At 44.8% G+C, this 143,628-nt stretch overlaps 7 protein-coding genes across 17 annotated transcripts in view; 3 read left to right on the top strand and 4 right to left on the bottom strand.

The window, feature by feature from the left end:
• The window catches only part of atxn2 (ataxin 2), a 20,195-nt gene extending 16,312 nt beyond the window's left edge, over nucleotides 1-3,883 (top strand). For 5 of the 6 annotated variants that reach the window (XM_079748447.1, XM_079748446.1, XM_079748445.1 and 2 more), the window contains 4 exons: nucleotides 279-464; nucleotides 1,532-1,743; nucleotides 2,710-2,884; nucleotides 3,095-3,883. In XM_079748447.1, the coding sequence (XP_079604573.1) occupies nucleotides 279-464; nucleotides 1,532-1,743; nucleotides 2,710-2,884; nucleotides 3,095-3,123 (602 nt within the window). In that variant the 3' untranslated portion in view covers nucleotides 3,124-3,883. The remainder of the gene's footprint in view (nucleotides 1-278; nucleotides 465-1,531; nucleotides 1,744-2,709; nucleotides 2,885-3,094) is intronic. The other variant, XM_079748448.1, reaches the window with a different exon arrangement.
• Nucleotides 3,884-4,244: 361 nt separating this feature from the next.
• On the bottom strand, nucleotides 4,245-42,063 carry sh2b3 (SH2B adaptor protein 3). 3 transcript variants are annotated; one of them, XM_079741156.1, is made up of 8 exons: nucleotides 41,840-42,063; nucleotides 30,818-32,077; nucleotides 15,255-15,356; nucleotides 13,915-14,009; nucleotides 11,149-11,240; nucleotides 10,809-11,023; nucleotides 9,990-10,167; nucleotides 4,245-8,940 (listed from the first exon to the last, which is right to left on the bottom strand). In XM_079741156.1, exons 2-8 carry the CDS (start codon nucleotides 32,048-32,050, stop codon nucleotides 8,549-8,551), a joined length of 2,307 nt encoding a protein of 768 aa, XP_079597282.1. In that variant the 5' UTR covers nucleotides 32,051-32,077; nucleotides 41,840-42,063; the 3' UTR covers nucleotides 4,245-8,548. The 3 variants fall into 3 exon arrangements, with proteins under 3 accessions (XP_079597282.1, XP_079597283.1, XP_079597284.1); XM_079741157.1 differs by lacking the exon at nucleotides 41,840-42,063 and adding an exon at nucleotides 33,713-33,832; XM_079741158.1 differs by having other exon boundaries at nucleotides 8,745-8,940; nucleotides 10,846-11,023.
• A 1,549-nt stretch (nucleotides 42,064-43,612) lies between these two features.
• LOC307071101 (sesquipedalian-1-like) lies at nucleotides 43,613-46,721 on the bottom strand. Its single transcript, XM_079729987.1, has 3 exons — nucleotides 46,649-46,721; nucleotides 46,082-46,227; nucleotides 43,613-45,560 (listed from the first exon to the last, which is right to left on the bottom strand). The coding sequence occupies exon 3, from the start codon at nucleotides 45,535-45,537 to the stop codon at nucleotides 44,662-44,664; it is 876 nt and encodes a 291-aa protein (XP_079586113.1). The 5' UTR covers nucleotides 45,538-45,560; nucleotides 46,082-46,227; nucleotides 46,649-46,721; the 3' UTR covers nucleotides 43,613-44,661.
• Nucleotides 46,722-56,984: 10,263 nt separating this feature from the next.
• Nucleotides 56,985-60,837, bottom strand: prr16 (proline rich 16; the record flags this gene model as incomplete). Its single annotated transcript, XM_079758138.1, has 2 exons — nucleotides 56,985-57,872; nucleotides 60,703-60,837. The coding sequence occupies 2 exons, from the start codon at nucleotides 60,835-60,837 to the stop codon at nucleotides 56,985-56,987; spliced, it is 1,023 nt and encodes a 340-aa protein (XP_079614264.1).
• A 1,851-nt stretch (nucleotides 60,838-62,688) lies between these two features.
• On the top strand, nucleotides 62,689-78,988 carry hsd17b4 (hydroxysteroid (17-beta) dehydrogenase 4). The gene is made up of 25 exons (XM_079740913.1): nucleotides 62,689-62,853; nucleotides 63,331-63,384; nucleotides 63,924-64,031; nucleotides 64,171-64,230; nucleotides 64,333-64,354; nucleotides 64,712-64,758; nucleotides 65,008-65,092; nucleotides 65,329-65,516; nucleotides 66,490-66,581; nucleotides 66,773-66,797; nucleotides 66,994-67,122; nucleotides 68,170-68,261; nucleotides 68,460-68,572; nucleotides 68,725-68,848; nucleotides 69,086-69,137; nucleotides 69,399-69,470; nucleotides 71,076-71,179; nucleotides 71,459-71,524; nucleotides 72,331-72,400; nucleotides 73,047-73,153; nucleotides 73,478-73,564; nucleotides 73,722-73,808; nucleotides 74,040-74,178; nucleotides 76,779-76,906; nucleotides 77,919-78,988. The coding sequence occupies exons 1-25, from the start codon at nucleotides 62,796-62,798 to the stop codon at nucleotides 78,006-78,008; spliced, it is 2,199 nt and encodes a 732-aa protein (XP_079597039.1). The 5' UTR covers nucleotides 62,689-62,795; the 3' UTR covers nucleotides 78,009-78,988.
• Nucleotides 78,989-81,586: 2,598 nt separating this feature from the next.
• dmxl1 (Dmx like 1) lies at nucleotides 81,587-125,810 on the bottom strand. Of its 3 annotated transcripts, none has more exons than XM_079736401.1 (50): nucleotides 125,505-125,810; nucleotides 124,236-124,487; nucleotides 123,588-123,713; nucleotides 122,868-122,945; nucleotides 122,419-122,497; nucleotides 122,126-122,270; nucleotides 121,764-121,830; nucleotides 121,377-121,558; nucleotides 119,250-119,454; nucleotides 118,086-118,266; nucleotides 117,244-117,420; nucleotides 116,006-116,232; nucleotides 113,897-114,614; nucleotides 113,525-113,646; nucleotides 112,635-112,724; nucleotides 110,177-110,282; nucleotides 109,555-109,671; nucleotides 109,211-109,417; nucleotides 107,760-108,997; nucleotides 107,249-107,507; nucleotides 106,717-106,850; nucleotides 105,429-105,612; nucleotides 104,735-104,845; nucleotides 104,014-104,183; nucleotides 103,583-103,680; nucleotides 103,194-103,359; nucleotides 102,699-102,827; nucleotides 102,327-102,459; nucleotides 101,177-101,955; nucleotides 100,565-100,672; nucleotides 100,025-100,192; nucleotides 98,517-98,708; nucleotides 98,118-98,191; nucleotides 96,211-96,332; nucleotides 94,899-95,156; nucleotides 94,279-94,496; nucleotides 93,834-93,982; nucleotides 93,447-93,532; nucleotides 91,442-91,643; nucleotides 90,562-90,679; nucleotides 88,707-88,793; nucleotides 88,043-88,164; nucleotides 87,252-87,399; nucleotides 85,611-85,671; nucleotides 85,098-85,225; nucleotides 84,231-84,308; nucleotides 83,895-83,986; nucleotides 83,489-83,541; nucleotides 82,314-82,531; nucleotides 81,587-81,909 (listed from the first exon to the last, which is right to left on the bottom strand). In XM_079736401.1, the coding sequence occupies exons 2-50, from the start codon at nucleotides 124,320-124,322 to the stop codon at nucleotides 81,667-81,669; spliced, it is 9,240 nt and encodes a 3,079-aa protein (XP_079592527.1). In that variant the 5' UTR covers nucleotides 124,323-124,487; nucleotides 125,505-125,810; the 3' UTR covers nucleotides 81,587-81,666. The 3 variants fall into 3 exon arrangements, with proteins under 3 accessions (XP_079592527.1, XP_079592529.1, XP_079592528.1); XM_079736403.1 differs by having other exon boundaries at nucleotides 124,236-124,389; XM_079736402.1 differs by lacking the exon at nucleotides 125,505-125,810 and adding an exon at nucleotides 125,013-125,153.
• A 14,250-nt stretch (nucleotides 125,811-140,060) lies between these two features.
• The window catches only part of sema6a (sema domain, transmembrane domain (TM), and cytoplasmic domain, (semaphorin) 6A), an 88,170-nt gene continuing 84,602 nt past the window's right edge, over nucleotides 140,061-143,628 (top strand). For both annotated transcript variants that reach the window (XM_079732380.1, XM_079732379.1), the window contains exon 1: nucleotides 140,061-140,472. The gene's annotated coding sequence lies outside the window, so the exon portion shown is untranslated. The remainder of the gene's footprint in view (nucleotides 140,473-143,628) is intronic.

Here is a 143,628-nt window from a genome sequence, read left to right as displayed (position 1 = left end):
CTTCGCCTCTGCACGCGAGGATATAAGGACAGTTGGCTTGGGATCCTTTTTCTTTTGCACCAGAAGCCCTCTGGCGTCGGGTGCGGGCCGATCTGTTAGTCGCTGATCGGGTTTCACCCGTTCCTGTGTGGCTCCGGTCGCCGCGGTAACCAGACTAGCCGCGTGCCTGCCTAGAGCCGCTCGCGGGCCTCAGGTTGGGTTCCGGCGCTGACGTTCTCCGCTCTGTGGTGTGTGTTTGTGCGTGCGTGCGTGCGTGGGCGCGTGTGTGTGTGTTCCAGTGTCGCCAGGGCCCATGCCCCAGCAGTACCCCCACCCCAATGCCACCCTCCACCCCCACCCTCAGCACCCTCAGCCCTCGGCCACGCCCACGGGCCAGGGCCAGCAGGGTGGGCAACACGGAGGGCCCCCCAGCCATCAGGCGGCCAGCCCGGTCCAGCACTCGCAGCACCAGCAGGCGGCAGCAGGTGACTCCGAGCTCCCGTCCGCCTCTAGCCCCGAGCTCCTCACGTAGCGCCTCACGTAGCGCCTCACGTAGCGCCTCACGTAGCGCCTCACGTAGCGCCTCACGTAGCTCCTCACGTAGCGCCTCACGTAGCGCCTCACGTAGCGCCTCACGTAGCGCCTCACGTAGCGCCTCACGTAGCGCCTCACGTAGCGCCTCACGTAGCGCCTCACGTAACGCCTCACGTAGCGCCTCACGTAGCGCCTCAGGTAGCGCCTCACGTAGCGCCTCACGTAACGCCTCACGTAGCGCCTCACGTAGCGCCTCACGTAGCTCCTCACGTAGCTCCTCACGTAGCGCCTCACGTAGCGCCTCACGTAGCTCCTCACGTAGCGCCTCACGTAGCGCCTCACGTAGCGCCTCACGTAGCGCCTCACGTAGCGCCTCACGTAACGCCTCACGTAGCGCCTCACGTAGCGCCTCACGTAACGCCTCACGTAGCACCTCACGTAGCGCCTCACGTAGCGCCTCACGTAGCTCCTCGCGCCCGCCCTAACGCACACGGCGACCACCGCCCCCAACGCACCAAAGCTCACGCCCAGAGCGCAATCGTTAACCACGCCCTCTCTCGGCCCACCCCCACGCTAATCGATCAACACTTCCTCGCCGCAGGCCGAGCTGCCGCAGGCTCTCTCCAGCGTGGGGGTGGGGGGCGTATTCATGCCACCCCTGCCTGGCTGATTTTTTTTGTTGAGCGGATCCCTTTAACTGGCCTAGACGAGCGAAAGCGCGCGGGATTTCACACGCCTTCCGTGGGAAGACGAGGGCACAAGGAAGTTGTGCTTCCATTTGCGCTCTGCTCTGAGCTTTGGTGTGCTGAGGCCTGCCCTGTGACTCACAGACGGACCGCTTCACGTTTCTAAACACCAGTCCAGCCTGTCAACAGTCTTCTGTGAGTCCGGCGGAACGGAGGCTCTTCGTTGTGCGTCGATTCGAACCTCAGTATGAAGGGGCCTGCCGAGCAGTTTTCCTTACGCATGCTTTCTTTCCGTGTGTGTGCGTGTTCTTGTGTGTGCGTGTGTGTCCCAGCGGCGGCGGCGGCCCAGGCTCTCCACATGGCCAACCAGGCCCCCCAGCAGCAGATGTACTCGCCACTGGCCCCCAGCAACCCGGCGATGAACCAGGGGCCCAACCCCCAGTCGCCCCAGGCCTCCTTCCCCACCGGCCAGCAGACGTTGTACCTCCACCCTCAGCAGGTGCCGCACGGCTACAACCCCAACCACATGGCGCATGTCCAGCAGGTGAGTCTCGGCTCCGTCACGCACGCTTTCCAGTTCTAACCAAATCACAACTATTAAAGTCACTTATGGCGCCCGCAACAGTTATTAATGAAACAATGATGGCCAAGGTGATTGGATCCCATATCTCACCCGACCATTATGTAACTTGGAGTAAAAAAATAAGAAACCTTTACTTAGTTATTTTTAAAAACTAAATAAAACACAAACACACGCACACACCACCAGTCAGCTCCCAGCCAATAAAGTGCCTCTAGCCATGTCCCGTTGATTGGAGTTTCTTCAGTTCTCCTTCTTGCGTAAACGTAGTGTCCTTGGGTGCCATTATTATTGGGTATTATTGCCCCCCATATCCTCTGCACATTTTAGGACAAAACGCAGCCGATCATATTCCTAAGGAACAAGAAATGCCATTTTATTTTGTAATTGTTTTTCATGGCTTTCAGAAATGGAGCTGTATTAATTTTCTGGTTGCGTCATTTTGTCTGGTTGCGAGTGCTGCTCTTATGGCTGCTCTATATCCACAGTGCCCAAAGCTAAGCTACTCTGGTGCCGCTGCTCTGACAAGTCTGCTACACGCTTAAACATCCGCTACTCGCCATACGCTAAAGCAAAGAGAATAAATTTAGTCTTTAGTCTCTGTCTCTCTCTCCCCCCCGTCTCCCTCTCTTTCTCCCTCTCTGCTCCCTCTCCCCCCCGTCTCTCTCTCTGTCTCTCTCTGCTTCCTCTCTGTCTCTCTCTCACCCCCCGTCTCTCTGTCTCTCTCTGTCTCTCTGTCACTCTGCTTCCTCTCTCCCCCCGTCTCTCTCTGTCTCCCTCTCTGCTTCCTCTCTCTCTCTCTCTCTGTCTCTCTCTCCCCCCCGTCTGTCTCTCTCTCTCTCTGCTTCCTCTCTGTCTCCCTCACTTGCAAACAAACGCTGGCCCTCTCAGCCACCCCGTCTAACAGCCAGCCTGCTCCTTGTCACCCAGGCTCATATGCAGTCGGGCATGGTGCAGTCACACCACGGCGCGCCCGGCCACCCCCCCATGATGCTGATGGCCACGCAGGGCCCCGGGGGGCCCCAGCCCCAGATGCCCCAGAACGCCCTGAACCCCATCCCCGTCTCCTCCACCACGCACTTCTCCTACCTGGCACACCCACAAGGTAGGCTCCCGGGTCCACTTCCCTGGGGGAGAGAGGAATGTGTTGGTTTAAATAAAAAATCTCTTGACTGTGTGATATCACGACTAGGTTTTTTTTATTTTCGGTGCTCATCAATGCACCTAGAAGTTGCAGGTCTTTGTGTACGTTCTACATCTGGCGTCACTCAAGCTGAACCCTGATGTGTTTGGTTTCCCTGTGTGCTTCCTGCAGTGCAGGCTCATCATCAGCAGCAGTTGTAGACAGGGGGCGCTGGTGAGCTGAAGGACCCTCTGCCTCGCACTTGTTACCCAGAAGAAGCTGAAGAGAACGACCCCCCCTTTCCTCCTCCTCCCCTTTCTTCATCCACCCATGACTCATAATACTCATCAGCTTTTCTTCTCCCCTCCTCCTAACCCTCCCCTCCAAGTCTAGGCAATAAGAGAATGTTAACAGATTGATGCAGTGACGAAACCTTTTAACAAGATTAATATTTAACGGGAAGAACCGACTGTTTTATGGCCCTGTTAGCTGTTCAAGATATGGGCATACACAGACACAGATATGCAGTACATACAGACATAACCGTTAAAAAAGAAAAACAGCGTCGACACACATTTTTGAGAGGGTCCCTAACGGAGTTTAAACTCGAGTCAGCTTGCCGAGCGAGGAGCAAGAGAGGAGAGTAAGCAATTAACGGAGAGTAAATAACAGAACTGGAACTTAACGTATTTGTCTGCACCTTGTTATGGAAAAAAAAAATCTTCCAACTTCTAGACAGTATTAATCCTACTGTTTAACTATTGCTGCTGCTGCTATGTGCTGCATTTGTTTCCAGTTACATGACAAGTTTCTAACCAAATCACAACTATTAAAGTCGTTTTTTGGCGCCCGAAGACGAGGAGAACAGTTATTTATGAAACGATGATGGCCGAGGTGATTGGATCCCACTTCTCACCCGACCATTATGTAACTTTTAAGTTAAAAAAAGAAACTTTTACTTTGTAGATAATATAAATAATTTAAAAAATCAGTAAAAAAAATAAAAAAACAATAAAAAAGTTTTAAAAACTGAATTATTGTGTCGGTGTGATCCTTGTTTTAATGCTTACATTCCTTAATAAGGAACAATTATTACGATGACATTTATTTTTCACAACGTCGTTGACCTTAGGTTGTGGCCGTTTAAATAAAATATTTCCTTTGCAACCTTCAGATCATTTTTAAACCATATGTGCCTGTATTCTTATACAAGTAACTTGAATTACTTTAGCCAATAATGCATTTTAATCAGTTTAAATCTATTATCTACAAAATCTTTAAAAAGAACAATTAAAAATGATACGTAAAATCAACAACAATCAATGATTTTTGGTTAGCTTTATTTTACAAAACGTCAAATATACAGTTTGTGTATATATAATATATATATATTTATATAATTTAGAAGTCAAAGGGGGACGTGAACACAAGCTATTGAAACCACTACAAAGCTTTGACATGTCATTGTTTAGGAGGGAAGAATGACGTGGAATGTTTACAGTGCTGAATAACAAACACAGAATGAACAGTATTGAGAACACACATTCATCAACTGGACCATTTTAAACGCACACGCTCGCAGACCAGACCAAAGGTTGCTGTTAAGAGCTTGGAGAGGGCAAAATGTCTGAAAGCCTGAACGTCAACACCCTAGTATGTGGGAATGTTCTCAAGTTTAAAACTAACCACACTCACATGGTTAGGTCATGTCCTCCAATATATACAATAATGCTACAAATGATCAGCTCTCTATATAGCTTGATTGGAAGTCTGTCATGGTTTAGGAAAATGTACTTGTAAAAAAAAAAATTTCAAAAGAAAAGGTATTGGAATACACAAGGCTGTTGGTGTCACTACCATTGCTTTCCTTCTGAACATATATGCAGAGAAAATACCCAATAGACAAACGAGGATCTGTCGGGCGGTCAGAATGAAGCGCAGCAAAAGGGAAGACAACCGTACTTTGTCCAAACTCATCTTTGTTCTGATTCCGACCCCTCCCAATGTTACAAACACCTGAACGATTTCAATCACGATTGTGATGCCGAGCAAAAACAATTAAGACAACACAACCATTGTACGATTCATTAAGTAAACATCGATGTGTGATAGAACGGGCAGCCAGTCGGAGAACACAGACCTTGAGATACCTGACCTAAGAACTGCACAGCCGGGAAGAGAGACAGTGAGCAAGCAGGCTTCATCATCAATCAAGCATATTCTACGAATAATCGAGCTACGTTAGTGTTAAGCGTTGTGGATAGAGGGGGGTGAGGGTGATGGATACTAAGAGACATGGGAAGGAAAAGCGTTTGTTGGTTGGTTTTGCAAAAACTTCCCGTTCACTGTGTTTTTTATGTCCAGAGTTTTCGCCCAAATGGACCTGCAGTCATTTATTTATTATTGTTCTTTGTGGCACATTTATATAAGGCATATACCTAGTCTGTGAGTCACATTTACAGACATTACCCCCTTAAATGCTGTTTACTCAATTCAGTTTTAGATCATAACTGGTAGGTGCATAATGTGTGACCCATTGCTCCCTACAATAAATAGACAATAAAAACTAAGGTGAAGGTGGAATATGAGCTGTTGGAAGCCAAAGGGAAAATAAAACACACCTCATTGGAATTTGGAATCAAACATTGTAGATGCTTTTTTTAGAAACATTTTAGAGGTGTGAAGAGGTCAAACACTCCCAACAGTCCCTGGAGTGGAGTGAGGGTCCATGTTGTCTATAGGAACCCTCTATACACCCGCTGTTAAGGAATCATGTGCATTCATTCCATGACAAAATATGCTAACTGAGAAAACAATACAGTCCCTGACTAAAGTCTTGTCGCTTGGGTACAAGTTGACCTTAAGTTCCCCTCAAATATATGTCCTAATCAATTTTTTTTACAAGAAATGGCTAATTTCAACCCCAACAGCTTTTGAAATAATGTTTTGGTGCCAAACGAAACTGCTGAAAAGCATTCTAACGTTCACAGCTTGGTAAAGCCCACTGAGTCAGTTTTTGCAAAGACAAAAGTCTTGTCGCCTTGTCATATCAATCAATTAGTGGGTGTGTATAAAAAGAACCCCAGCACACCAGACCTTCATATCAACTGCAACTTGACCTCTGACAACATGCCTAAGATTCACCCTGAGACCAAAGCGTTGATTATCAACAGCCTGAAGACCAAATCCACTGCTGAGGCGGCTGACACCTTCAATCACCTGACACCTTCGCGTCAAGTACAAAAGAATAAGAAAAAGATTTGAAGAGACTGGAGATGTTTTTGACAAGCCCAGGTCCGGCAGACCCCGCAAGACAACTGCTCGGGAGGACCGTTTGTTAGCTTGAAAATCTAAGGCCAGCCCCTTTTCCACTGCAGCAGAGCTCCACCAGGCCTGGTCACCTCAAGTCCCCGTGTCAACCAGAACAGTTTGTAGAAGTCTGTCTCGAAATGGCTTCCATGGTCGAATCAGTGCCCAGAAACCAGCACTAAACAAACGGCAATTAAAAAAACGTGTGGCATTTGCAAAGGACCACAGCCTGCTAAAAGGATGGACGCTGGAAAAGTGGCAGAAGGTGGATTTCTCAGATGAATCTTCGGTTGAATTACATCACAGCCGCCGCAAATATTGCAGGAGACCTACTGGAGCCCGCATGGATCCGAGATTCACCCAGAAAACAGTTAAGTTTGGTGGCGGAAAAATCCTGGTCTGGGGTTACATCCAACATGGGGGTTTGCGAGAGATTTGCAGGGTGGAAGGCAATATCAATAGCCTATAATATCAAGAAGTATTAGAATAATAGTATTATTATTAGATATTATTCTTACATTCCCAACCATAAAAGGGGTCAAGTTTTGCAGCAGGATGTTGCTCCATCGCATACTTCCATCTCTACATCAAAATTCCTCAAGGTGAAGAAGACTAAGGTGCTCCAGGACTGGCCAGCCCAGTCACCAGACATGAACATCATTAAGCATGTATGGGGTAGATTGAAAGAGGAAGCATGGAAGACGAAACCAAAGAATCTTGATGAACTCTGGGAGGCATGTAAGTCTGCTTTCTTTGCTATTCCTGATGACTTCATCAATAAATTGTATGAATCATTGTCGAACCGCATGGATGCAGTCCTTCCAGCTCATGGAAGTCATACAAGATATTAAATATGGATCTCACAGCACCACTACTTAATTCACTGATGTTATGCAACATTTTTTTGTATTTGAAGCAAATTATTTGTTCAATTTTCACATTACTCTCTGTAGGCGACAAAACTTTTGTCTTGCCAAAATCTGACCTTTCTGTGTTCATTAAACGGTCAATCTTTCTTCAGTGAAGCAAATTTATTTTAGTATATTAAACTTAATTTGGGAGGGTTTTAGCTTTCATGAGCCATTTCTAAAGCCAATGGATTAATTAAAAGTCAGGTTATAAGCTGTTTCTACAAAATCGATAAGTGACAAGACTTTTATCAGGGACTGTACAACAGGAGAGACAGTACAGATGAGGGCGCTGTGTGTTTGTTTCACACCCTTGACCCAAGTTGTGACTGATCAATACTCTGACTGATTGCCTGGTCATACAAAAATGGCAGCACACAGCGCCGCTGTACAAAGCCCAGAGAGTTGCGTTGAGCACCTTAAGTGCCACTCCGTCTTGTTGGCGTGAAGGATTATCCCCGATATATTTGAGCGGTTTGAAAAAAGGCACTGTGAGACTTCCCTCGTTTTACCTCCCCGGCCCTCTCCACCGTAGTTTATAGCGTCACAATTGCGTATTTGTTCAATGAAGGGGAGTGTTTCATATGCTGTCTGAGCTAAACACAAACAAACACGATGTGGGTGTGAGAATTGGCAGTGTGATGTAACCATCACGAATACCTCAAGAGATTCTCAATTAGTATTGCTTATGTAGAGCTAGGGGAACTACCGCCAGACATTGGTGACTGGTTTCGCAGGCATGGTGTTTGGCAAGACTAAAATGAGCACAATATTGCAAGGCGCAAAGTCACCCCCCCACACACACACACACACACACACACACACCTGAAGGGGACGTACAATACTATCCACTGTGTAGAGGACTTAAGACAGAAGAGAGGGACATCAGAAGATGATTGGCTGAGCCAGTGTTTGATCAACTTCTCAACATAAGATTTGGATTACCTCAGTATCCTTGAAAAACAGGAATATATTCCCTGCTATAATACAATTTACAAAAAGGTACATTCATTGTGGACCCATCTGGTAGAGCTTGTTGCCACCCAACTCTCTGCTGAAACACACAAACACACAGCACCAAGCGTATTTGTGTGTGTGCCATGTTGGACACAAAGCTGCTTATTGATAAGGCTTTTTTTGTTTTTATTAGTTCATGGGTGTCGCTGTGAACAACGATAACTTCATATTAACTAGTATCTCTCGTATCTATCTCTCTCTCGCTCGCTCTCTCACACACACAAACAGACAAACACAGACACGCAGACACCCACACCCACACAGCGTACAGACACACACAGACAGGCACACTCAAAAACGTACGCACAGGCATGCACCCAGAAGGCTGGCAGGAAGAAGTGTGGTGTTGGTGGTTGTGAGGTGACATGTGTGATGCTCTGTCGGGTGTGGGTGAGCACGGGGGGTCATTAGGTCAGACGAACATGTACTGGTTGTCTATGGCACGCTTGCGTCCTCTCTCGGGCTCCAGTTCATAGTCTGAGTCCCGCTGGGGGAAGAGGGGGGGGTGCGGGTGGGGGTGACGCAGGAGAGGCCTTCGTCCCACGGACCCGCTCCTCCTCAGGGGCCCGGGGGCCGGCGCCCCGGGGGCCGCTCCCAGGTGACCCGGGGGCTGGCTGGCCTGGGAGCCGCCCCCCGGGGTATTGTTATTATTATTAGGAGCGGCGGGGACGGCCGTTGTAGTCGCGGTGGAGGACAGGGGAGGGGGCAGGCTGGGGCTCCTAGCCAGGCTGCAGTGAGTCAAGCTGGGCTCGGAGCTCCAGCGATGCAGGGAGAAGGGGACCAGGACCACACCAGAGACCTGGCCTGGGGAAGAAGAAAACAAATGGAAAGAATACTTCAAATATTTCTATAGGTAGGATTCATTTGTTTTCTTCCACAAAATAGATGTTTCAAATATTATAAGGACCTTTTTAAAAAAAACAAAAATTTCATGACGGAAAAGAATGTGTAAACATTTAACAATATAATGATATCATGTGTGTCATTAAAACAAAGTTAGTCCACCATGCAAATGTGTCAATATTTATCCTCTTCAAAGGACGTTGGGTGTCAAAGGCAAACAAAAGGAAAGCCTAAACCACTGCACCGGGACCAACGGATGCCAACGGTTCTTTCTCTACGCTCCTGGGACTAGAAGTGACAGTTATTTCTCTGGCTGGTAGTGGGATGCAGATGGGAGCTGCTGCAGGGTGCGCTGGGCGGCCAGAGGATAAAGCTATGCAAAACAGGTAAGTGGGCCGACATGTTTTTATTTGCATAATTCTAGGATGCTTCAGCGGAACCATCTCCATGTCAACACGGGACATCCTCGTCGTATTAACGTGATACAGATAACAACAATCACCTTTCATAACCCTTCTGCCGCAACATTTAGATGACCAACCAGGATCACTGTGGAACTTAGCCTCCAGTGACTTTGGTCGTTTGCATTAGAATTCAGGTAGTTTATTGCAACCTATTAGTCAAAATTCAGAGTGTCCTATTCATGAAAATATCAGTAGGATCTTAACAACTGATACCTTATCAATATTGCACCTCTACGGACAGCTTGGGTCCTCTTTTGAATCGACATGCCTTAAGTTTTACATACAGACTGAAGGCTGATATTGTTGATATACTATGAATTACAGGCTTCATAGCCAAAGCAGAACCCCGATCATACTTTGGGTTGCGAGCGCAATAACCTCCACTCCTTACACCGTTTTTCATTTCAAACGTGATTTAGTTCCTAAATGTCAGAGGACCGTTTCACTGTGCTACGCGTGTGACGAATTAAGACCTGGACTCTTGAATCCCCTCCTGATGAACGGCATGTTGCGGTGCGTGGGGGGGGGGGGGGGGGGGGGGGGTACCTTGCTGAGTGGGTCTGCAGCCGGCCACCACGAAGCTGGACAGACGGACGTCACAGGCGGCGCCGCACTCCAGCGGGATGGGCCAGACGCGGAAGTGGCTGAGCATTTCCATGACGGAGTGGAAGTGCAGGTGCTGCACCCGGCACTGGCCCAGCTCGGTGAGGGACAGACGCAGGTGCTGTCGGGACAGGGGGGGGGGGAGGTGAGCAGGGGACAGTTGGGGGGGGGGGGGGGGATCGCTGCTTCTCACGCCAGGCAAGACCTTCTCAAATGGGAGGATTTGAATTTGGCCAGTTCGAGGGGATTTTGGCCAGCAACGTGCCTTTCACATCCCTCCCGTTAAACCCAGGGATATGGTGGGCGTGTCGGTGGCACAACCCAACCCAGACTGGAGAACAGAAGACTGGAACAGTATGTCAACGTTGCTCTCTGGGTCGTGACTGCTATCTGGCCCCTGTAATGGTAAAACTGTTCTTCCCAAATAAAGTCAGCAGCTTGTTTTCATTTTTAAATAAAATACTAATTGAGTTACAAATGAAAGGAGTTCTTCTCCAATTTAGAGGGGTTTCAACTGAAAAGACTTGTTTGGGAAATTCCCTTAATCAACCGACCATGAATCAAAATGTAAATATTGTAAACCATACAGATGAGAAGGGTCCCAGAACAATGTGTGTGCACAACTGTGTCCGTTGTGTGCACACTGAACATACTTTAGACTTTTGCACTAATAATACTTGTATGCTGCCGCATACAGAGAGAGAGAGAGAGAGAGAGAATTAGTTGGACAGAGAGAGGGTGAGAGAGAGCAGACGAGGGTACCTTTGCTTTGCCCCGGTAGTTAAACGTGAGCACGTACTCCCCCTTGCGCGTCTCGCTCTGTCGGACCAGGAACACTCCGTGGCCCTCTAGGCCCGAGTTCTGCACCAGGTGGGCGGCTTTGACCCGCGGGATGTGCCCGTGGAACCATGGGTAGGGACACAGAAAGTGATCCGTCTTGTGGTACAACAGCCCTGGCAAGGCGAAGGTCAAGGGGCCTGAGGAGACATTTTGGTGGTTTACGATGTGTGCGATGACTGCTCCTTAAACAATGTTGGAAATGTCAGGAAAGGCTCCAGCCCCTTGTGATGGATGGATGGTGAAACGTTGCACTTCTACCCACCATGACTTCCTGTGTCCGTGTTCCCTCTGTGATTGGCTGGGACCGAGTTGTCTGATGGCGAGGGGAGGGCCTCCTGATCCACACTTAAAGGCCTGACAAAGAATAAGTCACGATTCAGACTTTGCTACAGTTATTTATGCTGTACAAACACACAAAGAGCGAAAGAAAGAAAGAGTGTATGAGGAATGACTTAACCAGCACAAAGGAACTTGGCCGGACCGGAAATAAGTCCAGTTAAGACCTGAACTAAGCCTTCATGTTCTGCTGTATAATACTCATATTCCCCCCAGCCGCATGCACAAACACAGTAACCCGGACATGCACACAGACACACAGCAGAAAGCGGAATGGTTAGATAAGGGAAGCCTGAACAAATCCGGCTAAAATGCTGACTTAACAACACTGCATAACAGGAAGACTCAGCTTACCTGAGTTGTGTGTGTGTGTGTGTGTGTGTGTGTGTGTGTGTGTGTGTGTGTGAGAGGGAGACAAAGGCGGTGAGTGAAGTCTTTATACATATTTATTCCCCACAACCAGAATGTAGAGAGCCACTCAAGCTATTCACAAAATTCCCCCCCACACACACTCACTAGAGAAACACTTGAAAGAAAGTTACAATAAATAAGGAGAAGAAAGAGAACTGGTAGAGTGAGAAAGTTAAAGAAAAGAGAGAAGAAGGAAATGAAAAGCAAGTTGCAGACAGAGACAGATAGTGAGTGACAGACATAGAGAGAGATAGATAGAGAGGGAGAGGACAGAATAACGGAAGGGTCTAATATACATGTAAACGTGTTTGTGTGTGTGTGTGTTGGAATATTCCCCACATCTGTCGAAATTAAAATAATCCCTGAGATCCCCCAACTGAGGCTCATACACTCCCCCACACTTCCTTTCATACTGAGTACAACATACACACACACACAAGTACGCTTGTGCACACACACACACACATGCACGGACGCGTGCACACGGACGTGCGCACACACACACACACACGGGTTACCCCCCCCCCCCCCCCCCCCACACACACACACACACACACACACACACTGGAGAACACACAAAAACGTGCAGGCGCACGCACAGACACAAACACAGACAAACTTTTGATCTACATTTTCACCATAGCTGAAGTAAAAAGGCCCGATTGCAGAAGAGATAAAGAGGACTTTCTGGCCTGATTTTGAATTGTGGACCTCTTCCAAAACCTATCCATGAATTCAGAAGAAGTGACGAGAAGGAGAAAAGACATCCTCCATGTTGCCACACTGAGCGCGCTTCACTGTGTTCAATATTAAGAATTACATTGGTCAGTTTTGCATAGTGCAGTGCCCTGAGTTCCGAGTGTAAAGACCTTCAAACAAATGTTCATTGTATTCTTCATAGGTTTTCAAATATGCAATTGATCTTGATTTAGACTCTCTATTTTGGTCAGTTGACAATGTTTGTTCAAGGTTGTGTTCAAGGTTTTTTCTTCCTAATAGTTATCATTTGTTCTGTTCATATTTGCCAGGAATAGTAAGCCTTGCCACCACCACTCTTAGCTTATGTACAGGACAAAAATGAAAATTTTAAAGGGAATACATGTGGGAATTTTACATAATGTAATATACATATCGCCAAAGTATAAACGTTATTTAACTTGAAAGATTTGACCATTGACAGCTCTTTGGCTCATCCCGCTAGTGAGCTTACCACGTACGGCATGTGCTTTGTAGCGATTTGTTTCCTACTAGTGGTCCTATGGAACATGTCATTCCCTCTCTTCTTCCATCCATTACCTGTCTCTTTTCTCTGTCCTTTCCACAATGGCACACAGAAGACCATCAAAATATAAACAATTAAATAAGACCTTCCACCATTCTCTCCGATAAGTAGAATAGTCTGTGGCTTCATAAAGGAGAGGGGCATTCAGAACTTTATTAATTTGTACATTTCATGTTCATTATATCCACCCACACCATTCCCATTGTCTGTTTATAACTAACGATCTTTTATGATTGTAACTAATAATTGGTTGAGCAATTAGTTTACGATTGTAATTGTTTCCACCCACGGCGCTCACACTCCAGCGCTTGCAGTGAACGAGAAGGAATGAGATTAATGAGAAGGAATAACTGATTCTTCAGAATAGTCCCTTCAGCAATTCAACAGCATTTATACTTATGACTGAAATCATACAATCTATAAGACCCAAACGTACCTGTAGGATCTTTACAGAAACAAATTCGAAATAGTGTTCTATGCCAATGTTAGGTAAACATGTATCCTCCATGTATGACTCCATGATAACAATGTTTGTGTTCAAATTAAGTAATGTAGTGCCTATTCAAATGAGACAGCTGGTCTCGGGAGCCTCCGCTCTAAAGCTGCTAGTGGTTATGCAAATAATCGTTGTGCGCCTGAATGATTCCCACATAGATAAGATTATACAAATCTGTTTGACCTCTCAGTGCCTCCACAGTAAATCATTTCACGCTGTAATTAAGTATAAAAATGTTGTTCTAATTATAAATTAACCAGCAGTGGTAAGGTCAGAATCGCACACACATACACAATAACAAAAAAGAAGGAAATGGAAAAATAGGATTTGTGAAAGACAGCTGTAAGCAAAAAAGTACAATTTTTTTGTTTTTTTTCACACGCAAATGAATGGAAAACACAGAAAGCACAGAGAGTACGGCTGCAAGACACTCTTCTATGGCTCAGTTGTAACTGGTGTGCGTGTGTGTGTGTGTGCCTGCGTGTGTGTGCTGGTAATCCCACCTGTTGCTGATACATTCTTTAAGCTCTGTGGTCCAGGAGCTGACCTGCTGATCGTTTTCCGTCTCGAATATCAGACTTCCTGGATAGTGACTAACCTGTTGAGACAGAGATGTTTTGTTTGTTTCAATGTCCCTTAATGTCCACGCTGCCCGAGGAATCAACCCAACTGCTGAGCTTGGCTTTGAAAGAGAACCGGCTGGTTTGTTTGTCTCACACTGACAGTTTCTGTGGACCATGTTTCAACAGCACCAGGCTACCGTTTCGGTTCCTTTCTCTTACGTTTCTCCTATGAGGCTAAAGAGGTTGGGACACCCATAGGTCTACATATGAGAGGACCCTAAAGATTCCCCAATGTGTCACAGACTATACACAAGAAGAAGACTTACTTGCAGATGTAAACGCTAACAATTATTGTCAGTTGTAGACAGCACCAGGTTGCTAAGAGATATATTTCTAAAAGCCTCTGCTTGGAACATGATTCAAGACAACTTAGCCCAGGGGCCAGAGCACTCTTAAGAAGTTTGTTATTGTTCTCAACTGCAATCCCGCAATATTTTCCTAAGAACCTCATATATTTACTACTTAACTACTTAACCTCATAAGTAGTTGTTTTATTCCATTCTCACAATTTTATTAAGTAGTGCATTGTGTGGATAAGTGTAATTTAATCACGAGCAATCTCTATAGTAATGAGGTTAAATCCTGAGAGTTGATAAACAAACTGTGTAGTTTGTATAGCCTTAATAGCCTATTAATAATAATAACATCATTTGAAATTTGAATCAGTGCGTAGCAAATCCTTACAGAGATAAAATATATCCATAGTTTGAAGCAGTTCAAACTATGAATTCAATATCACCAAATTTAGGCATAACTTATGCGACAACCTAAGACATTTAACTGTCATCTTATAGTTTAGAATGATTTGCACTTTTTTCTCAACTTTCTTTTTAAGTTTTTTAGAAGAAAACCACAATAAAAAAAATAATGTTTGCAAGATACCTTTGTGAATCAATTTTCTTTTTTTTTCTTTTGAGAAGCAATTCAAACTATGAATTCAATATCACCAAATTTAGGCATTACTTATGAGACAACCTAAGACATTTAACTGTCATCTTATAGTTTAGAAGGATTTGCACTTTTTTCTCAATTTTCTTTTTAAGTTCTTAAGAAGAAAACTGCAATAAAAAAAAGGTTTTTGTTCTTAAGATACCTTTGTGAATCCGATACTGAGTGCATCACAAGGTGCATCGCAGAATGACCATACTGATAACATATAGTTAAACAACATGTCAAATGTAAATATATCGAATATACTTCTTAGGAGAAGTGAACTCCACCTTTAGAACAAACGTGTTGAGATTGTCGGGCATCTCCAGCCGGTTGCAGCGTCTCACTTGAAGGATGTCTGAGCATCGGGCTGAGAGCTTGGGACTGGAGGCCTGCGACACACACACACACACACACACACACACACACACACACACACACACACACACACACACACACACACACACACACACACAGAAAGAGCACACACACTTAATACATACACTTAATCAAGTCAACTGTTTTTTTTAAAAAACCTTTCAAAACCAAACCAATCAGCGTCTGCCCCTTTTTAAGAACGTAACACAAGATAAGTTAGAGAGACAGGCTCTCATAAAGACAATTAACAGATTTTTTTTGTTTTTGTGAACATTTACCCTACATAGTATAAAGGAAAGCAGCAGTGCCAAAGCTAATAATATGCATGTCCATGTAAAAAACGAATCAAACAGTGTCAATCAAAGGACCAACTGTGGTTTGCGTATCAGTCAGTAATAATTAACTATTTCTAGTATTACTCATAGTTTCGTACTACTAACTGAGTTATCAGTTATCCTTTGCAGTCTAGACGCTACCTCAGTTTAAAATAAGCCCGCAAAATGTTATCGCACCTTATGGTTGGAAAGAGTTGACCAACCTTACGATCTTTGTGGTGCGTGCGATATTAGTCCTACGACTTGTTGACTTATTCGGTTAAACCCTTGTACCTCTTGACCAGCACACCACTCAACACGAAGCACAGAAGAAACATTTTGAGCTTAGCTGACTTGTTTACGTGAATAAACATGCATGTGGCCCATTCCAACCCCCAGCTCCAAACTTAGGACAGCATATCCAGATGGCCGCCCCAGCCCTGGGAAGCAGCTGTACACTGGGGCTATGAGCATGTTGAGTGTATGCAATTTTGGCTGCGTCTGTGCGTGCGTGCATGCACGCGCGGGCATGTGTGTGAGTTGTTGTTTGTGTGGATGGTGATGGTTTGTGTGTATGTGTGTGTTTTTCTGTGTGTGTGAATGGTGCGTGAAAGTGTGTGTGTGTGTGTGTGTGTGTGTGTGTGTGTGTGTGTGTGTGTGTGTGTGTGTGAGCATTCCACAAACAGAAAAAACTTAAAAGTGTTTCTCTGCTTTAATGAGCGGACGACAGCTCCCCTGGTGGACAGATTGAGGTGGAAACTAGAAAGTGACCGCACATGCAGATCACATGACCGCACATGCAGACTGTTGTAGATGGATGACTGAATAAAAAAACTACAATTTGGAGGTACTGTGAGAATGACATTCAACTATTCAGTGTGGAGTATTGTATGTAATTACATCCATGAAGATAGGGAAACGATGATTAACTAGACACACAGATACATACACACAGACATGTCATACACACACAAACGGCACACGGAAAACAATACTTAATTCAGCAGAACCATTCATCCTACAGATATACATAAATGAATATAAGCACACATACATGCACAAACACAGGCACACATCTAAGTGCACCTCTGACACCTCATTGAAGTGGTTAACCTTGCTGGTGTACTTTTCCAGACTCAACGGAAATAAAGTGTGTCCACCTTATTACATTTGGCATTTTAATGCTAACTGGATTCATAGACTGAACCAGCTAATCTTCTCTTTTGTCACTTTGTGTATATTGCTTTTTGTTTGGAGGAGGAAATCATTTCTAAGTATTTGTGGAATGTCCCATGACTGTTTCATGGCGGAGGTCACACCATCGCCAGCAGCCTGACCACTGAGAGAGGGAGAGAGAGAGAGAGAGAGAGAGAGAGAGAGATCGAGATCTCAAGGGAGTTCAGAGAAGAAGAGGTTTCACTGACTCATCACAATGAGCTGGGTTGACCACACAACACGATGGCTGAGGTCGACTCCATCCTAGCAAGGAGCAGTCTGATCCCAGTCACTATGCTCTACGGGCTGCATGGAGAGAAAAAGAGAGGTAGAGCAAGACAGAGAGAGAGACAGAGAGCAAGAGAGGGTGGGTGACAGAGTGAGAAAGAATGAGAGAGAGAGAGAGAGAGAGAGAGAGAGAGAGAGAGAGAGAGAGCGAGAGAGGGAGAGAGAGAGAGAGAGAGAGAGCGAGAGAGGGAGAGAGAGAGAGCGAGAGAGAGAGAGAGAGAGAGAGAGGCCAAGACAGGGACAAACACAGCGCTGGGTGGGTGGGAGGGGGAAGTAGGGGGAGAGGAGAGAGGCAGATCTTCCTGCTTAGTGCCTGAATGAATTTGAGTCTGTGTGACACTGTGTGAGCCAGAGAAACGTTTACTTGTCCCAGGAGTACACACACACACACACACACACACAGATACACATACACTCTCATAAAAAGAACACACACACACACACACACTTGCAAAAAATATGGTAAGGCCAGACCTTCACACACACATCAACCACTTCCCCATTAGTTTGCCTCTTGACAATAAGGAAGATCCTTATTCCAAAGAAAGCTCTCCTTGCCTCACCACATTGGCCAATAATACCAATAAAAGGCCTTGACTGGCAGAGATAACGCACCGGTGACTCATTCAGTGAGCTATGTGTGAGTCAATGAGGAGACGGGGCTGGAGGTGAACTTATGCTGCAAGCCTCAGCCTGAGCCAGGCTGCTGCGAAACAAGGACCAAAAGAAATCCTCAATGAATTCATTGAGACTTTTCTTGGTGTTGTAGTATTCTGTCGAGACTTGAGCGCCGTCGGTCGACGTGACTCGCGGCGTGACGACTGATCGAAGGTAAAGTGTTTTGCGAAGGCTGCCGGCGCCGGCGGCCCCATGAGACGACCCTGACCCTAGGGAGAACGTGCTGCGAGGGGCCGGTGACTCAGCCAGGGCTTTGGAGGCCATATGTGTGTACCGGGCCTGTACTCTTGTTTTTGTGAGGAACCATGTGTGTGTGTGTGTGTGTGTGTGTGTGTGTGTGTGTGTGTGTGTGTGTGTGTGTGTGTGTGTGTGTGTGTGTGTGTGTGTGTGTGTGTGGTAGTGGCGGGGAGAGGGGCGGTGATGAAGGAAGGGGGCGGGAGGAGAAAAAAAAAAGACGGACGCAGCAGATGTCTGTCTGGTTGAGCAACAACAGGCTGTATTTCAAAGTGCCTGATTGGTTGAGGGGATTGCTAACAGATATGGCCCAACAAATTCATGGACACTTTGTAGAATACCAAAAAAGACTGCGGCAGTAATTTGAGAGCAGTATTTACTAAAAAGTACTAAAAAGAGCAGCCGCATATATTTTGTGTGTGTATGTGTATGCCTTTGTTCCAATGCGCGTTGTTTGTTATTTGTTCTTGATAAATTTTTGTTCTTTTCTTTATTTGTTCTTATTTGTTCTCCCTAAACAATTAATCTATTTTAACAATTTTGATCAACTAAAAATCGCTGCATCCCTTGTAAAATAACCACAAGCCTATTGATACCTAAAAATACCTTATGGCAACTTCTTCTGAATCAGGAACCATGAATCTGTACATTTCCAGAGAAGTTGGCTGGACAGCTCTCTGTTCTGGACCCTCAGCCTTCTTCCAGATCGCAGCCTTATAACGATAAGCGGAAGCCCTTCATAGCGTTGCTGTGGAGAAATGAGCCCAGATACTGCATGCTGTAAGCCAGGGGAACCACAACATTGAGCTAAAGCCATTTACAGTGAGATTTGAAAGCTATTAAAAATCCAACACAACCCCGTATTGTAAGGCTATGATAAACATGGTTGCAGGTTGACTTGACTTACGGATCACTTTCACCATGACTGTACCAGAATTTGAGACAAACGAGACAACGAGATTTAAGATGACAAGGAAGTTCCTCATTTGGCACGTGACGGGCATTGACTGACTTCACTCCAGGGCACGTCGTTAAGAGAGTTCACCTTCCTCGACATCTTGATGGGTCGATACCGTACTATTTCTCTACTGGGCTCCTTTTCGTTCTGAGTCAACTCTCTCGCTATCTGGTTTCAATAGCTTTTTCCTTTCTCACATCCACAGCGTTTGTTGCGCGTGGCATGGCCTGACATACTGTCATAACAGCTAATTATAGACATGTGCTGTACAAATTACTGGGGACTGAACGTGGATGGGTTTTTCATGGATGGGCGTATGGAGAGGCATTTAGCAGTGTTTTGATTATCTGGCACTGATACTCTTTTTAGGTCTGGCAGTAATACTTGAGGTGAGGAAAAAGTTAATCAACGTGGTTGATCAATGGTTTCTGCTGAAAGGCAACAAGTGAAAAAAAGATGAGGGTTTCCAGAATCCGCCAGATAAAGGTTAACAACTTTTCCTGCTTAAAAGCAAGATAGACATAGACTTAACCATAATAACCAAATAACCAACTACTCCCAACTGAACACATTTTAAAAAATGTACTATAGGGTCAATTCTTGATAGCATTTTGTTTAAAGGGTCCATGAGCAAAAAAAAGTTCTAAATCCATGTCAATCCTATGTATGCACCTACCAACACACTAATCATCACAAATAAGTACACGTGCACAAACACACACACAAATGCACAAGCACACACACACACACACTCTAACACACACACGGGTGAAACACAGGATGTTTGGAGTCCCAAAAACTCTTCCCAGGGTCCTTTTCTCAAGGCCATCTCCATGGCAACTGACTGACACTCAACATTCCTCTATCCCTTTGAGGGTCACCGTAGCCAACACTGTCCTGAGTGTGCATGTGTGCTAGTGTGTTAAAATGAGATGATACCGCACTGGTCTTGGAAGAGACAGCAGAGTGAGTGAGTTTAAAGAAACATTAAGTCACGCACACAGGCATAGTGTTTGCTAGTGTCTCATCCACGCAGATAAGCATGGACAAAGCAAACTGGACCAGTACACTTAGGTAAGTACCAAAAAAGTTGAAAACAGTACTGTTTTAAATCTGGTAAAAGCGATAAAACATACTAAAAACTCAACCTCACCTTCCCTGTTTTGTTTTTTCAGCATGAGGTCAATGGAAATGCAGCAGTGCATTTCAGAATAGATTTGAACGCTACTTTGTGCTTCACACCGGCATTTTTTTCTCCACAATGCTATCAACAAGCACCACCTGTAAGCCTGCAGCACCAGCAGCAACAAACAATTCATTGGTTACTTAATGCTCTCATACCGTGAGACATCTCTCCAATGGTATTTTATTCTGCAACAAGGCCTATGCCCTATTTACCATAGTCAGTGTAAAGCACTGCATCATTAAATGCAGTGTGTGTGTGTGCTTTTGCGTCATTTTGGAGATACTGAGCACCGAATTGTGTACTGATCCAGATATTTTCCTTGAAATCGTAATAATTTGAGTATGAGCTTTGTAGCGTATAGTGTGATGTCAAGTTTATAATCTGATGTAAAGTGTTTAAGGAGTTTAACTTATTCTGTTTTACAGGTTGTTTCTACAACTGGTCCTTATTGGCCTTTTTCCATTATACTTTGTGCTTGAAAGTGTGTCTTTAACTGATGCGCTTCTATTATACCTTCATTACCCTTTTTAATTAGGCTTATAGGAATGAACAAATAATAATTAATCAAGCTGTTGTTTACTCTGGCCATATTCATCCTGCTTGGCGATGCGTCTCATACACATGAACGCATAGTTTATTGTATTTTTATAGGTGTACATTCCCACAATATGAGATATGACCCTAACCATTGCTCCTAACAGCCACAATGGCTGACATCCCCGCAGCCCAAGTGGGGGGCGGGTCGGGCTCACTTTGGCCCTACCTCGAGGATGGTCCATCTGTGGCGCAGCTCGGCACCGTTTGGCCCGTTAAAACTGGTATTGAAAACGCAATTCAGCGAGGTACGGTATGGCACGGCAATAAGTGCTAATGGTAAAGTAAAATCACTGACTAATACAACCTTACAACCAAAGCGGAGGCCAAAGTAGGCTCACTTAACAAGGTACAGGTAGGTTCAGCTATAGTATGTCTCCACCTTTTCACCTTACCTTCACAAGTTAGTTTTAGTTTTTATTCGAAAATAAAACAACCCCCCACAAAAAAACAACTAAATACAACCACTTCTAAACACCGCCATCTGGAGAGCCACACTTTGGTTTTGATCTCTTCGATTAAATTACTGGGACACATTTTTATCACTAAATCTGTCTTTTATCGCCCTGCGGCATCGACTGAGGAAGAGCGATAGACGTCATTGAAGCCGCGCAGGGCTTGCGCTGCCGCTGGTGAAGGGATGTCTCTGAGGCGCTGCGCGAGCTTCTGAGAAACCAGGGAGCGTCCAAACGGCCTCTCGCTGCAGAGAACGTCTGTCATGAGCACACTGCACACACTTCTCAGAATCACTGAGAGAAGGGTTGCCTAAGAAAGCAGCAGTATGGTGGATACTACATTCAGAGAAACTGATTTGATTCCAAGTAACAAGTTGAAATGGTGATTGCCGTGAAAACAGATAATGAGGAGGTGAACTAGAATGTCCAGGGTCGCTGGGCAGTGGAGTATAATGACGAGGCTCAATGGCTGAGGATGTCCCTTCTAGCTTAGGGCAAGTTATGCTATGGTAGCTACAGTTCTAGTATTCAAATACTTCTTACTGAAAACACCAGCCATGCTACAGTATATACTGTAGAAACCATTATATTATATATATATATATATATATATAATGCTTACATTAATGCCAAGAACATGTGATTCACACACATAGTGCGCTTGCAATCGCTATGTGTTATAAAGTAATAAGAGTTACATTGTTATACCATTGTATGAGAGTGTTACTGTTGGAATACACCAGTGCCCTACTGGAATCAATGATCACACTTAAACCTCCCTGCGCTTATCTGCACTGTTCACATGCACATCAGCACCTTTCAAACGTACATGGGCACCATGCATGCTCAGTCAGGCACTTCAACAAAGTGCACCTCACACACACCTCAGCACCACGGCTGGAGGGTATCATAGTGGGGGAGGGTATCACTGAAATTGGTTCTCTGAATGTTGCAAGAGGCTGCAGGCTGCGTATGGGATTGTAGAGGCGCTGGTGTTTACAGTTCCACTATAAGAAACGTGAAAATGGCAGACCAAAGTCAAATGTATTGTAATGACTAAAATGTTATATAGTCATGTTTTGTAGTGAGTAATGTATAATAGAGTTATATGTAATATACTGAGTAATGTAAGATAGAGTAATATGATATAGTGAGTTATGTATTATAGTTTATTATAGAGTGAAACATGTAATGTAATGACTATTATCTATTATGAGCAGGAAGGAGAGAGTTGTGGATGTAAAGATCACTTTCCTTTAGGGGCTTTCCACAGGCTGCCAGGCAAGGTCAGGTGCAATATAAATGTGGTTAGTTTTGTTCGACACACACAGACACACACACACACTTCTGAAAGGAAGCAGTGTTGCGTATATGTGAATGCTGCGTATCGCAGCATTCACAGCATGCAGAGTATGCAGAGTATGCTGAGTACATGTGTTTTTTGCAGGGCAAAAGAGAACTACGTGAACAAAGACAAAATCTGCCATGCACATTTTGTCCATTTGACTCCTAACCACTTCACTTGCTCTGGAGATGGCTCCCTTCTCTGTGTGTCCAAGTAAAACACAAATACGCACAAACATAATAATAATAATTATAAATATAAAAATGATGTGTACAATTTCAAAGCAGGGTCCAAGGTCCTACATGTTGCAAAGCTGATGCTTTGGCGTTCAGTGCAGATTCCCTCTGCTTTGCAGTCATTTTAGTTTTATGACATCAGAACACATTTAGGCGTGACTGGGACAACGAATGGAATCACAGAGAGCCTACAGACGGAGAGGGAAAATCCACCAATTCAAAACAATCCACAAAGCAATTTGTTCCAATGACGAACAGAACAGCTGTGCTTTCTCGCTAATCCAAGCTAAATCAGGCAATCAGCTTCCTTGAAAGCTATGGAAAAAATAATAATATGGGCTGCCACCATTAAGGTTTCTCTTGGCTCCGCGCACAGAAATCTGTGATGAAACAGATCAGCAATCTCTTGTAGGCATTTGACGCTCTTTGAAAAGTCGGATGAAAAAGACCCAAGTCGTGTTTGCCGCTACCGCACAACTTTGAAACCAAGCGGAGCTGTGGCCTCTGTTCCGAGGCCTTGGCTATATTTAAAATCCAAATACCTCGCTGTAAGGTTGGAGGCTGAGGCCCCTTTGACCAACATTGACTTAAATTACCACCATGCTAAGGCATTTAATAATGGATAACCGGAGGATAAAATGTCCAAATTTCCAGCCTTTATTTATATTTACAGGGCACTTCCTCTGGTTTAAACACTAAAGACACATCTTTGAGTATTTACTTCTTTCCATCAGAATCCTTTGCTAAACTACAATATGTTTGTGACACAGGGGCATCTCCTTGTATGTTCTTGATTATTTTCAGGTCCCCAGCATCTAAAAAATCAATCGGGTTGTCAGTTCCAGTGAAAATAAACCACATCTATGAGTAAAAATTCACACGAAAGGTTGCAAATGCAAGTTCAGAGATAGGTTGGTGACATTTGTGGCCACATTTTATCTTTTTAGAGTCATATCTGTACAAATACATAAACACAGTCACACAATCAGTATAGTGTAGTAGAGTCTGATAAATCATCAAGGTTTTAAGTGAAACCATGCAATCACGTTTTTTGTTTCCATAACAGCGGTGCCACATGTGCTCAGATGAGCTATGCAAATATATAAAACTGTACATTGCTGCATACTTTTTTCATAATGCAGAACGACGGCTGGGCCCATGTGTTCCGAGCCTCAGTTGTGGTATGCAGCGAGGGCCAAATTAACGCTGCATGTTGCCATTGGAGAGACTCAAGTACACCAAATAACGCAGAACAGATGGATCACAGGGGTTTGGTTGTGGAAAAGAGGTTATATTTTCCACTGATGTTGCAAACTCTCCGTTGTCAGTGAGCGAAGGACGCGATAGAATGAACGGAACACGATCTATTGCCTGTGAGTCTGAATATTCATAAAGAAATATGAGTATTGGACTTTAAACTTAAGAACGCGATTCAGTTGGCTAAATGAGGCATATTTACACATTCTTCAAGCAAGCTTCAAGTTACTAGAGATGGTTTCCCTTAGGTTTCAGGTTTCTTTAAAGTGTCAGGGTAGGTTTCAAGGTATCCCTGACACTTAAAAGAAAAAAGAAGAAACCACGTTGGATTAGTCAGAATCCAAGGAGGAACGTCAACATACTCCGAAAAGCCAGGCCAACCATGAATCCCACATGAAGTACATCCAACCACATCAAGAGGATTCGGCCGAGCGAGGAGCAAGATATGCACAGATCTCAGGGGAGATAGAAACACAGACACACACAAAGAGAGAGGGAGACAGAGATAGACTTGTTAAACTCTGTCTACAGTCTTAGGTCTGTGCACCTTTCTGCCTCAAACCGCTCCTTGCCTCTCTTTCTTTTATCCTCTGACATAGCTCTGATTGCTCAAAAAGTCCCGTGCACCAATCCGCCATTGCAATGTTTTGCATCAACATGTTGTATACGATGCATGCACAGCCACTTTCCTTGCGCCTGAGGAGCGTTTAAATGTGCAAGGCTAGCTAAAGCACATCAACACTAACCAACGTTCGCCTGCCATTATTGTTCAGAAAACAATGTTGCTGCCCGACGCCAGCGTTCAGTGTCAAAGCAAACAGGGGGGGCGGCCTTATGCTGGCTTAGTTTGGTTCCTTGTAAAACAGAAAAGCTAGCCTAATGACAGATATAAGCAATACTGCGGGATCTCTCCGAGAGAGAGAGAGAGAGAGAGAGAGAGAGAGAGAGAGAGAGAGAGAGAGAGAGAGAGAGAGAGAGAGATAGTGTCTGAAAATGGAAGTCAGAAATTATTGAAACCAATTTAACAAAAAAGGAAAACTAGAGATAATGGAACAAACAAGTGTGATTATTTTGTAGCCTACAGCCGCAGCCTGTTGAAGCCCACACTCTAACCAGGACTTTCCTGGCATAATTCACAGAGGTAGAAAGACAGAGTAGGAAAGAGAACGAGAGAGTGACTGAGCATGTAAGTGAGCAAGTGAGGGAGTATGTGAGCGTGTGAGTGTGAGTGAAAATGCAATGGTGGTGCAAAATTAGGATATATATTTACCATTGTCTAGACAGACTGAAGAATAATGTCACATACCAAGCCATTTTATGTTGACCTGCAGCCAAACATGCCAAGATCAGTTTAACTACACACAGTTATGTCTATATACATGTTATCCAAACATGGTAAACAAACATGCCTTTTCAAACATGTCTGATAAGACCGCAAGTCCTGGCAATGGAGTGGAAAAGTGGAACAATTCATGATATAGAGCTATAGGTTAAATGGAGTCAAGGTTTTAGGGGTGTAACAATACATGTATTCGTATTGAAACGAATCGGTACGGACGTCACGGTTCGGTGCATGGATTTACACAGAGAATACACGGTACACATTAAATAAAACTGGCGTGCGAATTAATTAATGTAATGCGGAACGAATGTTAGATACGCGAGTTCTTCCGAGACGACTAAACTGCACTCCTGATTGGCGCCTAGGTGGCTGTGTGTGTTATGGCGCATAACACGTCGGGTTCTCTGACGTCTCTGGTATTTCCACAACGAGACTCGTAGTGGGGGTTATCTCAGCCATGGTTGAGAAGGAATTGGGGGGAAAGGAACTTTGGCTTTGACTCCCTCAAGTACATGAACCGCGACATGGAGGAGAAAGGGATTAGCCCGCTGACCGCTCCCGAGGCACCACCGACGCGGCGCTGCGGGTCTCCGGCGGGAGACAATCCCTTTCTCCTCAATGTTGCAGTTCAGTCTACTTCAGATTGTTGTCGAATTGGAAGAACAAGAGACGTCGGAGAACCCGACGCAGTCGTTTGAGATTCATTATATCGTCTGGAAGCGCACACAGCTTTTGGCCGTGATAATAAATATATGATCTAGATATCTATGTATAACATTATATTATATTATTTAGATATAGAGTTCTAGAATATTAACAGAAGACGGCCAAAAGCTGTGTGCGCCTCGCCATTGCGTTATATCCACTGTAAACACGAGCGCATGATTTCGTGGCCGCAAGCAGCTCAGAGCCACACCCCCAACCTCCACCTTGACCCGCCTAAAACATTTTTTTTTGTGGAAAGCTCATTGGGGCACTGGCTCGTAGTGGCTGTTATTCTGTGTACTTTGAACTTTCATAAATAAGACATGCTGCATTTTCAGTTTTATAACTGATTGTCTTATTTTGTTTACAAGTTACGGATGGAGTCTAGAGATTATGTGGGGTACTTATTGTTTACTGTTTACATCTTAGATTACACAGTTCAGGCTGTTGCAGCTAGCTCAGGGGAGAGACTGTATGGCACTAGGTGGTACAACAACTGAGACATGCACAATAAAAAAGAATTGCCTTCTGCATTTTTGTTTTTTCTTTTCCCTTCATTGTACCGAATTCGTACCGAACCGTGAGGTTGTGTACCATTACACCCCTAAAAGGTATGTCGGTATGTACATATAAATAAACAAAGCGATATACATCATCAAATTCGGCATGACTTTACAATGCTATGTCCAATAATTAAAACCGTAATAACTCATTTATGTTGTGTGCAAGCCAAGCATCTGGGGGTCAGAACACTGCAAAAGGTAGCTGGATTAGGCCTAAGTGCTAGCTGGACTATATTCCAGGACTGTTCCAGCTAACTCTTGCTGTGTTCTGACTTTTGAGTGGCCTCTAGGCCCTAGGTGACCAGATCCACTCAATACAAGAAACTTGGCATTGAGTTTAAAGGGGACATATTATGAAAACAACACTTTTCCTGGGATTTGGGGTGTTTTTTTGGGTCTCTGGTGCTCCCGCACGCATACAAACTATGAAAAAAGTCTGCACATGATTATTTGAGTGAGATATGCATTTCTGAAAGTACCCCGCCTACAGTTACCAAACAAGCCAGTCAGTTTCGGCGCCCAGTTGAATATTACCTCCCACTTCCCCACTCCCCTCCAATCAGAGCATAGCTAAGATTTTGTGGACCAGCGGACGAACAGCTCCGGCGGGGGGAACTCGGCGGCAGCCCTGCAGCTCAGCTCCAGGAGTACAATCCCTTTCCCCGCCGGACTGCCGCCGAAGCTTCGGCGGCAGTCGGGCGGAGGAGACATGGAGGAGAAAGGGATTGTACTCCCGGAGCTGAGCTGCCGGACTGCCGCCGAAGCTTTAGCCACCGAAGCTTCGGCAGTCTGGCTGCTCCGGCGGGTGCACTCCGGGAGCTGAACTGCCGCCGAAGCTGGCAGGTCCGGCGGGGGTAGGTCTAGCCGGCAGTCCGGCATGGGGAGCTCGGCGGCAAGTCCGGCAGCTCAGCTCCCGGAGTACAATCCCTTTCTCCTCCATGTCGCGGTTCATGGACTTCAGAGAGTCAAGGCCAAACTTCCTTTCCCCCAATTCCTCTCAACCATGGCCGAGATATCCCCCACTATGAGTCTTAACTTGTTGTGGAAGTACCAGTGACGTCAGACGCAGTCTTTATGATTCATAATATCATCCGAGGCGCACATAGCTTTTGGCCATGTTATAAGATATAATATTATATAAATACCCATATATAATATTATTATTATAATATTATATGATATAGATATAGAGCTCCAGGAGTCTGCAAATGGCAACAATCCCTTCTCCTCCATGCTGTGGTTCAGTCTGACAGCTCATTGGTCAACGGGCAGCAGCTCATTTGCATTAAAGCTACAGACACCAGAAACAGCGCATTCTAAAAGGGACTGAAACAGAGGGGAATAGCAGTAGACACAATCTTTTTTCCTAAAAGCTATTTCCAGCAAACAGCTTCAAAAACATGTTTTCTGGAACTCAAATACTATGTTTACTTGTTGAGAAAACACCATCATTTGTGTCCTTTAAATAATCCATGTTATTTGATCCCTGGATTTGCTTCAACACATCACAATGAAACTACTATTCCATTCAATACTAGTTCTAATGTAATCATCAAGAGAATAGCAAAGAGAGTGCACAAAAGTGAGAGAGCATGCACAAGATAGTCATTTCATGAGAAAGATGCACAATATAGAGAGAATGAGAGAGATAGAGAAGGAGAGGGTGAGTACTGTATGCATGAATGTCTGTAAGCTACTCCACAGCTCTCCTTCCTTTTAAGGCGATATACTAGCCAAGACTACCCTGTCTGGATTCCCTTCCCCCACACTCAGACACACACTCATGAGCACACACATGCATGCACACACTATATAAATGAGGACATTTTGTTAGCAAAAACATTGCAATTATTAAACACAACAGACCAGATTCCAAAACTTAACACATACACACAAACACAAACACACACACGCACACGCACACGCACACACACACACACACACACACACACACACACACACACACAACCACACACACAACCACACACACAGCCAGGCTTGTCTCCATCATTGCCTGAACCCCACACACATTATTAAGGCAGCAGCTGGGTAAAGAGTGCAGGGCTGCTAAATATAAAACTGTGCATAGTGGCACACAAACACACACACAATTAGACATGTATAGGGCAACATTCAGAGTGGCCTCAACCAATAAAAACATGCATAAGCACACACACACACACACACACACACACACACACACACACACACACATACCCTTTTCATAATGCCGTGCCAAAAACAAACTTGCACACACCCTGAAGAGACACAACTTGTGCTTCCAACGACCTTTGCACATGATGTATAGGCCAGGGCAGCATTGAGTCTGAACACTGTGAACTAGGGACGTGGGACTGATGGATATATGAGTTCTGACTGACTGTTAGATCTGTGAGTTCTGGTTCTGAGAGCTCTTTACTTCTAGATCTGTGAGTTCTGTATGTAGGACTACTAGATCTGTGAGTGCTGGTTCTATGAGTTCTTAACCTATGGATCTGTGAGATCTGTATGTGGGACTGCTAGATCGAGGATCAAGGGGGACTGGGTGGGTCTGAAACACTCTGCATCTGGTGCCGCTGGGACGCTAGCGCAAAGTGGCTAGCACTGACCCGCTAGCACAGACTAGCGATTCACTTATTGTGTGTGATGGTGGTGGGTTGTATGAAGGGTGGAGCGATCCCAGACAGTGGCACAAAATAACACAAATAGCATTCTGCTGATTCGGAGAGGAGCTTTTCTGCTGCTGCTATCATCATCATTGCCCCCCCTCCCCCAACTTCTCCAGCACACACACAAATACACAAACACACACACACACACACACACACACACACACACACACACACACACACACACACACACACACACACACACAGGTGCACAAGGCCACATTACCAAAGGACAGCTCTAGTGAAAAATAATACATTCTGTTTGAGTTGTGTTATGGGGCAGTAATATTCAGAATGCTGTCTACTGTTGATGGTTTTTAAATGTTGAGGTTACCTCAACAAACAGGAAACTGTGTAGGAGGCACATACACAGTACATTCTGTCGCGCAGATTATCACAGCTACTTGACCACAAGTTGCCAATATGAAGAAATGTTCCAATTCACTTTTGCTGTAATATTTTTCTGCATATTTTATTTTAAATGTGTTTTATTCTGGTATATTAGTTAGACTCATACCTGTAACCAAATGGCTAATATGCAATGCCAATATAGCTTAGTAAAATATATGCAAGTGACATGAAGCTTCTATAGAAAAAATGAATAAAGGATTCAAAGATATGGTAATAATCGTTGTTCTCCCACACTGAGGGCATTTGCACCACTTTTTCGCACTTTCCCACTCACCCGTACAGCCTACTGTATAATCAAAACAATTAGCAGAAATGAATGGTTAAAATGAAACGGTTGAGAGAAATGCGAGATTGCTTGAAAGTGGAGGGGAAGCCCCTGAGACTAAAGCAGCTGGAAACAGGAAATGAGTGTGTGTGTGTGTGTATGTGTGTGTGTGTGTGTGTGTGTGTGTGTGTGTGTGTGTGTGTGTGTGTGTGTGTGTGTGTGTGTGTGTGTGTGTGTGTGTGTGTGTGTTAATTGATATTAATTTATAGGTCAACATTTTCTTTCTAAAACAGAGCCAGCTAAAACAACACAGGCATAGTGCAGAAGCCTTTGTGAATTAATTTTAAGATTGAAGAAGAGGAGTAGCATCACTAACTCAAATAAGGACCGCTTAATTAATGTTGAGAGATGTAACAAATCAATGAATGAATGCATGAATGGACTGTATTTGGACTGTTATATGACCGTCGAAAGTGCTTAACAAATGTAACGCCTCACATGCACTAACAACAAACACACTAACACTCACACACAAATTGCAGTGTCAACCACAGATGGTGACAACTAGCTCATCATAAGCAGCAGTTATAAGTTAGTAGGACGATCAAACCAGCAACCCTCAAGGTACCAGACAATGCCCAGTGTTTTTGGTGTGTCGCCAATAACCTTAAAGAATGAACCAAAAAACGGTATCCAAACCACCTCCTATGTAGTCTTTGAGGACGTGGTCCATAATGGTTGTCACATAAAGGTCCCATACCTTCGGAGGATCATAAAGCTCCAGCTGGTACCGCTCCCCTCCGCCTCCGTGTGTGTCCCTGGTCCTCCTGACCAGAAGGCGGCAGCGCTGCCAGAGGGGTGGAGTGTCCGAGATGGTGTCCTCCACCAGCAGGTACCTCAGTTGACCCTCCTTACAACAGCTGCTCGCCTCCGCGCGCCTCTGCACCGAGTCGCGTCTCCAACGGAAGCGTTCAAAGAACTGAGCGGCCCATATCGACCTGCGCTGCGGGCTGCTGGGGGCCGTGGCTTCAGGGTTGGAGCCGGAGGAGGAGGAGGAGGAGGAGGAGGAGGTGACTGGAGAGGAGGCTAACAGCGGGGTCTCCTCCTCCGCCGCTGAAGACACTCCTCCCAACCTGTCGCCGTTCACGCGCGGACCGCCGGCGTCGCCATCGGCGACGCTGTGGGGGGACGCGCGGGGCTGTGGCGACGGGGGGAGGGGGCGGCTCTTGAAGAGTCCACTCACGCTTTGTCGGATCTGCCGCACCGAGAAGTGGGTGCCCTCGGCGTGCACGGGCCCAGAGCCCGTGGCGTCACAAGAGTACCGTTCGGCGGCCTGGCAGCGCTCCGTCCCAGGGATCCCCTCGCTGCTGTGGCTGCGGATCAGCGGCGAGACCCCGCTGCCGCTGCGCATCGGACCCCAGAGCGCCCCTGGGCTCCCCGACATGGGGCTGGGCGCCGAACAGCGCAGAGGCAGCTCCTGCTCCCGAATCGGCGCGTGAGCCTCAGCCTTCGGCGGGAGAACGGCGAAGAACGAGGCGCCACCACTCAGCCGCCTCGCCTCCCGGTAGTCCAGGGCACCTGAGAAGTTAACGTTGTTGTTTGCCAGCCGGCAGCCAATCACGGCCTGCGGGGGGGAAGGGAAGGGAAGGCCCACCGGAGCGGGGGGGGGGCTGCTCTCGTTTTCGGCGGGGCAACCAACGGTGGGGTGGAGGGCTGCTCCATCCTTGCCCACCTCGTAGCAAAAGTGCTGCTGGAAGAGATGGGTGAACTGCTTGGAGAAGGTCTCTGGTGTGATGGCGTCCTGCGGCGGCTGCTCTCTGGCGAAGCTGCCGTAGTGTCGGGCCAGCTCCCGCGCAGTGGCTATAGCGTGCAGCTCGCAAAACTCCCTCCAGCCTCTAGGGGGAGCTGCCAGGCCCGGACCTCCGCCTTCCCCTCCTCCTGATGTGGTGGTGGTGGTGGTGGTGTTGGCTGGATGGACAGTGTTACCATTCATTGCAGTAACCAGACCGTCTGAGAATCACTGCGGACAGAAAGACAAGGTGTTACAGAGGAACCAAATTTAACATAACATTAGCTGAGACAAGTATACATATGCATTCTCTCAGCATGTTTCAATAATAATAAGAAGAAGAAATGATAGGATATGTAGCAGTGAATAGTGAACTTGTTTACGCAAAATATATTGCTTTCTATTGTATGTATAGTGGAATCAGTAAGTATGTGTATCAGTAAGACCTTACAAAAGCTGGAATAGAATGTACACTGTGTCCTATATTGGTGGTATGCTGATGGTGTTACTACTACCAGCAGATACTGAATGCCTTGCTGTTGCAGACGATGCAAAAAGGAGATTACAATATTTTATATCTGAGAATGCCTTAGAAGCTGGCTACCACCATCTCTAGTTAGCAAGTAAGTGCCTCCCCTGTGAAGATGCCATTGAATTTGGACCTGATTGAGAAAGTACGGTATGATTATTTCTTAATGGAGCACACTGCCTGCCTGCCCACCTGCATGCATCCTGTCCATGAGTTGAACATTTGACATGGCAGACATATGTAGTGGCTCATAGTGTACACATTTATTCCCCTCGTTTTTACCACCAAAAAAAATCTATGCAGCATCTTTTTCGTTTTAATAGTCAGTTTTCATTTCGATACTCCTAGCGAAAACACAGAGCAGTTTCATTTTTACAACAATCCCCCACACATAATGCCTCACAAACCAGACCATATTGCTTTGCTCATTAGGTTAGGGATAGGTTAGTGTTATTTGATGCAGCGGCGTTTCCAAAGAAAACGCTGTTGTTGAACGTTACCGCTACCATTTTCATCACTTAAAAACATGTTTTGTGCAAATTTAACTAATTCCAAAGCACAATAAATAGAATAACATTAATCAAGTAATTGGAGAACTGTCAAACTGCATTACTCAGTGGGTTTACTGATCGGCCGACTAAATTATGTTCTGAGTGTGTTGGGCCGATTCCTGATATTTTGAGGGAAATTTAGGCTGGCTTGTGTCGGTAGAAAGCTATGGTCTAAAAATGTCAAGATTGGCACCTCAACAAATATTAGCATTAGCATGTACTTAAGGGCAGGAACAAATAGATTAACTTCTTAAAAGATGGAGGGGGGAGTACCCTGTCTATCATATATATGTTTTAACATTCCCAAGCAGTTCCCTCATGTGCACGGCACAACAAATGGACTAAAACTATAGTTAAGGGGGATTAGTGGAAGGAAGGAAACATTCACAAAGACGAGAAGAAAAAAAAGGCTGATGCAAGACCTGAGTTTATGGTGCATATGCAGAAGCTATGGTTGATCATAATGCTGAATCAGCAACATAACCCTCGGAGGTTGTATTGAAGACCGCTTAAGACCTTTTGAATCCTAACTGTTTTAAACAAAATATATTTGATACTTTGACAATGTTGACACAGTAAAATGTGTTTAAAAACAAAACATTGGGAATTCTATAAAAAAAATTGACAATATTGTGTCACTAGTATATTTTTAACAGAAAGTAAATAACACAAGATATTTCAATTTCTCTGACCCAGATAGAGATGTGTTTTGTTGGCGCCATAGCTTATTCCTGAGATAAATCCCAAGATAATTATTATCGAGAAGGTCAATGTGTGCCTACCTACCAATAAGTCCTCCTCCGGTGCTGCAGAGAATGCTCTATGCTAACCAAGGGAAGTAGCAATGCATGTGTATGTTGGTGTATGTTGGTGTGCGTGTCCGTCGTGTGTGTGTTTCCATGTTTGTGTGTGTTAGCGCGAATGGAGGGGTGGGTGGGGAGGGGGGTAAGAGGGGTTGCACTTGCTCACTGTGGTCCAACAGATCAGAGCAAACCCACCCGATATTAATGGCGAGGTGCGTGTGTGTATGTGTGTGTACATGTCTAAGTGGGTTTGGCCCAAACATGGAGCGAAACGTGTTTTTATCTCCTCACCAATCGCCCCTCTTCCCTCCTTGACGCAATGTTGCTTGCTGGTGGCGCCAGACAAAAAAGAACATGTGGACGACACTCGCTCTGTCACAGGACACATTTATTAAACTTCTAAATTATCTTCTAAATTATCGCCGGGCGTATCTGGGGAAGACGCACGTCTTTTGGGGGTGGACTACTTGGCATGGTGAAAGGTTGCGTCACCACCCCTGAGTTCCTGGATGAGTCGTGCACGACAACAAGCGAAGCCCTTCCTGTGTGCGGCTTAGGGCACGCTCACAGCCTAAGCCCTCCCCCCCCTCGCGCCCCCAACTGCTGGCCCCCCCGCTAGCCGGTTTCTATCTGCGTGGCCAGCCCAGCCATGACTCAGCACTGGATGGCCACATGCACATACACACGCACACAGGCATGCGTTGCGTGCAGACCCAAGACGACACTTCCTCTCTGCATCCCTTCGCGGGGGTGTGGGGGGTGTTCTGCGGTCTGCGTTCCCATGGTTTTTTCCGTTTTCTTTTTTTGTCGTCTTCTTTTTCTGTTTGATGTGTGTCAGATAGGGGCTCCCCAGATGTTGGTGGAGCCCGCCCTTCTGCCCTCACTGAGACGCTGCATGCCGGAGACGGAGGGGATGCACGTTTAGGCCGAGACACGAAGGCGGTGTTCTGTTGACACGTGGTCATCTGACGCTGACTGTATAACTTTTGCTTTGACGCGACAAGGCTGGATTTAGGCAGATTATCCAAGAGTGAGCATTCCCTGGTCTTATTCCTTAATAATATAGTAATATATCTCTTCTTTCCTGCCTGTTTTCTGGAAGATTTACATGGTAGAATGGATCCCTTGCTGAAACGTTTTTTCTTGTTGTTTGTCCAACATAGGAAAACACAAGACAAGAGCAGTGGTTGTTTCTAACCATCCACAGTTAATGAGAGGGCAGAACATACACTCTGGTGTATATCATTCTGTGTGTGTGCATCTTGGAAAGAAGAACAGCAATCTTCACACTATAGCTGTGCTGTGCCAATGCACACACTAGAGAAAAGGCCTTGGCCACATTCAAACTGCTGAGAAGTAGTTTTGGCGACCAATCGTATTCTTATGTTCTGGAACGTCCAGCAAGCTGCTTCGACTGTTTCAACTTCTGATGTATGGGCAGTGGTGGAAATTAGCCAAAAAACAGGAAGCGGGTCGTTATCTGTGTACATCATATGCTAGCCTTGAATCTAGGCTTTATTTGAATGGGCTGCTGGCAATAAATCTGATTCCTGAAGCAGCATGACTAGAGGCTTAAGTAATACTGCAGTATATAACTGCAGTACTACTAAAGCTTTATAACTAATATAAAAGTGTGTCAACGATAACCTTTTATTTTTTTCCAATCACAATTCCTTATATTAATCCCTTTTGACTTTAATTAACGATATTTAATTTCACCTATTTATATTTTACAAATTATAATAAACTGAGCGTATAATGGGCTATTATGTCTGCGAAACACCACTCCTGGGAACTATCTCAGATAGAAACATATTATCCTTCAGCCAGATAAACACAACTCAAAGTCCTTTTAGTCCATCCAAACACTAGAAAACAACAGAAAAACATGTTGATTTGACGACGTTGAGTACACATTGAAGGAGCACAATCCCTGCAGCTCTCCATACACGCCTCCGAGTTCCATTATCAACCAAAGCCATCGGACGTCAGGACTCAACATGAGCTGTGTGTGTGAGGCTACGGGTGCCTATCGCTAAACATCATTGTTTCACATCTGGCTCACAACCTGCAGTCTACCTGTTGAACCACTTTCCACAGAGCGCTATCTTACGATGGCATGACTCACCTGATGAGGCAGAGAACTAGAATGGCATGCCATTATATGGGGGTTCATACCAAAAAATACAACCATGACGACAAGCGGTCCACATCGACTCGGCTGTGCTCTGACCGAAGCCATAGACTACCAAGAAAAGATAACGAGAAAGACACACACACACACAAAAGAAATGTATGGAGAACGATAACAGTACATAGCCACACATACACAAATGCAAAATGGGGATTGAGAATTATCAGTGGTGGTGGTGGAAGCACTGTGGCAGGGTGGACCTATTTATATCTCTGAGGTTGGTATCTGCTCTCACACACCACTCACTGCTCCCTGCTATGCCCCAGTGGGAAGATGTGTGTTAGAGCCTTTGAAGAGAGGTGGACATACACATAAAACCTATTCTCCATTATAAGGTCATCAGGACCTGTACCCTGATATAAATACTAAAGAGCATAAATGAGCGCACACAGAAATATGTGTGTGTGTGTGTGTGTGTGTGTGTGTAAAAAAGAGAGAGTATCTTTATTTGTCTGTCTGTTGCTGAAAAAGCGAAATACTTGAGTAAAAGCATTACTCGAATGCTTTTTGCGTGCAAAATGCTTTTTGAGAACAGGGAAAGGCCTTAACACGGGTGATGAAGTTAAATGATTATCTCTGACAATAGCCCACATCCTCCTGCCCTTCATGCAGCGCTGACCTCGTTACCAACTTCAGTCCGGATCAAATCTGTTGCTCTCAAATCAATTAGTCTGCACGCTATTGAGACTCTTAGCAACAACAAAGAGCCAAGAGTCGACTTTCCAGGAAGAAGAAAAAAAAAGGACTGAAAATCACGAGTTGTCAGTGTTACAACCGTCAACCTGTTCTTCAATCACTCGGCTTGGCTTCTTTTGAAAGTGAGGGGTGAGACATATAATGAGCAAGCAAGGTGAGGTGTCAGATACGTACAGAGAGAGAGAGAGAGAGAGAGAGAGAGAGAGAGAGAGAGAGAGAGAAAGAGAGAGAGTTAGAGAAAGAGAGAGAGAGAGAGAGAGAGAGAGAGAGAGAGAGAGAGAGAGAGAGAGAGAGAGAGAGAGTCTGAAAACGGAAGTGAAGGAGGAAGTGAGAAAACATTGATAGACAAAAGGGAGAGGGTCCAGGTGGTCGGCTTGTATGCCAAGAGCTCTGAGGGCCAACCTGTGACAGCAAGAGGTATGCACGAGGGAGTATACTACGACAGCAAATTTTCAAAATAATATTAAATATACTCCAATTATTTGGACAGTACCGGCACAACCCAAACGTTTTCAAGAACTGATCGATTAAAACTCGGAATTGCTAGAAGAAGCGCCCGTATGACAAGGGTCAAATGCTGACATGCTCAGAGTCGGAGGCATGGGAAGTGGCAAAGTAGCGCTCCAGCCAAAAAAGAACAGAGCGGCCTCCATAATTGAGGAACACATTTTGAAGGAGGAAGCGTTACTGAAACACAAGATAACCTCAGCCTTACTTCCCAGAGCCAGAGGGAAGCATCAGCTGATCTGGGGAGATTGAGTGAGTGAGTGAGTGAGTGAGTGAGTGAGTGAGTGAGTGAGTGAGTGAGTGAGTGAGTGAGTGAGTGAGTGAGTGAGTGAGTGAGTGAGTGAGTGAGTGGGTGGGTGGGTGGGTGGGTGGGTGAGTGAGTGAGTGAGTGAGTGAGTGAGTGAGTGAGTGAGAACAGTGCTCCTCTCTCAAGGAGGAGGATCAACCTAGATGTAATGGAGCACTATTGAATAACACACATAGCTATGGTTGTGTTTTCCGTAGAGTGCACCAAGGTCATGGGCCCATTCTTCTAATAAGCAGCAATCTTCATTTGATTACGATATTAAAATGGGGTTTAATAACATGAGCTCACCTTTTCCTCCACCCCAGTCTCTTGGTGGCCTTACAGTCCCACCAGGCCCAAAGTTTGTGCATTACCTATCCACAAGTCAATGGCTTAAATACATAGGTCTACGTATGTCAGCAAAATACCACATTGGCCAACATTGGGCCTTTGTTTGCCTCGACTTTTCCAAAACAATGCTAGCTCAAACCCCAACACAATGCCGCCATTCTTAAGGCCTACAGAGACAAGTCCCCGGCCACTCTGGCCATTTCCTGTGGTCTGGGAATGAAGGAGCGCATTGGGGAAAGAAAGAGGCTGTGCTAAAAGGCCTCGGACTGAGGGAGAAAACAGAATTGTGGCGGGGAACAACCAAGTGTAGCTTATTGAAAGGGTGATGAGGAACGTTGAGCAAGTAAAGGAATTGTGACTTTTTGAATAGAGAACTGTACGTGCAGTGCTTGTGTGTGTGTGTGTGTGTGTGTGTGTGTGTGTGTGTGTGTGTGTGTGTGGGTATTGAACGGAAAAGGTTAGAAGTCTTCCACAACAAGGTAATACGTCAACATTGATATTTAAACCACACCAGGCACACTCTTTATTCACACTTGTTTAAAGTGAGAGGAAGGTGATACTTCCTGTATAAACTGGTTACATTCCAGAGGAAAAAAAAGGGTTTGTACAACACTTCCAGCTGTCAAGCAATGACAAATACACAATATCTGTGCATAGTCGCCCAGCCTCTCATTAGCCGAACAGACGCTGGCACGTCGAGTAAAAAACAAAATACAGGGCGAACAGACATAATGACAGAGAAAGAAAAAAATTGAAGAGAGGAGAGTAGAGGAAGGAATAGGAGAGGACCACTCCTCACCTTTTCCCTCCCCAGTAGAGTAGAGTAGAGTAGAGTTGAGTATAGTAGAGTAGAGAAGGGAAGAGGATAGAAGAGGAGGAGGGTAGAGAGGAGAGGAGAGGGGAGAGTAGGGGAGGGGAGGAAAGGAGATAGGTGGGAGGACACAGGCCCAAAAAACCTCAACATGTTCAGTCTACATCCATCATTAGCCACTAGGCCTACTCAGCTAATATTGTTTTACATCCGTAATTCTGCAACGGCTTTCTGAATGAGTCATTCACGCTTTCATGCGTAAGGACTTCACTTACCTAAACACACACACACACATACACATACACACACACGCGCAGAGACACACACACACAGACACTTCTCTTACTTGTCATGTATTGGATACATTTGAGTCATTGTCAGGTTTTTGATACAGATGAAATTTGAGTCATTGTCAAGTATTGCATACAGATTAAATATGAGTCATACGTTTGTGTTTAAGTATGTGTGTGTGTGTCTGTGTCTATCATTTTCTCTTGCTTCCTTTCTCTCACAAGTGTGCACAAATAGTGTGAACAAATGACCTCCCAGGTCCTTCCTCCTAATTCTATGACCAGAATCTTCTCCTACTGCCTATTTTTATCCATCTCCCGTACCCTCTCTTTCCTTTCCTCCCTTCTCTCCCTCTCTTCTTGTCTTAGGCCCCAGGGGCCTCTCGGGATCAAGTCCCTTCCTGGCGGTCTCATCAGTGGAATTCCTAGAAGCCGGGGGCGAGCGGAAGTGCAAGCATGAGATTAACATCTCGGTCGGAGGCACAGAGCCATGCGTCTGATCTGCTGCTGATAGCTACGGCTGAAGACCTGCCCGAAAACAAACCTACAATACACTCTGTGGGCTGTGGCGGAGTATGTACGTAGCCAATAGGCTCTTTAACAGTTTACAAACAATGGTGACGTATGTATGGTACGTGCGCAATGAGGCAACGTGCATACGGCATACGGCAACGGCATAGTGCCATGGCTTACAAAGCACCCAGCATAGATCAGGAATTCTACCTGAACAAACTGACTCTGAAGAGAGATGACCAACTTTCAGATCCGTGCACATGCACAGTTAGTGAGTAGGTAGAACACAAAAGCCACTGGCCCAGTCTACAGATATATTCACAAATTTGCTTGAGAAACCTAGTGTATAGACCAGATAGACATTACAACCATACAATTCACTGGCTCTACTATGTCCCATTAAACGTCAAGTTTCCGTACTGGCGATGTCAAGAGACAATTATGAATTCGAAAAAATGATTTTGCTTGATCTACTGTTGATAACCTCTATTAGACTCTGAAAATATGTAAAACGGAACTAGGCTTTATTAACGGGACATGGACAGAGCTAATGACTCACATAATGCTTACGTACAGAACATCAAAAAACATTTCCTCAACCCAGTTTTCTGTCTTGAAATCCTCCCCACCCAAGGACAATTGTCGACAAGAGGCTAAAAGGCTTGTGGGGTGTCATATGAACATCGAATAGGCCTGAAGCTATAGGACATTGCCGGTGGCTCTGAAATGTTCGTGGTCCTGACGGAATTCCGTAGAACGAAATGTCAGCTGGTAGGACATCAATCAAACAGACACAGAACAACCGGTCATTTTGATGCTGCCAACTGTTTTAATTAAATGTACAGTATATAGTCTGATAATCATCTGAATGAATGGGGCACAACGTCTCTTCTCCAAATGCATGCACATATTTTTGATGATGTTAACTGTAAAAGAGTCTATACACACACACAGACCGATAAGGCCTGTTGTTCAATAATCAAATTTAAAAACTAGCCTAGAGGCTGCTTATGGCTGAAATGCTGTCTCAAAGATGTCCGGATATAGGGTATTGAAGAGTTGCGGTGTGTGTGTGTGTGTGTGTGTGTGTGTGTGTGTGTCTGAGTGTTGGTGTGTCTGTGTGTCTGTGTGTATGTGTATTTTAAATCAATCTCCAATCTCATAGTCGTAACTTGACTTTCTGGGTGTTGTGTCAAAGAGCTGGGACATATTCATTATGGTCTGGAGCGGTATAGAGTGATCGGGTGGCAAAAGTGTTTACAGGAATATGCACTACATTTGCCATAAACTGCATTGCCTCCTTTTGCAATGTGTTTTGGATCGAGTTAGTTTGAGACAGTGGTCGTTTAAAGAAATTAACTATTTGGTTACCTATCCTTCAATAATATTTTTTATTTGCTATTCTAACTCTGACTTGCTTATTATGAACGGGTGCATCAGCATTGAAATTACACTGGCTGTTGAACCAATAAACTTACTGGATGTCCGTTAAAATCATCTCAACTTCGACCCCATAGGAAAGGAATACTAAACAAAGTAATGCAAACTGTTTTAGCTGCTGTTATCCACACGTAGGACTACACAGACACACACACGCACACACACACGCGCGCGCACACGCACACACACGCACAAAACCACATGTATTCATCATTAGGCGCATATGTATGGAAATGGAATGTAGCTTGTGTGGGTGCTTTGGTATAACTATAACCGCACACGCAGACCTAGTAGCTTACTATTTTACCCTAAATGTGGATATGCATGGCGATTGGGTTCTTTCGTGCATTATCGTCCAATAGTACTATTACGGGACACGGACACTCACATGATGGCGCACACTCGTCCCATGATTATTTTACTACAAATTCACATTGAAACTGAAAAGTCTTTCTCACTAAAATGTACGAAACATTTACTTATCATTTTCAATGCAAACCATCTATTAGACTGTACAAACATTAATGTATTATCAACAAACAATGGCACATAGTAGCCATAGCCAATATAAGCAATTACATGATGATATAGTTAATCTCCCTAAAACCCGTTATGACCAGTAGACTTAAAAGGCAGCACATAAATAATGAACACAAGCCAACTTAAGCAAGCATTACTGTGTAATAACAGTTGAAAATCACTCAGGGGGCACAGGCCAGTACGTTTTATACGATAATAGGCCTACAATATACGGCCGAAGGTCTAACAATACCTTCAATAAAGTAAGGAGCCCTTTAAACGCCAACACCATCACACAAACATTAAGATAATTCGACGAATAATCTGGTCAGTAAATGTATATGTCTGCTTTAAAACTGTACACAAATTAAGTTTGTCCCGTTGGTATGCCTTTCTATAAGGTTCAGAGGCGTTTTTGAGCGTCCCGGGCGGCGTGTAGATGTAACTTGGAAACAACATGGGCACTTTGTGTCAGAGGGCTTTTCTATTGACAACATACTCACGTTCTCCGTTATCTTGGACAGGCACCCACCACTGCACGACGACAAACCAGAAAGTTGGACTTCGCATAACGGAAATGCGTTGCGAAGCATTTAAAGTACTTCAAACAGACGTCGTCGTCGGTGAAGAAGACAAACACATGGAATAGAAATGGTACTTGCATGCTACATCTTCTGCTAGCGCCTCTATCGCCTTGATTGCATGCAGTAGATCCCTCTTCACCAAAACTTTCAGGAAGGAAACTTATGCGCGGAAAAAAAAAGTGGCGACTCGTCAAAATGTGCCGCGAGGTCCGCGCGCTCCTCATGCGTCAATATAGTCACATGGCTACCAAAGTAAAAGTCCAGCAAGCTAAGTACCGTGAAAATACACGGGAGCTAACTTTCATTTGTGTATAACTAACGTTAAATTTTTCTGGAATATATTTTACTTTTACAATATTGTTTTGTCTTTTCAAAAAGATTTCGTCGTTCGTCAGTAGCTTTTTGAGGAATTCGACGCAGTGCTTTTATTTTGTATACAATGGTAGTAGCATAGCGGTAGTGGCTGTATTAAAAGTGTTGTCTTGACTAACTAATTTCGTTTCCCATATTCCCAATGAATCCACCATCAAATGTGTGAACAATGACGACAAAACGAGAAAGATTCTAGTCAATATTAATTATGTTGACAGCCGGAGGAAGCATTTCATTTATTTTAAGCAAACCAAATTGAAAGCTGTAGGGACATTCTTTATAATTGTCTGATTTACATCGTAGATCCGTTCGCATTGGGGTATATATTAATTGTTACAATAAATATAGTTATAAACATTCAAATAAAGTAATACAAAGTATGTTACCAAAGCAATCGACATTTAGAGTTAGTAGACCCCATTTAAGTTATGTAGATAGATACAAAGAAACTAAAATTGAATACCTTAAGTATAAATAATGTATGTCCAGGAAGGGCATGATTTTGAACGATCAATAGCATGTACATTTATTTTAAAAATGTTAAATAAATGTCTGAAGACCAATATGTTAATGCCGACAAAACCTATAAGCTCTAAAGTTGATTAAGTGAGACACCTGGTGGTCATTGTTTAAAATAGCACAAAATATTGTGGTTGTAAAATACTTTTTCGGGTTTTCTACCAGAACCCCCCCCCCCCCCCCCCCCCCCATCTATCCTTTCAAGATTATTTCATTTGGCCATTCTTCAATACAAACCTAAGGCTGAAGCCAATTATTAAGTAAGTATATCACAATTAGACAATGGCAATGATCTTAATTGTTCTTTATTGATCTGCTTACATCATTAATATGTTCAGATTAGTCTATTAAATTGCCCTGCATATTTTTTGGTACAATTATTGAAAACAAGTTTTTATGTAGAAGACTTATGATTAAATTGTACTATTTATTAAGTCACATTCACTCAAAAATAACCCTCAAATCTGTAAATTACATTAAAAAAATGCTACTTTTGAGACACTCACTAACCCACCAACATTTACATTCAAACTGAAATCCAACATTGTCAAGAAACCTTGTGTTGGATTGGATTAATTGGGCTAAAAGTAAAAACACATTTTATTTCTCATCTAACTACTGTTTCCAATAATAAACACTGCTTGCTTTGTTCACTTAAGCAGGTTGAAAATACTCAGCTATTGTCACAAACCAATTGCGGATTGGGAGGCTTGGATAATCAACAAAATATATATCAAACTGTAGAAAAAGATTGAACAACCCCCCAGATGTAACCCCCCCCCCCCCCCCCCCCCCCCCACACACACACACACAGTAGCCTGAAAATAACAAGTGTGAGGGGATGTTCAAATATAAGGCATATGTTAAATAAATTTTATTAAACTCTTATGTGATTGATTATTTTGAAACAATATGTTGAAATGCTGAAAATCAATACAATGTGTGTCTAAGGAACCACATTCTCTTAACACCCACAGGCCATTTACCAGAACAAATGCAGTAGTGTTTCTAAAAATAAAGATACAAACATAATCTAAAATGAGCAAACGCGTTAAGAAATGACACCATAAACCATCACCGTCTTGGAAGACTGGAAAACAAACAGCAGTTAAGTGATAAATGTTGATGACACAGCATCATGTAGCTGCTGGCAAAAAAAGAGCTAAAAATACCAGGGAAGCGGGGCTCTTAGCAAGGCGTGTAGCTGGCACTGGGGTCCCTAGCGTCGGCAGAGTTGTTACGCTCCCTGACTGTAAGCACCAATAGCCTGGGGGGGGGGGGGGGGGGGAGAGCCCAAGAGCATCATCATTGCCATCTCACACAAAAGACCAAACAAAACGATGGCTGTTGTAGTAGAACTCTGTCTATCAATAATATAAAAAAGCATGGAATAATACAAAATACAAAATGTTATCTTCTTTGGCCCTGTGATTGGGTAAGAATAAGACCATATGATGGTGGAAATTTGTTTCTAGAGGTCAAAGATGTCACAATATAAAAAGTCCTCATCAGTCCCAAAAGATCATTGATATTTTAGTGAAGATGCCTAACATTTTAGCATCTCGTATCAACCTGTTTACTTGGCACAGCTGTTAAAGTGAAATGTTTTTGTTCTCCTTATTTGGTCGGGTTTACACAAGTAAATTTATTCCTCTGTGACAGACAAAGGAAACCCCTTCCTATCATTTTAAAAACCAACTTCATTCAGGCATGGTCCCTTATCTCTCTGGTTGAGTTTGATTTCAATATGTCTGTATGTGAGGAACATCAGAGTAGAATGTGTTGGAAGGAATGACGTGAAATCGAAAGTATGTAAAGAAGTGTTTTTTTTTTGTTGTTTTGTTTTTCAATCATTGGCTCTGTAGCCACTCCCCTCTGAGCAGCTCCACCTCCTGGCCATACCACTCATGGAGCTTTGAGAAGCAAACGGTCCCAGGCGAGACCGGGCTCTCCAGGGATGCTCCTCTCCTTCTGGGTGGCACCGGAGGAGGCCGGGTCCCATCAGCCCCGTTCCCAGAGCCCGGATAACCGTCCCAGGACACACAGGAAAGGGCCCCGTCCCCGAAGCCGTTGGTCAGCGCAGCAGACGGCTTGCTCCACGCTACTCCATTCTCTCTAGAGGGCCCTAAGGGGAGATGGGTTTCTTCCTGGACACTCCTCTGGCTGGAGAACACCGCCGTCGAGAGAGCTCCACCGGACGAGGAGGATGAAGACGTGGAGGAGGCAGAGGATGCTCCAGATCTGGTGCGGGCCAATGGATTTCGCCTGGCAGATTTGGACTTGACCAGCAGCCCCCCGGGAGCGGCCACAACCAAATCACCTCTGCCGGCCTCCTGGATCTCCTCCAGCTGCCTCTCCAGCTCCTTCACCACCAGTCTCATGTAGTCAAAGCTGGCCCGGGACAGCGCCTTCACCCACGACTCCATGGCCGCTTGGTTTTCGGCGGCCATTTTGTAGATCCGGGCTTTGGCGCAGTCGAACTTGATGGCGAAGGCGAACTCCTCGGCCGACTCACACAGCTCCACGGTGCATCCTTCCAGAACGATGACACCGATGGGCTCCCGGCTCTCGCGCTCTTCAAAGTAGAAGAGCATGTTGCCCTTCAGGATGAACCAGCGGCGGTGGTAGGCCGTGTTCCTCTCTCCCTTCTTGACCAGGAAACCCGTCTTGTCAGGCGGAGACTCACAAGTAGCATAGTGCGCTACACTGCGTTCGTTCAACTTCATTCCGCCTCCGAGGAGTTTTCAATCTAGATTTGATGGAAAGAATACTTAGGTTTAACGTATTGGCCACAAAAGTATTTATAAGTATAGCACTTCTATTGCACTATTGACCTAAGTATTGATCTAATAACTGATTAGTATTCAGTTAGTCTATATGTCAAGGTCAAGATGCCACCCTACAGCCAAGGTAATTGCTATAGTTATACAATTGGGAATTTGTAATGAATGTATGCAAATATATGGCAAACAATACATTGCGTTGTTGGTGAATATATGAAGTGTAAAACTAATCTTAGAATCTAAATAAATCTCATTCTTTAATGGGATCAAGCTACATGTGAAAAACTCAATGATCCCATACGCTTACAAATCATACACACACGCGTATACAAATAAATAATATTCCCTTATGTATAAGCAAAAATAATTAGTTAAACAGCTGGCTACTGAAGATAAGGAACCAAACGCTACTCACCACTCAAGAGAAAATGCATAGGCTTACACGAATGGCTTTTTAATACAAATGTTACAGTTTAAATACACTTACGTCTTTATTTCATTGACGCCTGCACCTCTCTCGAGGGGCTATTTGGCATTCTATCGGCGTAACGTTACAAGTCAACATCTCGCATCCTTTCTGGTCTGGTTTCTTCTCCACATAATTTTGTATAGAACTCCAATGCATCGGAATCTCTGAAGACAAGATGTTAGACAACCACCTCTTATTGGTATGCACATCCGCATTTAGTTTGAAGTCATAGAACGCAGAGTTCCAAGTTTCCCAGTAGTTAAATGCATGCTAATTCAGGAATGATTCACCGTCACTGGTCACAAGCTTTTGACACATCAGCTCTTACACGGCAGCAAATAAATCATGATACTTCTTCAATGTCTGGAAATGTTTCAGGGTCAGAATCCTGTGTGATTGTGTTTATTATTAGCTAGCTTTTGATGGCTACATGCGAAAAACAATGTTGAGGCATTTTTTTTATAACGATACACTGTCAGCATTTTTAGGGAACTTCGCTACAAACAACTTTGTTACTTTTTAACGTTACATTGATGTTCACATACATAGTCATGCAGTACCCGTTAGATAATCGGCGTTCTGTACCTAAAGCAGCGGCCGTCTTCCCTCTCTCTGTCAGATATTTTCATCAGGATTTATCCTCCTTTTCCCTTCATCATGTTCCTGCCACGTGATCACGCTCACCAGGCTGCTGGTGCGCGCTCCCGTAGACGCGGCACAAGGCAGTGTACGCGCTCAGTTTATAAAATATACTATTATCTTAAAATAATTAAAGTAACTACATGCTGCATTATTGATAATTAGCTAGTTGTCTGCTATATGATGACATAATACAATAGGCCGGGATATTATATAATATGGGGGTTTTGTATGTTGTTTTTTATATTGTCCCACGTATTAGTGTCTTTCTCCTCCTGTAGCTATACCACAGCTCCATTGTAATATTTTGGTGTAAGTGCTGGTTAACAAAATAGTGACCAAGAAGCCACTATGAAGGACACTTGCCCAAGTACCTCCAAATTACACCCATTAGCCTATTGCTCCTGCTCCTGTGTTCCATCGCTAATCGGTGTGTATTGTGCTGCTCCTGGAACATGCTAAGAAAGCCGTTGGTATCATTGACCATTGGTATACAGCTGGAGTCAGTTTATGTATTTAAACATTTTGAGCCTTTTACTGTCTTTATATCATCAACCGGATTTGTTTAAAGGAACATTTGGCAATTAAAGTGTGTAAACATCCAGCAACACTATTTAAATATAGGATACTCAAAGATCACATTAAGGAGCAAATTGAAGAATAGCTGTATGTATTATGAAAAAATATCCAATAAAGAATGAGGAGTTTATAATGGGTTCCCCTCAATGAAAACAACAACAACAACAACAACAACAACAGCAGCAATAAACACTGTACATTTTCAAACAATCATACCGACACAGACACAAGTTTTAAGTGCAAAGTGTGTACATCTCACAATTTATTTTCCATATCCAACAGTTGATCAAGTTTGCGGATACACAATAACACACATCAGTGATATCTGCTCAACCTTTCATACTTCTTTAAGATCCTTCTTAATTGTTCGAGGATTGGTCGGTCAAAGTGTCCAATGAGAACTAGGATGCTTTCAGTAAGTGTTTACGAAGGGTTAGTTTGGATGTTCTTCTCCATTGGATGTTTTGCCCCTATCCACCATTGTTGTTTGTATCCAAACACACGTAATAAAACATGAATGTCGATTCTAAAGGCCTAGATATACCTTGTTAGTCAAACTTTTGTTCTAAATATCACCAAGATACACAGAGAAAACGTCTGTTTACGAATTGTGTGAAACAGCGACTGTCAAACTAGATGCCTTAATTGGGGTTTTGATTTGGACTTAAGACAATAAAAAAATAGATATCAGTAAAACACCTCTGATCAACATCACCGACATTGTTCTTGCGACAAAGTATTCATAAAGATCAACATTTCCTTAGCACGGCTGTTTATGTGAACGATGTTCATTTTGGACCCCGTCAGCACAGCTCGCCATAATGGTTGGTCCATAGTTTGCGCCTTCCTGCATTATGATAATTGCTTATCTATTATGTGTCTAGCCCTACTCTCTATTGTTTGTGCCCTGACCTAGGAAGTGATTAAAATTAATCGGATTAGCGGCAGGAATAAAGGTAACCTTATTCTAACCATAATTGGAAATAGATTGGGGGGAACGGGGACGGGTTTATCATCAGTTATGTGTAAATTTGGTCACCCTGTCCGACTGTCTTCTCCAGGGAGATGCATAGAAAATAAACACAGTGATGGGAGGACAACGTGAATGAGTCAGTCATGCGGTCATTCAAAGTCATGCCTCGCCGCCCCCCCCCCCTTTCATAAAGCACAACTAGGTATTTTGGTTTACGCCAGTTCAACCCCCTTCTCATAAGACTTATCTCAAAATATTTAATACAATGATGATAACCTCTTTCAATATATTTTTGTTTATGCCCTGCAATAAAAATCATGTACCTCATGATAAATCAGATTGCGCTAGCCCCCCTCCCATTTAACACGTTATCAAAAATATTATCTTTTTAAATGTTAAAGTCTCCATAAAAACGTTGGAAATATAGAATACACATGTACATTTATATTTATATACAAAGAAAATTTGATGCAAATTAATACCCCTCGTAAAAAGGATTCATCTAAAGCTGTAGCTTCTGCCACAAGACATCCCTCCATGTTGTCGTGAAACAGCTTGCGTGGCACCAGGTGAGTATTTAGACGCTTTATCAACATAGTCTGCTGGACTGCATCGTCATCGTCTCATCTTCATCTTCATCATCTTCATCATCGTTGTCCTCACCATCCTCATCATTATCGTTGCTTCCAACCATTTTTTTTTCTGACGTCGAGTCATCATAATGCACATCATGTTGACCGCGGAGCAACACATAATGACATAATTCTGATGGGCCTGATATATGCTGATATAAGAACCCTGTTTCCCACACAGCCAGGCAGGGCCTTCCTCAGAGAGGAATAACATATGAGTAGTCTGGAGAGAGAGCAGAAGCAGCTGTAGTCGTTGCTCAAACTGGGGATGTTATAGTAACATTATTAACACTTGAGCAATACCTTTTTTTCTTCTTCACAAAAGGTATTTTAAGATACAAAAATACCTTATTTCCCAAACAAAAACATGTTTAAAATGTAGAAAATCTGTGCAAGCACATGGCCTTCAGAACCACAAACTGTTGCCATTGAGTAAAAATAATGTTGCATGAATGCAATAAAACGATCTTTATTGCACCTGACAAAACGTGCACATGATGTGTTCATGTGCACCTGTAACACCATGAGCCTCGACTAATGTTTATTTTGTTACCATGTGGTTGCAACCTCGTCCTCTCCTGTTTAACGCTTCTTAGCCCACTATTTTTGTTTCTGATCCAACCACCATTAGCAGACGTGGTTACCATGGCGAGGAGAGCTCGTCTCTTCTTCTCTTCTGATGGTTGGAGAACCCAAATACATAGAGGAAAGAGATGGATGTGCTCAGCCAATACCTGTCCCCTGTTTCATGAATCAACATGGGAGCTGACCAGTTCACAAAACTTCCTTCTTCGTTTTTTGCCAAGGTCTCTGCAGGACAACAGAAGGCATTATGTTATACAATTAAACAGCCACAAAGAAATGTCTTGTTTTTAAGTAGCAAAGGACCCACACAGTGATAGGCATGCACACACACACGCGCACACACACACACACGTACACACACACACACACACACGCACACACACGCACACACACACACACACACACACACACACACAAACACACAAAGAAACACACACTAATCCAAGTTAATATAATTGGGTCGTCAGGCCGTTTTATTCTGACCAAAATACAAAGCTTTCCAATTCACATGGAATATAGCCTTCCTCTTGGCTGCTCTGGAAGTGGGCCTTTTCTCTTGAGGAGTGCAGGAGGGAGTGAGGTCCCATCTGGGCCACAGTGATTGCTGATACTTTAGGGGACACTGGGTTCACCTTTAACCAGAACAAGGTGCAGCTGATGCACCTTAGTGTTTTTAACAAGCTCCACAGAAGCATTAAGGGGCCCTGATTCAATTAGTTTCCCCCACAACCTCTCTTGCATAACAAATTGTTCACATACAGGGACCATGTGGTCATGCCCATTTTACTTCATTTAAAAAAAGACGAACACACACATTTGAACAGTCACAGAAAATGTCTTGTTTTTAAGTTGCTATGGACCTACACAGTGACAGGCGTGCACACACACGCATGCACTGACACAGGCACGAACACACACACACGCCCAAACAGACGTAGGCGCACATACACACAGGCATGCACGGCCACACACATACACACTTTTGCCTTAGACATGTAAAGCAAAAGGCAAAACAGTGCACTAGACAAGCCAGCATCCATGTATAATACTAGCACAATTTACTTGTGGGTACAGTATGTAGGTCAAGTGTGTTTTCTTTTCTGCCTTCTTTATGTAATGTCACATTACTCCAGTGCAGATGTGATGCCTTGGGCTGTATACAACACAATCATTTGGCTTTCCCTTGTGTTCAATCTTTAAGTCTCTGTAATGTATTTAAAATGTTATCTTTCAGGCCTTTTCGAAGTGCTGACAATAGAGAGGAATAAACAAATGAATGTAGAGTATGAGCATAAACAAACATAAGATCTCGGATGACAAAACGGCAACAATATTCTGACAGGAAAAAAAGCGTATTAATATTCATTGGCAAATCTGCTGTTGACGCTGACATGTTTGTTGGTTTGTATTGTGCATTGTGTTGTTCGCTGGAATGTAAACAAGCACGATAACTAAAGACAACACCTTCGATGAAAAGACCCATGAGTAATAATAGATTCAACAAACCTCTAGAATTGGTTTTACAGTAACAAAGGAGAGTTATAAATTGGCACTGACTGCAAGGGCTACAGCGTTCAATTTATACATTTCTCGATTGGTAGAAAATAATAAAAATCAATCTCATTTTGATTAATGATTAACCGTTAAAAGTCATTTATCAAGAATAAAAGACAAACATTTGCTGCTTAATTTTGCCCTTTCCATTCAAATATTTGTTTAATGGATCATTATAAAATGAATAGTTTAGTGTTTCTTGGCTGCCTGTCAGATAAAGCAAGCACATTTAACCCATCACTTTGGATTCTTGTAAATTGTGACAGTATTTGTTATTATTTATGATATTTTAAAGACTAAAAAATCATTAAATTAATTGACTATGAAAATCCTCATTTGTTGCAGCCCTACTGACTGTACACCTGCAAGACATTGATTTAACACATCTGACGCCAGCCCAACACAGCCCAAGGTAAAGGCTGCAATCATCACAAGTCAGTCGATCCAGCCGAGCCAACCAGCCCCCGGTCAGTAAACAAGGTTTGCCTGCTCTGTAGCTGACTGCTTCTATCTTATATGACCAATGACCATCTCTTCCGGTTGCTGCTAAATAGGGCGGTCTTCACATCAACTGAACTGATTATGATTTAGACTGGCAACACTAAGCTGTCGTGACATTATGTGTCTTCATGGTCACACCATCAATTATGCTTAAGAGCATTTGGAGATCACCCTTCGGGCACTCAGCAAACGCATTGCACTGAGGGGTCAATGGTCAACTACAGGCCAGTCACAAAAGAAACACCTCCCCAGCAGATGCACCCTCTGCGTGGTCCGCGGTGACATCATGTTGTCTGGAGAGCTGGGTGTCATCGTGTTAATTACCACGCAGCATAATCTGAGAATGTAGACCCTGCAGCTGCCAAGATGCAAATAGTCATGGCATTTTCACAGCAATTGTGAGCGTGACATGACTATTTGCTTGCCTAAACACCATATTTGTCTTAACCTCATAGTTATTCATAGTATACACAAAAATGAAAAAGGTATTCCTCGGCTGCATACGTAGGCAAGTGAAGTAGGAGGAAAAGCAAAACAAATTTGCCAAGTTAGATGTTTCACACTGCATTATCACTGGATCTCATCGGCCAATCAGGCGGCTCTCGCCACCTCCTTACCCTAATAGAGGCTCTTCAAGGCCAATTCCAGTCCAATAGCAATTAAACATGTGCAGGCCTTTATCTATACATATATATATATATATAAAAAATGAGAAAGTGTAAATTCATCTTGTGTTTTCAGCCCTATTTAGCCTTTCCTCTAATAGGTCACATAGATTTGCTCAAAAACATGTCCCTGGAGGAAGTACATATGTGTATTTCATACGTTGTCATGACACAACCACACCCACTGTAGTCCTTTCGGCTCGATCCCTGCACCTACACCACCTTCTTGCTGGTCCCTAATAAATCCTGCATTATGAACCGCCGGATGGAGGAGGAATTAATATTTTACAGGTCTAGGTCGAGGCTCCTTGTTAGGTCGTGGAGGATCCCCAAGGCTCAGTGAAATAATGAGAAAGGCTTTTGGATTTCGGTTTGAGCAAAGACAAGCTCCTCTGAGCCAGATAACGAAAATAACTTAGGAGCTGATCTGCATTGGCTGCCTCTTGCTCAAGTCAATCGGATTCCCCTTTTGTAGCCTGAGTTAATTTGATGTCAATGCCAGCTCATTTCGGTCGCATTTTCTTCTTCTTCTGTTCAGTTGTTTTCTGATTTGGATGTGGAATTTAAAATAATATGACCCAACTGATCTACTTTACATTCATCCATGGTGAATCTGTCCAAAGCAGACACACACACACACACGGACCCACACATACACACAAGCGCACACAAGCAAACACAAACACAAGCAAACACAAACACACAAGCAAACACAAACACACAAGCAATGTACTTTCCGGCTTCTCAACTAAACTCGTATCCTCGTCAATGATTTTTACATATCGCCCAACAAAACTGTATCCCATGGTAGAGTATGTTAAAGAGGTGGGGGTGGGGGGCACGTATCTGTGTGTGTGGAGGGGTGGGTCACCACAAGTCAATAAAAAGGCACAAGCTCATTCTTTCTTTCACGCACACTGGATCAGATCAGCTCTTTAATAATAGCTCCCCCACCCACCCCACCCACACGCGCGCAAAGGGGGATGTGCTCAGCGCGTCGGGCCGCGAGCATGCAGCTGCTGCAGAGTGGGAGGCGAGCGTCATCCCAGCTCAGGAAGAGCAACAGAGCCGCCACAAGAACAACAAGATGGACGGATGAAACAAACAGAGAACAATCTGGATAGAAATAACCCTGAAGTCTCTATGTGTGAGGGAGAGAGAGAAAGAGAGAAAGAGAGAGAGAGAGAGAGAGGGAGAGGGTGAGAGAGAGAGAGTGAGAAAGAATAGAGGGTAAGAAAGATAAAGAGAGAGAGCTCATATGGGGTAAGAAAGATAAAGAGAGAGAGATAATAGAGGGTAAGAAAGAGAAAGAGATACTAGAGGGTAAGATAGAGTGAGAGAGAAGGAGAGAGAGCGGGAGGTGATAGATGGAAAGATCCAGAGTGCAAACAATAATCATTATTATTAATAGAGGGAAATAGACTAGAGAGAGAGAGAAGAGAAAGAGAGCGATAAAGAGGGAGAGGTGGGTTGCGCGCTTTAGGGAGTGGGTCAGTGTAGGTGAATCAGCCCTGAGTCATGATGGGGGAGTGGGTGCTCAGCCTCCTCCCTGCAGACTGCAGCTCCAGCAGGCCTACAGGGCGCTCAGCAGGCAGCCAGCCTGGAAGCTGCTCCCTCCACTGTTGTGTGTAATCAGAAGGAATGTTGAACCCGCTATGCTGATCCAAGCCAAAATATGTTGCATTCATTCTACCTTCTCAAGCTATAGTCTGGGCAGAACGTTCTCTTTCCGTTCATTGTGTGTGCAATACATAATTCACAACATGCTCAAATCCCAGCTGGTGCAATCAAAACACAACGTGATACACATTAAGATTGAGGCTTGCTGTGGCTTTGATTGTCGCATTGATGTAAAATTGTAACATTTTTATCTGTACCATTTTAAAAAAAGATAGTGGTAATGGAACTTTTACATTACAATATAATGTAAAATATTGCATCCAAAAATCTGATATCAACAAATGTGTTGAACTTTGCTGTTAACATAATGTTTTATCATCTCATTATTGCATTGTGCGAGGAGCAAGTGAAATATCCACGGCAAGCATACCACAGATTCAAAGGAGTGATCGCTTCTTTACACATGTAGTGTGTCTAGATTACAATATGAGGGCATTAAGATTCTGAAAATATGAGATTATTGGTAAGTATGTGAGGTAAGGCATATATATGTGAAAACAAACATACTCAAATAAAATAAAGAGTGGTCGCTTTTTGACTGCGTGCACTTAATGTTTATTAAATAATATGCCCAGCCGTCCGCTTACTGTGTCAATTTCCATAGTTCATTCAATGGGAGCATTAGCGATAAGGGAAACACTATGCTAACCAAACCCTCATGGGTTACTCGTATTAATAACACTATTGAGATAACATAACAGTCAATGTATGTGGGTGCTTGTGCTTTTAAGGATACACGTGTATGTGTATCCACTGCCACTGGAGCTGTTTAGATGTAATAATCTTCAGGTGAATGTAGACAAGGACAAGACAAACACGTTGACAAATAGCTACAGCTACATCATCTACAGAGTACAGACACATGTGCACAAACACACTTACATGAGCAGGTCAATAATAGTGGGTCAATGCATTTCGACCAACCATCCACGACCGTGTACATTATTCCTCAGTTCAATGTCAACGTGCTCTGGGCTCTTTCTTATCTTGCATCATCTGTCCATCTTTAGTCTCTGGTTGAGTTTGTCTCTAGCTCATCTGTCTTATGGTTGAATAGCTCTTCCTGATAGGAATAGATGTATGAATGAATGAGCAGGGAAAATCATATATATATATTGGACCTCGACATCAATTCAAATACACACATGCACGCGTACATGTACACAAATGCACACACACACACACACACACACACACACACACACACACACACACACACATACACACACACACCCACACGCACGCACACCCACACACACACACACACACACACACACACACACACACACACACACACACACACACACACACTGCTTCCTTTTTTTATCTCGTTCCTTCTCTCCTCCTCTTTGTGTTCCTTAGCTTGGAAACTGTATGCGGCAGCAGTTGAGAGCTGTGTCAAAAAGAATGTTGGTTAAGGAGCCGTGTGAGCAGCACTGTTATCTCTAGTAGTCTAACCCAACTAATTAAGGGCTTGGAGGACAGTCCTGCTATTCTCATCCTGCTGCAGGGCATGCCTTATATACCATGTCTGAGCAAGTTTCACCATCAGGACACACACAAATGCACACACACACACGCACGCATGCACACCTACACACAAACACAGAGACACATGCGCAAGTATGCTCACACACACGCATGCACACACACACACACATATACACGAAAAGGCACGCATACACACACACACACATACACACAAACAAAAACACACGCACGCACACACACTTGTTCAGTGTAGGTGTGTATGTGTGTATATTTTATGTTATGTTGTGTAATTGATCAACTGTGTGTGTTTATGTGCAGATATTTACATCCTCAGATAGGTGTGTAACAAAGGGGTCTCATGGATGGTGTAAGCAATAGGTGCACAAGGAGCTGAGTTGTTGGGGTGGTTGAATGCAAGCCACACTATTGATATCATGTTTCTTCTTATTATTAATCTCACTTTTTTTCTTATACATTTTTAGAATTGTATTATGGAAAGTGAATGGAGATAAAATGCTAATATAAACCACGCCAAACCTGAACAACTGGGACTTCAAATTAAAATGGAATATGTAAACAGGAAGTAAGGAGGTCTCCAAAATGTTTTGAACCACTCTGACCACAGTGGGCGCCATAACTCGCGGACAAACCTAAACGGCCAAGCCGCCCGCCTTGTTTGCCAAACGATTCTGAAACTTTGATTTTGGGCCTTATTTTACATGCTGAATCTTTCTGCCTCAAGTGTCCATAAGGTCCGTCTGGATAGATTTATATTTTTTATAAATGGAGGCTAATGGGGCAAAAATGCTGATTTTGACCATTCCGAAGGTGAACAACTCATAGATGTCAAAGTTGATGCACACAAAAAAACCTTGCGAAAGCACATGGCCCACACAACAACTTACTTTGGCAACAGCGGGGACGTTATACTGTAACTCGCAACCAAACAACAATGATCAGGCCCATTATTCAACCAATCACAAGTCTTGCTTTAAAGTGGCCCAGGGACTTGAAATCTGCTCATTAGCCTTGCTAGCATTAGCATGTGAGTATGCTCACAGAATATTGGCATACGACCTTAGCTCATGCTCACACGCATTTTCTTCAGAACAAAATTGATGTCTAGTTTCTCATTCAAATCATCTTCAAATCATCTTTTGCAAAGCTGCATTTTTGAGTTTGAGGTAACAAGCCTAAAAAGAATGCACACACACATTGCCACCCCCCCCCCACACACACACACACACAGACACACACACACACACACAGACACAGACACACACACACACACATACACACACACACACACACACACACACACACATACACACACACACACACACACACACACACACACACACACACACACACACACACACACTGACAAACACACAGTTTATGTACTCACCTCTTCGCAGTCTTCTCTCTGCGGGTATGCCTCTCCAAGCCCACGGCAAAGCCTTTGTCTATTCTACTCGCTTTCTCCAATCCTGGCTGATTCATCCCTCTCTCACTTTCTCCGTTTGGATAATCCGCACACAGTTCAGCTTCAGAAGAAAGCCCCCATAAAGTAGAAAACACTATGAATGATTCAACAATGTTTAAGGTAGACGGGATCCGTGTCAAACCGTGGTTGTGGTCGATTTTCGAAGGATGGTCTTCTTGGTTTGCTTGTGGGAATGCTGGAGAGGGGGCACCGACAGTAGAGGGCCGTCTGCCATGGGCGGATAACCGTGGCTGACCGGCAGGCCGCCGTTTTCCAGCGTGAGTCCTTGAGGGAGGGCGGGGTGTCCGTCGAGGATGGAGGTGGCGGAGCAGCAGTGCACCGGGCTGAGCCTGGCGTCGCCGGGCTCGCCCTGGAAGTGGCGGTCGGTGGTGTCATCCATCACGTACTGCAGGTCACAGTCCGGGCAGTAGCCGTGGTATTGCACCTTCTCACTGAAGCGGACGCGCTCTCGCGGCTCCCGGCCCGACGTCTGCGGGCACTTGCTCTTCTGGTGGCGGAGGAGGGGCATGGGTCTGGGCAGAGTAGGCACCAGCCCGGCCTCGGACAAGCCGCTGTCGTTGGAGACGCAGTGGCGCGGCGGGGAGAACAGGTCCCTGGTCGGGTGCATGGAGAATGCGCCGCCGCCGCCGCCGCCGCCGTTCCTCAGAGAGCCGTTGGCTTTGGAGTGGTTCCCTGATAGCACCAGCGTGGGATGGGGCAGGAGCTTCATGCTTTGCTCCTCCGCTCTCTGCGGCGTATGCCTGGACGGCAGAGGGGGCGGGGGGGCTTTCTTCTGAACGGTGTGGACCGGGGCAGGGTGGACGGGCGCCGGCGCGATGACTGCGGGGACCCTGAAGAAGAGGCAGTCATCCAGGCCCATCCGCAGCCTCTCCAGGCTGGACACGGTGGTGGTGGTGGTGGTGGAGCTGGAGCTGGAGTTGAGGGTGTCCGTCTTGGAGCTGTCCGTTAGCCCGTCCTCTTCCAGTTGTAGGTCGCAGGTGAGCGCGTCAATGTCATGCACCACCTGGGAAAAGGAGAGGGGGGGGGGGGGGCAGCGTTTGTCACTACGGCAACCGAGGAATGAGCCAATGGAGCTTTGTCTTTTCAGTGTTTATTCGATGACATGGAAGCATCAGTCAGCCGATCCATTTTATGATTTTACGATCAGACAACAGTAGCAGTGAAACAAAAAGACTATAAACACCATGATGGAATCATGGGTTGAGTAACAAAATACCAAGTAGGAATGAGAGCAGTGTGATCTGCCAATTATTAATCTTGGTGTGTAACTATTGACTTGGAGACTCATCGCTTTACTTCTCGCACAAAATATGCAAAAGTACACGCAGGGATTTCGTGAGGAATGAGATTGAAAACCGAATAGGCTGTCACCATGAGGATCTCCTGGAGAAAGAGAACAAATCTGGAGATTTATGACCAGAATTCCAATGATAAGAATGCCAGAACCAGTGACATAATGGGCCACCACACTGCTGCACCACTCGGTGTGTGTGTGTGTGTGTGTGTGTATGTGTGTGTGTGTGTGTGTGTGTGTGTGTGTGTGTGTGCGTGCGTGCGTGCGTGTGTGTGTGTGTGTGTTTGTGTGTGTGTGCGTGACAGATTTATGGTTAGAATTTGTCACAGGCTGTGCAATAACCATATAAAAGTTTTCGATGAGCAACACATTGTCGAGCAGAGAAACATGAACCTTCTGTTGAAGTCCCTCAACAGTGCGTTCCATCAACTGAGATGATCCAAAAATAGCCCCTCCTGAATAGAGAACGAGGGAAGATCGAGAGAAGGTAAACATTGCGTCTGATACTGTGTGATTCAAGACCCGACAAATCAAAATGCCAATCAGATTGGCAAGAAATCCAATGTGAGGAGAAGGTCATGCCCGGAGAACAGGTCTCCGATGTATGAATGCATGTTTTAACATTCTTACACTACAAGGTTCATCATGGTTGAGCTCCTCTAACAACCTCAGATCAGTACAGAGCTCAGATTGAAGACATTGATTTCAAACGTAGGACCCTGGAGGGTATTTCGACCACTCGATGAGCAAGCCAAGTCCACGGTAAATAAATATCATTGTTGTCTTTAAATCGACAATTTTTCGGAACGCACCAGAAGTGGGCTGTCCCAACAGGGTGGGCCGATTACATGGATGACCCCCGCCCCCCCCAGCTAATAAGCCTCAGATCCAGTCCTTCCTGTGGGTCCAAAGAGATTAACCGCCTTTCAAATGAATTAGAAGCCAAACACTGGCTTTGATAGCAACACGGCCCCTGAGGAGTCAGTGTGTGTGGCTCAAGAGGAGCAGGCCTCACTTGCCTCCAGTTTAAAGACAATAGAGGACAACACAGAAATCACAGCAGACAGATTACAATGCCCTCTTGGTTTTCTCTCATTCTTCTTTATTTTTCCATCGCTTGTTGTCATTCTGCACCAGGGCACAAAAGTGTAGAATCCAATGCAACCTAGTAAAATAATGAATGAACGAGTGCAGGGAGCAGGGAACATATGCAGTGGAGACAACCCATCCCATACATTATGTAGAAAGGAGGACTGCTGAGTCCGCGCAGTAGGAGTTGAATACAATGACAGCTTGTCATGTCAGGGTAAGATGAAGTTCCTCGGCCCTGAACCACAGCTTGGTCTTTGGCTGGCAGCAGACAAACAAAAAGTAACAACGGTTGTGTTTCATGTGGAAGACCATGACGGCGGCAGTGATGGATACTAAAGGCAAAAGAGGTCTGGTGGAAGCACCATGTATGCAGGAGAATTTTCGGGGTGACGGCCAATGTCTAGAGATGGGCTTTTTAAAAAGCACCAACGTGGGATTTCACATCAAAATTCAAGACAGAATACATGAAACACAGGAAAACAGGCCACAGCAAGAGCTATGACGATATTCTACATAATAAGGACAGCGGAAGGGGGCAATCTGAGCGACACAAATGGCCACTGAAGGAAATAAGAGTGAATGAGCCTGGGAAGCAAAATGTATAGGCTTCACAATACAGTATGATACTGGTGACAAGCATTATCAGACATGATTAAACGATGATGAAACACATTGCAAAGCTCCATCCTGTGCTATCCTCCAGCAAAAAACTAATAATTGAGATTCATTTTTGTTCAAAGCCTTGATGTCGAGGTGGAGCTGCCATATGCCACCTAAAACATGACCCGGACATCTTTCCCATTGGAGATAATGACCCCAGCTGGAATAAATGTATGGAGAGGAGTTTACCATGTGTGCTTGTGTGTCTATGTATTTGTGTGTGTGTGCATGAGTACGTGTGTGTGTGTGTGTGTGTATTTAATCATCTATGTGAGTGCAGGCATAAAAAGCCATGAGCGCAAATGTGTTTGTGAGAGATTGAGAACTTGTGTATGTGTGTTCTGTGTTTGTGAATGTGAGCATTAGTGTATATATATGTGTGTGTGTGTGTGTGTGTCTGTGTGTGTGTCTGTGTGTGCATGCGTGTTTTTTTGTAATGTGTGTGTGTGTGTGTGTGCATTAGTGTGTGCGTGTGTGTGTGTCGCTCTCTGTGTGTGCATAAGTATGTGTGTTGTCATTTGTGTGTATATCTGTGTGCGTGTATTTGTGTGTGTTTGTGTTTGTGTTTGCATGTGTGTGTGTGTGTGTGTGTGTGTGTGTGTGTGTGTGTGTGCGTATGCGTGTGCTGTTTCTGTTGAGCCCCTCTAGGCCCCCCGGGGAGGTGGTGGATGCCAACCTCCAATCACTGCCAGACAAGGGTGCAAATGAAGAACTAGATGACACTGAAACGTGAATCATTTGATGCAATGATTCAAGTCAGGTAGTGCTCAGTTCGTTTTCTCGTTACCTCTTTGAGTTCCTTCGCTACATCCTTAAGGTCCCCGAGAATGGTCTCCAAATTCTCCACGATTGTCTTGATCTCCTTCTTGACTTTTACTCTGGAGACTACTCCTTCTGCTTCCGCATTTGGTGTCCCTGACATTCTTCCCTTTATAGCAACGTGTTAGTCATACTCAAGGATCTCAGTCAAATCCTTCGGTTGCCACCACTTTGCCAGTCGCATCTCTGGTCCCCCGTGCTCGTCACTTCTGTATCCCGTGCAGCCTACATCACGCTAGAGAACATGCCGTCGCGGGGAAGCCACATTTCAGAGGGAAAATACGCCTGCGTAATAGCGCGTAAACAACGCTGTTAAAAAGGTTTAACATACCGTCGAAGAAACAATATTTCTTGATCGCTGGGTGTTTTGCCATCACCTTTCGTGTCCATTGCCAACCCAAAAGACGTGTCAGGAGTAGCCTGCACATACAGAAAGCGCTGAATTAAACATTCTGAAAATAAATGTTTTTAACTTCTATCTAAGTAAGAAAACAAACAAAAATACGTAAAGATAAAAAAAGCTAATCAGTCGTCTAAGTCGATGTAGTCGTGGTCGTAATATAATTGACTCATGATTCCAGATTTCCTAAAATGGTGAGTTATGCCGCCGATTCTAATTCAAAAACGAGATGTTTTCGTATTCCACATGCAGAAATGTAGGCTATCTAAATAAAATCCACTTTGTCTTGAGAATAACGCGTCTGTTTGATCCCGTTCACATCGCAGCCTCGGTGGAGCGTCTGCTACGTCTGGGCTCAAATGATGCTGCACTCCTCCTATTCTCCTCCCTCCTCTCCTCCTCCCTCCTCCCCGGCATCCACCACTTGCGTTCACGGGCTATTGTTGTCATTTCATGTCATGGTTCGCCGAGTGTGGGACGGGGTCCCAGAGGGATAGCATCTTGATGGTTTGGGGATTTCAGGGAAATCGTACTTTCATTATCGATCCTGTAAACATAATGTGGAAGACTACATGAAATGATGAACTGATGAATTATTTAGAACTACATGAACTAAATAATGGCCTAATACATTCGTCATCATAGATCATAGCTATTATTAACCAAAGCAAGATTGTGAACACTTTTTAAAATATATTATGATAACTTTGAAAAATCACCCGCATAATGCAATTCTTCCCATAGACAATGAATGAAAGTAGCTTATGAATGCAAGTAGTGATAGCCTGCTAGTATTAGTAGTACTCATTCAGTACTACGCCTCTTGAGACGAGAGTAATGGTTAATATAGTTGTTCTCACTTTTCAAATGTCCTGCACTTTGAGGTCTTAATTCGCCTACTTAATGTTGATTGAAAGGAGAGCCATGTTTGGCTGTCTGGCCTACGGGTGATGACAAACGACCTTAAAACAGTTATTCCTTACTATTCTATGGTTATGCAGAGCTATAGGTATTGCTCCAAATATAAATACATATTCATGAATTATGAATTCATATTTTTGATATTATTGTTAATAATAATGCAGATATTGTTCTCTTTGGGATGTCTATGACCTGCACAGCCTTGTGTATGTAGGCTACCAGAAACCTGAATTTTAAAATGACTTGCGATGAACCAACATCGGCGTAATATCAAGAGAGCAATATTGATCTTGCCAAAATTTGGCATATTCTCTTAAAATAGGATTCGTATAGTAATTTCAGCTTTTTGTAAAACCACCTTGTAAAATAGTTTTACTGTTATCAATGAGACTTCCTAGTTAAATAAAGGTGAAATAAAAATGAAATTGAAATATGCGTATTACCATGAAGGCGTTACCTCAGAGCCATCCAGAGAGCTCTCTAAATAGCTCTGAATTAACTGTGAGGGGCGCCATCGATGGTAGGAAATGTGGATCCTAAACCCCTCCCCAGTATCCCTCCTAGCCCTCCGATTGGTCCGGGTTGATGCCGCCCCTTGTTGTTGCGGAAGTGAATGCCTACAGTCCACAGCCACTGCTTGGAGGGTTCAATGTTCCTACCACTTGCTTTAGTTTAGTGTGCAGTCACATCAGTGTTTTGGCAAATTGCATCTCAAGTTCCAGCTTCTATATTGTGCCGTTATGTCTGTGCCTTTGACTTTCGATGGAAAAGTAGTGCTGGTGACAGGTGCCGGAGGAGGTAAAAACTTTCACACCCTGAATGTAATATCTTCGCCCCTCTTACACTAGCTAGACATTTGACAGATTTTTCATCTATTATAAATAATTGATATAATCGACAATAACCCTATCACCCTATTATGTTGTTTGAACAAGTGGCAGTTTTATAGATATGGGATTAGCTATTTTGAATAATCTGGTCAGAAATCTGTTAATATGATTTTAAATGTTTAATAAAGTTCATACGCCATATCGATAGGAATGCATAGCATTAGTCGTTGTTATATGGGCTTTACTAGTCCACATCAAACACATTATAGTTGAGGCTAGGCTATGCAACGTAGTGTCAAAGTACAGTGGAACTGGGACATAGGTCATCGCGAAAACCTTACGTGGATTAACATTTGTATTTTTTTGTTAATTTAGTTAATTAATTTAATTATAACGACAGAAGAGACTGAGAGTATCGAATTAATGCTGTTTTCAACCACTACAGGTCTTGGCAGAGAATATGCATTGGCATTTGGACAGAGAGGAGCTTCAGTTGTGGGTAAGTCAAGTATTAAATAATTATTTATCCTTCAAACAGCAATGCTCACACTCGGAGCTCTAAGTGGATTGTTTTGAATTCTTCAATGACGTGACATCATGGGGTGTAAACTCGAGTATTCGGTGTACATTTGAAGCCTATTCAGGCAGCTGTGTATTCATATTTATTTTAGAGCTATCAATGCAGAGGAGGTTGGCTATATTTATTTTTTCACTGAATAATTTTGCCACTTATGTTTAATTTTGAAATTTAGATAGCTCAGATCGAATATTTAACATAATTTTTAATCTGAGCTATCAACACCTCAACACATTTTTATATAAACATATAATGATATGTATGTATATATATTTGGGCTTCTGTATACCAGGATGCACTTGTGAACAACTGGTTAAGTTGGTTTAAAGATGAAATCGTGTTCAACCTGATGTATTTGTGTACCGTCATTCTATTCTGTAGAGATAATGGTGGCATAAAGTAACCAACCTTTGGCTCTTAAAAGATCAAACGCCAAATCAAATGCTATCTGTGTATTCCAGTGAATGATCTTGGAGGAAACGCAAAGGGTGAAGGGAAGAATTCTGCCGCAGCTGATAAGGTGGTGGAGGAGATCAAAGCCAAGGGAGGCAAGGCTGTGGCCAACTATGGTGAGTAGTATGTCCTTTTATTTTGTATTTATTTTATACCTATTATCTCACTATGTCTCTCTATACCTTGCGAATGCACCCAAAATTTAAATGCATGTGAAGATTCAGATTGCTTAATGTCAGTTTTTTTGGTTGATAGATTCGGTTGAAGATGGAGAAAAACTGATCCAGTCTGCCTTAGATGCATTTGGAAGAATAGGTGAGTGCTTTCTATGTTGCGTTATACTTGCTACTAACTACATTATGGAGGGAGGTGGAGTTTCTATGGCTACTCACATGTTTTTTTTCCTTCCTCTTCCAGATATTGTTATCAACAATGCTGGGTAAGCAAATTTATGTTGTTCCTCTGTTTTTAATAACTGTACAATATGCATCTGGATCTGCAACCTGTGAACTTTATGGGTGATGGGAGTCTAAAACTATCCCTATGGCTGTGGATTCTGAAACAATTGTAGCACTATGTGGGAATTGTTGGGAATTCAGAGGGAAGGTGATGCTCAATTCCTTGAGAATTACCTGTACCCGATCTGCATGTTGATCCTGCATGCTTGACAATGCTGACTGTTAGTGGCTCTGTGCGAATGATAGTGAAAGCAGACTTGAAGCAATGGTTTTTTACCAGTGGTGTACGCACCAATCCAACTTAAAGTCTAACTTTAACTTTCATTCCCTCAACCCAGGATTCTACGGGACCGATCGTTTAGCAGATTGAGCGAGATGGATTGGGGTGAGGTTTGGTTTCAACAAAGTTGTGACCTTCCATTCATGTATATTCACAAAGTGTTCTTATTGGGATTCCTGGCTTGCTTTGGGGTACAGTGGGATCGATCCATAGTAATGGTGACCTCTCACCTGCCAAATTGTCCATACTTGGAAGATATAAATGCAAGATTTCTTAAGAAACCTACTTTTAATTGACAAATTTACGTATGTCGACATGATTATTGAACACACATTGATACATATTTTTTTCCAGACCTTATCCAAAGAGTTCACCTCAAGGGTTCCTTCAACGTGACACGGGCAGCATGGAACCACATGAAGGAGCAGAAGTTTGGAAGGCAAGTAGAAGTAGTGCGCATCGTGAAAAGACAGCAATGTAATGGGATGTTTGTGCATGCATACACACACACACACACACACACACACACACACACACACACACACACACACACACACACACACACACACACACACACACACACACACACACACACACACACTCACACCTGCCTCTTCTGCCGTCTCTTCTTGGCGTCGGGGATGACCTGTGCTCTGTTTTGGGTGCTTTGGTCAGAATCATCATGACGGCTTCGGCTGCAGGGCTTTATGGCAACTTTGGCCAGGCCAACTACAGCGCTGCCAAGCTGGGTCTGCTGGGACTGTCCAACACCTTGGCCATCGAGGGACGGAAGCTCAACATCCACTGCAACACCATCGCGCCCATCGCAAACTCGCGACTCACTCAGAACATCATGCCAGCGGGTGAGCCCATCTCTCCCCATCACCATACTATGGAGCCCCAGTGAATGCACGCCGGGTGATTGTGCATGCTGTGCTTCTTCCAGAAGAAGTGCATTCATTTGGTTTATTTTACTTTTCAATGTGTTTTCTACAGTGACCCCTTAGTCTGAGCTGTTGCATAACGCAACGCCCACGCACTGTTTGTTTAACCAACTTAACGCTCCTTGGTTTGACATGCAAACTTTTCTGGGTATAAACAAGACCCCGTTATTCAGCCAAATATGCTGAAATAACAAGGGCCCGGTGCATTGAGGATTGAAACCTTAATGCCTCCGTAATTCACCCAAAGGGCAAAACGCACATGGTTTACTGTGACCTTGGGGCCAAACACACACACTCACACATGCACACACACAGTAGCGATAGAAACGGGGGAGAGGCACTGCTTTTTTCATCTGACTGAACCTAGCTTGAAGTAGCAAATCTTCCATATTTTACCTTTTTAAAGATACAGTTATTCCTTCTCTTTACTGGCCACATTGGCTGATAAGTGAGCCTGCTCAACCTCATGCATTACTAGCACTGCGTGTGTTGAGGCAATGACAATCAAAAACTAATGTTATTTAAAATCAGAAATAAACTTTAGTCATTAATAGACAGTGGGAGTGTCGTGAGTGGATATAATATATAATATATATAATTCCGTTTTCGCCATTATCCGATCTTAGAGGTCGCCTCTGTTCTTTTTTCTCTGCAAAACTGGACCAGCTGAAATGTAAGAGAAGTCAGCCCAAAGTCAGTCGGACATTTTTACGTTAATTGACATTCTGTTCATATACTGGCAATTTAAAGGGATTCAAGCAAACAAATGAATACAAATGTTTATCCACATGTTTGCTTCAGCCTTGGGGAGCATTGATGCGATGGGAAGCGAGGCATCAGGAGAGACGCTCTGTGGTACAGCAGATCTGATATGTGTCTGTCCTTCGTGCAGATATTCTGGAAAACCTCAAGCCCGAGTATGTGTCTCCCCTCGTTCTCTGGTTGTGTCATGAGCAGTGTGAGGAAACCGGCGCATTGTTTGAGGTGGGAGAATCTGTCAGTTTATACGTGTTGACACAAGCCACTCCAACTACACATACACATTTACATTTTAAGTATTGTGTGCTTGCCTTTTCTTCCCGTCGTTCAGTGTATTTGAATTGTGTAGTCTGTATTTGGGGCGGTTGAGATGTCAAAATTTGTTTATTAACTTTGCAATGTTTACTGTCTTTCAGGTTGGTGCAGGTTGGATTGGGAAATGTGAGTAGAGTCTGTTTGTACCGTCAGTATAAGTTTATTAGCTCGCCGTAGGGATATATGCCGAGACGTACGTGTGTGTGTGTGTGTGTGTGTGTGTGTGTGTGTGTGTGTGTGTGTGTGTGTGTGTGTGTGTGTGTGTGTGTGTGTGTGTGTGTGTGTGTGTGTGTGTGTGTGTGTGTGTGTGTGTGACGTGTAGTACGGTGGGAGCGCTCCCCGGGACACTTCCTGCAGCAGAAAAACCATCCGATGTCTCCTGAAGCCGTGAGGGATCAGTGGGACAACATCTGTGACTTCAAGGACGCCTCCCACCCTGCTACAGTCAACGGTGGGTCACGTCGGATACAGCGCACAGGGACGCCAGCTTAAGCCAATCACTGAGAGATAGAACGGCGTGGGGACCCCTCTGACTTGATTCTGTGCATGCATGAAAGGACCCGATTTGCGCTAATTCAAGGGCCTGAATGCGCTAAAAAAACAAAATTCAGCCTTTCCAGACAGTGTCGTTACTATCGGTAGCTTTCCTTCCACCAGCCTGAGATTCGTTTTTTTCTGCATGGAGGCCACATTACAGAGAGGGCAGGACGACCAATGTCCGTCATTATCTGTACTCCCCTGCCTCCTCCATCGCTCCTCTGGCCCTCTGATGTGTAACAGAGCAGCGGGGCTGAGCATCGGCTGAACAGAGGCCCCTGTGCCACAGGGGGCATGGCTAGCTGCAGTGGCATAGCCTTGTAGCAGCTCCTTGTACTGTACGGAGGGCATCACCATGATGAAACTGCTGCTGAGACCCGTGTTCAGCAAGGGCCACTAATGGCTTCCCAGATTCCTCGGTCTATTTCTCTATTTTATTTCTCGTTCTTTTTTTCCTCTTTCACACTCACACTCACTCACTCACTGACTGACTGACTGACTGACTGACTGACTGACTGACTGACTGACTGACTGACTGACTGACTCTCTCTGACCGCGGCTCCCTCGAGGAGGCGATCGGGTACTGGCTGATGCAGGGGGGGGAGCCGCTGGGCGCTCCAAAGCCAGAGCCCACTGTCCTCGCCGTAGTTATCGACGCAGCCGGCTCCTCAGCCCCCATTAATCCAGGAGACGAGCAGTGGCCGGCAGCCAGGGCTCTTCCCTTACAGGCTCCACCAACGCCGTCATCCATTCATTCCACTCCACTCTTCCAGCTCTGAGCCAAACGCCTTGTTTTCTGTTGTGTTTTTCGACCAAGGACAATCATTTAAAACCGCATCTGCCTCTTGTCTGTTTCCGCAATGGTGACAAAACCAAGCACTTAGTGAGCACTGCTCGATCCGCCTTTCTGTCGGACCATCTGTCTATTATTATTGTTTTGCTGTCTCTCTCTGCTGTGTAGAGTCTCTGATGAGTATGCTGAGCATGCTTAACAAGGAGCCGGCCGGGGTTGGACTGGTGGCAAATCCTACATCGTCGTTAGGTCACAATCCTGTAAGCATACCACATTGCACATTGTCATGTCATTCTTCTTCTGCCCCTTATTGGGCTGAATGCATCCTTCTATGTGATGCTGAGCAAATGCACGAAGTCTTCTCTTCATCTCCCTCTTCTTCCGTTTTTTTAATTTTTTTTTTACATTTCAACATAAGACCCTTGCAAAGCAATTTTTTAATTCTCCTCTCATTATAGGCCCAGGCTGTGGGTTATAATTTTCCAGACCATACCTTCAGCTACACCGAGATGCAGTGTATACTCTACGCCCTGGGAGTAGGCATGTCCACCAAGGACCCTGATCACCTCAGGTGTGTGTGTGTGTGTGTGTGTGTGTGTGTGTGTGTGTCCTCCACTCGGTTGGAACTACTGGGTTAAAACATGCTAGCTTTTGTGTATGTTCTTAACCTCCTACCCGTTGTCACACAACATGACATCCGGTTCCCATTCTGTCCTCCCACAGATTCCTCTATGAAGGCCACGAGAACTTCGCCTGCCTGCCAACTTACGGGGTCATCATCTCACAGGCTGCTGTGATGGACTCAGGCCTGACCAATATTCCAGGATTAGAAATAAATCCAACACAGGTTAGACTCACTCGCAAATCCCTCAGGGTCAAGGGACTTGCTGCGGATGTGTGTCTGCGCCACACACGTGTAAGTGTGTGCGTGGTGGCGTCCTGTGATGTGTGTTTTCCCCTCACACACTCGTATGTCTGTGTATCTGTGTGTGCAGTCATGTAACAGAACAATAAGGCAGTTGCTCCTTTAGTGTGTATGTATACGGGGGCTGTGATTGATCCCAGTGTCTGTGTTTGATTCCAGATTTTGCACGGAGAGCATTATCTGAAGTGCTATCAGCCTCTACCGACCTCAGGTATTTTCTCATGTACTACTCTTTCAAATTCTGGATAAATGTGTAAAATACTACAAACCAAATGGTATTTTTCGATAGAGTGACTGACATCCGTTCTAGAATAATACTCATCATCTTACTGATGTCTATGTCTAAGGGCCAAATGACCATCTTTAAATTCCAATGAAATTTGTGTAATGTGTAATCTCTAAATGTAGTTCTGCTGCTGTCGAATGTTGATTTAAGGTGTTCTTTGGTGAAGCATTCTGTGTTAACTTCCAGGCACCCTGATCTCCAAGGCCACCATTCTAGACATTTTGGACAAAGGGTCTGGGGCTGTCATCATTATAAATGGTGAGCATTCAGTTTGAACAATTTTTAGACACATTTTTTCTTTTGTCATTGAAATGTTGACTTCTTACTTCAAGTTTGCCCTTGGTAACCAAGTTACTGGATAATGGATGAATTGTTAATTGCATGTATGCAGGGACTGATGACGTCCTTATTAGAACAAGTTACGTGATTGATCATTTGACAGACTTCAAGTTCCCTTATCTATTTATTATTCTTCCCGCTGGAAATTTCCGCTGTAATTATTCAAAATTCGCTGAAAGGGTTTCAGTGTGACAAGGTTAAGAGGTGAGACAACGCTTTTGATGGCAATGCCCCACGGAGAAAGCCATGTCTATCCTTTCAGAAAGTTTATATGTTGAAACGAATGAATGAATGAACTCAACCAACCAGTGTGTGGAGCGTATGTTCTATTTAATGGTCTATTTATTCCGATTGACAGCTGTTATTAGTCTTATATTACTGCTGCATGTGTTTTCCTGCACTGGGAATAGAGCTCAACTGAAAATATAAGAACAAGTTGCGGAAGGCAGTATTCATGCTTTACTACGGCGTAATGTGGCAGCTCCTTGTTGAGATATCGACAGAGAACGGTTGCTGTATGATGGATTGACAACGGTATTATTGTATTACATTGTCACAGTATTTCTGTTGTCAATAGTAGGGCTTGCACATTGTGATGTCCCCACGCAAAGACCTCCTCCATTTTGGGAGCATAGGATTGGACAGGGAGTCCTCTTATTAGTGTGAATGTTTTTTGGTCATTGTTTAGTAATTAATCGTTAAATCATTCACGTCACTATTGGAAGTTGTTTTTGTGCTTCAAACTGTATTTCTCACACGAGATGTCTTCTCAAATCTGATGTACAAGCCCTATAGTGGTGTTATAGATAAAATATTATAGATCATTTTAAATAAATATATTATAAATATTGTTCAGTAAATATAGGTCGTCTTATGTTTTCCATTGTAAATTGTATTCGTATTGGCTAAATAACCTCACTGAGAGCAGCTTTGCAGACTTTTCCCTCCGCTGTTTACCCCTGGCCTTTGCCTTCTTGTTGTTATCATTTGTGTTATTGTGTATACCGGCACTCTTTGCTCAGTCAATGCATGTGTATTTCTAAATGTCTTACCGTTAGGGTTAGCATATGTCTGCGAAAGGTCTTGTTGAGGATTGAGTTGGACACATAAAGTCAAAGGTTAAAAAAACACTGCACTACAGGCTAGTGCATGGTTTTTCAAACTTCAGTGGGTTGTAAGATGGGCCCCCAGTCCGTTCGGGGACGGCCACAGTCAACATTTTACCCACAATATAACATGCACGCTAGCACGTCTTGTCTGTTTCATCTGATCCTTAGTGTGTTTGAGTGAAAAGGGGACAACATAGATTGAAAAATGTTAAATGTCCCTTTTTCCTCCCGAGTCAAATATACCTCCCCAAGGGGGGGGTCCCAGGAAACCTTTGGGAACCCCATAGCAAGTGGATGGTGTTGTAGTGGCTAGAGTGTTGGGGCTCCCTCCGCCTGATGTCCACAGGCCAGCTGTAGGTACAACCGACATGTCCCATCTCTGAGCTTAGGATCAAGCCTGTTGTTCTGTCTGCAGTGAGCACCTACCAAGGCCAACGCCTCGTGTGCAGCAACCAGTGGTCAGTGTTTGTGGTCGGGGCCGGAGGCTTCGGGGGGAAGAAAAGCTCTCCTCACACGGAGGTATTCATTCTGACATCTCTCCCCTTTCTCCCTCCCTCTCCCTCCCTCTCACTCCCTCACCCTCTCACTCACTCTCCCTCTCCCTCTCCCTCACCCTCCCCCTCTCCCTCTCCCTCTCTCTCCCTCTCCCTCACTCTCCATCTCACTCTCACTCTCACTCTCACTCTCACTCTCCCTCTCCCTCTCCCTCTCCCTCTCACTCTCTCATGGTTTGCGATTAAGCAGAGGTGGCATGAAGACCAGATTGTCATCTTTGGTCCTTTTGTCCTTGTTCTCCAGAACACCGCCCCTCCACCGACCCGGGCACCAGACGCTGTGGTGGTTGAGTCCACCACAAAGGAGCAAGTGCGTATGTGTGTTTGTGAGTCCGAACCACAGTGGTCCCATGCAAATCACATGGGAAGTGTGAACTGAGGCAGAAATTGTGAAAATGATATTATTCTTGTGGGTGTCTGGTAGATGTCCGATGATTCAGCTTATTGCACCACTGCTTGACATTGTTTGACATAATTGCAAAAAAAAGAGAGGAATCCAGAGGCATTATGTGATGCAGATGAATCGCCCACAACCCCGTATGTCATCCGGATCTGTTTCATTCCCTCCATCAGCGTTGCACCTAGTCCTGCCTTCTGAGTGTGCAGGGCTGTTTTTATTATGGGATGTAAGGAATCAGATCTAACCCTGTGTCGTTATTGGAAAAATAATATGCAACTGGGGTTGGTGATGGCCGAGGTTTCTTACCCGAGGTGCATTCAGTGCTTACCCAGGTGCATTCTCTTCCAATAACGAGACAGCCCAGAGTGGTCAATTACCCTTATACCAAAGAAACCAACAATGATTAGATGCTAGTTACTTTCAATCTATAACGTTAATGTCCTTTTATCGACTTAATCAGATGGAATTTAAGCGTTGGCGGGCGCTATGAGCATATTTTTTTTGCGTTGTCAAGGCAACGATCATTCCATCGGACCATTGTTTTTAATGTTGGATTTGTGGCACATTGTAAAAACGCAGACACCCCCCCCCCCCGTTATTGAAAAACACTGCACTGCCTGGAAACGGTATCGACCAATAGGGATGAGGCATTGAACAATGTGGTCGGGGCAGACAGACTAAAGGGGTTGTTGGGTTTGTCTCCTGTGTGGACGCAGGCGGCCCTGTACCGTCTGAGTGGGGACCGGAACCCCCTTCACATTGACCCCAGCTTCTCCGCCATGGGAGGTGAGGGCCGGCTCTTGTTAAAGTGGAAGAAATGGCCTCAAGGAAGAATTCCGAATGAAAATCGTATTTGTGAATCAAGATGAAGGGCTTTTTTGTTTGCTTACAGAACAAATTGTACTCTTTTGTTGATTCGCACTGCATGAGGCCGTCTCCTAGCCCCACTTATGGCGTGCGACGGTTAGAAACTAGGGCGATTTATTTTCCTTGGAGGAAAAAGAGGATGAACAAGTACCAGGCTGTTAGTTCTATAGCACACACACTAGATCTGTAACATACAGGCTAGATCTGTAACATACAGGCTAGATCTGTAACATACAGGCTAGATCTGTAACATACAGGCTAGATCTGTAACATACAGGCTAGATCTGTAACACACAGGCTAGATCTGTAACACACAGGCTAGGTCTGTAACATACAGGCTAGGTCTGTAACATACAGGCTAGATCTGTAACATACAGGCTAGATCTGTAACATACAAGCTAGATCTGTAACATAGAATAGATCTTTAGCATACAGACTGGTACTACAGTGTTGTGTTTTTTTTGCTTGAATATGGATTATATGTGGAGAAACTAAATCCAATGAGAGCCAGTTTGTTCTGAAGTGGACCGTGAAATGTGCATCAACATGCCGACTCTTTGGCCAGGCTTCAAGGATCCCATCCTGCACGGCTTGTGCTCCTTCGGCTTCGCTTCACGTCACATTCTCAAGCAGTACGCCAACAATGACCCCGCCCGCTTCTGTGCCATAAAGGTAGGAGAGCCTATACCGCCATAGTGCTTAGATCAAATGATAATAACGTGACGTGTGCAATAAAGTTTGTTTGACATTGTAACCTGAGGATAGCCCCATGAGATGTATCATTCCGAATGGTTCTAGAGTCCGACACGTGGAAAATCCAAACTCCTTGGTTCTTTAGTTACATCGCAGAAAACCAGGTCCCCTGAATTACAAGCACCTCTGGAGTTTATATTTTTAATGAGGTGTTAAGCAATTGTAAGGCGTTAAAATGAATATTTCATCAGCGGCTCCAACACACACACTCCTCATCCCCATCCTGATATCATTTGGCTGCAGGTTCGCTTCGTTAAGCCTGTGCTGCCCGGACAGTCTCTCCAGACAGAGATGTGGAAGGAGGGGAACAGAGTTCACTTTCAGTGCAAGGTCAGTGTACGAGGAACGTCTCTCACCGCAGTCCCATTAAAAAGCTGTTAACATCGGCCCCCCCCCCCCCCTGAGGGATTGTCATTCTCAATGTGCATCGGCCTGGAGGAAGGCTACTGTAACCCACACTGGCGGACCACCTGTGTGCCCCTGTCAGGTCAAGGAGACGGGCAATCTGACTCTCTCCGGCGGGTACGTGGATCTGTACGAAGATCAGACGTCCGATCCCAAGGCCCTCCAGCCCGTACGGCACACACACACACACACACACACACACACACACACACACACACACACACACACACACACACACACACACACACACACACACACACACACACACACACAAACACACACCATGGGCATTCCAAACTTCCATGCCTCTTGGTCATCCTAAAACTTGCATGCAAAGATGTTACAAGAAAAGTGTTAAATTGAGTCTGTTCCCCCCCCCCCCCCCCCCTCCGTTGCCCAGGCGGCGGACCTCCAGAGCAAGTTGGTGTTTGCGGAGATCGGGCGCCGCATCCAGGCCTCTGGTGCTGCGTTGGTGGAGCAGGTGAAGGGCGTGTTTGGCTGGGAGATCACCCAGGACGGCAAGACAGTCGCCCAGTGGAGTGAGTAGCGACCGGGGGGGCCCGGGGCCTCCGACGTGGTACCATGGGGCCACTGTGTGTGTGAAGGGCCTCTATGCACACTCCTCTATGCATTTTATCAGGGGTGCGAGCAGCGAAGCTGCTTGGTCCCCTATTGTTTCTGTAACGTTTTTTTTTTCCCTCAAATTCTGTAAAAGTCATGCTGCAGCCTTTACTGTAGGTCGGAAACCCTTGAAATGTTCAGGTATGGTTACCAATAACCCCCTCTACCCATAAACCCAAATGTGTGGTACTGCACCCAAAGAATCATGAATTAGGCTTCTTTCTCCTCACCAGATTGACCTGGACTCAAAATTCTTTCAGAATATTAATATCTAGAATCAGATGCATTTATAAAACCGGGGTCTTATGCCCTAAAGATGTATACTTTTCCCACAATTTCATATTAAAGCTAAACATGATAAAAAGATTCACAGGCTACAAAAAAAAAAAATATTTAGTTCCATTTGAGAAATATTGGCCAATAAAGTCGGAGCAGTTAGCCCATTTTTCTTATGACCATTTTGTTATTGTATAAAAAAACATACGACTATTAATAGGTGGATATCAATACCCCCCACTACTAATAAACCCAAATTGTGGTACTGCACCCAAAGGTGGCGCTATTTAAAAAAAATATGAACTAGCCTTATTTCTCCTTATGAGATTGACCTGGACTCAAAATTATTTCATCATATTAATCTCTAAAATCAGATGCATCTTTTTCACCCTGGTCTTCGGCTCTAAAAATGTTTACTTTTCCCACAATTTCATAGAAAAGCCAAACGTTCACAGTCTCAACCCATTTTGCCTATATGACCATTTTGTTATTGTATAACTACCATACGGCTATCATTAGGTGGATACCATTAACAGTGCAAATTTTCAGATCTTTTAAGAAAGCCCTTAATTCTCTTGTAAAATGTGTGCTTGGAGTTTTCTTGGATGTTGTTTGCTTATCAAAAGACATTTTCACCATGTGAATGAGGCTTCATGCAGTTCAGGAATGTCAGTGGCTCAACAGGGTAATGCCTTGCACTGGTGATCCTTAGGCCCCGTCCACACGGAGCCGAAACGGGCGAAAACGATCCGGTTCCGTTTTATACGGTTCAGGAATATCCCCGTAAAGACGGAGTCATTGCGAAACCGCATCGAGCTGTACAAACGCTGTACTAAATATTTAAGGAGCTGGTTCTCCACAGAAAAAGTGGAGCGCATCACGCCTGCGCGCATACAGCCTGCGCGCTGTGTACAAACATTCAGTCACGAGGAGATGCAACCTTTTAAATTGAGCAGAAATACTTTTTATTGTACAGTTAGTCACTAAATGTATCAAGGGGCTTTATTCAAAGCTACAAAAAGAATACAAATAAAATAATAAATAAAAAATCAAACGCAACTCTGACGTCCCCCAGCTGGTGGGGGGCTAATGACGTCATCGTTTGCGTTTCAGGCGTCCACACAAATCCTAACACGAAACCACATAGGTCCGGATATATTTGAAACCACCTCCGAGGGTGGTTTCAGAAATGTGTGGTTTCGGGGACCATTTTGGCCGGCTCCGTCTGGACGGTCGGCCGAAACGCACAAGACTTATGCGGTTTCACCAAAAAATCGGCTTCGTGTGGATAGGGCCTTAGGTTGAGAGTTCAAATGCTGATTAGAAAAGTTGAACATGACATTCTGTCATTGCCACTCATTTAAGAAACACAACATTGAACAGCACCTGAAATTCATCAGGCAATCAACATTCCGACTCATCCGTTTCCAAGAATCTGACTGCCAAGACACAGTATGGCATTAGGGGAACTTCTTCGTTAACCATTTTTTCTTCATAATTAACTCTTTCGTTTCTTTCGTTAGTGTTCTTGACTGCAAATGTTTAATTTCCCCAGAATTTCAAAGATTTTTCAGGTATATGCTTTTACGAAAGCCCTTAATTCACTTGAGAAATGTGTGTTTGGAGTTTTCTGGATGTTGTATGCTTATCAATAGACATTTTGACTATGTGAATGAGGCTGAAGTTCAGGTTTATCAGTGGCTGAATGGGATAATGCCTTGTATAGGTGATCCTTAGGTTGAGGGTTTGAATCCCGATTATAGCATGCTGAACATGACATTCAGCCATTGCTTTGCAGCTCACCTGAAAGCCGAGGCACAGTATTGCATTAAGTGGAACATCTTCACCACCTTTCCTTCATAATTATTTGTCATATTTATATATCTTCCATTAGTGTAATTTTGCTTGGACCCCAATAATCACCGGTTATATTTATTATTATTATTGCAAGAAAATAATAAACGTTTGTTGTTGACTTTTATGTTGACAATGGGGACTTGGAAAACAAAGTAATATAATGTTTTGTTAGGAGCGTTGTTTGCTTAGTCCTTACCTGGTATAAGAGTGGATCTACAGGTTTGGGTGTATGATATGCTTCGGGCATTCCATTTTCAGCCATAACATTTTTTTGCTAATGAGCTGTCTAATGAGCATTGGCAACAGTGGTGAAAGGAAATCGACTCACTCCCTCTCTCTCCATCTCTTCATCTCTCTATCTCTCCATCTCCCTTCCCGCTCCCAGCTATAGATCTGAAGAATGGGGCCGGGGCTTTGCATGAGGGCCCCTACAGCGGAAAGGCAGACGTGTCCATCGCGGTGTCTGATGCAGACTTTATGGCGCTGGTCCAGGGGAAGGTCAACCCGCAGCAGGTAATTCATCAGCTGGTGGGGTGGGGTCTCTGAAAGGATGGTGGTGGTGGCTGCTAGGCTAATATATTCTCGGACTACATTCAGCTGCTTTGTTGAAACGGTTTCTCTGTTAACATGGTCACTCTCAGCAACGAGGGAATCACAGTGTAACAGGGTCAGGGTGGAGGAAGGGCGTTAAAGCAGGGAGCAAACGTCACGCAGAGTGAGGTCTATTTAGAGAGATGACGGTTCAGTGGACAGAAGGAGTCTGGTAGGGAAATGACAGAAGGAGCCCATAGCCTAGAATGGACACACACACACACCCACCCACACACACACGCACACAGAATTTGATACAACTTGAGAACTATTATGCATTTCAAAATGCGTGCCCTCACAGCGTCGAGCTGCCAGGACACTTTGCTAGGCCCTGGCTTTAAAAGGAGAAAGTAATGATTTTAAAAAAGGCAGATCAGAAAGCACTATGCCTTTATAATCAATGGCGCCACTACCCGATTGTGCTGAACTGATAAGCTTCTCACGGTCCTCAGTATTGATCTCAGGATCCGCCATGCGTGCGCCCCAAATGGTGGCTGGCTGTCTGAGAGAGCGTTTGGAAAACGGTGCCTAGGGCCTCTATTCTGTAGGCGTCACAAGGAAGCGCAAGCCTTTTTTTCTAATTAAAGTTCATGCGATGATTCAAAGTGATGGTTCAGCAGCCCGTGTGTTGGATGGTAGTATGGTGATAAAATCTGGTTTATTATTTAATCAATTTTTTGACAGTTGTACATGGCCGTTACCTTGGGGCTTAGCTTGTGTTACGGAATCCGTTCACAGGACTTGTTTTTAAACAAATTGAGGCACGTTACACTCGCTCGAGCTAGGCTGGATCCAAACAGAACTGTTTAACTGAGAAAGAAGTGCTTTCGGGGTGAACTTACCCATTTCAAAGAGGGGGCAGGGGAACTGTGATGCCCGTCTGTTTGCTGCTAGACTTGCGCTGAACACCACCATGTCTTTGTCCTTCTGCCAGGCATTCATGGCTGGAAAGCTGAAGATCAAGGGAAACATCATGTTAGGTCAGAAGCTGGACATCATCCTGAAGGACTTTGCCAAGTTGTGAGCTCCTCGGACACCCAGGAGTCGACTAATGGTGAACATTTCCATCAGTAATGCCCATTGCCGTCCTCCTTAAAGTCTGTTTTCGCTTACATTTGGACTGCCCTGCCAAGGAAGGATTTCACATATAATTTAATAAATATGAATGGGGTAACATGAAATTAAATGAAATGAATGGTATGAAATAGGTAAATATTACAGAAATAATTACTAATGAAGTCCAACCAAAAGTAGATTTTTGTCAGATAGAATCCATATCTTTTTAGATCTTAAGGCTTGGATGGTAGGGGTGTTACAAACTCTTCTCATGTCTGTCTCCTCTTAGCTTTCAAGGCTTTTTTTGTTGAACGGATTTAAATCACAGCAGATGTACATGCAAACGGTCCGCCAATTGTTCTTAACTGGCAGGTCTTGAACAGGGTGACAGATGGTCGATTTTCTGTTGATGTTGAGATGAATACTCCTTCCGGGCACTCCAGTCAAGTGATAAAACATAACAAGTGACACATTGATCCTTCAACTTGCTGCTTGGGCTGTTGGTAATCATGATAATTATGTGTGCTAAGGCTATAGTTTTTTAACTTTACTCACTTTCTTTGTTGTTCGCCTTTAGTTACACAAAACAATAACTTTAGTTTAGAATAACGTCTGCACTAGATTCATCTCGCTAAACATCCAACATATTAATACAAAGCGGTGAAGACATGCTATACAATGTTTTGGGTAATGTTTAGAGCGGAATACCCATGATGTGATTTGTCTAATATCCTGCAGATGAATGGGAACAGTCCTTTTGTGATAACCGCAAACATTTCTTTCTTGTAATAATGAATTAAGTGATATGATAATGATATAAAGGTTTCTCCTCTATTACTCCTTGTTTCCTTCCAAAAGCTTGTCTATCACGTATTGCTGAGGACTTCTAATCCCAGGCCAAAAACATAGCTTTCCACTTTACCGTTCATAAGAAGATGTTAACGATCGCAATTAAAAACAAAGACAAAATGATGCCATGTTACATGAAGTTTGATTTATTACATCCTTACATTTAATGTAGATAATACAGTACGATATACACATCTTTGTTATAAAATTAGAATCCTCTAAGCAAATTCACATTGGTGAGATTGACTGCGAGGCCCAGGCTGGCCACGACCAGAACACCACGGTTTGCTTAACCTCATGGTTCTGTCCCATAGCAAGTTCCCAGACTGAGTCATGAAGTGCGTAAGTGGAGCAGTTTGCCAATTTTCAGTGGAGACTGCTTGAGAAAAGAAAAGGGATAGCCGGGATAAAGGTGTTTCGCTGTGGCTTTAAAGCAGGTCTTTTTTTGTATTTCAGAAAAGATGTATTGTGCTTAGGCTAGTTTCTCTCAAATTAGTTTACAAAGTAAACACACACGCTATGCTAACCCATAACCATGATAATTAGTTCATATAATATTCTTAGTTTATGGATATGGATAAATCAATCCAAATATATATTTTCTTAGATATGAACCCGATTCAGAAATATACTTGGTAACAGAAGCATGTCCTTAGATACACTGAATCTGGAATACTAATAGCCACGGCTATGCAAAGTAAAAAGCCACTTAATATACCATTTAGTTTATATACAGCCACTGGGGCCTGATCTACAAAGCTTTCTCGCATCAAAGTAAATAATGTCCTTCTCTTGCAGCAGCTTGATGTTGATGTGTAAGCTCTGTGGATCTATACCCCTTTAGACAAGTTGGCTATGGGACTAGAATCTGTTCCTATAATCCCCCCCATCAAGGTATAGTTCGGCTGTTGGATCCCACAGATTCACAAAATAACACATTCCAATATAAAAAGAAAGATTACTCTATTCTACCATTTCCAAAACAAAAAAAATCCTGGTGAAACTAGCTTTATCAGAAGATAGTCAAATGTTTTCTCAGTCCTGGCCCATTTGGAAATGAAAGTTAAGTCCACTTAAGAGTGGTGTGTCATCGTACAAATAAACTGTCATGTCCACTACAAAATAATTATAGTTCCTGAAAAGAAAGGGGGAAAAAATATTTCCATTTTCAATATATTAACCCACCCTCAATTCAACAGCAAAGAATTTATTAAAAGGTGAACATGTAAAATAAATACTAAAACAATGTTTTATTGAAAAACCTCAACCAATAGGAGCCTGGTCTTTTAAATTAAACCAAATTTGTGCAACTCATTTATGACAAAACCTCCTCCTTACTAACAGTTCTAGTCTGGCAGAAAGTTTAAGGACACTTAAAAATACTGCTATTTTAATATAGACCAGGACTATTAGAAACTTCACACATATTGCGCTCATAAAAGACGTACCATCTAGCATTATAGCTCTGTGCTAAATACAACATTGGAATTCCTTCATTATACTGAATGTGCAAATAGATTAAAGAGAAATGCCCTCTCTGGGCACTGGTTTGGCGATTCAGGGCAAATCAGAGGTCAAACTGATGTGTATATATCTCTATACTGTGTGTGTGTGTGTGTGTGTGTGTGTGTGTGTGTGTGTGTGTGTGTGTGTGTGTGTGTGTGTGTGTGTGTGTGTGTGTGTGTGTGTGTGTATAATCCATAGTAAAACCCTAACATCAAGGTCCCATGAGTATTTCTGCATGGAATGAGTGGTTTGTTTCTCTTGTGTGAGGCAGCTTTTAAAAAACACCCTGCAAGTACCGCTTTAAATCTCTTAATCAAGTTCTTACACTGGATTTCACTTCCTAACCAAGTAACGCAAAGCACTTTATCGGGAGTCATGTGGTTGGATACAATATGCAGTGAGCTATCAGGGTTCTAATTGGGTTGCGCCAAGCAAGGGAGGTTGACACAACAGCTTATTAATTAACTACAAGGTGCTCATACACGTGATCTGCACAATTACCCCTCTCCTCCTCATCTACTAATAGTTTATCTTGGTGATAAATAACGGTAATCACGTCTCTTACTAGATATGACAGTGTGTGGACATTATGAGGGAGTCTCTGGTGAACCATGTCAAATACTGGGCATGTTCTCCTCAAATCAAGTCCTATCCACTCCCTCTAGCGTCTCTCACGGCTTCAAGCCAAGGGCCTCAAAAACGAAAAACATCGTCTGGTGACGTTCAGTAGCAGATGGGTGGAGGCGGTGGTTTTTGGGGAAGAAATGTCCAACTGCATCCATTATCAAATCACATCCGTTTTGACAGAACAGGTCCTCAGTCCATACTCCTCCACCCCCCCCCCCCCGCTCTCTCCTGAGGGCTCCCGGTTTCTCTAGACACTGCCGATTCAGATCTCCAACGGCCTCCACAAAGACCGTCCCCGGTGTGAGCAATCAATAAGCGCTCCGGCCTTGTTCTCCCAGTCTATGACAGGGGCAGTCGCCCGAGCCGTTCTTCAGCGTCAGCGTCGCCCGGGCGTTCAGGAAAGTCATCTCTGACATGTGAGATCATCCTCCACGGCTAATGAATGACCCGTTGTGTTCAGGGCTAACAATAAAGGTCCTTTAGCGGTGATGCCGCCACGGGCCGTCCTCCCATCCCGCCCTCCCCAACCCCCAGCCCGCTTCCCCCCCCCCCCCCTGAAGCACTCTGAATGGAAGTCGCCCGGGCGACCTCGGAACCCCGAAGCGGGAATGAGCCGTGGGGATTGGCCCCCCCGGGGCCGCTCGCTATATGACGAACTTGACGTCGCTCCTGAGGCTGCCGTGGTTGTTGTTGTTGTTGGCGGCGATGCTGTAGCGGTCGGGCAGGACCCTCATCTTCATGGTGCCGTCGGCGCCGCACGAGAAGACGTGATTGGTGGGCCCCGCCTCTAGCTGCATGACGCCCGTGCCCAGGTTGCGGAACAGCGACTGACGCGCGTGCTCGTTGGGGAAGTTGTGGAGCAGAGTCTGGTCGGCCAGGCTCCAGACCTGAGAAGGACCAGCCAGCACACGGTTAGGGTGAGTTCAAAAGGGATTACAGGTACCAATGGTGGTGATGTTGGTTGTTCATGTTCACTTAAGGTTGTTCATGTTCACTAAGGTGAAAGTGTTCGTATTAACCACGGTATTCATTTATACATTAGTTAGTAGGGTTAGGGTTACCCCTAACCCTCAACCCAATACCCCTAACCCTTAGCTTATTCTAGGTAATAAGGCTCATTGCGGTAGTAACTCACACTAATAAATGGTTTACTACTGTACCTTTATATGTACCCCATAAGTGTTACCCAAACCACAGTGTCCACACTGTGCATACCAGCCTTCACAAAAAAACACCCATCCTTAAAGCCAACATGAAGCCCCCCCCCCTGCTCTGCAAGAGGCCGGGGTACCTTGATGTTCCCCTCGGCCGAGCCGCTGACGAAGGAGCTCTCGCTGGGGTCCACGGCCAGGGCTTTGACCGGCGAGTCGTGGGCCTGGAAGCTGCGGCGCTGGCGCCTGTGGGCCAGCTCCAGCACGCTGAGGAAGCCCTTCCTGCCCCCCGTGATCAGCAGCTGGAGCCGGGACGCCATGGCCAGCACCGTGGCCCCCGACTCATGGCAGTAGAAGGCTAGGAGGAGAGACACAGTAGGAAGACAGTTAGGCCCCCGACTCATGGCAGTAGAAGGCTGGGAGGAGAGACACAGTAGGAAGACAGTTAGGCCCCCGACTCATGGCAGTAGAAGGCTGGGAGGAGAGACACAGTAGGAAGACAGTTAGGCCCCCGACTCTTGGCAGTAGAAGGCTGGGAGGAGAGAGACAGTTAGGGGGCTGCATAGGGCAGTGGCTAGTGTGATGAAAAAGTTCATATGTTGGTTTGTTTTAATCATATAAGCATTGTCTATTGCTTGTATTACCCAGCCATCCCATCTTTTAACAAGCCCCCTTTGTTGTTAACCTTTTGCCTGTCGTTAAATGGTCACAAGAAAGCAGTGACCTCTAATTAAGAACGCACAATGTAAATATCTTCGCCCTTGGCAAAATGCCCAACAGAAAAGGGGTGAAACTGTACTCCCCTTCCCCTCAAGATATCAGAGGGTGAAACCACGTCCCCTTTGATGTAAGGACAACAGCCTTCTGGGGAGGACAGCTCTGTTAAAATACCCTGCTAGAGAGGAGACTAATGTATGCAGACATTTAAATAGACGCAATTTCTCTTAAAGAAATGGCCACGACACTAGTGGGTATGAAACTCCCAGCTGTAAGGAACTGGGTTCAATCCCCCCCCCCACCCCATCTCCCCAGCGTTCACAGTCTCCCTGTAGGCATCCACCACATAAACCACTAGCTGCTCTTTAATGACTCGTGTCTGAATGATAATAATGAACGGTCAACGTCATGGTATGATGAAGAGAGGAAGAGAAGGCGAAAGAGATGTATCTGTAGAGAGGCGCGTCGGGGACCGGGAAGAACTCAAAGAGGCGACAGAAAACCAATGCCCAAAGTAAACGGAGAGCGGGGGGGGAGCGATCTGTCACGGGCCCCGGGGCCCCAGTGTAGGGTGCAGTCATCGGTTCAGCGGACTCACCGTGGACCAGGCTGTTGAGGGGCGTCACCAGAGTGTCCCAGAGACAGACGTTCCTGAGGGAGAACACGGAGGGGCATCCGTCAGACTGGTGCTCAGAGGTGCTGTTTCCCTGTCCCACCCCGCATCAAGCTGGGATGACCGCGGGGCCGTAGCGGCTTGTCGCTTCTTGAAAGGGGGCCGTGGATCCTTTTTTTTTTCCCCCCTTGGCGCGGCCATTTATCTTATACGATCTTCAACATAGCAAGTCAACCTTGTTGTCCACCTGGATGCGCGCATCCAGGTGGACACGCCCACTGGTGATGTCAGAAGAGGCCGATTTTCCAAACGGCTGGTAACGGCCAATCGCACTGAGTCACCTTTAAGGGTAAGGTATAGGAGGGGGTCTGGGGCGAGGGAGGGGGCTCACCTGTTGTCGGCGGACAGGCCCGCCGTGGCAATGAGGGAGGACGAGCCGGCGAACACAAAGTCATGAGCTGTCTTGTTGTGGCACTGCAACGTCTGCCACGACAAACACACACACACACACACACACACACACACACACACACACACACACACACACACACACACACACACACACACACACACACACACACACACACACAGGATAGACCAGTGCACGGTGAGTCAGCAGTGTCTGGACAGCGACGCAATCAGAAGAAACCCCCGGGGGGGGGGGGGGGGGGGGGGGGGGGGGGGGGGGGGGGAGACAATGGATGGAGGATGACGTAACGGGGCTTACCAAGTACGGCTTGGGCGCCGTGCCGCTGGTGTTGGTCTGCCAGAGACTCAGGCCTCCGTCCGCATCCACGATCCCAAACTACAGAACACCACAGCGTTAGGACAACCGTACCGCCCCAAAGGAGACGCAACCACCACCGGTCCGACATACTTTTACTCAATCAACTTTTATAGCAGGACTGTCTGTCCAGGCCGAGACCCCCCCCCCCCCACAGAGGGTCTCTCCTATTGGGCTCTTGGTTTTATGTGTGGGTTAGGCCTTGCTAGAAGGGGAGTGGGCGGTCCGAGGGACGGCTAAGCCTGAGGCGCGGTAACCGCGGCCGGACCCTCCGACGGAGAGCAGGGGAGTCTCAGAGGCTGAACCTCCCACCGTACCGCAGGGAATTATGGGAGAAAAAAACGTCTCCGACTGTTATTCAGTCACTTAGGAACCCCAAAATGAAGTCTGACGCGTGTGCAATCTCCCCCCCCCCCCCGTTTCCCAAGGTGAGGGCCAATGTCCTCTACGGCTCCGTTTGGATTTCTCCACTGAATCCAAAGCACCACTTCCATATGTCCATGTCTGTGCGTGTGCGTGTCTTTGTGTACGTGTACGTGTGTGTCCATGTATGCCCGTGTGTGTCCATATGTGTGTGCGTCCATTTGTGTGTGCTTGTTTGTGCGTGTCCATGCGTTTTTTCCATGTGCGTGTCCGTGCGTGTGTTTGTTCATGCGCGTGTGTGTGTCTGTTTGTGTGTGCATCAATGTCTTTGTGTATGTCCACGTGTGTATGCGTGTCCCTGTTCATCCGCGTGTCGGCGTGCGCGCACGTCAACAGATTGTGTGAAGGACAGCAGCCCTTGCAGACGTCTACGTGTCTCCCCCTTGCCTTGTTCCCTTGGTGGTTGAAGCGTATCCTGGTGACCCTGGAGTTCCCCGGGCTCCTGAAGCAGATGATCTGCTGGGAGTGGCCCCACTCAAACATCCTCACGCTGCCGTCCTGGGCGCCCGTCAGGTCTGGGGAAGCAATTGTACTCATTTTATATTCACAGCAAGACATACGTCTAGCGGTAGTATTGTTCAGAGACCTGCTGGGAATGACGCAACTCAGAAACATCGCACAACTGGATGGTAGCCAAACACACAAGGTTTGTCACAAAAGAGAGTGACATTTTTTAACTCTAGATTTAGTTATTATTCAAGCAACACAGCTGTCTCTACACAGCTGAGAAGAAGGACAAACATTTGCTGTTTTATCACCCGCATTAGTCAACGTTTAACCGTGTGACAGGGCGCCTTGCTGAAAGTGCGTTGGTGAACGTGTGAACTCAGAACCCCCCCCAGTGTGAACGGAGAGTGTGTGAGCAAAGTATTAGTAAGTGCAGCGTGCGGCGTCACTCACAGTACGGCAGCGTGGGATGGGAAGTCATCCTCCTCACGTTGTTGATGTTTCTTTTGATCAGCTGAAAGGAACGGGGGAAAGAGAAACACGAAGAGGAGGAAGACAGAGCTAAGTCAAGCATTCTGTTCAGTCTGAACCGCGTGGGCAGGGATGAACTGGAACCAGCTCAAAAACAACACAAACTACACACATCACCAACCAAACAAAAGTTGTGCTGTAGTTTGCCGAAGTAGTGCGCTTTGCCTCACACAAAACACACACACCAGAACGGGTGAAACTCCCTTATTCTTGATGAGCAGATGAAAACAGAGAGGGGGGATATTATTATGAGCAGAGCGGTGGTTTGTCTACGGTGACCTTTGCGCTGAGATTATAAGCTTTGCTTGGATTAGTTTGGTTCACAATCCAGTTCCAGAATGTGGGAGCTCCCGCAGTGTGAGGAAAACCAAACACTGAACTCAAAATGCTGTTCTAGACTACGTCTCCGTACTGCAATGAACTGTGTGTGTCTGTGTCTGTGTCTCTGTCTCTGTCTCTGTCTCTGTCTCTGTCTGTGTGTGTGTGTGTGTGTGTGTGTGTGTGTGTGTGTGTGTGTGTGTGTGTGTGTGTGTGTGTGTGTGTGTGTGTGTGTGTGTGTGTGTGTGTGTGTGTGTGTGTGTGTGGTGTGTGCCACTGGCGGTGTACGGTCCGCCAATGACAAAGCTGGGCAACAACACCAAACATGACTCACAGTGGGCAGATTTCAAAAGGGCACTGCTATCATTACAAACACAATGCAAGTAAATCAATATTCACTGCAGACTGAGCCGCATGCAGGTTACGTCATAAGGGATTTACCGCACAAACAGCGAGTTCAGTTAAGATCCTGGAGGGGACATCCCAAAACACATTCTTCTTAAATTTCGTTGTCAGTGAGTTCAAGCTGAAACAGGGGGTTCACGTGCACTTTAAGACTGCCCTGTTACGGTTTTCAGACGGGTTGGATAGGCGCTGCGTTAGTCAAATAAAGCAACCACTCTGCTGTATTGGGATGGCGAGAGAGGACTATTTAAAAGAATTTCTGGGCCACATGGAGGCTACGTCATGGAGGCTACGTCATGGAGGCTACGTCATGGAGGCTACGTCATGGAGGCTACGTCATGGAGGCTACGTCATGGAGGCTGCGTCATGGAGGCTACGTCATGGAGGCTACGTCATGGAGGCTATATCACAGAGGTTGACATTGAGGCTTTGTCCTGGAGGCTATGTCCTGGAGGCTATGTCATGGCGTATTGGCCGCCCAAACAGCGAGTTCAGTTAGACCCTGGAGGGAAAACTGGGGAACTGATGACTGCTTCTAACTGAGCTACAAACGACATGATCCTTTGGAAATCAGAGAGGGAAGTCAACCTAACAACCTCTGTGGTTGGTTAGCCACGCTGCGAGAAATATTTACTATTAACTGCAGGACTTCCAAACGGAAGTCAGAAGGGTCGTATTCTAGCAACGTTAATACTGGGCCATATAAGTAGAAGCACATCTTCCCAAGGAAATCAAGTGAAGGGAATTCCCCATGAGCTGAAGGGCGGCTGCAGAGCTAAAGAGTACAGAGACTGAAGACATCCACAGCACCAGAGGGGAGGCAGATGGAGGGAGGCTCACCACGGCTGCTCCCCTGCCCGTCTGCACGCCTCCAAGCCAGGGCATGTTGATGGGCGTGCCGGGGGAACTGTGGGTGTACGGCGTGGTGCCGTGGAGCGTGCCGAAGTCGTCCCGGGACTGGACTACGAGGAAATCATCTCCGCCCGTACTGGAAAGAGACAAAAGGACAATTGACGTGAATTTGTTTGGTCATTTGTTTGTTTGTAAAAAAAAAGGGCAAAGATGATTGTAATGTATCTAAATAAAATTATATTTTGAGAAAAACTCTTGACTGTTATGGCCGAATTAATGATGCAACTGGGTTCCGAGGAACATAGCAACAGCATGACTTTGTTGAGTTTGCTTCTGGGCAACAGCAGCAGCAACAGCAGTACGAGTTCCAAGCACACATACTTGTGAGCAGGAGGAAAACATTGCTGCATTTGGTTGGGGGATATTGGAAATATGAAAAAAAAAAAACTGACTGGTGCCAAGATTTCTTCTAGCGCAAATGTCTGACATGGTTTGGGTTTTTTTGGCTCTTTCTTTTTACTGTCAAAAAACTTTTCCATTTCTCTCTCATATCAATCAATCCATCCATCCATCCATCCATCCATCCATCCATCCATCCATCCGTCTATCCTTCCTTTGGGCATGTACCCACACAGTGAAGCCCCCCTCCAACCTGTTTCACACAAACAATGATCATTTCAAATACAAAGTAGTGGTGTTTCGTATCAGCATTCATTTATGTGCTACCATAGGCCACACACACACACACACACAATTGTGCACACAGGTGTTTTACTTACTTCTTGGCCTCCAGCTCGACATCTTCATCGATCCAGGTCAGGATCTGCGTCGCCAAGATGGAAGACACGTCCAGCTCCTGAATGTCATGGGTCGACGCCATGACCAGACAGTTCCGATTGGCCTGAGTCACACACACACACACACACACACACACACACACACACACACACACACACAGTGGAAGCGGAGGTTAGGAATGACAGAGGAGAGAGAGCACAGTAAAAGGACACACACGGGATGAGACGGAAAGAGACAAAAAAAAAAGTCACACACACACACGAAAATGAAATTTGTTGACGCCTGGGAGGGAAGATACAACATATTCTCCCCGCTCACTTTATGGCTGCGGTCATCCAGTTCACAGCAGTAAATAGTGACCTGATGTGTGTGTGTGTGTGTGTGTGTGTGTAGGTTTGTGTGATACGCCAGTGTCTATGCTTTTACTAAATAAACCAGCCTGAGTATAATTTTATGATTACATAAATCTTCTGCATCTTCTTTACTAGAAAAAAATAAATAACACACAGCATATTATACATTACATCTATAAAAATGAGTGTTAACCTAGGTCTTGGCATTCAATGTACAAGTTGGGGGGATGGAATGTGTGCGTTTCAATATTAGAGTTGGTGAGGTTGGTTGGCTGATCAACAGGCACCTTACCTTATTGATGGCGAAGGCTGTGATGATGTCAGACTCTTTGTGGATGATGCGGGCTTTTCCCACAGCGGAACTCGAGTCTGTCTCCATCTGCAAAGCAACACACATCATCAACCCCCTGACCTGCTGCATTGGCCCTACAACCTCACCAACACAAGTCCTAGTCAAAGTCCATGTAAAAGATTCAGATGACCCGCTGCATTGGTCCTACAACCTCACCAACACAAGTCCTACTTAAAGTGCAAGTAAAAGACCTGTTTTGCGCTGTGTTTATCTAGATGTGGCACACGCAGGAGTAGTGCATAAAGCGTGGCGGAATTCAGCAATGGGCAGTTAACTTAAAAAACAACTAACTCACAAAGAAACCGCCTGCAGCTGGACAGAACACAAAATCCTAGGAGATGCACACAGGCCTGCATCACATGATGTTTAGGGACGATACGTTCTAATGCCGTGAATTATGTCGGCCGTCGACCTATTCAAGGGGAAAGGGGCTTCGCCTTTGTGTGTCGGAAGGAATGAAGTCAAACTCCACATTAGAGAAGGCTAAATATGGCGGTTTGCCATTTCCACAGAACACATAATCCCCGTGGAATACAGATTTAGTGCGACAGCGTTGGGCTGGTTAATCAGAAACCATTCAGCTTCGTAGTCGGTCCTCCGGGAGACCCGGGTTAATTAACGAGCCAAGTGTAAAACGGGGTAGTTTGGAAGGGAGAGGGAGACAGAGAGAGAGACAGAGGACACAGACGGAGGGAGGGTGGGTGTTGGTGAGTGAGAGAGGGACAGTGAAAGAGAGGGAGAGACGGAGAGTGAGCGTGAGAGAGAGACATGTATGGCTTTGTGGGCGTTCAGCTTCAGTCTGAGATGCATAATCAAGATGGCGCAATGTAAGATTAATTTCCATAGCAAACACGAACACAAAGTTCCTAGCCCACTTGGCACTGACCCAGAACGGCGACGGCCATTGGTGTGCATAAATCATGACTTACGCATTGTTCCACCAGCAGGCTCACGCTAGACATACGTGTAGCTCATCTACCGGGTGTTTGGCTCAGTCGACCGGATGACGCACATTTCCATCAAGACTACGCTTTTGTAAAAGCAGAACATTTGTGACTTCATTTCCCTGACTCCTTTGTTTCGTTTCCTACATTTATGCCTTATTAAACCAAAACCAAAAAACTAAAACTAATTCCCCCATTCTTCCGCCAACAGTTTCGACATCTACATTCATCAACAGTTTGGAAATGAAACTGTGAAATTGTCAGAAAAGCCCCAAAAACGTTCAGCATTTTCCGCCAGATTTCTTTCTGCCTTGATCCCTCCATGCTCAGCTTGACCCCCATCCAACCAGCTGCAGTAGTAGTGGGAAGTTAGTAGTAGTAGGCAGTACCTGTTTTGATACCACCTCGTCCAACCCGGTGCATTTCATATTGTCAGTCTTCTCCTCAACCGACTTAATAAGGGGTTAGTGAAGCAACAGTGCAGACCACACACACACACACACACACACACACACACACACACACACACACACACACACACACACAGAGACCCAAACACCACCACACACAGGGACACACCACATGAATGACAATGTGATTAGTTAAAGGAAAGAGACTAAACTAATATAAACTAATACATGCGGCGCGCATGCCGTACAAACATGCACACTTGACTCCATCATTACAACATGGTTCAATGTGTCGCTGTCCATTGATTGGGCAGATACGGCGATAGTGAGTTAGCGTTGATGTCAATAGTGCTACGTAGTTGTTCTTGGGAGCGCTACGGCTAGCCTCTTCCAAAGACGAGCCATTCGGCGAGGCGGGCGTGCGGCGCTGGCCCGTCGTACCTCGTTGGGCCCTCGTTTCTTGGTGAAGATGTTCCTGATGAAGGTGTCCTGGACGTAGTCCTGCTTCACCAGGAACTGCCACAGCCGCTTCACCGGCAGGGCAGAGTGGTGCGCGGAGCTAGGGGCCAAAGAGAGGGCACGTGGATTTGAGCCGGCAATAAAATAATTAATAAATAAATACAATTTCTTTATTCTACAGGGATTTGGGCCTGTGAGGAGGAGGGGGGGATGGTGGTTTAGAGGACTCCACATATCTGCTGCTAAAGGGCGAGACACATCAAACACACCCTGCCGCTCCACAGTAATTCCTAATGAAAGCACTACACTATGGTGGTAGATTAGAGCGGGCCGCATGGGCTTAGAGGCCGGTTTAAAGTGAGACCCGGAGGGGCAGCGGCGGATCGGCAGGCGGAATATCTGCTACCGGCAGCATGCTACAATCAAACCAAAACCGCGGCGCATTATGTTAACATTTGTCTCCTTGCTCGAAGGGGAATGTGCAAAAAAAGTCTGATGCAATCGCATAAAGTGCATTACTGTACTTTAGAAGATTGCTTTGGGAACAAGTCGAGAGACAAGCCCCTCAAGGCCCTGGTAAGAACGAGAGAAAATGCACTCCCCGAATTAGCCGAGTTCAGCCGGCAGGTTTTTTGATCAGTTACTGTTTTGAAGACCTCCGATGACTAACTAATAGAAAGACGATGCTGTGGTACAGGATTCAATTCTTTATAAGCCTATCTGCTCACCATTCAATTTTATATTTCAACTTTAAAATGAGTATATTAGGTTTTAAACGGAGGCGGCAACCCACAAAGGCCGATGTGGTCCCTACATTGCCCTTTGTGGGGCGCTATACCATAAAGTACACCGTAGTGTATACCTGAACGGCGTGTTGGAGGGTTCAAACAGAGCCTTGTGTCTGAGGAGGGCCGGCCCGGGGGCGGCTGTGTCCTCCTGGGAGAAGGTGATGATGTACTTGGAGGGCGGGCCTCCGAAGAGCTCCAGCCTCTTCTGCAGCACCTGCTCCCAGCACTGCAGGCTCTTCAGCGCCGCGTGGCACAGCGGCGAGCCCACGGGCAGATCTGCACGCGGAGCACAAAGAGGGAAGAGGGAAGGCGACGCGTCATGTGTACGCGCATGCACGGAGACAAAGGAGGCCCGGGTATACAAACAGAGAAACCCCATTACCAGAGTTGTTAGAAGTGACACAACGCCAAAGTTGTTTGGAGAATGAAACTAAAATCAAAAGGACTGATTTCAGTGCTCACCCAAAACTACCCTAAAAAAAAAAATAGATATTATGTATTCAGCGTGCACTCGAGCCCTGATTATACACGTCCCCTTTGTTTCAAATGAGAACTAGCTCTGTGTCGAGCTGTGTAGCAGCACCTATAGCTACTTATCTCTCCACATCGTGACCAGAACCGCCATCCACACAACCACTAGGAAATCGGATTTTTAATGTGCGACAGACCACGATGTGTGCGAAGGGGCCAAAGCAGATGACACAAGCAAGATCCGATACGGCGAAGCCCAAGTGTCCACACCTGGCGGTCAACGTGCACCAAGGTGATCCAATCAGCAGCGTCGCATTGAGACGACAAAGTGTAATGTGAGTAAAACCTTTCACCCATATTTTCTGACAAATAACCCCAAGTGGTCTATTATAGGTAGCCAAATAACCGACGAGGTTGTTTGACGTTGACAAACAACATTTGAAGGTGGGCTAAGCCTGGAAGCTAGAGGGCATGAAGGTGTTCCTGGACAGTAATCAGTCCGGGAACTGCCGCTATATCCTCTATCCTCTATACCCGCTATATCAAATATCACGGCCGAAATAAGTGAAACTCAATCAATCATGCACAAACACATCCGTATCCTAAAGTAAACGGAAGGACTTTTGGTTTGGAACTGAGAATATTGGCATAGGCTTTTAACATACAGTTTCAGTAATAAATAATGAACATCTTTATTATTATGCCGGTGCTCTATGTATAAGACCCTTTTTGGTGAGCGCATTAACTTGATCAATTTGGGAGCTCCAGTACTCAATAACTAGCAGTCCACTCCAATGGACTATTACATTGGGAAGACTCAAGATGACAATATGGTTGTGAAATCTTGTTTCTGTAAACTTGGTTGGCCATACACAGTCAAATGTTGTTCAATCCTGTTAAATCGTTGTGAGAGCACAGAGCGTATAGAAAAGGAGTTGAAATATGTTCCTGATGTAGGTCAACAAGGCCTCTTCTCGAGACAAATTAACCTGCTTTGTCGTGAATGACGCAAACTAAACGCAAAAACAAATCTACCACCGTCAGGATTGGGCTTTCAGCATTCATAATCACACAATATGAAAGTACTGCCCCTTAGAAAGCCCTAACCGGTTATTTAAAATGAAAGTCAGCGGTGAAGGAACACGATTTATTTCCCCTCATATTGATCTGAAACTAAAGCCACTGTGGAAAACCACTGTAAGGAGAGTGAGTCTTTATTAAAAATAGGGTGACAAAAAGTCAATTTCCTATGGTTTTTTTGCAAAGAACTACCCAACCCTTAATATGCCAAGCCATGTTTAATATCCAATGTCTTCAACGAGCCAAAAATAATATGTTTTTATTTGAAAGTCAAACGATGAATCAATTAGGACGATTAGTAAATCAGATTTACTAATCGTCAGATTAATCGACTGTCAAAATAATCCTCTGACGCAGCCCTCAATCAGTCTCGTTTAGTTTGGCAGTGAAATTGTTTAATGTTAATTTACATGATGATGATTGACTCTCAGCTTTGATGCAATCAAGAACATTCAAATTACAACCAAGCATCGCAGCCCATCTGCTACGCCGACAAGGGCTTCGTGTGGAAGGTTGTCTAGTCCTTACCTATGAGGTCATGTCCGGCCATAGGATAGAAGGACTTTAGGTTGACCACAACCAGTTGCACCATCGCCAGACGCATCAGACACCAGCTAGAGGGAAAGGAGATACATTGTATATCAGGAGAGGAACAAGGGACCTTCATTATACTTGTTTCCTTCTAGAATCCACTCAGTATATTTGTCCATATTTAAGCATTTCCTGTTGTGTTTCATCCGTATTCAAGCATTTCATTCATACGTTTAAGCAAGAAAATGGGCATGCCCTATGGCTATACCCCTAACTGGACGGAAACCTCTTCTCTAAAAAAAAAAGGGTCTAAAGTAACGCTAGAAGCTCTATTCAAATAAGCCAATGGAGTTTGAGTTAACATTGCGTCACACCAGTCGTTACCTGTAGGAGTTGTTGTTGGAGTGCTCTCTCAAGGGGGAGTTGGGGTCGAAGACGTCCTCATAGTCCTCGTCATCGTCCTCTTCGTCCTGGCTGTTGTGACTGTCCTCTGAGTCGTACTCCTCCCGGTCCTCAGACGGCGGGAGGTGGGGCTACGGGAGCCACAACACCGGGGAAAGAGAAGAACAAGCCTTTGATGAGGATGATGAAGGATTCCAAAAAGAACAGCAGCCAGAAATCCTCCTTTTGTTATGGCTGACCAACATCGATTTGACTCTTAGAATACTTTACCTCGTTACTACCGGCATTCATCTTATTGTATCAAAAGACAAGCGATAGGAGAGTGTACATAAGAGTCTTGGTACATGGATTTAGAATTTCAGCAAAATATGTTGATCATCTTATTCAAGAGGTAAAGGCGTTGTGGTTATATTGTCCTTGTTGGTACCTTGGCAATAAGGTAGTCCCAAATGCTAAGGTCGGGTGGGACAAAGCGTTCCTTGAAGATGGAGGCTGCTTCCCGCTCCACTACTGATGGCGATCGGAGGCTGGCTGGGCTGGCTGACCCCTCCCTCTGTAGCCCCGCCTCTTCCTTGGAGCTGTTGCGCGACGACATCATCCTGAAGCGCCTCGACTTCCTTTCAGAGCCATCATTGGAAGGCGAATCTAAAGCCATCGGACAAAATAGTCTTTAACCGTGGATTTAAACTCGAGTCCCATCCATCCTCTTCCCTATCCCTCTTTGCATGTTTGAGAGCTTTCTGAAGTATTATTTATACAGAAAAAGAGGAAATAAAAGATTTGCTTCTAGAAACGGCAGATTTGTGTTGGGCTAACGAGCCATTCGGTTCAGTTTCCGCAATACAGGCAAAACCAGTTTCAAGAGGTTTCATTATTAACCTTAAAGTTACATCAGGCCTTCTCTCTGCAGGACAGAACCTTGAATTAGGACCTAAAAACTCCTGCTGACTATGACACACACACACACACACACACACACACACACACACACACACACACACACACACACACACACACACACACACACACACACACACACACACACACCTGGCGGGGAGAAGGCCTGCGGTCCGTTGAGCCTCTCGGCGACGGGGGTCTTGACCCCTCCCCCGAACACAGCCACCCACAACCTGCTGTTGAGGGGGTGCGCCACGATGCGGAACAGCTCGTTGCAGGAGTGAGTGGCGAGGCCGTGGACGAACAGGCTGAGGTACACGGCGGTGAGGATCTCACAGAGCAGCACTCCCAGGCCCGGTTGGCTCTCCTCCCCAGCGGAGCTCAGCAGGCGGATCAGAGAGGCGATGCCTGACAGGAGAAGGGCCCAGCGGGGAAGGACGGGAGGAAGAGGAGAGATGGGATCCAGGGGAGAGGGGAATGACGTGCAGGGTAAGTCAAAGTCAGTGATGGGTCTTGTGAGCACCAGACGTGTTGGGAGACCTGTTAAAAAAGTACCCTTTGAGTGGGACCTGCGGTGCAATCCACCATCAGATCTTAAGCGTTTCCCGACGAGCGCTGTAAAGCCGCCCTCAATCACCTGCTCACAAGGCAGGGGGACATTTTCCATCATCGTCGCTGGCCAAATAAAACCGCCACAGCTGTGTGCTCCCGACTTGATTTCCCAACTGCTTATCTGAAGCCCATTTTAATTGAGATTGCGACGGATGGACACGTTAGCTTTTCCTGATGAATCATTTTCAAAGAGCCGTGGGGGGATTCAAGCGGCACACAGGGTATCAGTGTGCGCAGATTGTAAAACGCCACCGAACCGTTTTAATATCTGTGCATATGCGCAATTGAAAAGCAGCACAATCTCAATTTGTAGCCTCCATTATTGTTAAAGTGGTCCCTGGAAAGAGATTTACTGTGATGAACCGTGTCATTGTAGATGGCTAACTGACTGCTCATTCTCGGGGACAAAGACCCCCATTTTAGTTAGACACCACCCTGGTACAACCAAAACACAGGTTCCATTATCTCTCCAGTTGTCTACCCAATTTGAGCCTTTTTGCTCCAAAAATACAAGAATAAGTTGCTTCGCATTCCTGGTTTTCATATGGGCTTGTTATCACGTCAGACACTCCGGGGAGTCTGATATTTTTAAGAAATCATTTTCCAGGTGATCACACCTTCTCCCTTGCACCTTCATATTCCTCTCGTTACAATAACAAAATACATCATATTCCCTTATTATGAAAGGATTATCAATGAAAAAAGGTAGAGATCTCAAAACAGATGGATACAGAGTGCGTGTGTAAGCCCATATCAACAGTGAGTTCAGCTCAAAACACATGTGAGACCATGGGTGATGTGACGGCAGCATTGAGAGGGGTTTGAGGCGACGGGGTGAGCCCTGATGTACCTGGCCACTGAGCGGGAGTGGTGTTGGGCTGCACCGCCTCGTCCATGCTGACGGTCCTCCCGGGCTGCCTCCCAGACAGCAGCACACTCTGGTACACGATGCCCGTGAACTGGTTCATTTGACTGAGAGCACAAAAAGTGGAGACAAACAAACAGACACCAGACTCAATTAGTGGGAAACCAAAGGAGACCGAAAAAGGAAGATTCGGTGGTAAATTGTTTAAATTGAAAAAGGGATGAGGTGGTGTAAATATGCAACGTGAAACTGCTAAAACTTTGTTCTCGACAATTTTCTATCAAACCGACAGACAGACAATCTACCGATGCACTTGACTCGCGTTCCCGCGAGACATGGAAGAATCATGTCCTACAAGGCAGCGATGCGACGGTACTAACGGAAGACGTCCAGAACGTCTTGAGTGGGCTGTGCCAGCGCCATCCTCCAACAACCAAAGATCATAGAGCCACTGACACGAAATGGATGGGTTGGCCGTAGAGGCCATAGGTTGGGAGCTGAATCCACAGGGAATCGTCTACGCCATCCAACCCCCCCCTCGAGAGAACACAGTCTGTCTGCCACAGAACCAATTGCCCTAACCTCAGAGGGAATTCACAAGTCAAGAAGAATGGCTCTCCCCAAGGAGGGAGACGCCTAGGATGCTATTCCTGCCCTCCTCGAGTCACATCCAATTGCCAGACGCTCCTCCAGTGAGACACCTTGACAGGGGGTCTTGGACGCTTTCAGCACCGTGTCTAGAAAGAATCGTTCAACGTTGGCGTCTGTTCATAAGTGTCGATTAACATTTTAACAAAGGGATGCGGTGAACACACCGAGACATTGAGTGGTATGTGGATCACACTGAAAGCTCAGGTATTATACATGACCCAAGTGGCGTACACAATGGAACTCCTTTAAAGACGTCGACTCATTCCACTTTATCACACGCACACACACACGCACACGCACACACACACACGCATACTTATGTTTTACTCAACGAGTATGGTGATACACTGCGACTGCACACTCTCATTTTAATTACCATAACAAAGAGGGTGTTAAATTATAAATAGCTTTTTCAATTTAGTTTAGTCTTCAAAACCCCGAAAAGGACGAGATTTGGAAGCTCCTGGAGCATGCGTGTGTGTGTGTGTGTCTGTGACCGCCCGCCAACGTGGAGGGTATACTAAAGTAAGTAAACAAACCAAAAAGACGTCAATAACAAACTTCTTCAGAATCACCGCTCTGTGACTGACGGGAGCTTCAAGTGTCACTAGGCCAGAGAGTGCTATATAAAGTACAACCAGTCAGGGTTGCACTCGGAATAGGAAACAACCACTCCAAGTCCTCGCTTGTCCCCTGTTTGACGCATACGGCATGCAGTCACAGGCAGTTCCACTACTGGGGCCTCACCGCCGGTGCTCTTAGGGTTACGGTTCGGTCGAGCAAGAGTTTAAGTTATTGCATAAAACTAGAGGAATTCTGACAGGACCGAAGAGGCATTTCAGGCTTGTGGAAAATTCTGTTGACTTGCACAACTGTCTGGAATGCATTTAATCGCTCGCCCAGAACCTGGTAAAAGATAGATTACGCTTTGATCGATGAGATTGCAGCACTGGTTTCCATGGCCGCCCACAACTAAATTTCTAATCGATCCTACCCCAAAACATGCTAAATCCAGCAACAGCAATATTATTCAGGAAAATTGCATGAATAGCAAGTCTGATGCAAACTAAAATAAGGATCAATGCACAGTGTGAATAATAATTAGTGTTAAAAAGTTAATGAACAGTGCGACGATCACTTAAACTGCAAGGGACGTTGTCCTTAAATAAACGCAGTATAGAAATTTTGAGATCTAGACTTGGGATACAGTCTCCTATGGTAGAGTGTTGGATGAGGCTCACCTGTAGTGTCCATCACAGAGACATTGATAAATGCAGGCCGACAGCGAGGCAGCCAGGGTGTGCATCACGTAAATCTAAGAAAACAGATGGGACCAAAACATATATGCATCGGAAAAGGGTCTCACTTTCTTTAAAATATACTGAACAAGGAAATGCACCAATAGAAAACAAATGCTCTGTTTACTGTTATTTTATACAAGTCCTACCGCTCCACCTTAAAACATTTCAAAGTTTCTCAGATGTGGAATGGCCATCTGTTTTCATCCTAATAAATAATGACTGGGAGTAAATGGTAATGGAAATTTCCATCGTTCGGTAACCGGCAAGCAATCCTAACAAGTACCCTAGGGGGTAATGGATGACAAGGTGAATTTCTCAGTGGGGATTTCAGAATCTGACCTCGTTGTTGACTACGTCCGGGTGTGGAGGGGAGTCCAGGGAGGTAATGGTGTGCAAGATGTCTTGGGCCAGGTTGGTCAGGTGCACAATGGGATTGGCTACCACTGTTTTGGCATTGGCTGTGCAAGCCAAGAGGAGTGGAATGGAGGCGGGTGGCGGGCAGGGGGCCACGGGCGACTGGATGGACTCGTCCTGTGGAATAGAAATGTGAGTCGTTTATAAGAGCTAGGAAGATGACACTGTGTGTCAGCACGTAGTGGTCATCCAAGAAAGTAAAAAATAGTAAAACACATGAATACATTGCTCTGCCAATGTCTACAGTCGTATGAATACCTACCTAAGAAGGATTAATAGTATATTTGCAATACCCATTAACGTTCCCTCATTGGCAAAATACATCAATTATAATAAACATATATACAATACAAAGCATCGGGGTGATCAACACTGCCAGGATTCAAGCTTTTATTCACACTGGGGCCACCCATACTATGAAGGTGCATGCACTCAGTTACTGGACCAAAAAGGCCTCGAGCAAGTGGCCAAAACAGCTTCCCTCAAAAACTACCGGAAAAACCTGTTGACTCGGTTATACAATATCCCTATTCCCAGATGGCCTTTGTATGACTTGTTGTTCCCATGCCACTCGAAAGATATCTTGTTTGTTTGCTCAGAATTTCCCCCGGAGTGGTTAGAGTAAGAAGACTCGTTGTTTGTCATTGCACAAACTACTTTAAGTACTATACACAACATGAAATCTCTGGATTTAACACAGCACTAGTAGTAGTGTGCAGCCACAACGCAGCGCCAAGTGACCAACTTCAGGTCCAATGCCTGCTGCCTAGGTCAAGGGCACCGGCAGGAGTATGGACCTCACATGGACGTGTTTTGGTGTGCACAAACTCCACACAGAAAGGGTGCCTCCCCCTCCCCAGGGTTTGAACCAAGGCTCTTGCTGTGAGGCAGAAGAGATAACCACTGCGACAGCTGGCGAACTCAATCTGGCCTGCAGAGGGGGTGAGCAATCAGTACAACACGTCAGCCAATTGCTCCAGGTGTGTGAGTTAGCCCTTCCCGGCGAACAAATACAAAACCCGGTATGCGTCACATGATCTCCGCTTTCATTGAGGACAGGCTCCCAGAGGACTGTGTGCTCAGCCTTTTAATATTGTGCTGCCAAGCCATTAAACGCCACGCTCTACACAATGAATGGGTTGTCGAAATGTCATGCTCAGTGGGGTTGTGGGGTGGTAAAGTGTTGCTGGTGAGGTTATTCTTCAGGGGGGAGGGTGGCAGGCAAGAGCATATGGATGAATATATAGTATGCTTATTATGCTTTAAGCTGCTTAACCGGGAAACTGTGTATATTGTGTCAGGACAGGGGTTGACTCAGAGCCAACGCTGGGAGCGTGGTGTCAGGACGGGTTACGCGTCTGACTCTGAACAGGAAGTCCCAAGTCGACAGCTACGGGGGCTGGCCGTCCGTACGTCTCCTTGCACCGACTGACCTGGTGAGACTCCTGCAGTAGCAGGATGAGCTCCATGCGTACGGAGGCCAGCCCTCCACCGTGGGAGCCGTGGAGGCTGCAGTAGCTCAGGAACATGCGGAGCAGGGGCTGGTTGGTCTGGAGCCACAGCCGCCTGCTGCGCTGGCTCTGGCCACACGGGCTCCCCACCTGCATGGCACATACGGACATCACTCACCTCGGACACAGTTCGTTGTCATTTTTTGGTCTTGGTATTTCGACGGACATTTCTATGTTCAACCCGTAGTTTTTCATCAAATGAGCACGGTCGAGTGAGTTAAAACATCATTTATTATGAGCAAAGGGGCGTGCTTCATTAATATCATGACATTCTGTTAAATGTTAAAATGCAAGGGAATGGAGAAACTCTTTAAGCTCAGGGACCGAAATGGTTTCATCCAAAAACCCATGAGTAAAAACAACAAATGGAGTCCAACAGAGCAAGAAGGAAGGCTTGCGCGAGAGGCATATTTTCTTTTCCGGTATATCCATCTACCAGCATGGTAAGACAGCAGCACCCACCTGCTGGTCCTCTGCTGTTCCAGACCCAGGGTCCAAGCCGGGGACGTCTGGGACGGCCAGCTCTGTGAGACAGGGCCTGTAGCTGCAGCAATGCTGAAGAGCCACCACCTGGGAAAACACAAGAAAGGGACACGGTCCAAATATTACGATTTCCCTCTGAAATGGCCAAAAGCGAAAGTGCTTCCTGCCAAAAATGACTTGTCAGTCTACCAAACACCCAGAAGACTATTTTATTTTGGTTTGGCAGAATCCGTCTCTATGCTTATTCGAACATCTAAAGTTTTCCTTAAATGTGTGTACTGGGCAACAGAAGTCTCTTTTAACATGCCGTATAAGTTCCTCCCCATCAACCTTCAAAGAACTTCAAGAAAAATGCATAAATAAGCCAAGGGTGTTATTGCAGTTAGTTTAAACGTGATACAACAAAGACTACGGAAGCAAGGACGAAGCATTTCTGCAACTTTAGTTAGGGATAAAGTATTAAACAGAGAGAATAGGAGAGAAAATGTAGGGTCGAAAAAAAACACTCCATGGCCACTTTGGGCCCTTTTATAGGGCAGGTCGGTTAACTCGATTAATGGCGCTTGTTCAGTTTGAGATGACAATCGTTACCTCTTTCTCCAGCCACTGGCAGAGCTGGTAGCGCAGCTTCCCCCCGTCCAGCTCGTAGCCTGTGGACAGAGTCCTCAGCTCGTTGGTCAGGATCTTCAGACAGGCGTGGAACTTCAGTTGGGCAGCTGAGATGTCGTCAGACGGCGCCAGGAAGTCGTCGCCGTCCTCCGCCGCCGACGCCGCCTCTGTGAGCGGCGACGCCGAGTCCTGCGCGCTCTGGAACACGCTGCGGTTGCCCGCGGCGCCGCTCTTATCGCTGACGTCTTCGTCGTCGTCCTCCTTGTCGCTCTCCCACTTGATCTCCAGGGCCTCATCGGGCTGCGTCAGCGACGGCTGACTCCAGTCGAAGCTGAGCACCGATTCCGACCGGCTGTTGGACAGGCTCCCGCCGTGCGACTCGTAACCATTTAAAACCGGCTGAGACCAGTCCATGTCTTTCCCGCCGTTGCCGTCGTCGCTGGCTCCCGCCGGGGTGGCGGTCCCACCGGTGCCGCCGCCGTCCTGTCGGAGCGGGCTCGAGCGTTTGTGGACCTTGGGCATCTTGGAGAGCACCTCCAGGGCCAGCATGGGGCAGCCGGCCTGCAGGTGGGCGTGGGCGGCGGTGAAGAACAGCCGGCGCTCCACCAGGCTGATGGAGTCCGCCCGGCGCCCCTCCGTGGTCAGGCCCACCTTGGCCTTGTCCGAGGAGCCCAGGTGGCGCCGCAGGAGGAGCGGGTGCGTGCGGAGGTAGGTGTAGAAGTTGAACACTTCGGGGTTGCACGGAGACGTGGAGGAGGGGCCTGGAGAACGCGGATCAAGGGCAGGCGTCACGGACGGACAGACATAGAGAGCGTAGAATATAGAAATAGAGATAGATGGTCAGAGGTAGGGCGATAAAGACAGAAATGGAGATAAGGATAGAAGGCGAGAGATTAAGATAGAGAGGGTGAGAAAGAGATAGAGAGAGGAAGAGAAATAGCGGGTGCTATATCTTTTTTACATTTGTCTGTTGTATATTGAGCTACGATCAAGCCCTCTTGGAATCTGATGTATTGCACATGTCTATGTGAGGTGGTGGGATTGAATGTGTGGGTGACCCTCGCAGTTTTTCCCCCTAAGGGATAATCAAAGTGTATTCTAGAGAGGCCGAGAGGAGGAGAGCGAGACCTACTGGTCTCTGACGCGACCCCAGGGCTCCCAGGGTCGGCAGCAGGCTGTTGGAGGAGAGTGTCCAGAGCGCTGCTGTAGTCTTCCAGCACCCAGTGGGCCATGCTGCAGAGGAATGGGTCTGGGTGGGCCTCGATCTGAAACCCAAGACCAAGGACTACGGTTATTACACCACTCTCACATTCTGCCCGCATGAGACAGTCTCCATCCTTTTTTTTTTTTCCTGCCTGACAAATCTGATATCCTGGTTATTTATAGTTATTGTTGCTATGAGGTTTCAACACAACCCTGTGATTCATTACCTTGAGGAATCATCATTGTGCTTTCTGAAGTCATAAATGTGTGATTGGTGTATACGAGGCACGATCAGACTCGCCTGTTTGTCTTGTCCCAAGATGTGCCTCTGGAGGATCTTTTTGTAGGTGGGGGCTGTCCCGAACTCAGACTCATACAGTCTGGAGATGACCAGGGCCAGCTGTAGGTCGTGCATCTTCTCTACGCACACCTGGAGGGAGAGGACATTTCAAAGGTTTTGGCTGACTTTTGATTTAACAACGCTTTGTCATCCGTTTTATTCAAAAGGAATACAAACTTGAAAGATATCGCCATAGTCCCAAGTGAGTAGACCGTGGTTACCACCGCTTAAGGACAGATTAAACATTCCCCTTTGACAGCAAAGAGTTAGAAAGAAGCCAGCGACGCAAAGGGAACACACAGCAGGTGGTAAGCAAAGGTGCAACCCTTTAGCGTGTGAGCTGCATGTCAATGAGACGGCCTCCCAACTAGAGAGGGATCGACTTTCCCTGAGTGCCACTCACTGCCAAGAGAGAGAGAAGAAAGAAAAATCGCCTTCCCATGGAAATTGCTTTACCTCCACAGCATCCTTGAGGGAACCAGCCAGCAGGAAGAAGGCAGCAGAGTGTTGGAACCGCTGCTTCCCCAGCAGAGAGAAGGCATTCTTCAACGCCGCCTTCCTCCACCGATCCTCGTTGAAGTTATTGCTGAAGAAGTCTGTCATTTTAGGGTTGTTCTGAGACCTGCGGATAGGGAGTCGGCATATTTAAAACAACATAGTGGATGTCATTAGTCGTCCCCATCTGACAGCATTGGTCTCGCTCGCTGTGTGTGTGTGTGTGTGTGTGTGTGTGTGTGTGTGTGTGTGTGTGTGTGTGTGTGTGTGTGTGTGTGTGTGTGTGTCCACACACACACCCAAGGGAATATTTAAGCATGTGTCTCCCGTCGCCAATGCATTGTGCTTGCCTGTACAGTCCCCAGACCACCGCCTTCTTCTTCATGGCAAGGTAGAAAATGGCAGCATCCAAGGGATCATTGTTTCTTTGAAAGGAAGCCTTAGCAACCTGACAGATTGAACGAACAAAAACACAAAAACAGAAAGGGAGCGGTTAAGATTACAGCACTGGCTTCAAAGCGCGGCCCAGTTTCGTCCAAATTGGAAGTTACGATTTTATGGGTCATTTCAGAGAACTGCAGGCGCAGAAACGAGTGTGTCGTTTGCCGCTGCATCAGCAAAACCGAAAATTGTCCCGCTTTGATGGCCATTTGTATTCATTGGAGAAGCGCAATCCAAATAGAATATGGTGGCAAGTCACGCCTCACGGCTTAACGGTAACAACAAAGCATGACCTGTTAATACATTGCATGTCGTATTCTCTCAGGCTCTTCTCCCGTACCTTCTCGATACACCGGCGCAGCTTGTTGGTGCTGCGGAGCCACCAGCCCAGGCCCATGGAGCGCAGCTCGGTCCAGCTGGGCTCCCCTCTCTGGTGGGCAGGCAGCATGTTCAGCAGCTCCTCCTCTGCCTCCGAGTGGAAGGCCCAAGCAAAGTGACACGTGGACAGGCCTGGAGAGGAGCAGGGGCCAACACTGCAGCGGTCACACGACGCTGAGGCTTCAGGTTATTTACCGTGCAGACAGACACAATGAGTTCCCTTGTTTTCTCCTTTTAGTTTTGAAGCTTTGGTTGTTTAGGAGCTTTGGTTGTTTTGGAGTTGCTGAGTTGGCGGTCACACGAGACAGAATAATGACTGTGAAGTGGTCGTAAAGGAGATTAAAGTGTGTGGAAAAAGTATTGTGTAAAAAAGCTTTCACACTAACTGTGGACACAGTTGGAGGAACACACCAGAAACACCCATCGGAGGGGAACAAGGAGAGATGCCTTACTTTGTTGCAGGGACTGTCGTAACTCAACAGTGAACACTGGCATCAAGCCCCCAATAACACAGAAGATCGTTCACTACAAGCGCATTTATGGAGGATATAGAGAAAAACAACCTGATGCTTTAATGGTATGAAACTAAAAAGAGCCTGGATCAGCACTGTGAGCTCCCAATGAGCACGGTTCCCTATTCTTAAAACGGTGTCCATTACAATGACCTATTTTCACGAACATACCTTGCCGTAACAGCTGGGCCCTATGTGCAGGAGGAAGAGAGGTAGAGAGGAAGGTATGCAGCCTGACAGCCAGCAGGAACCTCAGGCCACAATCATCCAGGGTCTCTCCACCTGGAAGGGAAATGAAGGAGAACCTCAATGCCGGCTGGTGCTCACCTGCTGTCACATGTAAACTCATGGCCAAGCTGCTCAGACTCACTTGGCTCCCAGCTGGGCTTGCAGAAAATACACCCAGGATTTATTTTACACAGCACATGGTGACTTTCGGGGGGCGGTGTTGGGCCAAGTATGACAGAACACACCTTAAACAACTCTTTTTTTATTTTGAGCTGCCAGTTTCTCCTGTGAGTATCGCGACAACAACAAAAAAAACGAAGGCTGAACTAACTATACAGCTGCTGGCACAGCCATGATCAAGGTACCGGTTGCTCTTTTCAGCTCTTTTTTTGGATTTTTGGAGGGAGGACACACAGAGCAAGGCAACACGAGTTAGTTCATATTCACAGCCGCGGAAACAGAAAACCGTGTGGCTTTCAGAGGAGGACACCTCTGGAAGCCAGGGGACACTTTACCATGGACACGTCTCAATATCATTCAACAGAAACTGAGGTTATTACCCCACACCCCGCACTTGCCGCCAGAAAAGAGATCGATAGAACAGGGACGCAGTCGGCGGGCTCGGCAGCAGTGGTACCTTTTCGGTTGTGGCTGTCCCGCAGGTCGGTGCTGGTGGTGGCGATGGTGTCGGCCAGCGCCATGAGGGACATCTGCTCCATGCTGGTGAGGCCCGGCAGGCTGGAGTGGATCAGGTGGTTGGACAGCACCTGGGCGTGCTCGGGTCCGAAGAACGTGGGGCTGTACTGGGACAGGTCGATCACCTGGCGGGACACGGGCGGGGCAACACATGGAACGGGTTTTGGACACAGATCAGGGATGAATTGAACAGCAATTCTTAGACATATGTCTATTCATTGTTATTATTTCAATGATCATTTGGTGGCTTAGAAAGTCAGGGATGGTTAGTGGAGTATAAGGGCGAATGAGTAAAAATCACGATAAGTGCATAATACGTGCTATATAGAAGCATTTCACTTGCCAGAGGACAGCGGAATAAAGCTTTATGATCCTGTAAAAAAATGCAGTAAAAAGCCAATGCCCAATTTGCAAGATGGATTGTTTTACAAGTGTATACACTACAGCCCTATCCGAAGGGGATGGTCACCTTACTGCACAGAGACGGCCCGCTGGGATTTAAGGCTTGGAAATGGTCTCGGGACAGGTTGTGTGGGGAAGGTCAGTAAGCTATATTAAGGTTCATCTTCTTCACGGCAGTATAATCAGGTCTATATGGCCCGGGGTGTCCATTCATTTTATTCACTGTGTGGTCTAACTGGGCACCTCTGAAGAAGGTGTTTGATCATATCCATAAATCTCTTTGATGGTGACGTCATGGCTAGTCTCTCTGATCTCTCACTACAAGTAACCATAGCAACATGGGAGCTTGAGCATGCATTCGAGTGGGAATACGCTCTTGAGAGAAGGATCTCTCACACAACCATCTCTCAAAGATATTTCAAATTGTGTTTAAACTTTGTGTAATTCATTCCACAACTCTAATAAAATATATTTTTTTTACATTTAATCCAATTCAATCCTCTAAACAGCAGCTACTTGACTTAACAACATCACCCGATGTATCCATAAAAGAACGATTCATTTGTTTATTAAGATGTATAAAGTAGACAGAGAGGGCGGTGAAGGTTGAGGGTGACGCTACGTCATCGCCATTCGCCAGACAGATGGCGGACACCACCGCTTGCGGCCAACAGACTTTGATCACACCGTACACAAATACAACGCTGTGCTTTGAACGCACCGAAAACCTAGGAAACAGTCATAAACCTTCCCAAGGGTTTAATGTGACCTCTTACATAGAGAAACAGAAAAATAAAATAATGTTGCCCTAGCCAATCAAAACCGACCTTGTTCACGGCCTCCTCTTGATCACTGTCCAGAGGCTCCAGGTCAGCCGTGCTGGGCAGGTGGAACAGCTCGTCATAGGCGTCGGTCTGGCTGGACCCGTGCCCGCTGTCCCCGCCTACGCTCCCCGCGGTGACTGCATGGACGGCCGTGAGGCACGAGAGAGAGAGAGAGAGAGAGAGAGAGAGATGGAGAGAGAGATGAATAACCGTCATACAGATAATAGTAGACATGAAGTGAAATCAAAGCTGCTATCTTCATTCTCTTGCCCACTGGGTCCGCCGGAGGCGAAAATGTACACAAAACAACACAATGAGTTATTTCCAGACAGAGAAATCCATGGGTGTGTATGCATGCATGTGGTAGCACAATATAAGAGTAAGATATAATGAAACACCTTTCAATCTATAAGTAGAACCACATGCGGATGCAAATGCTAAACATTTAAAACAACTTGTGGTGGATGCCACGGAATACAAGGATTTACATTGATCCTTGTTCTCGCTACGTCACAGTGAAACGACATGCGGCTACCCGTTTTGGGGAGGGTGTCCTGGTCGGCTGCCAACAGAGCGTAGAGAGGCAGGGGGGGGATGGAGTCGATCTCGGTGTAGTCCGGAGGGGACCCCTCTCCCTTCATGAACATCTTGTTGTCCCGGGCCGTGCTGCCTCCGGCGCTGATGGTCCGAGATCGCACTCGTTTGTTCAGGTGGCTGGCGTTGTCTTTGAGAGTCACGACCTCGCCCGCGATGCACTTCACCAGGTGAGACAGAATGGCCTTGGCCCGGTGAACCTAGAGACAACATGAGGATGATTAGTATTGATATGTCATTCGTATATTGAATGTGATTGGCTATAGTGTCATTTATATTGCATTTATCTCTCAAAGTGATGCACCAGAACTTTATTTAAGAATAAATCCATACAAACAAGCTTCTTTGTTTTTCTAAACCCAATGCTTACTGTCACTACTCACAAGCTTTTTAACTCCAAATAACCACATGACCAAATAAACTGTGCCTGGATAGTTCTTCCATTCTTTTACCTTTCCCAGATCCATGAGCTCGATCAGCTGCACGGGGTGGTACTGAGGCAGGGTGGGGAAGAGCTGGTGGGCGGCCTCAAACAGCCCAAAGTCCTCCATCTCCACGGGGAGGTCGTACGCCGTCCTCTTCCCGCTCAGCTTCTGCGCCAGGCTCGTCATGGACCGGGTCAGGCCCTTCTTGGGCGGGGCCAGCGTGGACAGGCCTCCCCCTGGACTCAGCGCCTCCTCCTGGCTCTGCCGCACGGCCGAGAGGAGCGAGGACATGCTGCTGCTCAGGTCCTCCTGGCCGTTGGCGGCGACGGCCCTGGGCGGTGCGGGCGGCTGCCACTGGGAGTAGACGTGCATCTCGCAGTCCATCCCCACCACCAAGATGCCGTCGCGCACCCAGGAGAGGGAGACGGGGATGGGCGGGGAGCCTTCCACCGAGGACACCAGGTCCACGGAGCGCAGCAGCACAAGGCGGGACGCGTGCTGGTTCCTGTCGGACGGCATGCACACTTCCGGGGGCGTGCCCGAGAGAGGACCGTACATGTAGAGCTTGGTTCCGATGCCGACCGTTAAGATGTGGGATCCGTCCTCCTGGGACACCCAGTCCAAATGCACCAGGTTCTTCCCGGTGCAAGTGAGGCTGTTCTCATTGGGCGTGGAGAGCTCCGCGTCGGGGCTCCGCGCCGTGCTGCCGCTGCTCTGAGGGGTGGCGGTGGAGCCGGTACTGTCGAGGACCAGCGTCTGCTCAAAGACCCACTGTGAGCCCCCCGTGGATTCACATTGGAAAACACTGATGTGGACTAACGATTCCCTGTTGCCAGTGGGGTAGGGGTTGGGATTGATGTTCGGAGTTTGGTTAGTGGCATGGCTGGGCTTGATGCTGGGTTTAGCGTTCACGTAAGGAGTGGAAGATATTGTAGGGGGAATGCTCAAGGATGGCTGAGAGTTCATCTGCGGGCTGGAGTTCAACGCCGTGTTCGACGTCTGCCTGTAAGCCACGGCGATGCGACTGTTATGACAACAACTGATCTCCATTGGCCGTCCTGGGATGGTCACTGCACTGCAATTGGCCAGTCCCTCCTCCACTAGCAGTGGCCACTCCTCCCAATGGTAGCTTAGCGTGGTCGTTTCCGAGGGCGATGCTGCCGTGACGCTGCACTTCCAGAAGCGCACTTTTCCATCGGAGCAGGATGTGGCAAAGAGGTAAGGTGCACGGCCAGCTGGCAGCAAGGAGGAAGCACTCAAGTGACCTAGAAGGAGAGTTCACCATTAAACACTTCATAAAGTACGAGAATTTGTTTGTCATTCAAAGTGTGTGTGTGCTTGCGTGCGTGCGTGTGTCTGTGTGTGTGTATTCCTGTGTGACTGTGTGTCTGTGTGTCTGTGTGCCTGTGTGACTTTGTGTCTGTGTGTCTGCGCGCGCACAGCCATCATTCATGAGCAGGTGGTTCAGAACAACACACCTGCCGAGGGGGTCACTGTGATGACCTCCACCCCAGCAGGGAGGGGCATCTCCTGGCTGTACAGCCTGTGGGTGGTGAGGTGGAGCCGGCTGGCGCTCTGCAGGCTGGAGGTGCAGGCCTTTGTCTTCTGGGGCAGCGGGGAGCAGGGTGGCTCGGAGGTCAACGGAGAGGACTTTGAGGACGCTGCGACCTTCTCTGGGGTGTCTTCTGTGAGAAGAGAAACAGAGACAAAAAAAACTTAGCACAGCAGTTAGAGCAGGTTATTTCGTCGTTAGGAGGAACGCCCAGGGCGTTCACAACAGCTGGGACCGCGTTGGTCCCCTGCGGGGTCTAGTGGGGCCTACCCATGGTGACGGGCCGCGCGGCGAGGTGGAGGTGCCACATGTGGAGGAGGGAGCGGCCCGTCTGGGTGAACTCGACCACGACCAGGAAGAACCGCGCGGAGAAGCCAGTTTGACAGCCTGTTGGTGGAAGACGCACACAGACAAGATCGAATGAATTTGTCAATGATCATTTATATTCCATAGCCATTGCTCCAAAGACTCGAGAAGACATTAATCATATCAAGAGCGCTATGCATGTTTGCATAAAAAATATGTGATCTATATCTTAACCAAACCAAGACACAAGGCTCTACTTAAATGTGAAGTACTACAGGGCTTGTTGACTGTCAATTTCGGAAGCATTGAGGCATTTGAATGTTAATTATTACGCTGCTAGTGATGTTTTTTTGGCATTGTTTAGTAATTCATCATGAAATGCTTTTAATTATGAGTCATCATTGTTTTACAAAAGTGTTTCTCATGCAAGACGTGGCAATTTTTTTAATTAGCCTACGGCTTGAACACACATTTCTTTAAAATGTTATAGAACTACAACTCTCTTGAGTCCTCTCAATACAGCTGACAAAATCTCCCATGATGCATTCATATGTCTCAAGCCCAATAGGAGTACGTCTGAATGTACCGGGTTGAGCAGTAACAGGGGATTCGGTGGCAGCTTGGTTCCCATCGTCATTGCCCAGAATGAGGTCCTCTTCAAACACATGGAGTAGCTGAGTCTCCTTGCCCTGCTGCACAGGGACCAAAGCAGAACACATTCCCCATTAGAGACGACTCAGCGCTGGACCGCTGGAACTGGGCTCGTTGCAGGGGCGCCGCAGGGGAGCCTGATAACAATAGGTCAAGCCCCCGACACAGCCGAGCGGTGTCTTCATCAGAGCTGGGTCACCGACCTGACACCATGACACAAGTTGTTCCCCAGTGTGCACGGATCCGTCTGTGGGCATGGACAGACTTGATAAGGGCCCGTCAGAAAATTGCTTGCCACTGTACATGAATGCTAGCACGTGTGTAAGAAAATCGGTTGAACCATCAACAAATCTGGGCTTGCTGACCAGAGTTGGAAGGTGGATATCTGGCACAAAATTGGGCTAATTATCATGCATGATGTACCCAGCATAAATGTGTGGGTGTAGATTGTACACCCGCACATTTATGCTGGGAACACTATTTGTTGATGGTTCAACCGTTTTTTCTTTGCCAGACTATCTTGTTGTGTCGGGTGTATTAAAAGACTTTAACGATCTGGGCCTCACCGATTCATAAACGCAGATATTAGACAATATTTATGGTCCGATATTCTGTAGTGCAGGGGTTCTCAAAGTTTTGACAGCTGAGGGCCAATTTAGGAACCCAAATTTTGACTGAGGGCGGCCAAAGGAAAAAAAAATAATCAGGCGGGAAACGCCGTCAGCATCCCAGTGGTGAAAAAAACATTGCACCGTGGACCTCTGGGAGTGAGGTCAAGTGAGGTCTAAATCACGAAACTGAGGTTCATCCTTTCAAAGTAATGAACAGTTGATTAAAACTATGTAACAGGATTTAATTGAAAGCCAGAGAGAGTCGGCTTTTCTCTTTATATTTATTTATTTTTGTTTAAATTAATATTGATATAATAATAAAAATAAAAAAATAAAAAATTCAAATCTTTTTTTTTTTTAACTTACATCTCTATGTCATTGCGGGCCGCCAGGAATGTTTCTGCGGGCCGCCATTGGCCCGTGGGCCGCACTTTGAGAACCAATGCTGTAGTAGTAACAGCAGAGGACGCAGGCAAAGGATTGTCACGTTGGAAAGACGATAGCCAATTGGAAGCCACGCTGACATAATACGTAATACCAAGAATGCATTGAGTAAATATAACGACAGCCATGGCGGCAAAAAAAAAATTGTGGTGGTCTTCCGAATTGGAGTTAAGATATTTTGGGTTGCAGGAGCAAGTTCCTCCTGAGAGTTGTCGCCCATGTTTGTTTACACTTAAGTCACGATTTTGATCGCAAGAGATAGGCAAGATTTCTGGTTTTGAAAATCCGGACTGGGTTGTTGAGGAATGGAATCGGTTTGTGTATAGTGTGCTTCAACACATAATGGCCAAACAGTTAAATGTACCAAGCATCAAATACAAGTAGCGAGACAATGTTTTTATAAACATATTTGGATTGCGTGAAAATGTGCGCAAGTTTTTGTCTTCACATCACAGGGTTCATGAATAACCTTTCCACAGCATGCAAGGAGTCTACTGTGAATCATTTAATAGCATGGCTGCTGTTTCAATTAACTGTTTTTAACTTATGTATTTGGTTGTAATTCCTCCACCGTTATTCTTATTATGTATTGAATAAGAACAAGATGTTAACTTGTGCGGTAACAATATTAATCATCAATATAATTATCATATATAGAGATAAAATACAATTAAAACATCAGTATTTGTGTTACAAATAATTTAAAAAGCAGTTGATGAGAACGACTACTTCTATGAAAGTGTATTTATCTTTTGGGTAACAAGGCTAACAAGACCAACACTCCATGCAAACATACAGTAAACTATTAGCCGAAATTCTGAAACAAAAGTTAACTCATGTCACACCTGAAATAAATTGTGTGAAAATAACATCCACGTTATATGCTTGTCATAGGGATCACAGACCAAACACAGCCATTGGCTTTGGCATATGCTATGCTGCTTATGCATTGTTTGTAATCTCATCCTTTTCTACACTTGCAGACTTTCTTGCTGGTAGCCAGCACAAAAAAACAACCTTTCATTTTGAGCGTTGAGATTTCTTGTTAAAAAAACAGAACAAACTGTTGCCTAGTCTCCTCTGAACCACTTTTTAAGTCTTGACTTTCATGTGTCGCCAACAAAAGTCAAAAAACTTTTTTTTAACTGTTCTGGCAACAGAATCTATTCATCCCTTCACAAATTGTCACATAATTGTTTTCATAATAGATATTATTATTACCATTACTCACCAATTCATCAAAATACATTTAGATATAAAATACTTCCTGGTGGTGCTTAAAATAGGCATAAGGGATTAGTTCAAAAAACATATTTTAGACATAGCCATAATACTTACAAAATCAGTGATAGCATCCAGCTCAATAACACAACCAGGTTTGGCTGTGGACTGTTGACTGATGATGTTAAACACCTCTCCGACATATTTCTGCAGTGAGAAAAGAAGGGATTAACAAAATAAAAGGATTAACAATATAAAGCAATTGGGCCTGGCATGACAACTGCCCACAGCATCTCTCGGAAGGAATTCTTTGAACCTGCTAAAAAGATAAATACTATTCTTGAACAGCAGCTGCTGTTCAAGGTTTTTAAAGGTCTCTGGCAATTTAACGGCTTCCATTTACTACTTATCAAGGTAGTTGTTGCTATTTACAGATCGTATCATAAAAAAAATAAAAAAAGACCCACTAGTCAATTACACAAATGCGTTTCTAGTTTTTCAGGCCAGAAATGTCTATACAATTATACTCTAGCTTGTAATTAGAGGTAATAAGGTTAAACAAATAGTAACAAATGATGATCATCCTACTAGTATTGTTTTAGAAGCAACAAATATGTTTGTAAGGTCTGCATGTCTTCTTTAACTACTGTGTGTGGGCACACCCAAATTCCATCATGTTTTTTGTAAAAAGCTATACAATTATTAATCCAACATTAAAGGTCACACATATTATGCCACATTGCTACCATGGTATTCTAGATTATAAAATATATATATATTTTAAGTGGACACAATATCGTTGTCCTTCAAGGTGTTCTAGGCCTGACAACCACATTCGAATACCATTACACCTGCCGCACCAGGGGAGCAAAGGGTCCATACAATCACTGAGAATGTTGTTGTGCATGTACAAACAAATGGTCATTGTGTGACACTTGCCTCATGACTACCAATCAGCCGAACCCCTGTGCTAGAATACTACGCTGTTATTGTGGCTGTAAACTTACACATATGTCAGGGTTGGACAGCTCACTGAGGAGTTTCTTGGCTTCAATAACAGCCTGGTACAGTCTGAGTGAATGGCCGTCACTGGCTACAAAGCAGGCACTGGGAGAGTTGCAGTACACCCCTATAAATAAAAAGGAAAACAAAGACCAATGAATAGTGGATATTACAGAAACAACAACGAGTGAACCAAATAGGAAAAGAACTGGGTGGAGGAAATGTCATGTTTGTTGGCTATAATTAGTGGTCAGACAGATATTAATGTTGTTTCTTCAGCAGAAATAAATCAAAAGGGTTCACTACAAAAGCACATGAACACGGCACAGGATCCCAATGCAGACCCAAGCTACCCCTGAACCTCTTTAATCACCCACCCAAACAGTTGCTGGGGATGAGCGCCGGGAGCCAAGCCACGTTGGCGAAGGCGGAAGCGTGCAGAGAGTTGATCCGGGCCAGCTCCGAGACCCCTCCTGAGAAGGAGAGCGGCCCCACGGGGTCCACCCTCCACAGGATCAGCTCACTGTAGATTGCGTTGGGGTCCTGGGAGACCACGCCCAGGGACACTCGGCTGGGGCGCGGGCCCCATCCGGCGGGGGTGGTCAGGGAGAGGCCCGAGGGGTGGGAGCCTGGCGGCGGCGCCAGGCGGTCCGCGTCGGGCGTGCAGAGGGCGTTGTGGTGCGAGGTGGTGAGCAGCAGCGGCAGCAGCGAGTGGCAGGCCAGGTCGTTGAGGTGGAAGCGGTGGCCGCAGTAGCGCGACTTGTGCGAGACGCTGAGCACGGTGGAGAAGGCCGAGTCCTCGGCGAAGCTCACCGCCCACTGGTTGAGGGAGCCGTCTGCGTGCGTGGAGATCATGAGCACGTTGGGCGTGAAGATGCTGAGGCGGAGGCTGCTGCCGGACGCCGCCTTGCCCTGACCGCCGTAGCTGATGAGGGCGGAGGTTGAGCGGGGCAGCGTGCCTCTGCACGGCCACTGCCGGCAGTGCTGGACGGCCAGGTCCACGTTCTTGTTGCAGGCGTACATGGTGACGCTGCGGCTCAGGGTGTTGGCGTCGCCGGTGGGGAACGCCACCGGGATGCGGGACACGAAGGACACCTGAGAGGTGAGAGGAGGAGGGAGGGGGAAATGTTTGGCGGGGGGGTTCTAGATGAATAGCAACTGGGTTTATACATCGCTTTTTCAAGTCAAGTCGATTTTATTTGTGTTCCAACAAAAACTAACTCACCCCCTCGGAAAAACTACCACAGATCTCATGGACGAAAACTCGAGAAGGATTTCAGGAGTGTGTTGAGGAACGCATTAATCGCTTAACAGTTAGATATGGTTTCGCCTCGTTCTATTTGGGGAATCCTGCTTGAGCCCACGAATAAAGCATTGAACGAGAAGTATTGACTCCACTGTCTATTTTGGACAGAGATTGGAAACTTGCTCCTTGATTTGATCGTACTTCTTGAAGAGGCATCCCTCCTTCCAGGGAAAGTTAGGAGTAAAATAGGTGCCAAAATCGATGCAATATAAATGGAAGCAAAACAAAGTTATGTTGAAATTCTTGATGATTTCAAAATCAATCCTCAATGTGAGCTGGTCTAATCTTCCACACTAAAAGAGTGATCAAATCAGATGACAAATAGTACTATGGACGGTATATACTTTTTGTGACAAGCAAGGCCAACAATATTTCACAATATCTTTGACAAAATGAATAAGTGGAAATGACAGAGGGTGAGTTATCGGCTGCTATGCCTGACTGGCCGGCCAAGCAGAAGCCTCTCTCCATTGTAAAGCGGATGATAAAATGCATCAAGGAAAATTGAAATTTTATATGAAGTCACACTTAATTAGAATACCATTAGCTGAATGGCTACAGAAGAAGCCATTAGAATGGGAGAAAGGCAATCATGACTGTCAAAATGATTTACATTCTGAATAACATCCTGGCTAATGCACACTTTGCGATGTCATTTAATAAGGAAAACACATTAGGTTTTGCAAAATGGTCAAATTGAATAAATCCATCAGTATGGACATTACAGGTGCCACACAAGCATAATGAATTTCTTTGTTAGGGGAATGGATGCTCATAATTTGTATGTAAAAAAATAAGTGTGAAGAGAAGATTCATTTGTAAAGCCAGGATAAACAAAAAACCTTAACCTTATCTTAAAACAGAGCCTGACATTGTCATACATTTAATGACTTATTTGATTTAAGACCTAATAACACTAACACTATACAGGACTACAAGAAATGGATGAATGTAGAGCAAGGATTTAATGCATTCTAGTAAACCACGTTAAAAAAGATCATAAATAATATAGTACTTAACAATACTAAGTTTGTTGTTCTACAGGTTCCAGGTTGCGATTAGCAACACCAAGGGAACGGCCATTATTTCGCCCTAATGGAGACCATTATCCCCCAGATAATAACCTATTAATTCCTACCACACACACACAGCAGCATCAGACCACAATGTTAACACCTACCTGAGCTTGTCTGTACATGGCTGGCTGGTATTCATCCAGCCAGTCCACGTTCCAGACCAACAGGGAGCCATCCATAGGGTGGATGCTGAACAACATGTCCGCCCCTTTGTTCCATTCCGCCAGCAACACCTCGACCCGGTGCTCCACCGCCGCCGCTGGAAGCTCCAGGGACTGCCTTTCAGTTGAGGTAGTGTCTGCATCATCAGAGTTCACTTCCTCTTCTGGCTCTGAAAGAAAATGTCATAATTTACACCTGACAAAGCTAATCATAATAAGGAGAGTGCTGCAAAAATGTTCACCTAGAGACCACTGTTCCGCTGCTCTGAATCACGCACTACCATTTATACTTTTTAAATATAATTTTTTATGATGGAAGTCAACCCATTCTCTGAAAATTCAACTACTTCAGACTTTGCAACTCTGTAAATTTTTACCTCTAAAATCTGTTCAAACATTTAACAATCATTACACTATCTACATTGACAGATCTTCGATATTAACCCTTGCTGAGATTCAACGGCCTTAGTGTAAAACCCGTTTCGTATATTTTCAGTTGGTCTCATTGAATTCCTTCCTTCCTAAACATTGAAGACGTCGCAGAGCTTTACACCATCAATATTTAACATAGAAACAGACTGTTAAGACATTCTCCCGTCTACTTCTACTGATCATGATCGTGTGCAACTTACACATGCCTGAGAAATCGTTTTGGAGAACGAGTATATTCATTTGAGGCTAGGATCTTCATAAATGGCTAGGTGTCCGCTCCCGGTAGAAGATAAAAGGCTAATGCACTTTAAAACCAGCTATTTCACGACATGCTATCTAAACAAACAATAGATATGTCATGACAGCTGAGACTCCAAAGAGTCTCATTATTAGGCTAATATGTGAGCAAATCTTGATTAACTCGATGTCAAAGAATAACATCAATGCACAACAAATGTTGTTATTTAGAGACATAATTCAACCCCAATTCAACCCAAATAGTACATAACTATTGCTCTCTTGACCAAACTCCATTTTAATCGGTTACTTGCTATTGCACATTTCTTTCAATTCAATCTCACTTTACACTACACAGCATTCACTGCATTTTCTGCAGGAAAGGCATTTTCTAGTTAGTTTATTTTTTTTGGTCATTTGGACTGACTGAAGGACTAGAAAAGCATTACCAGACAAAACTCATGTGTTTCTAAGAGGAAAGTCCTACTGTTGAAGAACAGCCTTATGCACACCTTCCCGCGTGGGCTCAGCCTCATTCTCCAGAGTGCCCCGGAGCTGCTGGAGGAATACCTCCATGGCCAGAGTGAGGTGGAGCTCCTTGTTGTTCAGCCAGTGGACTGTGAAGGGCCCCCCCGGTTCCTCATCGTCTCCCCCACATAGAGAGGAGATGGAGGGGAGCAGGGGGATATCTGGGATAAAGAAATTCAAAGATTAGCCATCAGGACTTTGGGTTGAAATAGGCAACAATAAAGCCTGCAGCTATAAAATTTCCATCGAATGCCATCTAAATATCCCAGAAATAATTGTGATATGCCGCTACGAATATAAGATGTCACAAATGTGTGAGTCAAAAGGGAAATTGCCAACAATCCTGTTTAACAGCCGGTAAAAATAGATCATCTTAGACAATCGGGAGACCTCTTTTAAAAACGCCCCAACTCACCTATTTAAATTGGAGGGGTAAGTGACTGCTTAAACCCACTTTTCTTGGTATAGTACAAGATTGCTTTTAATTATAAAACTAAGAATACAATTAATTTTCCTTTTTCCAAGCCCATTCTTAAATTTTGGATAAGATAGGAGATTCTTGAACACCATCTACTTCATTGCATTAAAGACATTTTCACGATAATATCCTTAGGTAATTAGACTGTATAAAAAATATGAATCCCAAATATGTATTATGAATTCTAAATGTATTAAATGGTTTAGTGTTAGAGTTAGGGCTAACCCTGCTTGCACGTAACAAGCCTTTCCTAATAATGTCATTTATATATGAATGGGGTTTATTTATTTTTAAAAATACCCATTTCTTCTAAAAATAAAATGAATGTATTTTTCAAATGGTCGCCACCTGTGGCTGGGTTGATGCTGGCTGCGATGTGGAAGTGACACAGAGCGTTTGCATGGGGAAGGCTGTTGCTGCCTGATTTGTGGCTGTAGTGCCTCCCATTCAGGTGGGGCAGGCAGCCTGTAACAGAGGGATGGGCCACGCCATGGAAAGAAGGCATCCCATAGGAGTCCTGCAGGTTGAGCTGGAACAGAATACACCAATTAACTTACGCATTGTTCCACCGTCAAGGGTGGAAGAAAAGGAGAGGGACTCTCCCTACGAGGAGGAGGGCCACACCTACTGTTCAAGACATTAAAGGTTACTGAGTTTCTACATTATATAATTTTGGGGGGGAATTTTAGAAATACTTCACACACACACACACACACACACACACACACACACACACACACACACACACACACACACACACACACACACACACACTCTCTTTATGTCCTCTCTGAGTGCCATCAGAGAGGAAATAAGGACAAGGACATTGTGAATGTTCATTTCAAATAAAGTACATTTTATATGTTCGAGGAAAATGAGGTTAACGAAGACAGATGAAAACAAATGAAAAACTCTTATCAGTTTACACTGACCTATGACCAAAGAGAGGTAGAAAAGTAGATAACTCATTATAAATAAAAAACTTTGAAAAGAAGAAGGTTACAGCTATCTTTAGGAGGTGGTAGCACAGATTACAGCAATCAGGCCAGTTTTCCCTCACTGATCTTTCTCTTAAGCCCTACAAAGCTCAGAAAACCATCTTTGTGTCTGATAGCCAATTAATTTTCCCTTTAACTCTTCTAAAGCCTCTTCTCTTCTGTGCTTTTTTCTTTCTATTCCCTCCCCATCTCTTATCTCTGCTCTATGCTAATTTGCAAAAATAGCAGTGGAGCTGGTCGTCGGGTTTGAATTCCCCACGAAAAAAAAAACAAGTGTGATGGAGCTAACAAAAGGATGGAGGAGAGGATATTTCCATTTTCTTTAATAGAATAGCTTAACATCTTGCGTGCTGGTTTGTCCACTTTGTTAAGGGCTTCACAGAATAACAGCGTCGTTCTCGCCATCCACAAAGTTGCACGTCCTCATTCAATTAGGACCTGGCGGTACCCTTGCGACCAGAGGGCTGTGTTCCACTTCAGTCATCACAGTGAAACATGCTACAATTAGTCTCACCTGCAGCGGTGCCCTTCCCTGTGACCCCTCGTCAGAGCCATTCTTCCTGCAGGGCCCAGACGGTCGCGGCCGGTCACCCTGTTGACCGGTGGCGTGGTTGTTATGGTGACTGGAGAGGAGACTGTCGTCGGGCAGAAGGGTCTCGGCCCAGAGGCGACACACGCTGTCCTTACAGCAGGTGAGCAGCACGCTACACACCGACCCTCTGGTGGGAAAACACGGGACACAGACGCTCAATTGGGAAATTTGTGGGAAGACGGAAGCGTAAAAGTGTGACGTAAAAGCGTCGTCATCGATTATGCTGCTCCGATATTAGGGAACAGCTTCAAGATCGGCAAGGCAAACTTAACTCTTTCACAGCAACTGGAAAATACACTGCATTAGAATGGGGAATGAATGAGGAGTTTCGTTTCATTTCAGTAGAAAGTACAAATAGGCATAATGGGTATCTAAGGGGTAAGGGTATCTTCCAAATATAAACAATGGTAGGCCTGTCTATGTCAAATAAAAATGTTTTCTAAATTCCCATATATACCAGCAGACAATATTGTGTAGATTAATAGAGGCAGAGTTCCATAACCCGATATGGTCGTTTTTGGAATACATTTCCTGTACGTCCATGTTAGTGGCTTATCACATTAGACTTGCATCACATTAGACTTGTATCACATTATCCTTTGAGTCAGAGGACAATTTCAGGTCAGACCAGGATATTACAGCTGGGGATATAGGTGTCTGCGACTAACCCATTTTGCATGAAAAATGGTTTAATTTCCTGCAAATGTTAAACTACCCTTAGTGATAAGCCAAAGGAATTAACATTTCAGATATCAGGGGTCTGTATAAATTAGATTTTATATGCATACTACGGCATGCAGTTCAACACAAAGCGTAAAATGTAAAAGCTAATAAAATATGCTAATAAAATCATTAGGAACCGATGTAGTTTAATTAAAGATTGAGTGTACGTTGCATTCCTAAAATGACACAATTCTATGTACTGTATTGATTAGGAAAAAATCCAAAAGGTATTGTTTGTTCCCTCTTTTCGTGAAAGGAACCAACCAGATGTTCTTTCAATGTACAAACTTGACTTGATTACAATTTTTCCTGTTTATATTGACCGGGAGACTGGTCCAGCCCAAAGGCTGTAACCTGACACAATAGCTTCTCTGTTATTAGATTAGTTAGTCTACACCTTGAGCCATCACGGGTTGACAGAAAGCCCCCTCAACTCGGGGCGGTTTGGTCTCATTTTAATTTCAGCAGAAATAGCGCTACATTTCAGCAGTAACTTTAGATCCAAGGGATATGCTAACCCCCATCTGGAAGGCTTGAGACTGGATGTTATTTTGTCTTTTTGGGGATGTTGTCGCAAACTTTTACTTCGCTACTTTCCCCATTGTTTCAGGTTACTCTCTGCCAAATTTCATACTGTACATATGTACTTAGGCCAACAGAAATAATAAAAGCTAGCAGAAAACATCCTTAGGACTGGACCTGGCTTCCGGCTTATGTCAACAGGTCAAATATTGAATTTCAACTAGAAAATGCAATTCATGCTGAAAATGCATTTAGAAACATAACCTAGCCTTAAACCATAGCCTCGTTCTCGTACTACTATAAATTGGACCTGGTCATGCTCAATAGAAGCAGAGAAACACGTGGATGTCCCACATGTGTCTTTCCTTTGAAGTATGAGAGTTCATTTGGGAGTGGGAAAATGTTTTAAAGACACGACTGTTATGTCAAGAAAGAAGCAAGTCTCCATCGGGACCCATGGGAATATAAACGTGGATCTTTACAGATAAACGCCCGATGCTCAACAAGTATATATTTCTTTTATGGAATAGTCTCTAGGTGATGGATCATGGGAGAAGATGGGTCTCAATGTCTGTAGAGTATGATAAGAAAGAAAGAAAGAAATCATAACAAAGGCTAAACATAGCAATAGTTGAGTACTAAAGTACAAAAAAATATTGATGTTTAAAAACAAATGCTTTTGTTACTCATAAAGAAAATCTCAAAAACAGAGGACATATTTCTTTTTCATTTTCATGCTCCGTGCAATGTCTTACAAGGGAGTAAAACATCCTGATTGACAACCTCAAAATCGACCTCCCTTACCGGGGCATGTACTTGCTGGTCTGCCTCCAGGAGAAGCCAGTGACGGAGCGTGGATGGGCCAGGTAGACGAAGGAGAAGGCCAACTCCCCATGGGCTGAGTCCGCCTCCGGGGGTGTGAAGAGGCTGGACACTCCCGACTGCCACTTAATGGTGCTGTACCACACCTTCACCAGGCAGTCATCCTGCATGGAGGTGGCACAGGGTAGAATCCAGTCAAACGACAGGACAGCTCCTGTTCAAACCTCTGGATAGCATTGAGGGTTAGCAAGCAACTACTAGCAGCTATTTTAATGTTGATGTTACTGTTGTTTAAAACAATTAACATGTCAACCGTACATGGGAAATCGAAGCCAGGGTAATCAAGAAATAGGTATGGGGACAACTTACAAGTCCAGCTGTGGCAAAGAATTCTCCATCAGGAGAGAACTTCATCAGATTGACGGGTGATGCTGTCCTATAGCAAGGGAACCCAGAAATGAATGAAGTCGACTCTGTAAACAGAAGGCTAGTGCAGTAGCTCCCACAACCGCTGGGCATGCCCACTAGCTAATGAGCAATTTATTAATTTATCATTGACAATATATTTATATAGCACAGATGTTACTTAACAGTGCACATCAAATCAACATAATAAAAAGGCAATTAAAACATGAACAAATAAAAGCTTTAAAAACCAGGCACAAGAGGAGAAAAGAGTAACCCTGCTAAATGTTCAACACAATGCAATGAGTACAATATCTCGTCCTCACCTGCTGAGCCAGATGCACCTCCATGGAGACGGAGGGCTGTCAATGGTCAGCTCTGTGGGCTTCCCTTCCTCCTCATGGCCAGCACCTGGCCTAGCGCTGTTGGACCACAACTGGAGGCTGTTGGAGCCTGTCAACAGATATCTCCCTGGAGGAGCCCGAGGCACAAGTCATGAGGACATGTTTTTTTTAAATGATGGAAAACTCTGTTTGTTATTGTTGTTCAATCAGCCTCTTCGGGACAGCAGGTGCGCTCTGGGTTTGGCAGAACTGGAAAAGATGCTGTGGGACTGTACCTGAGGGGTGCCAGGCAAGGTTCCTGACTATTGACTGGAGAACTATTTGGCCACTTTTCTGCCACTGGAACTCCAACTTCTGTAGAGATATGTATGCAAAGGAGAGCCATTTAAATAAAGAGTAACACAAAGGAGACAAAACAGTTAGATAGCCAGATAATTAGTAATGCAAATTTTGTATATTTAAATCAGAACGATACTTAAAAAGATGCAAAACCAGTCACCAGATCCCGGAGTAAAAACATTTGAACGATTTGAAAAGTACTAGTCTAAATTTGCATTTCATCATGTAAACTAGTTAGAAGCACTGGTGTAGCTATTCTATCACATGGCACTGGTCCCATGCACATATGAAACCTCTTAATGTAAAGTACTTTTTAAAAACTTGTTCTATTCCTTCTGGCACTTTACCCACAGGCAAATGTACTGTGTAATCCTGAGCAACTCACCATTGGTGTCGTGGATTTCGGATCGGTCCGCCCCACAGGCTCAAACACACAAACAATGCCTCCGTATGAAGCTGCAATCTGTTGCCGGAAACACAGCAAAGACAAAATATGATAATTGGGTATAGAATATCGTCACGCATCTAATAGTAAGGGGCATTTCATAAATGAAAAAGAAGGCTTTATGAGAGGAGGAAAAATTACTTCCAGGCCCAAAAACCCTCCAAGTCTAAATATGTTGATTATGACAAAGCACACTTGCACACTGATGAATGGAGTGACTGACAAGAATTAATTAAGCGGTATTGAGGTGACCAGGACTCTGAGTAATACAAGCCATGTACCTAATGAGGTAAATAATATCAACTGTCAGGGATGATGAATTGAACGAGTAACACACAAAAACTTCCAAAAAGGCCACACACACACACCACACACACTTCCCTTCTTAAACTCATGACAAAAACGAGGCCTTTCATCATACAAGTAAATATAAATGGCTTCTATTCCACTCATTTCCCCTTGCCTTTGCTTAAGCTTCTCCTTCTATCTATGGATATGCATGTGATAAATATAGAATTTACCTCCCCATTTCAATTTTAACCTTGTGTTGCCATAGGTTACACACTTAAATCCACACGTGTGTATTTTGGGATTTTTTTAACGATGAAACTGTCCAGATCCAAAAGGTGTTTCTGTGACAAGAAGCCAAGCTGCTCTTACCCGGCCTCCGTCCAGGGAGCAGTCCACGCAACCCACTTGGATGTTACCATGCTTTGCCCCGGGAATGATCTGCAGCCGCTCAAAGTCACTTCCCAAGATCACCACGTCACAACCGGACGCATAGGCCTGTCACAGCGGAAGACAGAGGGGCAAGTCAGGGGATATTCACTCAGATAGGGACGAAAAGGACACACCACCACCAATGGCCCACCATCAGATAGACCGTCATCTGCCATTTTTGTGGGAACTTTAAAGTAAATTAACCCAATTCAGTCAATGGAGTCTGACAAAGAATCCATTAGGTTGATTGCTATTTAAATTACATTAAGTCACATCAAATCTGCAATTAAGCTAAATAATAATAATTAATAAAATAATTACAATGCCAAAAAGAAAGAAGATTTATAGTAACAAAAATCACCATTAATTTGCATTGCCTAGAGTGTGTCTTATTAAGGGTTGACAACTTGATCATTTCACTTTAAACACATCAACAATTACCTTTGGTTAACAGTGAAGACACTAATCAAAGTTAACAGAGTAAATAGGATCATCGTAGTCGACTAAGGTACTAAAACATGGGTCAGGCAATATCGACTTTAAAAGGGCTGCAAGCAAGTTCACTCCAAGGCTGTGTCAATCTCTTACCGTGAATGGCACATTGTTGACACTCCCCACGGAGAAGCAGTTGTCCCCTGGATTGACTGCCCCTGTGAGGACTTGATGGAGGTTCATGACTTAAGTTTCACCCACACCATGTGCGGCACTGGCCTAGTGCAGTATTAATCCTCTCTTCCAAGATCTACGTGATGTATGTGCAAAACCAGGGTAATGACAAAGTCATCTTTGAATGAAACCAAAATGTACAAAAGAAATCCTGGAACCCGATGTTGAAGAAAGCTGGAATGGAGAGGAAAGAATGTTTTAAGTGTAAGCATCAAAAAGTATTAACAGTGCATTCACATTCAAAATATATCTCCTATCCCCCTGCGTCTCTTGGTCAATATCGCTCTCTGTTTAGAAAGCATTTCGAATGAGTAATTTCGTTGTACTACTTTATTCCATTTGGGATACAGCCATGAAACCAATGGAAATGAATGACAAACCTAAGCAATATACCTTATAATGCAGTGCGTTTCCTTTTCCCATGACAAAGGTCTATGACATTAATCAGCATCGGCCTTGCCAAATGGGCAGAGACTGCTGAAACCTTATCGCTCTACTCCACATACAATCCCCATTACTGATAACGGCCCAGCGCACGAAAGGTCAATAAGCGTTTAAATAAAGAATATATATATATATATATATATATATATATATATATATATATATATATATATATATATATATATATATATATATACACACAATATCAGTGATTCAAATGAACATCCTAGTACAGAAAAAATAGTTTAATGTTACCCAAAGTTAGTGGGCCATCCCTCCGTCCTTTAGTAGCAGAGTAGAAAGCACAAAAGTCGGTCTAACTCGTCTCTCTTGCTACCAGTTGCATATTGATTAAGGTTGCAAACCACAAGTATTTTAAACGAGGGACTCTCCTGCACTATTTACTTCCAGTACTGTTCACTTCCCTGTTGCAACTCACGTGATTACAGTCAACGTTCCCACGTACTGCCGAGGGACAAGTCAGCTTAATGTTATAACATCAGCCTGTCACACAATTCAACAGTATTATAGGAAGCTCATCAGAAGGCATGTACATACATATGTATAACCAAACCATCAGCATCTTCTCGGCAGTCACATACGCAAACTCTAGATCCAGAACGAGGAAGCTAACTTCAAGTTAGCTAGCTGTCAAGTGTAGCCAGCCAACACAGCACAGCATCACCCGAGCAAACACGTAACGCTGGCACAATTGAAGGAAAATGCAGTAATAAATTAGCTACTCACCAGGCGATATTGTTCAGCAACCTTGCACCAGTAGCCCTGCAATCTGAACCTTTAACACAAGGTCTAGCCGTTTTATTTACGTGAGATAAGCTAGCTTTAGCACACGACTACTTGGGGCACGCCGAGCAGTTTTTTTAGCCAAGGTTATAAGCTAGCCAAAAATGTTAACGCATGAATCGTGTCATTCAATTACGGACACACTGCGGTTGCTTAGACACATAGGCAAAGCCCCTCACGTAAAACGCAAACCAAAAGGAGGCTCTAAAGTTATGAAATGGATGGGATCCTGTGAGCAAGCTTTCAATGTTGTCGATGTGTCACGATGACTGTTTAGGTGCAATGCATCGTGGTCATTGTAGTTGATCAATGCTGACACGTTATGGTTCAATTGGTTACAATTTTAGAGGTTTGTCCTCATCATTTTAATGTTGTTTATTTCACTGTCTAGCTGAAATGTAGGCTTAATGCGGTTTGTGATTGGTCAATAAAGCCCTCGAACATAAAAATAACACACCCAATGTGCGTATGTGTGTGCGTGCGCGCGCGCACGTGCGTGTGTGTGTGTGTGTGTTTGTGCGTGTGTCCTATATATAAAATAGCAATCCAGTCTATCCCACCAGGTTGAAGAAATACTGTGTAAACAACATTTCTTTATATTATCGTATTTAGTTAACTGCTCTCAGGATAGCCAAAAAATAACTTCACAGTCCCTTACTGCACAGGTGTTTGGTCTCTGTGAGGAAAGCCTTTACCTTTTATATGTTTATATGTATGTATGTTTTATATATGTCATATTTCCTGCATGTATCGGCATTTGATCGTTAACCATAAGCAAGAATGCACAACTATCTATGATACATTGCTAATCGTTAAATTACCCTTCAGCTACAATTATGCATTTAAATAGGTCAATACTTCTTAGCCTTCATAGCCTACTATAGACATATTATAATCATTAAAGAATATCTATTTATCATTTTGCAAGTCTTCGTATTGTAGTTCTTTAGCTCTTGATTTATGCGATTATGCAATCAATGTATTCCACAGCTTATGAAAAAGAATGCCTTAAATCGCCTAAAAGTATGCTAAATATGTGTCAATAAAGTGCGAAAGAAGGCCACAAGAGGTCCCTATCCAGCTGTGTCTAATCAAAATGTATCGGCTACTGATCCGCTTAGACCAGCATTGCTTGCTTTTATGTGTGTGTGTGTGTGTGTGTGTGTGTGTGTGTGTGTGTGTGTGTGTGTGTGTGTGTGTGTGTGTGAAAGAGAGAGAGATGCACAATCCATATTGTGCATGCATATATTCTAATTCAGTACACATTTCCGCCTTTACACACATTTACATATTGCATTGTGTACGTACAGTTTACATTAATAGTGTGTTTTGATACAAAAGCCTGATGGTTACATGCCAACCATTTCTCAATAACCCCCTTCTGACCCAGTTTGCCAACAAGTGGCTTGGGGTGTTCTTGTGTAGAGTGGGATCCAAGCCTCCTCAAAATCAACAGTGTGGGCCTACATCTGACATTCAGCTTGCCCTCCTCCGTAATGGAAATTAAAAAGAGTGCAAGTTGGGGAGAGGACATTTCAAGCTCAATTAAAGGGTATAGAGATAAATGTCTCAGACAGTCTATTCATGAATAATTAAAATGGCTGACATGTCAGTGACATTAGCGCACGTTCAGGACGTTCCTTCCATGGCAGCTGGCTGCCATTGATGGGGACAACGTTGACTTTTACTCATCGGGAAGTAGGTCACAATGTTATTAAAGATTCAGCTCATGCTTGTAGTGTAACTATACTAAATATTGCATTGCTTTTCAATATTGACATACACATGCACAGGGGTCTATGCCCTTTCAAAACCCACACAATGTATTCCTGCACTTGTATGCCTCTGTGCTTGAATATTTGTGTGTGCATACGTTTTCGCTCAGATGCAACCTACCAACCACCCACACAGACGCTAAGAGAGAAGGGGAGAGAGATGGAGAGAGAGAGAGAGAGAGAGAGAGAGAGAGAGAGAGAGTGGAAGAGAGATTCCATCTGTTCAAATTGTTAACTTCCATTTCATAAGATCTTGTGTCGGTTAGTCTTTAAATAGTCTATTCAAAGGTTAAATTATGAAAAGATACTGAGATAGAATAAAATATGAGTTATCGTAATTTACCTAGACATAATTAGGCATTCACAAAGTATCTGTGGATACCTATTGTTATTGTAAGGATTCTTCTATTGTTATTCTGGATTGGTTACGCCTAGTTTAGCCCCTGATTGCGCAAAAGTTTGCCAGATCTGTCAACGACATAGGGGGCGTAATAATTCGTAGTCCTGCCAGACCGATAGAAGACAATTACTGAGACTTTTTAGACTGGCCTTATTTTATATGCTGAACATTGTTGCACGTTTTGCGTCGATAGCTCAATCAATGACATCACAGTGTCAATTAAAAAACGTGATCATGCGGGAGGCCCCACATGCCTGAAGGGGGCACTAAATAACCCAGAAATGGCATGTAGGCCTACCGTAAAACCCCGATTTGGATTGATTCCAAATCGCTTCGGAAGATTTATCTCATCTCTTCGTGAAACACCGGGATAAGGCTCTGCGTGTGTGCTGTTACATCTTTCGTGACTGCTAGCAGTCCTGTTTTTTGGGATCCAATTATTTGGTAGAAATGAATAACACCCTGACTGTTTGTGTTTTCCCTCTTTCTAATTACTTTTACTAATAGTTAATCAGGGCATCAGCACTGCCATGGTCAGTGGTTTGATTCCAACTTTCTTAATGACGCTAAACAGCATCAGCAAATGACATTTGTTACATTAGATTGAATGTCATTTATCGATTAATGTTTTTTAATCATATTTGTACGTGTGATTATTACCCTCTTTAATGTTTGGTCACGTTTATAACAGCTGGTAGAGCATAGCGTTAACGCTTTAGCTATTAAGTGTTATGAAGTGCTTGGGAACCGAAACACTGATCCTGGTGGTGTTAATGACAAGCACTAGTTGAGCTAAACGAGACCACTCAACAAAAAGAGGGAAACAAAGAGCAAGCATGTTTTTTTCGATCAAAGGCTATAATCCAAAAAGGATCCAAATGATGCTTCCAAAAAAAACCGTTTACAAGTGTTTAGTTTTTAACCTTCTTTCATATAAATACAAGATAGAAAAGATGGGCAGATGGGAATCTAACCATTGGACATGGCAGTGTTATTGCCCTACTAGCTGAGACAGGAAAAATCAAGGAAGAAAGAGGTTAAACACACATAAGTCAAGGTGTTATTATTTTTAGCAAAGAATATAAACAAAAAAAATAGATTTATCCCAAAACTTAATAGGTACCTTTCAAACTAGGAAGCATTTGTAGCTTTTAACCTCCTTTCATAAAAATGTAACTGATAACTGAAACTGAAAAAAAGAAGGGAGGGAACATCATCATAAAGAGGGAGGGAACCATTGACCTTGGCAGCCTTACTGGTCTGCACTACCAGTTGAGCTACATGGGATGACTTTTGGTACTTTAGTGTAACACACAAGATAGTCTGATGTGCTTTAGTGTCTGGAAGACAGTGGGAATTAAAGACCATGAACATAGGATGTTAATGCTGTGCATTACCAGTTGAGCTAGAAGAGACCACCTTAGTAACATATGGAAAAATACTTTTCCCAATACCTCCCTATTGTAAGCCAAAACGATTTGGTGTTCTCCCTCCTCTTGATGCAAGGTCCCATTTAGCTCAACTATGGTGCTTTGTATAATCGAATCAAGGACTGAAAAAAAAGGGTTGGTAATCAATCCCTTTACACTAAAAAGCTAGTTTTACTAGTGTTTGACCTTTTGATTTAATGTAACACATATGAATTACTGGATACCTTTCAGTGTCATTAAGAGAGAACCTAACTGACCAAGGAAGCGTTAATGCTATGACCTACCAGCTGACCTAAATAGCACTAAAATGACACTTTTAAAATTCTTTGTTGGTTATATTCTATGATAATAGCAAAAATGTTAAGTGTAAAATGTATAGATTGCTCAACTGCTACTGCATGGCATTCGGTGACCACTTTCTTCAGGACACTAAGAACAATCAGTCATCTACTCTTAAACCAGTGTGTGTGTGTGTGTGTGTGTGTGTGTGTGTGTGTGTGTGTGTGTGTGTGTGTGTTTGTGTGTGTGTGTGCCTATGTGTTTGGGAGTAAGGACCCAGTGCTGAGGAACAACCGCCCCTGTCCTAATGACATGCCCCTTTGAATCGCTGGAAAAGGCCGGTCGATGGGGTCGGTTGTAGTGTGGGTTGTAAATACCTTGAGGAACTACTTGCAGTACTAGGTATTATTGATATTATTATTATTATTATTATTATTATTATTATTATTACTGTTATTGTCATTGTTATTTTTGTTGTTATTATTATTGTTATTATACTATACTATACTAAACATTAGGGCACTAGAGGGCAGCATTGAAACACGAAAACATTTAATGACTTCGATTGGAGTCAGTAAAGTTCAAGCCAAGCAATTGATTGACATCTTCGATTTGACTACTGCTTAAATTATGTTTGCATAGAATATAGTCAGTCACCATTCACCTCCATCAATGCAAATAGATAATGCTACTGCTATTTGGCAATCAGAAAATACATGCAATGTATGCTCAATATTTCAAAGTTCAGATGCTTTCGAATCATGCTGATCCATATACATGGATTTCTATTTTCCCCTTGTAATGCGAGATGTTTCTTTGAAGAGCTTTGTGGTGTTATTATACCGTGGTCTGGGGGGTAATAATGTTGATGTCTCCTGTAAGCTATAATTACTGGATCGAGAGCTTGCAGAGCAATGGCAAAATGCGCTTGAAGTTCCAATGTGGCCGTGCTTTGATGTTTCAGGGGTTGGTGGGTGGGTGAGTCGCAATCCATCGACACAGTTTACCCTCCGAATACCCTCAACGCGAGGAACTGTTCCTGACGCAAAGGAACAAGAGAAAAGAATGACACATAATGAAAACTAAACAACCGTTCTTCTAAAGAGGGTGGCCCTCATGGCTGTTTAGACTTGGAAATCACAGAGTGATGAAAGATCTCAATGGATTTTTGGGTTGGAGCAGGTTTTGTTCATGAACATTAGCTGTTCATCAAATCATATTCTTTTGGCAGCGATGTGTGAAAAATGCACTGAGTGACATAATGGGTCTTTCTTGGCATTCTGTCAGGAAAACCAGATGCTCTCTAGGCATTGGAATCACACTGTGAGCCTAGTTGTTGTTGTTGTTGTTCTATCCAAGCTCCTTCTCTCTTCGCTGTTTATCATGTACCTTCATGTGCCTTCCACAATGTCCCTGTTTTCTTCTTAACAATGCGTGGCTTGGCTCTGTGTGTGGTTGAGTCACCTTATTTTGGACATATGCGTCTGCTAGTTCTTCCCTACATGCTCTTTTGCCTGTGTGCGGCTGGCTCCGCCACTGTAAAGATTGTGTGTGTGTGTGTGTGTGTGTGTGTGTGTGTGGGGGGGATGCAGGCCCCTTGCCAGCACCAGCGACCGCCCGCATCCTCCGTTCATGTGAGTGTGTGCCCATCTGTGCGTGTGCTGTTGAGTCTGTGTCCTCCATCTCCATCTCTACCGTCTGTGTGTGCGTGAGTGTGTGTGTGCGTGTGTGTGTACGACGTATGAGGAACGGGGGGTTAGCAGGCAGGCGGGCAGCAGGATATCCCATCACATTAGGGCCGCTGCTGCACCCATTTCCTTCAACGCTTCCCAGCAGCCACGTCAGGAAGGAGGTCAACAGGGGTCAAGTGGACTCCGCCCACTTGTCATTATCCTCCCATCACCTGCCGTCCTCTCTGTGTGCTGACTCCAGAACTTTTGCTCCTCACCCCCCCTGCCTTTCTTTTTTACGACGTGTGACCCCTTCCTTCTGTTTTCTCAGTTTCAGACATTGTGTGTCGTTTTCGTACCTTTTCTTTAAGTCTTCTAGTCCATCTGCTCTCTGATTGTCTACTCCTCGGCCTGTCAGATATTTGGGGCTTTCTTTTTTCGATATCTAAGTCCCATTCTCTTTCTCTCTCTCTCTCTCTCTGTCTCTCTCTCTCTCTCTCTCTCTCTCTCTCTCTCGCTCTCTCTATCTCTCCCTCACAAAGACAAAGAGAATAGCTTATTGGCCTCTTGTCTCTTTCTTATTCCTTCTGTTGGTTCCAGAGCTGATCTTTAAATACTGTGATCCTAGTGCGACAGAGCCAGTTCTGTGTTTCACACACTCTTAGGAAGGGAGCCAACTAGCACTTTTGGAAAACAATCTCTGGTGGAAAGGGTTTTTAGCAAATGGAGAAGAGAGGACTGGTTGTGTTTTCTGTGGCTGGGAAGCTGACTTATTTGTGCCAAAAACATCTTAAATCTGGGGCAAGTAGTAATGCAATATAGATGTTATGCCTCCATGAATATTTAATGATACACAACAATTTTCGGTAAAGGAATAATGTATGGAATTTGTCATGGCAGACATCGCCATGGTAATTGAATGTCTTCATTTATCAAGCTTTGTACTTCAAATCTTAAACAAATTGTGTGCCCAATATGTGCAAATATTGCACAGAACTCTGAGCGGTTACATTTAATGTGACAATATCTCACACACAATCACACATTCATTCATTAACTAGAATAATGTTATTGAATAGCAATTTCATATTCGCTTTCTTTTGCATTGGTCAAAGTGGCTTCACTTGCAGATATCTCTTGCCCTGTGCGTGTCTACAGGTGTTTGCTTTGTTTACTTTTGTTTTTTAGCCTCATCAGGTGCCTTAGCAATCTTTCTTCGTCTGGCTGTACTTCTTCGGTCCATGGAAATACAGAGTGGGCTGGCATAACTAGAGGAAGGGAATATTTTATCATGATTTAAATGAAGATCAGAGAGCAGGCATCCAGAACAGAGCTCTCTCAAACAACACTCATCTGATACCAACCAAGTCTGTTAGGTAGACTGCAGATGAAACAATTTTTTGCATTGTGTTATTTGTTTCCCTCCCGGGAAGTCTTTTAAAATAAGTTAAAATATAGATTGTATAAGTAAATAGTAGTGCTCAAATTAAGTATGATTGGATGGTAAGAAGTTGGATAGTTGTTCATTTTATACTTTAGTAAGCTGTGAGGAAGAGTGGCTCAATTAGAAAATACAGCCCATCATAAAGGCCAGCACTAAAATGTGTATACTACTCTAACAGCATTGTGTTGCCATTACTGCAAATCCCGTTCATTGGTTTGCAGTGCAGTTGAATGAAAATGCAATGTGACCTCTGTGGAACTGTGACCAAATAATTAGGATAATATCCCATATAAGCTGGTAACATAGTATTACATCTGAATGCCCATTGATCCAATAACATTGGCATGCAACACATTCGGCTCAACGTCAAATTATCCGAGAATCAAACAGTTGAATAACATCCCTATTATTCCGTGACTATGGAGACAAATTGTAGTGTTGTGACAGTTGCATATACCTGTAATAGGGCTGGTGGGCCCATTATCCTCCATGATGTGTGCTTAATATCCCTGTCTGATTAATGTTGCTGCTGGAGACCCCTTACCCACGGTGACCTACATTCACTTTCATCTCGCCTATCAATCATTTAGGTGCTCAAAGCCAAGGTCTGTCTGCGATAAACACAAAGCAGGGTCTGTCGTTATGGCACCGATTCTGTAATGACACCATAGAAAATCACGCTGGAGCCGCAATAGGAAATTGCTTTCATGCTTATCCATTTGCATGACACAGAGTGACAAAAACAAAATCATGGGATGATGCAGAAGGGACGCTGACGGCCTCTTGCATATTTCTTTTCGGCGTGGTTCCTCGTGGCTAAATCAGGAAGTCAAGAGACATAAACGGCCTACACGCCATGGTGAGAAATGTGGCCAAAATGCCAGACTCAAGTGCTTTTAATTGTTGATAATTTGCTGGTATGTGGAGCGATGCCCTACACTGGGAGTCTGGCAATGCTGGAATTAATGAATGAATGAATCACTACAATGAATCACTAGACAACACCGATGATAAAATATGTAGCAGTCTGCAGCTTTGTGGGCATAAACACCATCCCTTATTTCTCGCGATACAGAGCAAGACAGGCGCGGGCGGAGCAGGGTGGTGGTGGCATTGAAGGGTAGATGGAGGAGGACTTGGAGGAGGAGGAGGATGAGCTGGACACAGAGATGCTCCGAGTTGAAAAATATATGAGCACGGGATTAAGTAGACTCTGTTGTTCGCTTATTCAAGAGGGGCCGTGAACAGTTGTCATTAGAGCAGCCCTCGGTGGGACCAGAGAGGCGAGAGTCGCGACAGAGAGTGGAGGAAACAATAACCATAGAGAAACAAAAGATGGGGCTCTAGCTAGCTCCCAGATACTAGCTGGCTTTCAGGAGCAGCCCAAAGCTGGTTCCTCCTGGGCTCTGGTACAAGCAAGGAACAGCCTCATGAAGGGGATCCAAGGACGGAGCTGGCATGAGCCAACCTGTAGCTCAGGCTAGCCATGTTAGCAGAAGCTACAGCAACAGCAGGACATTGGCTGCTTAACAAGGCAAAATACCCCATAAAGGCAACAACATACGGCCATAGTTATATCTGACCCATGGAAAAGTCTGCCAAGCCAGTAATAGTAGTGTAGTTATAGCATATGGAGAGTCTATAATGTCCATGTTAAAGAGTATTTTTCTAACAATAGTCCTTCTAGAAATTACATAAGCATGTAATTATACATATTTAGCGCTGCAAATAGCGCAAGACATCTGATTTCGAATGGCTCCTGTATTGAAGCATTACCTTGCTATGACCTGTGACGGCTTGATTATTCTTTAGTGGAAGTCAACGCTTGAGAGAGCGAAAAAGAGAGTAAGAGAGAGAGGGAGGGAGAGAAAATTTTAGAAAGCCATTGCAAAATCTCGAAATGACATGCCTAGTTACTGGACTATCAAGCAGAAATACTAACTTATTCATGGCTTTCATGGGGGACCTGGAAAGTGGATACATAAAAAATATGGTTAATGTGCGGAGTGACATCCAGATGTGTGTGTGTGTGTGTGTGTGTGTGTGTGTGTGTGTGTGTGTGTGTGTGTATGTGTGTGTGCGTGTCTGTTGTTGTCTGTTGTCTCCACAGTGCCAGAGCTACCATACCTCAGTTTGATTAATTTACTGTTTTGTAATTACGAGATAGCAACCTCTTCTTAAGTATAAAATGTGAAAAATACACCTCAGTAGTTTGAACACACAGCCAAGTTCATCTTGCTAAAAGGTTTACAGTTTTATTTTTGGCCAAGAAAATCCGTAATGATGAAATGGCAACGTTGCGTTTAGAAAAAAGTTACATTTCAAATTACATATACAGCATAGAAACTGATTAAAACTAATGAAAGTGGTGATGCTGAGCAATCATTTTACAGTGCTTTATGCTGTAAGTAAATGACACAAATTCTCTCCATGTGGAGTAATCATAATAAATACCTCAAGGGTTGCTGCCATATGTAAGATATAGATCAATACACAAAATGTTTTGATACAATCACCTACTACTTGCACGGGGTCGGTTGATGAGAGAAACGCATTATACCAACAATGTTCTTGGAGACCAATTAAAATATAGCAAAGTGTCGCTCGCGAGGGAAGATGGTGCTAAATAATGAGAATCCTATCCCCGTTGACGCTGAATAACTCTTGCCGGCCGCCGGAAGGAAATGACTCAATGTTCAAATGTTATACAATATAACAGAGCACTGAGATACACTTTACGATTTTGTTGCTTATTGTGTGTTTGTGTGTGTGTGTGTGTGTTTGTGTGTGTGTGTGTGTGTGTGTGTGTGTGTGTGCGTGTATGTGTGTGTTTGTACCAGTGTGTGTGCACCTTGTTGACAAGCGAAAAACTGTTTGCGCAGTCCTGAGTAAGAAATGTTCCGGAGAGCATAACTAGGTCACACAATGATCACCCTCTAAAAAAGTTAAGTTAGTTCTAATTTATACAGCTCAGAGTGTGTCCTGATGTGTGTTTGTGTGTGTGTGTGTGTGTGTGTGTGTGTGCGTGTGTGTGTGTGTGTGAGTGTGTATGTGTGTGTGTGTGTGTGTGTGTGTGTGTGTGTGTGTGTGTGTGTGTGTGTGTGTGTGTTTGTGTGTGTGTTCACATGTGTGTGTACATGATGATGTATGTGTACATCATCATATATTTCTACTCAAAGGGAAAGCTTTTCATTCCAAGAAGATTCTTAATGAATGTAAACTGTTAAATAGGTTATACATCAATGTATGCTAGCTTCCTTTTGGCAATATCATTATGGAAATGTAAGTTCATAAACTTTCATTACAAGATTTATCTCCAAAAAGGAGTAGGCTGAAAAATTACTCTGCCTGCATTTAGTTTTTTTTTAAGTAAATTAGCTGGGGTAGGTATAAATTAGTATAGTACGGGGGTATTCTGAATATAAGACTGAATACCACAGTTTATATTCAGTCTAGATAGTAGACTGAATATAAACGGTGGTATTCAGCCAACATCGTAGACTGAAGACTGAATACCACTGTTTATATCCAGTCTACATAGTAGACTGAATACCAGTCAAGTATTGATACATTCTACCTTTCCAATTTAAATGAATAATGACGAATGTTGTTTCTTTCTGTTACCTATTAGTGCTCCATAATTATGCACATCAGGCTGTAGTTCCTCTCTTACATTGTTGCAGCACATGGTAAGTGTAATAGTCAAGATGCTGTCAAACTCATGTGATCCTCCCAGCTGTGGTTTCCATTAACTTCTCGTTTCAGATATGTCGGCGCCAACATTATAAACAAGTGCACATCAATCCTGACTCTGCAGAACAAGCACAGCTTATTATGCGCTCTGAATGCACAACACATTTAATCGATTGCCCCATTTTCATGTATAAATTGCTGCGCCAAGTAAAAATCCTGAGAGATAGAATGCAGATATGTTATTGCCCTTGATAGTGTTCACTTCATCATTGTTTACCACATTAACGCTACCAAATCTATAATTGTCTTCTGAATAGATCCTTAGCTCCGGGGGGAAGACTGAGATAGTGTGGAGTTTGGAATGTTAAGCCACAAGGTCCTTGGTTTGAGGCCCAATTACTGACCTTTAACTGTTTTTCTACTCACTATAAAATGCTGTGGTAAATAACAAATAGGCTAAATCGACATCATCTATCCATACTTCCTTATCAATTAAAAACCCAGCAGCGGCCATTTCTCAGGCACAATGTTTAATAAATGTTGACATAATCTGCTCTGTTGATAATATCTACACTAATAATTGATGGAAAAGGTGAGAGCAAATCTTTCAGAACAGCTCAACAGAGAGCACCATCCCTGGTGAAAACACTTGAGATAAAGAACATAATAAAAGCAGCCCCTGACACTGCCTTTATGAGTGGGAGGTGATCGGGGAAAAAAAATGGATGCTGGGAGAACAAGTGTAAATGAGCCCTTTTACTTTTTGGGCTGCCGATATGACCCACAGGTGAATGTCACCCATTATTAGGGCTCTCTGGCAGCGGTGGAACTGACTGTTCCTCGCAAATAGCGCGGTGTCATCCGCCTCTAAATCATCCGGCTCACGCTGGCAGCGGCCGTCCTATCCCGCCCAGCACATCGGGATTTACAGGAGCAACAAAACTCCACTCCACTCCAGGAGGGAGGATAGAGCCAAGGCCAAGTCTCATCAGTGTGTGTGTGTGTGTATGTGTGCATGTGTGTGTGTGTGTGTGTGTGTGGGTGCGTGTGTATGTTGGAGGGTTTGCATGTGTATTTTTTATCATCACCTACAATATTCTACTATTTTACTAGGTGTGTACCAAACCACAACTTGCTTGTGCGTTTGCTTGAGTGTGTGTGTGTCTGTGTGTGTCTTTTATGATCGTATGCCATTATAAATGGATGTGACCTTGTGCGTATATGGCACTGTGTATATATATCTGCCTTCAATTGTAACACCCTCATGTATAGAAAGTGAACCGGCTATGGCCCAAAGTGTTATGTCTTAAAAGCAGACGTGTTATAAAAAGCAGATGCAGAGGGATGGTGTGTCATGCTGAACTTCTCTTGGGGTGGGAGTGCACCGCAGGAATCGCTGCCACCACCTCAGGGACCAGACCCAGGGTGAGAATTTGATGTAGGCCCCCCCTGCCCCCCAACCCCGTCACCTGGATGCCAATAAAAGGTGGGAGAGGAGCTGTTCAGCTGACACTGAGAGAGTTGAAACAGGAGCAGGAGAGGATTCTCAGTTAGATCGTAGGGGCTGGAGGGGACAGATAGGGGGAGAGAGGGGAGACAGGGATAGGAGAGGACAGGAGGAGAGGATGTGAGAGAGGAGAGAGAGGGGCGAGGGGATAAAGCAGGAGAGGAGATTACAGGAATAGACGAGGAAAGATTGTAAGGAACACATGAGAAGGAGAAGAGGGGAGGAGGAAAGTAGGGGAGGAGAAGAGAAGGGGAGAGAGGAGGTTGGAAGGAGAGGAAGTTATGACAGGAGGAGAGAAGGACATGATGTCTGCAGAGGGAGAGAAGAGAAGGGAAGGGGGTGAGGAGAGGTTCAGAGGGGGGAAGTATGGGAGGATGGAAGGAGAGGGGAATAGAGCAGAGGAGGAGAGGAAGGGAGGATGTCTGGAGAAGTATAGAGGGAGGAGGTGAGGTGCAAAGGAGGAAAGTAGGGAAGTAGGAGAGGAGAAGGGGGAGAGCAGATAAGGAGAGGAGGGGAGCAGGGCTGGAAGACAGGAGGGGAGCAGGAGAGAAAGAGAGGCTGACAGGAGGACAGGGGGAAGAAAAAGGGAGGCCAGGTGGACAGGGGAACAAGGGGACAACTGCAGCAGTCTAGTGGGGGGGGGGGGGGGGGGGGGGATGGGAGGAGATGACAGCACTTGGACCGGGAGCTTGAGTGAGTCCCCGATGAGTCATCTGTGCATGCTGCTGTCTGTCCCAGATGGGGATGCAGAGCTTGGCCTACATCAACTGCCATCTCTTCAAACATGAGAGCGGCACCAAATTACACCTGGGAACGCTTTGGCTGCCTGGCAAGATAGGCACGGATATGAACATGTAATATGAGTGGAAACTAATGTGTATGGGTTTGAATGTGTTTGTGTGTGTGTGTGTGTGTGTGTGTGTGTGTGTGTGTGTGTGTGTGTGTGTGTGTGTGTGTGTGTGTTTAGCCCAACCAAGTCAACCGCCTGCTTCCCACAACAAAACTTCAGTGAGAAAGAAAATAAAAAAGATGGGGGAGTGGTTGTGAGAGCCAAGTTTGGAAGCTAGAAAGGTTGTATGTGTGTGTGTGTGTGGTTTGTTATGTTTGCAGCCATATATAGCATTTACATGAGCCTTTGTGTTATCTTTTCAGGAAGACCTTCTCTCTGGGACTGATGTTTACAATCTCTATGCAACCGTTCGGCCGTGGTAAAAGCAAACAGAACTTTGCCATCGGTTGAAATTTATAGTTTATAGTTGATTAATGATTAATTTTTGATTCCTGGGAGCCATCCCAATAATATTTTGAAGTTAATATATTATATATTATTCCTATACGATATATCCAATATGATAATGCATGGGGTTTTGTTTTGAGAAGTATAGAGTTATGGACCTGCTTGAAAATCATTACGGTACAGGATTTAGGGGGCTGCGGACGGTTGCGGTAAGTGACCGATGACATACAGTAAGTAAGCAACAAGTCGACAGAAATACAGTTACACACGCACACATACACACAGTCACCCATGCACGCGCACATGCACCTACGTGCGCACGCACACAACAGCGTGTACACACACAAGCACACGCAGCAATTTAACTCGGGTACTGGTTTGAAACACACAAAATATCTTCAGACCGTATAAACTAATCAGGAAGCAACCCGAGAAAAACAACTTTTTTTCTTGTATCATCCTGATATCCTGTAATCTGGTCGCCTCCCCCAGAGAGGCCGGTATAGGGAGCGCGGGGAAGGATGGGCAAGTCCTGAGAAAAGGGAGAACAGAGAACCTGGTCACCCACATTCCGTTTCGGCCAACTGCGCACAAAAACGAGCAGAGAAAAAGGCGTCTAAAGTAGAAGAGCCATGTGGGTGCGCATTACGGACCAACCGTATCCCGTATCGGCATTGTTTCTGCTAAATGTGAGCTGACAGTTTGTATATAGCGGTGGGGCTCTTGGAAGTCTGGTTGGCTGACAACAATTAATCACGTGGATTGTATTAGCCTCATGTTGCCCCTCGCGTTTTTCTGTAAAGAAATCAATTTCTTTTGTTTAAGGTATTAGATCTCTAAGGCTACAACACATTAAACGCATTCATTTCATTTCTGCACCGATTTGAATTCCGCAAAGCGAAGCCGCTGAGTAAAAATAGAATCACAGTCGTCCAAGCCGGGCTCCCTTTGAAACAATAGATCCCCGTTCCACCAAGCACGCTCCGTTGGAAGCCTTAGCTCCTCCCTTTTTTGTGCGTGCGCGTGAGTGTGCGTGAGTGTGTGTAGCGGGTGGATGACAGCTGGGATCGCAGCGCTGCTCCGCTTCAGTCCAGTCTCTAGTAAAGAAGCTTCGTCTCCAAACAGGATGACCGTCGGCTTTCCATGGAAGTGACTGCGCTCCGTATAGCTACGAAACCAGAGGTCCGGGAAAAGCTGCGTTCAGTTTTTTTTTTTTAACCCTAAGGGGAGTTTAAATGACACCACGGCGGGTAAATCTACCTTAGTCTGGATTTTTCAGATGGATATTTGGATTTGAAGAGGTGTGATTTGAGCGCGGCATGAAACAGAGGAGCGCGAGAGGAAGCCTTGAGAGAAAAGTATAGCGCTCGTCTTGTTATTTCGAGAAGGTGGCAGTGCGTCTGAACTCCTCATGGATTACTGACAGACCCACAGCTACAACGACTCTACACGCGTACGACCATCCATGAACCGCAGGTAATGTTTCTTTGTTTACTTCTAACTTTGTGAACGCGTATAGCCTCGTAGAGCATGCGTTCTCTAGCCCCTAGGCTTATTTTCTATAATCTGGTGGACGGCAAGTGCACACACACACACAGGGCTCCGATGTTTACTTCGCTGTTAAGTTAGTGTTATGGCATACTTAAAGAATGAAGGGTCTTTGTATTTATCGAGTTGAAAATTAAGGTTTATAATTCATTTCGCTCCTCAGAGCAGTTATAGCGAAGCGGCGTGTTTTGGCACATTGCACGCTGATGGGATAGGCTACTATTTCATCCTTAATCCTTTTTTATGTTATTTGTCCGTCGAAATGTCAGCCACTGCGTTGGTTTTGGATCTCATTAAGATTTGATGTGATGAAAACAACAATAGGACAGGTTTTTAAGTGAATTGGCAGAATTCATCTGAAAGTACAGATGCTTTGGGGACACAAGGGGCCGCTATGTGAAACCCCGGGGCCCATTATAGCGTTCACAATGTTTTTATCTTTTCAGGAACTATGTTTTATGATTTCTTACGTTAATGTTTGATTCTAAAGCCTATAGCCTACTTATTACTATATGTTAGGAAATACATGACATCAGATGTTCGATTCTCTCTATATAATTAATCATGTAGAATTATAATTATACGTTATGAATAATAATTATAAAAGCATACATCAAGGGGGGGGGGATTCACCGTTTAATTCTATTGGCTATGTGACTAGTCGCTCCCTATGTCTCCTAGAGTTATGCTCGAATAATGGCTTTATTTACGTCAGACTTGCCATTATTTAGCCTATTCACTTAAAATATGCGGGATTTTTTTATACATCGATCCTTTTACATAGACGGAAAATATCGCTCAACATGATATTATGTTACCCACCCTCTCTCTCTCTCGCTCTCTCTCTCTCTCTCTCTCTCTCTCTCTCTCTCTCTCTCTCTCTCTCTCTCTCTCTCTCTCTCTCTCCCTCTCTCTCAGTCTTTCTGTCAGTCTTACAAGACCGGTGATATTCAGTTTCTGGATCTGTAGGCTTTCATTTTCAAGAGCGTGTTGAGTGTCATTTCAGGAGTTCCACGTTCAAATTGTAATCATGATCAAGGTAAACGTTTAATTAATGGTTCCTCATTCTAACCCACGTATTATGTGGTATTGACAATGACAACCAAATCAAACAAGTAATACCAATTACCAAATTGTATTTATAAACTTAGAGAGGAGACAGGAGCCACATAAATAATCGCTTGTAACTGGCAACACCTCTTTTTATTCATTTCATTCTCTGTCTTTTACCCTCTTGCCCACCCCTCCACTTTCTAAACCACCTCTCCTCTCCGCTACCTCCTCTCCTCCCTTCCCCTCCCTTCACCTCTCCTCCCCTCTCTCCTCCCCTCCCGTCTCCTCCTCTCCTCTCCTCATCCCTCATCCTCCTTTCCTCTGCTCTCCTCCCTTCCCCTCCCTTCACCTCTCCTCCCCTCTCCTCGCCTCTCCTTTCCTCTCCTTTCCTTTCCTCTCCTCTGCTCCTCTCCTCTCCTTTCTTCTCTTCTCTCCGTCTCATTTCTTCCTCTTCTTTTCTCTTCTTTCCTCTCATCTCTGCTCCTCTCCTCTTCTCTCCTTTCCTCTCTTCTCCTCTCCTCTCCTCTCCTTGCCACTCATCTCCTCTCCTGGCTGCTCCTCTCCTCTCCCTCTCCTGTCCTCTCTTCTCCTCTCCTCTCCTCCCCTCTCCCTCTCCTCTACTCACCCTCTCATCTGCCAGCATGCACAATCTACCCGAAGGCGTTGTGGATAGAGGAATGATTCTCTAACTCTAAATTTAGGTTATAGATTATGAGTAGAGCAGCTCCTGATATAAATCAGTGCATCTTGGAGAATTAGAATGCTCACAGCCAAATAAGCCCCGTGACAGTTGATACCCAACAGTCGCTGATTGTATTTTATACATGATTCTAAATTTTCTCCCTCCCCTCCCAAAAAACACAAAGAGGAAAGGGCGTCAATGTTTTGTTGGAATATCATTGGAAATATATTAGCCCATTGTTTCCCATGCCCGATGCCTGCCAGTAGCCTTTAGGGGTAGATTTCCACAGGGGACTTTCCAGCGTGTGTAGCATGGAACGAGGGGTAGAAACGTCATGTCTTGTATGTACAGCGTCCTTCTGCTGCATATGTTTTAAAGCCCAGTATTCCACAATATATAGGCTACAGCACACAACAACTGCTGTTCCTGCCATGGCCATGGCATGGTGGTGCTTACATGTGAATTACTGCCCGGTTACCTTGTGGGAAGACAAGCAGCACCCTGACAGATTTGCTCCTGGAGCAGCAGAATGGACAGCCAGGCGGAGCTGAGAGAGAGAGAGAGGGGGCTTTCATTTAGAGCAATGTTGCCTTGTCCAGGGTCTACTCAACAAGGACAATCGTAACAGCATTGTATGGGACTGATGTGGATTTGCCACACTCTGCGTGCATGTGTGCGTGTGATATTGATGTAAGAAAGTTAGGGAGGGAGAATTCAGAAAGGGCAAGAGAGAGGGAGATCAAAAGAGAGACAGCGGTTGACAGATTGTTTACCTTTGTGAGTCAAGGACAGATCTGGGTGTCATCTGAATAGGACTGAATAATTAATACATGTCTCTGCTGCTCTATGATCAAATGAATTGGCCAGCCGTTACGCAACGCCTGTATGGGCAATGACTGTTAACCATTGGTCCCTATTCGGTTTGTGTCAATAGCCAATAGCCAGACCAATAATGTGTGTATTAATGCATATTTGATGAGAATGCTATGTTTTATTGATGAGCCTTTTTGGTGTATGGACCAAACAATTTGTGGCTGTGAAAGCATCACATCCTTCTCGCTTAAGTTGTACCTGACTGGATTTTTCTTAATAAAGAAACAATTTCTCTACGTTGTCTAAATCTTTTATCTTGATGATGAATGGAAGGGGTTCGGGTGGTACAGGAAAACTAACATGCTGTAATCGGTGTAATGTTTGGACATTATTTCTTTATGGAAATATAGGTACAGCATAATTATAGAAGCTGGTATTTTTAGGACATAGAGTCATAAAGGGAAAAATAATCTTTTGAAGTAGGAATGCATTAGCGCTGGTATTGGATATCGGTGGGGTAGGGAATTGTTGTGTTA

Source organism: Pollachius pollachius (assembly GCF_949987615.1).
Source record: "Pollachius pollachius genome assembly, chromosome: 1".
Taxonomy (NCBI): domain Eukaryota; kingdom Metazoa; phylum Chordata; class Actinopteri; order Gadiformes; family Gadidae; genus Pollachius; species Pollachius pollachius.
The sequence above is the reverse complement of the archived record's forward strand: the minus strand, read 5'-3'. Positions and strand labels throughout refer to the sequence as shown.

What these genes read in the sequence shown, in the direction of transcription:
- sh2b3 (XM_079741156.1), bottom strand. Translation starts at nt 32,050, where the DNA reads ATGAATGGTAACACTGTCCATCCAGCCAACACCACCACCACCACCACC. An exon ending in TCAACACGTTTGTTCTAAAG is followed by an intron (nt 14,010 to 15,254) that starts GTGGAGTTCACT and finishes CTGTCTCAACAG; the next exon opens with GTTAGTCACTATCCAGGAAG. An exon ending in ACTACCGGGGCAAAGCAAAG is followed by an intron (nt 10,168 to 10,808) that starts GTACCCTCGTCT and finishes CTGTCCCGACAG; the next exon opens with CACCTGCGTCTGTCCCTCAC.
- LOC307071101 (XM_079729987.1), bottom strand. Translation starts at nt 45,537, where the DNA reads ATGAAGTTGAACGAACGCAGTGTAGCGCACTATGCTACTTGTGAGTCT.
- hsd17b4 (XM_079740913.1), top strand. Translation starts at nt 62,796, where the DNA reads ATGTCTGTGCCTTTGACTTTCGATGGAAAAGTAGTGCTGGTGACAGGT. An exon ending in AAACCGGCGCATTGTTTGAG is followed by an intron (nt 66,582 to 66,772) that starts GTGGGAGAATCT and finishes ACTGTCTTTCAG; the next exon opens with GTTGGTGCAGGTTGGATTGG. An exon ending in CAAGACAGTCGCCCAGTGGA is followed by an intron (nt 74,179 to 76,778) that starts GTGAGTAGCGAC and finishes TCCCGCTCCCAG; the next exon opens with CTATAGATCTGAAGAATGGG.
- dmxl1 (XM_079736401.1), bottom strand. Translation starts at nt 124,322, where the DNA reads ATGAACCTCCATCAAGTCCTCACAGGGGCAGTCAATCCAGGGGACAAC. An exon ending in CGCGCGGCCCGTCACCATGG is followed by an intron (nt 109,418 to 109,554) that starts GTAGGCCCCACT and finishes CTCTTCTCACAG; the next exon opens with AAGACACCCCAGAGAAGGTC. An exon ending in CAGCCTTCGCCATCAATAAG is followed by an intron (nt 88,165 to 88,706) that starts GTAAGGTGCCTG and finishes TGTGTGACTCAG; the next exon opens with GCCAATCGGAACTGTCTGGT.